General features: G+C 35.7%; 4 protein-coding genes and 1 non-coding gene across 10 annotated transcripts; 4 read left to right on the top strand and 1 right to left on the bottom strand.

Annotated features, from left to right (window-relative positions):
• The first annotated feature begins 31,935 nt into the window (after positions 1 to 31,935).
• PLK4 (polo like kinase 4) lies at positions 31,936 to 49,325 on the top strand. 2 transcript variants are annotated; one of them, XM_061191097.1, is made up of 17 exons: positions 31,936 to 32,168; positions 32,832 to 32,927; positions 33,677 to 33,772; positions 33,854 to 33,968; positions 36,173 to 37,199; positions 37,939 to 38,039; positions 40,184 to 40,320; positions 41,148 to 41,252; positions 41,628 to 41,730; positions 42,941 to 43,090; positions 44,015 to 44,148; positions 44,244 to 44,335; positions 44,486 to 44,633; positions 45,417 to 45,557; positions 46,740 to 46,846; positions 48,278 to 48,408; positions 48,965 to 49,325. In XM_061191097.1, exons 1-16 carry the CDS (start codon positions 32,139 to 32,141, stop codon positions 48,378 to 48,380), a joined length of 2,685 nt encoding a protein of 894 aa, XP_061047080.1. In that variant the 5' UTR covers positions 31,936 to 32,138; the 3' UTR covers positions 48,381 to 48,408; positions 48,965 to 49,325. The 2 variants fall into 2 exon arrangements, with proteins under 2 accessions (XP_061047080.1, XP_061047079.1); XM_061191096.1 differs by having other exon boundaries at positions 39,953 to 40,320.
• A 7,162-nt stretch (positions 49,326 to 56,487) lies between these two features.
• On the bottom strand, positions 56,488 to 97,786 carry MFSD8 (major facilitator superfamily domain containing 8). Of its 2 annotated transcripts, none has more exons than XM_061191988.1 (12): positions 97,710 to 97,786; positions 87,717 to 87,808; positions 82,989 to 83,032; positions 77,435 to 77,675; positions 76,502 to 76,615; positions 74,199 to 74,343; positions 73,422 to 73,477; positions 69,834 to 69,942; positions 62,209 to 62,343; positions 58,923 to 59,026; positions 58,590 to 58,837; positions 56,488 to 56,834 (listed from the first exon to the last, which is right to left on the bottom strand). In XM_061191988.1, exons 2-12 carry the CDS (start codon positions 87,733 to 87,735, stop codon positions 56,628 to 56,630), a joined length of 1,422 nt encoding a protein of 473 aa, XP_061047971.1. In that variant the 5' UTR covers positions 87,736 to 87,808; positions 97,710 to 97,786; the 3' UTR covers positions 56,488 to 56,627. The 2 variants fall into 2 exon arrangements, with proteins under 2 accessions (XP_061047971.1, XP_061047970.1); XM_061191987.1 differs by lacking the exon at positions 97,710 to 97,786 and adding an exon at positions 96,939 to 97,069.
• On the top strand, positions 97,197 to 136,538 carry ABHD18 (abhydrolase domain containing 18). 4 transcript variants are annotated; one of them, XM_061191990.1, is made up of 13 exons: positions 97,197 to 97,493; positions 113,630 to 113,738; positions 114,375 to 114,459; positions 118,039 to 118,139; positions 119,722 to 119,800; positions 120,157 to 120,243; positions 121,801 to 121,826; positions 125,540 to 125,678; positions 127,801 to 127,890; positions 128,563 to 128,664; positions 132,739 to 133,117; positions 133,602 to 133,764; positions 136,244 to 136,538. In XM_061191990.1, the coding sequence occupies exons 2-13, from the start codon at positions 113,647 to 113,649 to the stop codon at positions 136,293 to 136,295; spliced, it is 1,395 nt and encodes a 464-aa protein (XP_061047973.1). In that variant the 5' UTR covers positions 97,197 to 97,493; positions 113,630 to 113,646; the 3' UTR covers positions 136,296 to 136,538. The 4 variants fall into 4 exon arrangements, with proteins under 4 accessions (XP_061047973.1, XP_061047974.1, XP_061047975.1 ...); XM_061191991.1 differs by lacking the exon at positions 128,563 to 128,664; XM_061191992.1 differs by lacking the exons at positions 128,563 to 128,664; positions 136,244 to 136,538 and having other exon boundaries at positions 133,602 to 133,768.
• On the top strand, positions 107,654 to 109,231 carry LOC133091919 (eukaryotic translation initiation factor 2 subunit 3-like). The gene is given in 1 exon segment (XM_061191095.1): positions 107,654 to 109,231. A coding segment is annotated over 1 exon segment (1,413 nt). The 5' UTR covers position 107,654; the 3' UTR covers positions 109,068 to 109,231.
• LOC133092816 (small nucleolar RNA SNORA42/SNORA80 family) lies at positions 125,748 to 125,884 on the top strand. Its single transcript, XR_009701171.1, has one exon. It is a non-coding gene; the product is annotated as a small nucleolar RNA SNORA42/SNORA80 family (small nucleolar RNA).
• Positions 136,539 to 139,274: the final 2,736 nt, after the last annotated feature.

Below are 139,274 nucleotides of genomic sequence, written 5' to 3'. Positions count from 1 at the left end.
CAGGGTCCCTGACTTCAGGCTATATTACAAAGCTACAGTAATCAAGACAGTATGGTACTGGCACAAAAACAGAAATATAGATCAATGCAACAGGAGAGAAAGCCCAGAGATAAACCCACACACCTATGGTCACCTAACCTATAACAAAGGAGGCAAGAATATACAGTGGAGAAAAGTTTCTTCAATAAGTGGTGCTGGGAAAACTGGACAGCTACATGTAAAAGAATGAAATCAGAATACTCCCTAACACCATATACAAAATTAAACAAAATGGATTAAAGACCTAAATGTAAGGCCAGACACTACAAAGCCCTTAGAGGAAAACACAGGCAGAACACTCTTTGACATAAATAGCAGCAAGATCTTTTTTGACCCACCTCTTAGAGTAATGAAAATAACAAAAGTAAACAAATGGGACGTAATGAAACTTAAAAGCTTTTGCACAGCAAAGGAAATGATGAACAAGACAGACAACCCTCAGAATGGGAGAACCCTCAGAATGGGAGAAAATATTTGCAAACGAAGCAACTGACAAGGGATTAATCTCCAAAACATACAAACAGCTCATACAGCTCAATATCAAAAAACAAACAACCCAATCAAAAAATGGGCAGAAGATCTAAATACACATTTCTCCAAAGAAGACATACAGATGGCCAATAGGCACATGAAAAGATGCTCAACATCACAAATTATCAGAGAAATGCAAATCAAAACTACAATAAGGTACCACCTCACACCAGTCAGAATGGCCATCATAAAAAACTCTACAAATAACAAATGCTAGAGAGGGTGTGGAGAACAGGGAACCCTCTTGCACTGTTGGTGGGAATGTAAATTGGTACAGCCACTATGGAGAACAGTATAGAGGTTCCTTAAAAAACTTAAAGTAGAGTTACCATATAATCTAGCAATGCCACACTGGGGTATATAAATGAAAAATATGAAAACACTAATTTGAACAGATACATGCACCCCAGTGTTCATAACAGCATTATTTACAATTGTCGCGATATGGAAACAACCTGAATGTCCATTAACAGATGAATGGATAAAGAAGATGTGGTGTATATATACAATGGAAAACTACTCAGCCATAAAAAAGAAATATTGCATTTGCAACAACGTGGATGGACTTGGAGGGTATTATGCTAAGTGAAATAACTCAGAAAAAGACAAATACTGTATGATATCACTTAGAATCTAAAAAATAAACTAGTGAATGTAACAAAAAAGAAACAGACTCACAAATATAGAGGATGACCTAGTAGTTATCAATGAAGGGATGGAAGGGGGGAGGGGCAAGTTATGGGTTGGGCATTAAGAGGTACAAACTAACTACTATGTATAAAATAAATAAGCTACAGGGACATATTGTATAACACAGGAAATATAGCCAATATTTTATAATAACTATAAATGGAGTATAACCTTTAAAATTATGAATCACTGTTGTATATCTCAAACATATAATATTGGACAGCAACTATACCTCAAATAAATAAATAAATAAATAATTTAAAAGGTAACATACTCATTGTAAAAATACTGTAAAAACAGGAAAACACAAAGATTAAAAGATAAATCAATGAACGATTCAGGAAAAAAAAAAAGACCTCTGTGAGAGGTCTCTATATAATCTACATAGATAGAAAAAATTATAAAACATTACTGAGACATTATAGTAGACCTAAATGAAGAAAAATACCATGTTCAAAGATTGGAAGACTTGATCTTGTTAATGACAGTTCTCCCAAAATTGCTACATAGACTCAATACAGTTCCAATTTCAATGCAATGCAAGTCTAGTCAAAATCTCAGCAGGTGTCTTTTGGAGAATGACAAGCTAATATTTATATTGAAATGCAAAAGGCCAAGAACTGCAGACACTCTTAAAGAAAAATAAAAACAGGGTATCAGCTACAGCATTATACATATAAAGCTATTAAGCTTTAGTTAAAATAGCGTAATATTGGTGCAGGAATGCAATGGAACAGAATAGAGGGCCCACAAAAAGACCATTCATTTGGTGACAATATAGAACACTGGACAAAGGTCAGACTCTCACTAAAAGGTACAGGGGAAAGTTGTCATCCACATGGGGGAAAACACATAACTAAGTACTATGTCACAGTATAAAGAAGAATCAAATCCAAATAGACTAAAGACTTAGCTGTGAAAGTCAAAACTACAGAAGTTTGTTCATTTAACTGAGGTATAATTAAAATGCAACATTGTATTCGTTTCCAGTGTACAACTTCATGATTCAATATTTGTATCAAAACTTTTTAGAAGAAAATACCTCATGACATCCAGGTAGGAAAAGATTTGTACAATACTAAATGAAAAGACTGAAAAATTCAACTGCCATGAAATTAAGAAATTCAATTAAGACACAAAATGAGTGATAAGTCACAAAGTGGGAGAGGATATTTGAAACACAAATAAATGATAAATAGCTGGTATCCAGAATCCAGCAAAAAATTCCTACAAATCTATTTTTTAAAAGACCGCGTAGGGACTTCCCTGGTGGTCCAGTGGTAAAGAATCCGCCTTACAATGCAGCAGACATGGGTTCGATCCCTGGTCCAGGAACTAAGATCCCTCACGCCATGGGGCAACTAAGCCCATGCACCACAACTACTGAGTCCATGCGCCTCAACAAGAGAGCCCATGCGCCGCAAACTACAGAGCCCACGTGCCCTGGAGCCCCTGCGCCACAACTAGAGAGAGAAAACCCACACACCACAACTCGAGAGAAGCCCACACGCCACACTGAAGAGCCCATGTGCTGCAATGACAGATCCCACATGCCTCAATGAAGATCCCACATGCCACAGCTAGACCTGACGCAGCCAAAAAAATAATAATAAAAATAAATTAATAAAATAAAATAAAAGACAGCCTATTGGACAAAAGGGCAAACCCTTGAATAAGCAATTCACTAGAGGAATGATCAATAAACATATGAAAATGTTATCACCTTATTTGTAACCAGGGAAAATGCAAATTAAAATTAATGCGAGATAACACTATATGCCCACTAGCTTGGCAATAATTTCAAAGTTTGACAATACCAAGTGTTGACAAGGGTTTGGAGGAACAGAAACTCTCACTGTTGCTGGTGTAAGTATAAATTGCTAAAACCACTTCAGAAAACAGCTGGCATTTATCTAGTAAAGTTGAATATACTATACACACTCCAATTCAAGATATTTAAGATATTCATGCATACGGACACCAGGATACATGCTGGTAATACATTTACATAGCAGTATAACTGGCTTTGGTCCCAAGCAAGAAACAATCAGAATGTCCATTAATAGTAGAATGGATAAATAAACCTTGATATAGTCATACTCTAATACTCTGATACCACACAGGAGTGAAAATAATAAACTACAGCTACATGCAACATGGATGATTCTTACATGATGCTGAATGAGAAATACACATACATGAAATACATATTATGTTAATTCCATTTACATAAAGTGTTAAACCAGGCAAAATGAAACTACACTTTTTAGAGATGCATATACAAGCATAAATCTATAAGGAAGCAAAGATTATTACAATTAAAGTCAGGATAGTGGTTAACTTTGGAGAAATGGAAAAGGTTGTGATCAGGAAAAGAAAGGAACTTCCAAGGTGGGGGCAACATTCTATTTCTTGAACTGTGTAATATGGGTGTTCACTTTATTTATCAAACTGTTCAGAAGTGTTGAAATGTAATTTTCAACATGTATACTATATTTTACAACATAAAAAGTATTAAAATAAAATGGCTCTTACTCTCAAAGAAACTCAAAGACAACTTTAAAACAACTGTCTCAACAAAATTTTCCATGTGGACTGGAAGCAGTGATTCTGTTACCATACTCTTGTATTGCATGTTGTGTCCTAGTTTCACAAACAAAAAGATCTATTAGTATATAAAAATCAGCATAACTCCAACTTCTGCCTCCATCTTCATCTAACTATATTCTCCCTGGGAGCCCCTATTTTCATATGGCTGTCTTCCTATAATGAGATTATTAGTATATAAAAATCAGCTGTTCTCTGGAAATTAATTGCATTTATAGAAACTGCAAGTATAGAGAAATCTATTACTAAAATCAAACACTTTTTCAAGGTCACCCAAGTATGAAATAGATATACCTCTAGGAATCCACAAGACACCCAATAAGATATGTTCTAAAGCTTTTAATCCTATTCAGTTTACATTTCTTAAGAGCTTATTATTTTTGTTCATTCAAACAGTATTTTAATTTAAAAAACTACGAATTGTGATAACTGAGATAATGTAAAAATAACTGTGTTCTGTATTAGTCAGCAATTACTTCAATAATTGCTACATAACTACCACAAAACTAAATGGCTTAAAATAGCAACCATTTATTCCTTGATCTTTGGTTTTGTTAAGCAGAAAATAAATGTAATATTGTCAAGCAGGAAAAAATGCCAGATGAAGATGAAAATGAAGCACACTGCTTAAATATTTTTATAATAGTTTATTTTGAAAACGTCAAACATAGCAAAAAGTTGGAAGAACTGTCTAGGGAGCATCCATAATTCACCTTCACCACAAACATTCTGATTGCTGTATTTGCTTTATCACATAACTATCTTATCAATTCATCAATATATCTGGTTTTTTATGCATTTCAAACTTCTAAGATGTAGCTATCAGTAAACTTCATCCCTAAACACTTAAACACTCATATTGCTAAGTAAAGGTATTAATATTTCTTTACATTTTTAAGGTAATATTTACATAAAATGAAATGCACAAATCTTAACATTTGATGTGATTTCACAAATGCATACTCCTGTGTAATAAAGCCCTCTCAAGGATTAGAACATTTCAGTTATCCCAGGAATTTTCTTTATGCTCTGTATATTAATTCTGATACCACTATAGGCAACCATTGTTTTGAATTTCTTATCAGAATAGTTTATCTCATTCTAGAATTTTGTATAAATAGATTATTACAGTCTATTCTCTTTTGGCTTCTTTCACTTGCATGATTATTTTGAGGTTGATCCAAGTTATTGTGTATATCAGTAATTTATTGTGCACATTCTCTATTTACTTCTTAGTCTTCTGTCTAGTTGAGCTATTTACTATTGAAAGAGGGGTACTGAAGACTCCAAATATTTTGATAGAACTATTTCTCCCTTGAATTCTCCATTTTTGCTTCATATATTTTGGAGTACTGTTGTTAAGTGTGTGTTATGGTTGAACTGTGTTCCCCCAAAAAGATGTGTTCAAGTCCCAACCTCTAGTACCTCAGATCATGACCTTATTTAGAAATAGGGTGACTGCAGATGTATCTGTTAATCCCATACTCCTAATTTATACCCCCCTCCCCTTTGGTAACCATAAATTCAGTTCCTTGAATCATATTTGATTTCCTTTATCAGTGTTTTATAGTTCTCAGTGTGTAAGTCTTTCACCTCCTTGGTTAGGTTTATTCCTAGGTTTTACTGGTTTTTTTTTTTTTTTTGATGTGATTTTAAATGGGATTTTTAATTTTTAATTTCTTATTCAGGTATTTCACTGTTAGTGTAAAGAAATGCAACAGATTTCTGTATATTAATCTTGTATCCTGCTACCTTGCTGAATTCGTTTATCAGTTCTAGTAGTTTTTGTGTGGAGTCTTTAGGGTTTTCTATATATAGTATCATGTCATTTGCATATAATGACAATTATACCTCTTTCCTTCTGATTTGGATATATTTTATTTCTTTTTCTTGCCTGATTGCTGTGGCTAGGATTGCCAATACTATGTTCAATAGAAGTGGTGAGAGTGGGCATCCCTGTCTTGTTCCAGAATTTAGAAGGAAGGCTTTCAGTTTTTCACCGTTGAGTGTTATGTTGGCTGTGGGTTTGTCATAAATAGCTTTTATTATGTTGAGGTATGTTCTGTCTATACCCACTTTGGTAAGAGTTTTTATCATGAATGAATGTTGAATTTTGTCAAATACCTTTTCTGTGTCTGTTGACCATGTGGTTTTTGTCTTTTTGTTAATGTGGTGTATCACACTGATTGATGTATGTATGTTGAACAATTCTTGTGACCCTGGAATGAATCCAACTTAATCATGGTGTAGATCTTATGTATTTTTGGATTCAGTTTGCTAGTATTTTCTTGAGGATTTCTGCATCTATACTCATCAAAGATATTGGTCAGTAATTTTTTTGTAGTGTCTTTGGTTTTGGTATCACAGCAATGGTGGCCTCATAAAATAAATTTGGAAGTGTACACTCCTGCTAAATTTTTTGTAATAGTTTGAGCAGGATAGGTATAAATTGTTTTTTGTATGTTTGGTAGAATTCCCCAGTGAAGCCATTTGGTTCTGGACATCTGTTTGCAGGGAGTTTTGTTTTTTTTTTAAATTACAGATTCTATTTCCCTTCTAGTGATCAGTCTGTTCAAATTATCTGTTTCTAACTGACTCAGTTTTTTTTTAATTTTTAAAAATTATTTATTTATTTATTTATTTATTTATTTATTTATGGCTGCGTTGGGTCTTTGTTGCTGCGCACAGGCTTTCTCTACATGCAGCAAGCAGGGGCTACTCTTAGTTGTGGTGTGCGGGCTTCCCATTGCGGTGGCTTCTCTTGTTGTGGAGCATGGGCTCTAGGCACACGGGTTTCAGTAGTTGTGGCTTGTAGGCTGTAGAGCACAGGCTCAGTAGTTGTGGTACACAGGCTTAGTTGCTCTGCGGCATGTGGGATCTTCCAGGACCAGGGCTCGAACCCATGTCCCCTGCATTGGCAGGTGGATTCTTAACCACTGCGCCACCAGGGAAGTCCCTCTAATTGACTCAGTTTTGATAGGCTGTATATTTCTAGAAACTTGTCCACTTTTTCTAGGTTGTCCAATTTGTTGTCATGTAACTGTTCACAGTATTATGATTTTTTTTCTTACCTCTGTAGTATATCAGCTGTTATTTCTCCTCTTTCATTTCTTATTTTATTTGGGTGCTCTCTCTTCTTGGTGAGCCTGGATAGATGTTTGTCCTTTTTTTTTTTTTTTTTTTTTTTGATCTTTTCAAAAAACCAGCTCTTGGTTATATAGGTATTTTCTACTTTTTTTTCATCTTTATTTTATTTACTTCTTCTCTGATCTTTATATTTCTTTCCTTCTGCTTACTTTGGGTTTTGTTTGTTCTTCTTTTTCTAACTCTTTTAGGTTAGGATGTTTGAGATTTTTCTTGTTTCTTGAGGAAGGCCTGTATTGCTATGAACCTCCCTCTTAGAAATGCTTTTGCTGCATCCCATAGATTTTGTTATGTGTTTTCATTTTCATTTGTTTCGAGGTATTTTCTGATTCCTTCTTTGATTTCATCTTTGACCTATTTTTAAATTTTTTTAGTAGCATTTTTAGTCTCCACATGTTCATCTTTTTCCAGTTTTCTCTCTGTGGTTGATTTCTATTGTGGTCAGAAAAGATGCTTGAAATAATTCCTATCCTCTTAAATTTGTGGAGGCTCTTTTTGTGACCTAGTATGTGGTCTATCCTAGAGAATGTTCCAGGAGTGCTTGAAAGGAATGTGTATTCTGTTTGTTTTGTTTTTTGAATGCACTGTCTTATAGATATCAATTAAGTCCAATTGGTCTACTGTGTCATTTAGAATCTCTATTGCCTTATTGATTTTCTGTCTGGAAGATCTGTCTATTGATGTCTATGAGGTGTTTAAGACTCTTACTATTATTGTATTCCTATCAGTTTATCCCGTTGTGCCTACTAGTATTTGTTTTATATATTTAGGCATTCCTATGTTGGGTGCATATATGTTAACAAATGTAATATCCTCTCCTTGTATTGATCCCTTTATCATTATATGTCATTCTTTGTCTTTTTTTATGGACTTTGTTTTAAAGTATCTTGTCTGATATGAGTATTGTTACCCCCACTATCCTCTCATTTCCATTTGTATTAAATATCTTTTTCCATCCCTTCACTTTTGATCTACATGTGTCTTTTGCCCTGAAGTGAGACTATTTCAGGCAGCATATTGTAGGTTCTTGTTTTTTTAATCCAATCTGCCACTCTATGTCTTTTGATCAAAGTATTTAGTCCATTAGCATTTAAAGTAATTATTGATAGGTATGTACTTACTGCCATTTTGAACCTTGTTTTCCAGTTGTTTTTGTATTTCTTCTTTGTTCATTTCTTCATTTTTTTCCTTTAGTTGTTTGATGGTTTTCTTTTGCACTGGGTTGGCCAAAAAGTTCGTTCAGATTTTTCTGTAAGATGGGCCTAGTAGCACTTAGTTGACTTTAACTTCATTCGAAACAATTTTGTTAGATTGTTTTGTGACAGCTGTCATATCAGCGTGCATTTTTTTAAAAACTTATCAAGATTGGTGAAGTTACTCTTGCCCTGACACTAGGTTCATCAGTACCGTTTTTTTTAGATTCCATATATGTGCGTTAGCATATGGTATTTGTTTTTCTCTTTCTGACATACTTCACTCTGTATGACAGACTGTAGATGCAGATGTAGAGAACGGACTTGAGGACACGGTGCGGAAGGGGAAGCTGGGACGAAGTGAGAGAGTAGAATTGATATATACACACTACCAAATGTAAAACGGATGGCTAGTGGGAAGCTGCTGCATAGCACAGGGAGATCAGCTCAATGCTTTGTGACGACCTAGAGGGCTGGGATAGGGAGGGTGAGAGGGAGGCTCAAGAGGGAGGGGATATGGGGATATATGTATACATATAGCTGATTCACTTTGTTGTACAGCAGAAACTAACAAAACATTGTAAAGCAATTATACTCCAATAAAGGCATTTTAAAAATTGGTGAATTTTTGTGTAGCCATTTTAACATTGAAGATGGAAGAAAAAAAGAACATTTTTGGCATATTATGCTTTATTTCAAGAAAGGTAAAAACGCAATTGAAGCATACAAGAAAAGATTTCTGCAGTGTATGGAGAAGGTGCTATGACTGATCGAACATGTCAAAAGTGGTTTGCGAAGGTTCATGCTGGACATTTCTTGCTGGACGATGCTCCACAGTCGGGTGGACCAGTTGAAGTTGACAGTGATCAAATCAAGACATTAACTGAGAACAATCAATGTTATACCATGCGGGAGATAGCCAACATACTCAAAATATCCAAATGAAGCAGTGAAAATCATTTACACCAGCTTGGTCATGTGAATTGCTTTGATGTTTGGGTTCCACATAAGTTAGGCGAAAAAAACCTTCTTGACCTTATCTCCACATGTGAGTCTCTACTTAAATGTAACAAAAATGTTCCATTTTTAAAACAAATTGTGACAGGCGACGAAAAGTGGATACTGTACAATAACGTGGAATGGAAGAGATCGTGGGGCAGGCAAAATGAACCACCACCAACCACACCAAAGGCCAGTCTTCATCCAAAGAAGATGATGTTGTATATTGTGGGACTAGAAGGGAGTCCTCTATTATAAGCTCCTTCTGGAAAACCAAACAATTAATTCCAACAAGTACTGCTCCCAATTAGACCAACTGAAGGCGGCACTCGACGAAAAGTATCCGGAATTAAGTCAACAGAAAATGCATAATCTTCCATCAGGATAACGCAAGACTGCATGTTTCTTTGATGACCAGGCAAAAACTGTTACAGTTTGGCTGGGAAGTTCTGATTCAACCGTCATATTCAGCAGACATTGCAACTTCGGTTTCCATTTATTTCGGTCTTTACAGAATTCTCTTAATGGAAAAAATTTCAACTCTCTGGAAGACTGTAAAAGACACCTGGAACAGTTTTTTGCTCAAAAAGATAAAAAATTTTGGGAAGATGGAATTATGAATTTGCCTGAAAAATGGCAGAAGGTAGTAGAACAAAACGGTGAATATGTTGTTCAATAAAGTTCTTGGTGAAAATGAAAAATGTCTTTTATTTTTACTTAAAAACTGAAGGAATGGGACTTCCCTGGTGGCACAGTGGTTGGGAGTCCACCTGCCAATGCAGGAGACATGGGTTCGGTCCCTGGTCCGGGAAGATCCCACATGCCCCGGAGCAACTAAGCCTGTGTGCCACAGCTGCTGAGCCTGCGCTCTAGAGCCCAAGAGCCACAGCTACTGAAGCCCGCGCGCCTGGAGCCTGTGCTCCGCAGCAAGAGAGGCTATGGCGATGAGAAGCCTGTGCACCACAATGAGGAGTAGCCACCACTCGCCACAGCTAGAGAAAGCCTGTGTGCAGCAACGAAGACCCAATGCAGCCAAAAATAAAATAAATAAAATAAGTAAATTTATTTTAAAAAAAAGAACAAAGGAAATTTTTGGTCAGCCCAATAGTATGCTTAAGAGCCTTTCTTTTTGGTTTTTGTGAATCTACTGTAAGGTTTTGATTGGTGATTACTCTGGATTTCAAGGATGCCGACCCATAACTATATCTGCTTGCTTTAAACTGATAGTCATACAAGTTAAACACATTCTAAAATGTCTACATTTTTGTACTCCCCTCTCTCATATTTTTTTATTTTAATGTCCTATTTTATGTTTTCATGATTATCTTTTAGTGCTACTTGTAGTTATAATGTTTTACAAAAATTATTTGATTTTTAAAAAATCTATGTAATGGCTTAAGTGATCTTCAACCATATATTTGTCTTTCCTGCTGGGATTTTCCCCTTTTCTTTAGATTCTTGTTTCTTTTTTAGAGATCTTTCAATATTTCTTTTAGGGTAGGTTTAGCATTGTTGAATTCTTTATTTTTGCTTGTCTGAGAAATTATTTTTCCTTCTATTCTAAATGATAATCTTGCTGGGCAGAGTATCCTAGGTTGCATGTTTTTCCCTTTCAGGAATTTGAATATATCATCCCATTCCCTTCTGGCCTGCAAAGTTTCTGCAAAAAAGTCAACTAATAGGGGAACTGGGGGTTTCCTTGTAACTCCTTGTTTTTCTCTTGCTGCCTTTAGAATCCTCTCTTTCAGGGAATTTCTCTTGTCCTTTAATTGGGAGTAGTTCCTCTGTTTTTTCATTTTACTTAACTTTCTCTGTCTCTATTAATTTAGGAGAAACAGTTACCCACTATGGTTTTGAAGGAGTGTTTTTATGTAGGAGCATCCCTGTGTAGACTGTGTGTGTCCAATATTTTTGGTGCAAGGGCTGGTTTTGGTATGGATGCCAGCCATGTCTTTTTCAATGTGTGCCAGTCATTACCCCCTTGAGAGGGGGTGTGACTGCTGTTGTGGTGTTCAAAGCTTACGCTGGATGTGAGGCAGGGCCTCCTCTTTGTTCTGTGCCTGTCACCACCCTGTTGGGGGCAGGGTCTGCTCCCCAGTTGTTGAAGTAGAAGCCCTGAGGCTTGGGTTTAATCAGGCTCCATCCAGTTGAGTGTGTGCTCTACCCCAAAGGAGGTGATCGCTGAAGCAAATGAGGCCCGTGTGGTCACAGTGACCCTATGCACTGCCTGTGCAGGCATCCATGGTTCCGCTCAGCAGCCCAAGGTAGCATCTCTTTTTCCATTGTGTTCATCCCAGATGTAGTGAAAGGCTGTGGTGTGGAATAGGCTGTGGCTGGGGATTGAGGCATGGTGGCTGTGCTGCCACCTGAGACCTGGGTTGCCTCTGGCAGACCTCTCCCAAAACCCATCTGCCCCAGATCTGGCATGAAGCTGTGGTATAGAGTGGGCAGAACTGGGGCACTCCTGCTGGGAAACGAAATGCCACATGCTACTGCACAGGGCCTGACTAGCCAGGATTCAGCACCTAGCTGCTGCCAGTCTTGTGGTGCTGCTCAGTGCATGTGCTGACCATGTATGCTGTGGCTGGGCCCACCATCATGCATCGGCTGACAAAGAGCTCCTCAGCTCCCCCTGAATCACACCCCAGGCCCTCCAGGCTGTCTCTGCATGGCTAGATGAGTCCTCTCCCAGGGCCTGTCTGCCTGAGATTCGGCACTTAGTTGCTGTGTGTTCTTGTGGTACCACCCCATGTGCACACTGACAGCGTCTGCCTGGCTTGCCCAGCCACCCCGATAGGTGCACTGACAATGTTCTCTGTGGTTCCACCAAGATCACACCCCAGGCACCCTGGCCTGTCTCTACACAGAGAGACTGAATCTTTGCCCTGATCTGTGCCAGGTTGTGGTGTGGAATGAGGGGGATGGGGGTGTTCACCCCTTCAGATTGGGAAATGCAGCAAGGCGGCAGCTGACAGTGTTAAGTCTCTTTCCACCCTGATTGTTTGCAAGCCAGCATGTGTGACACTGCTCCTGAGTAGAGGCTAGGCTTCTCCAGCCCTTCTATCTGTCTCAGTGGATTTACCAATAGGCAAGGGAGCTCCCTAGTGTGAGGATCTATCCATGTGGACCTCCTTTTCCTTCCAGACCCCTCCCAGGGGCACCAGTCCCAACCTGAGGCCATTTTTTTTTTCTTTTGTCCTACCCAGTTACATGGAGATCTTTCTTGCAACTTTGGTTGTATAGGAGATCTGCCAGTTTGCAGTTAGTTTTCTGTGAGAGTTGTTCCACAGGTAGATGTATTTTTGATGTTTGTGAGGTAGGTGAGCTCCAGGTTCTCCTACTGTGCCATCTTGATCCCCCTTCTCCTATAACTATAGACATAGACTTAAAGTCTATGTCATCTCATATTAGTATAGCCACCCAGCTTTCTTTTGGTTACTGTTTCCATGGAATATCTTCTCATCTTTCCACTTTTAACCTATTCGTGTCTTTCAATCTAAAGTGAGTCTCTTATAGACAGTATATAGTTGATTATCTTCTAAAATCCTTTCAGCTTCATTTGCATTCAAAACAATTACTGATATGGAAGGACTTCTGCCATTTTGCTATTTGTTTGCTGTATGTCATATCATTTTTATCCTCTATTACTGCCTCCTTTTGTGTTTAATGGACTTTTATATAGAATGCTGTTTTTACTTCCTCTCATTTCCTTTCAATATATATAGTTTAAGTCATTTTTCTAGTGGTTACCCTAAGGATTACAATTAATATCTTACACTTATAACAACCTAGTTCCAATAACTATCAATTTAGCTTCAACAGTATACAAAAAATCTACTCTTTTATAGCTCCATCTCTTCTTATGTTGTTCCTGTCACAAATTATACCTTTATACATGGTGTGTCCATTAATATAGGCTTATTATTATCACTTACGCATTTGCCTTTTAAATTATATAGGAAAAAAATTTACTAACAAAAAAATACGGTATTATATTTTATACTTAACTATGTAGTTATCCCTACTAGTATTCTTTATTTCTTCATATGCTCCAAATTACTGTCTAATGTCCTTTCATTTTTTAAAAAAAATATTTATTTATTCATTTATTTTGGTTGCGTTGGATCTTAATTGCGGCATGCGAACTTCTTAGTTGCAGCATGCATGCAGCATCTAGTTCCCTGACCAGGGATTGAACCCAGGCCCTCTGCATTGGGAGCACAGAGTCTTACCCACTGGACCACCAGGGAAGTCCCTGTCCTTTCATTTTTTTAAAAAATATTTATTTATTTGTTTGTTTGTTTATTTATGGCTGCATTGGGTCTTCGTTTCTGTGCGAGGGCTTTCTCTAGTTGTGGCAAGCAGGGGCCACTCTTCATCGCGGTGCGCGGGCCTCTCACTATTGTGGCCTCTCGTTGCGGAACACAGGCTCCAGACGCGCAGGCTCAGTAATTGTGGCTCACGGGCCCAGCCGCTCCACGGCATGTGGGATCTTCCCAGACCAGGGCTCAAACCTGTGTCCCCTGCATTGGCAGGCAGTTTCTCAACCACTGCGCCACCAGGGAAGCCCCTGTTCTTTCATTTTTTAACCAAAGGATTCCCTTTAACATTTCTTTTAGGTAGTTCTATAACAAACTCCCTCAGATTTTGTTTATCTGGGAACGTCTTGTTTTCTCCATTTTTGAAGAATAGTTTTGCCAGATATGGAAGTCTTGGTTTACAGAGTTTTCGTTTTTGTTTTCTTTTTTTTCTCTCAGTATTTTAAATATGTCACCACACTATCTTCTGGTCTCCAAGGTTTCTAGTAAAAAATAATCTTATTGAGGATCCCTTCTTTGTGGGGATTCACTTCTCTCTTGCTGCTTTCAAGATTTTCTTTGTTTTTGTTTTTCAATAGTGTGTTTATAACGTGTCTTAGTGTGGATCATTTTAAATTTATTCTTTTTGAAGTTTGTTGACTTTATTGGATGTGAAGATTCATGTCTTTAATCAAATATGGTAAGTTTTTAGCCATTATTTCTTCAAATATTCTTTCTGTCCCTTTCTCTTCTCTACTTTTGGAACTTTCATTATGTATATGTTGGAATATTTGATAGTGTTCCACAGGTCTCTTAACCTCTGTTCATTTTTCTTCAAGCTTTTTTCTTTCTGCTCCTCAAACTGGATAATTTCAATTGACCTATTCAAGTTAATTGATTCTTTCTTCTCCCTGCTCAAATCTGTTGTTGAAACACTCTAGTGAAATTTTATTTTAGTTATTTACTGAATTCTCATTTGAATCTTTTTTATAATTTCTATTTCTTTATTAAGATCCTCTATTTGTTCAGACATTCTCAACATTCTCCTGGTTTTCTCTAGTTCTTGGTGTATGGTTCTCTTTAGCACTTTGAGCATATTTAAGACATTTGATTTTAAGTCTTTGTCTAGTAAGTACAATGTCTGGGCTTCCTCAGACACTGGGGCAGTTTCTGTGAATTTTTTTTCCTGTGAATGGGCCATACCTTGTTTCTTTGCATTCCTCATATTTTTTTGTGGAAAACTGGACATGTTAGTATTATAATGTGGTATCTCTGGAAATAATATTCTCTCACCACCCCCTCCTCAGAATTTGTTGTTGTTACTCGTGGTGGGTTGTAACTGTTTAGTAAACTTTCTACATTATTTTCGTGAAGAATATACTTTTTTCTCAGAAGTATATGTTTCTTTAGCTTAGTATTCAGCTAATGCTTTGACAGAGATTTCTGGATGCTGGAGCCAAGAAAAGAAACAAGATAAAAAAGGATTCTTCTCTTTTTTCAGATTTGAGGGCACTCCTTCAACATTTAGCCGGGCCATATAAAACTCTACTCTAGCCTTCACTTCCTGCTTGTGCTGAGACTAAAGATCAACCAATATTGAAAGGCTAGGGTCTTCTCAAGTATTTTGTATGTGTTCTGCCCTGGTCATGTGGATAACCTTTTAGATTCCCTGGTATACAAAGGAAATTCTGAAAGTCCCTATTGCCCCAAAGTATCTTATTCCCAGTTTGTCCTCTGAGGTTGTGTGACTACTGTGCAACTATTGCTTGTCCCAACTGTTATCTTTTGCCACAGCATCTTGTTCATTTGTGGCAGTGGTTTGTTCATTTGTCTCTCAATGTGTTTAAGGGATGCCTTCCGTGGAGCCAATTCTCCACCCAGAGAATTCCACATTGGGTGAAACAAAGGCAAACATCTATATGTCAAGGAGCCAGAAGACAAATCGAAAGAGACAATCAAAATTCTTTGAGAACAAGGTCTATTCTGCTCCCTCCAGGACTAGAAACCCACACCAAGAACACAGGTTGATGCCTTCAAAACCAGGACCAACCTGGGAACAGAGAAGTGTGAGAAAGGTAACTTAAATGCCACAAAGCTCTCCTATGTGCTTCAGTCACCCTTTTCCTAATGAAGCATTCACTTCATTGCTATAAACCTTTGACTATCTTCCAGGATTCCAATAAATTTGATCCTGACAATTTACCAGTTTTTTGTGGGTGTTTCTAGGGAAGTACAAAACCCCAGTTTCCTACTCCACCATTTTCACTGACATTACTAGTCACACCTCTTTGCATTATTTTTTGTTTTTGTTTTTAGCAGTCTCTCCAGGGATTGCAATATATATCCTTAACTTTCATAGTCTATTTGGGGGTTACTTTTGTACCACTTCACTTCAAAGAATCTTCCAAACATATTTAACTTACCCAATTTCCATTTATTCTGTAAATGTCATATATATTACATTTATATACAACATAAAACTCAAAGTAAAAGGTTTTGATTTTTACTTTAATTACTGATGTAAACTTTAAAGAAATTAAGAAAAAGTGATATTTATTTATACTTATCCATATATTTCCCATTTCTGGTGTTCTTTATTCCTTCCTGACGATCTGAATTTCTATTTGGTATCATTTCCACTCAGCCTGAAAATGTTCCTTTGGCATTTCTTGTAGTGCATGTTAGCAGATGATGAATTCTCTTTGTTTCTATTCATCTGAATTAATATTTTGTTAGGTACAGAATTCTGAGTTGGCAGGGTTTGCCCACCAACCCCGCCCAAGCACTGAAATATGTCAATTCTCTGTCTTCTTGTTCCATTATCTCTCATGAGAAGTCAGCATCACTTACATCATTGTTTCCCTGCAGCAATATATTGCCTTTCTCTAGCTGCATTCAAAGTTTTCTCTTTTTCTCTAGTTTTCATAGGTTTGATTACGATGTGCCTAGGTGTGGTTTTCATGGTATTTTTCCTGCTCGGGATCTAAAGAGTTTCTTGAATATGTATACTTAATAATGTCTTTCAAAAACTTTGGGAATTTTTGAGCTATTTTTTTCTCCATAAAAAAGAAAAACTCACTCCACCACACATTTAAAAATTTTTGTTGACTACTGGAAATCATTATCATTCTATGATATCTGAAAATTTTTAGTATCTGATATATTTTTACAATAAAAGGAGAATTAAATCTTCTGAAAAATAGAAGAGGGGGGTACTCTTATAAACACATTTCACAGGTCAGCATAACCCTGATACCAAAACCAGACAAGGATGCCAAAGGAAAAGAAAATTGCAGGCCAGTATCCCTGATGAAAAGAGATGCAAAAATCCTCAATAAAGTATTAGCAAACTGAATCCAAAAATACATTAAAAGGATCATACACCATCATTAAGTGGGATTTATTCCAGGGATGCAAGGATGTTTCAACATCCACAAATGAGTCAATGTGATACACATTAACTTTTTTAAGAAAATGAAGGATTATCATATGACCATCTCAACTGATGCAGAAAAAGCATTTGACAATATTCAACATCCATTTATGACAGAATTCTCAACAAAGCAGGTACAGTGGGAACATATCCCAACATAGTAAAGGCCATATATGATAGGCCCACAGCTAACATCATATGCAAAGGTGAAAAGCTGAAAGCATTTCATCTAAGATCACGAACAAGACAAGGATGCCCGGTCTTGCCACTTTTATTCCACATAGTACATGAAGTCCTAGCCAGAGCAATTAACCAAGAAAAATAAATAAAAGGCATCCAAATTGTAAAGGAAGAAATAAAACTGTCAGTATCTGCAAATGACATAATATTATATATAGAAAACAGTAGAGGCTCCCTCAAAAAACTGTTAGAACTAATAAACGAACTCAGTGGAGTTGCAGAATATAAAATCAATACACAAAAATCAGTTGCATTCCTATACACTAATAACAAACTATCAGAAAAAGAAATTAAGAAAACAATCCCACTTACAACTGCATCAAAAAGAATAAAATGCTTAGAAATAAATTTGACCCCAAAATTTAATATCTATATATTGAAAACTATGAGATATTAATGAAAGAAACTGAAGACACTAATAAATGGAAAGAGATGCCGTGCTCATGGATTGGAAGAATTAATATTGTTAAAACATCAAAATTCCAATGGTATTTTTCACAAAAATAGAACAATCCTAAAATTTGTACGGAACCACAAAGGAACCCATATAGCCAAAGCAATCTTGAGAAAGAATAAGAAAATTGGAGGCATCATGAGTCCTAATTTCAAACTATGTTGCAAAGCTATAGTAATTAAAACAGTATGGCACCGGGATTTAAAAAGACACATAGGTAGTTCCCTTGCGGGCCGATGGTTAGGACTTGGCGCTTTCACTGCCATGGCCTGGGTTCAATCCCTAGTCAGGGAACTAAGATCTCACAGGATAAGCAGAGCAGGAAAAAAAAAAAAAAGACACATAGATCAATGGGACAGAATCAAGAACCCAGAAATAAACCCACACCTATACAATCTACTGATTCATGATAAAGTAGCCAAGAATATACAGTGGGGAAAGGACAATCTGTCAATAAATGGTGTTGGAAAAACTGGGCAATCACATGTAAAAGAATGAGACTATACCATTATCTTACATCATACAAAAAAATTAACTCAAAATGGATTAAAGACTTGAACAGGAGGCTTGAAACCATAAAATTCCTACAAGAAAACATAGGTGGTATGCTCCTTGACATAGGTTTTAGCAATGACTTTTTAAATCTGACACCAAAAGCAAAAGCCAAGAAAAGAAAAACACATGGCAAAATATCAAGCTAAAAAGCTTCTGCACAGCAAAGGAAACCATCAACAAAAAGGCAACCTACTGAATGAGATAAAATAATTTCAAATCATATATCTGATAAGGGGTTAATATCCAAAATATAGAAAGAACTCACACGACTCAACAGCAAAAAAACAAACAACCCAATTGAAAAATGGGTAGAAGATCTGAATAGAGTTTTCCAAAGCAGATATACAGATGGTCAACAGGCACAAGAAAAGATGCTCATCATGAGTAATCAGGAAAATGCAAATCAAAACCACAATGTGATACCACTTTACACCTGCCAGATGACTGTCATCAAAAAGTCAACAAATAGTCAGTGTTGGCAATGATGTAGAGAAAAGGGAAGCTTTGTGCACCGATGATGGGAATGTAAATTGGTGCAACCACCATAGAAAACAGTACGGTGTTTCCTTAAAAGATTAAAAATAGAACTACCAATTCCATTTCTGGGTATTTATCCAAATAAAACAAAAACACTAAGTCAAAAATACACATGCACCCCTATGTTTCATTGCAGTATTATTTACAATAGTCAAGATATGGAAACAGGGCTTCCCTGGTGGTGCAGTGGTTGAGAATCTGCCTGCCAATGCAGGGGACACGGGTTTGAGCCCTGGTCTGGGAAGATCCCACATGCCGCGGAGCAACTAGGCCCGTGAGCCACAACTACTGAGCCTGCGCGTCTGGAGCTTGTGCTCCGCAACAAGAGAGGCCGCGAGAGTGAGAGGCCCGCGCACCGCGATGAAGAGAAAGCCCTCGCACAGAAACGAAGACCCAACACAGCCAAAAATAAATAAATAAATAAAATGTAAAAAGATATGGTATTTTACATATATAATATAATATTATTTGGCCATAAAAAAGAAAAAATCTTGCATAAATTGATAACATGATGGACTCAAAGGACATTATGCTAAGTAAAACAAGTCAGTAAGTCAGAGAGAGAAAGACAAATACCACATGATTTCTCTTATATGTGGAATCTAAACAAAAAATGAACAAATGAACAAAAACAAGGTCATAGATACAGAACACAGACTGGTGGTTCCAAGAGGCAGGTGGTGGGGGTAGGAGAAACAGATGAACTGGGGGGTTTTTTGGTGCTTTTTTTTTTTTTTCTTTTTTAGTTTAAATAGGTTAAACAAAAATTTAAAAAAGAAAAAAAGAATAGGTATGGAAGGGACAATGGGTTCCTCCAATGTAGGGGATACTGGAAAGTGCCTAAAAGGAAGGTATCCTGCACTTTAGACCATGGAAGGTAGGTCAGTTCCCCATTCCTGGGGTCACCAGCTTTATGTTGTAAGCAGCTTAGTCCCAAGAATATTCAGAAGCCCCACTCAGAATTCTCTCAGGAAAAAAAAGGAGGGGGTACCAAAAATACAAGGCCTTAGACTTCCAGTAGCCAATGTGACAAGTTCTTATATGAAAATATCAGGCTTTTGGTATGTCCATACTATGGGAAATTGTAAGTTTAATTTATATGTGGTGCTCTTGGGTAATTAATTTGATACACTGGGAGTTTAAAAATATAAATTGCAGTACATATAATGATCCCATTTCTTTAAGTAACAGGAAATATGTATATATTTGTACAAAAATAGCAAGGTATGGAAGGAACCATTTCAAAGTTAACATTGATAACCTAAGAGGGAGTAATAGTTTAACAAATATTTTCAAAATAATAGTATATTACATACAAATTAAAATGAAATTTGAAAAAACAACCTGGTGCTGGAGAAGTCTGAAAACCTTGTAGACAAGGAAGGTGTACTTCCTTCTGTATCTTCCTGTTTAGTCAAAAGGGGAGTCTACATTTAAGTGGCTGGGGAATGTCCCCAAAGTGCCCCAGGTTGGAAAATCTTCCTACAAGAGGAGACATCAACCACAGTCAACCACACCAAGTCAGGATGGGATTTTCAGCTGTTAAACTGTAGGGGACATTCAGTGGTTTCCCAAATGTGGTCTGTGAAGGACTAGAGAGTCTGGGAAAGGGGAGTTATGAGGCTAACAGGTGAACTTCTGGGACCCCACTGCCACTGTCTGTTTTGCTATTGGGATTTTCATTAAACTTAGGATAGAGCAGCAACAAAAACAAAAGAAGTTGAAAATTTCTGATACCATTGAAAAGGACTTTGGAGTCAAACAAAATTTACTTAATCTCCCTGAGTCTTAGTTTCTTCATCTGTGTAATGCAGATAAACCACAACCTACAAGGGCTGTTGTGAGGATAAGATGAAATAATGCAGTTAAGCACTTAGCACTTAATAAATGGTCACTTAAAAGACAAAAGGGTCACCTAACTTGGGGTGAATAACGGGCTTGAAACATTTTACACTACAGCATTGTCTTCAACTTTCCCTGTCACTTTCAGACATAATGCATTTCAAAGATCTGGGGTGAACTGTCACCATCGTGCACTCTGAGCACCTATTCATTCTGGGGGCTACTTTTCTCTGTTTGAAAAAGTCATCTCATTTTGTGAGGTAAGGAACCTAAATTCTTATCAGCCTGGAGGGAAAGAAGGGTGATAGAGACCTATGAAGCTCATGTTTAGTAAGCATCACAGTGGAGAAGACTGCTTCTTGCATTCTAGGCCAGAAAAAAATGTGAGGCCTTTACTGAGCCAGGCCGACCCAGGTAGTCTGTCTTGATCAAAATGGTATAATAAATACAAAGAAACGCAGTTTGACATAGTGGCTCAGAACCCAAACTCTGAACCTAGACTCCCTGGATTCAAATGATGCACTGGCCACTTACTAGCTATGTGACCCTGGTGAAGTTGCTTGACATCTCTATGCCTTAGTTTCCTCGTCTGTAAAATAATAACTATTGCATATGGTTATTGAGAGGATCAGATTAGTTAATGTATGTAAGGCACTTAGAATATAATAAGAGCTGTATAAGGGTGCTATATAAGAGTTAGCACATATGCTACATTCTCCATATACCTAGGCATATATAACTAATCAACGACAGCATTTTTTTCCAATGAATCTGTTTGAGGTGTCTGTATCCTTCGCAACAAAGGCACTCGGTGTAGCTGTTAACTGATTAGCTCACCAAATGAAAACTGTTTTCACCTCATAAAGTCAACTGGAATATTTGAATATAAGCAGTGGAGAAAGTCAGTTTACCCATACCAGTTTTCTATACCAAACACTCCACAAGAGTAAAATGTATCCTGATTAGAGGCAAATGATGCCATGTAAGGGACATTCGGCACCCAGGCCTGGTGGCCTGTTGTGTGGACACAAATGTTTTCAGCTGCTGGAGACAGTCTGTTCACATCCTGAGACAAGTAGCCATGAAAACTCATTTTTGCCTGTCCTCATTCATCACTTGCTATAGAATAAGAGCAGTTACTAAGCCACAGACCACAAAGAAAAAAGTCAGTCTCATAAAATACAACATGGTCCTGCTTGAAAAAGCATGCACACTTCAAAGTCACCCATGGACAGAGACACATAGGTAAGCCACTCGAGGACATTTATTTCAACTAGGAGCATTTACCCTGAGAACCCAGCCCTTGGTTAAAGAGAGAGACAGACAGAGAGAGTGAGAGAGGGAATTATGTTCAACACAAATATTTCAAAAATTATAGGCTACAGAAGGTAGAAAATGAAGCTTCCCTACAATCCTCACATTTATTCGTAACTACTATATATAGCCAATAGACTGTCTTAATAAAGTACTCTTATCTCTTGACTTGGGCTACCTCAGAGGGAAACTAATTGTCCTAAGAAATTAGATATTTTTCCCCAGTTTTATTGAGAAATAATTGACATACATCACTGAATAAGTTTAAAGCAGAGATGTTCTTAAAATAGTTTCCTCAGATCTATACATCACTATTTTTTGCATTGTTCAGGGTACTAGCATTGTTTCACATTCTTTTTAACTGTAGGGAAAACCAAAAGTTACATAAATAAAGGAAAAAGGATTTTATGTCTCAGCTGGAAGTTAGTAACATTTACTTAATTATAATATAAACTGAATATTGTGATAAACAAAAATTATGAGGTAACTACATTTGGAGGATGAGATTAGATGAAGGGAGGACAGAGAAGGATGACTAAAAAATCAACAAAGAACATAAGCATGTTATTTAGTAATAAGGTAAAATATACAAAAATAAGGTGTTAAATGAATTGAAGATGGTTGCACCTGAGGAGCAGAAATGGCTGCTTTTGGATGCTTCTCTGTTGTTAGTAACCTGTGATATAAAACATGTGTGTTTTGCACTAGTATCAGCATATCAATAGTGATGCTATGGGCTGGAAATGCCTCGGGGCATTCACCCAGGCCCACAGTGAGTCCCACACACAGACATTTCCCCTTTCAGAACCACTGCTGTGGCTGGATCAGCCCTTGTGGTTCTTATTATGATTGCAAGATGCCTTCAGCAATAAACATCAGGAAACTTTGAAAAAAACAACAAGGTTTATTACTCACAGGTCCTAGAGAGTACACAGCACACTGGGGCTACACAGTGAAGTCACTGGTAGAGAAAATTTTCTATTATTTTTGTAACTTTTCTGTAAGTTTGAAATTATTTCAAAATAAAAAGTTTGAAAACAAAAATGCCTTGCAAAAATGTTAAAAGAAGTTCTTTAGAAGATTTGGTGGCTGGCAAGAAACTGCTTCCCGGTTCAGAGCCGGCTGTCTTCTCACTTCCACATGGTAAAAGAGGCAAGGGAGCTCTCTGGGTTGTCTTTTATAAGGGAACTAGTCCCATTCATGAGGTCTCCACCTTCATGGCATTATCATCACACAAAAGTGCCATCTCCAAAAACCATAAGGTTTCAACATATGAATTTGGAGGGACACAAATATTAAATCTACAGCAAAATGGTGTAGTGTTATTTGAAAATGGACTAAGATTAGTTGTCAACGTATACTGCAAACTCTGGGGAAACCACTAAAAAATGTTTAAAAAAAAAAAAGAAGTATAACTGATATGCTAAGAAAGGAGAGAAAATGAAATCAAATAAAATGATCAATTAAAACTAAAAGGCAGAAAAAGAGTGGAAGACAAAAATAGAAACAAAGAACAAAGGCAACAAATAGAAAACAGCAACAAATACGGTAAATATTAATCCAAATATATCAATAATTACTTTGCAGCTCAATGGTTAAATGCACCAATTCAAACACAAGTGATTGTCAGAGTGAAAACCCAACTATCTAAACTTACCTACAAGAAACCCACTTTAAATATAAAGACTCAGATAGATTAAAAGTAAGTGAATGGAGAAAAATATATTATGCTAACACTAGTCAAAAGAAAGCAGGAGAAGTTATTTAATTTGCAACAAAGCAGACTTCAAAGTAAGGGAAGTTATCAGGGATAAAGAAAGGCATTACATAATGATAAAAGGGTCAATACTCCAAAAAGATGTAACAATTTTTAATGTATATACACCTAACAGTAGAGCATAAACTGGGTGAGACAAAAACTGATAGAACAGCAAGGAAAAATAGATGAATCCACTATCATAGTTGGAGACTTCAAACACTCTTAGAAATGAACATATACAGCAGGAAGAAATCAGTAAGGACAAACCTGAACTTAATTGCAATTTAAAAAAATATATATTTATATATATATCCCTGCAAACAGAAGTCCAGGACCAGATGGCTTCACTGGGGAATTCTACCAAACATATGAAGAAGAACTTACACCAATCCTTCTCAAACTCTTCCAAAAGACTGGATATGAGGGAATACTAACTAAGTCATTCTATGAAGCCACCATCACCCTAATACCAAAACCAGACAAAGACACTACCAAAAAGGAAGATAACAGGCCAATATCTTTGATGAATATAGATGCAAAAATCCTCAACAAAATATTAGCAAACTGAATCCAACAACACATAAAAAAGATCACACACCATGACCAAGTTAGATTCATCCTAGGATCACAAGGATGGTTCAACATATGCAAATCAATCAGTATGATACACCACATAAACAAAAGAAAAGACAAAAACCACATGGTCATCTCAACAGACGCAGAAAAAGAATTTAACAAAATTCAACATCCATTCATGATAAAAACTCTTACCCAAGTGGGTATAGTGGGAACATATCTCAACATAGTAAAAGCTATTTATGAAAAACCCACAGCCAACCTAACACTCAATGGTGAAAAGCTGAAGGCCCTCCCACTTCTATTCAACATAGTACTGGAAGTCCTAGCCACAGCAATCAGACAAGAAAAAGAAATAAAAGGTATCCAAATTGGAAGAGAAGAGGTAACATTATCATTATATGCAAATGATATGATACTAATATATAGAAAACCCTAAAGACTCCACACAAAAACTACTAGAACTGATAAACGAATTCAGCAAGGTAGCAGGATACAAGATTAACATACAAAAATCGGTTGTATTTCTTTACACTAACAATGGAATATCAGAAAGAGGAAGTAAAAAAAAAAAAATCCCTTTTAAAATGGTATCAAAAAATAAAATACTTTGGAATAAGCCTGATCAAGGAGGTGAAAGACCTATATGCTGAGAACTATAAAACATTGATGAAGAAAACTGAAGATGATTTAAGCAAATGGAAAGACATCCCATGCTCTTGGAAGAATTAATATTGTTAAAATGGCCATACTACCCAAAGCAAACTACAGATTTAATATCATCCCTATCAAATTACCCATGACATTTTTCACAGAACTTGAACAAATAATCCTAAAATTTATATGGAACCATAAAAGAACCAGAATTGACAAAGCAATCCTAAGGAAAAAGAACAAAGCAAGAGGCATACCCTTCCCAGACTTCAGACAATACTACAATTAGCTACAGTAATCAAAACAGCATGGTATTGTCAGAAAAAAAGATATATGGATCTATGAAACAGAATAGAGAGCCCAGAAATAAACCCACACACCTACGGTCAATTAATCTTGCCAATTAACAAAGGAAGCAAGAATATACAATGGAGAAAAGACAGTCTCTTCAGCAACTGGTGTTGGGAAAGCTGGACAGTCTCATGTAAATCAATGAAATTAGAACATTCCCTCACACCATATATAAAAATAAACTCAAAATGGTTTGAAGACTTAAATATAAGTCATAACACCACAAAATTCCTACAAGAGAACACAGCAAAACATTCTCTGACATAAATCATACCAATGTTTTCTTAGATCAGTCTACCAAGGCAATAGAAATAAAAGCAAAAGTAAACAAATGGGACCTAATAAAACATAAGCTTTTGCACAGCAAAGGAAACGGTAAACAAAATGAAAAGACAACCTATAAACTGGGAGAAAATATTTGCAAGTGATGCAAACAACAAGGGGTTAATCTCCAAAATATACAAACAGCTCATTCAACTCAATAACAACAACAAAATCCAATCAAAAAATGGGCAGAAGACCTAAATAGACATTTCTTCAAAGAAGACATACAGATGGCCAATAGGCACATGAAAAAATGTTCAACATCGCTAATTATTAGAAAAATGCAAATCAAAACAACAATGAGGTATCACCTAATACTGGTCAGAATGTCCATCAGTAAAAAGTCTACAAATAATAAACGCTGGAGAGGGTGTGGAGAAAAGGGAACCCTCCTACACTGTTGGTGCAAATGTAAATTGGTGCAGCCACTATGGAGGTTCCTCAAAAAACTAAAAATAGAGTTGCTATATGATCCAGCAATCCCACTCTGTGGCATATATCCAGACAAAACTCTAATTCAAAAAAATACATGCACCCCAATGTTCATAGCAGCACTACTTACAAGAGCCAAGACATGGGAACAACCTAAATGCCCATCAACAGATGAATGGATAAAGAAGATGTGGTATACATATACAATGGAAAATTACTCAGCCATAAAAAAGAATGAAATAATGCCATTTGCAGCTACATGGATGGACCTAGAAATTATCATACCAAGTGAAGTAAGTCAGAGAAAGAAAGACAATAGCATATAATATCACATATATGGAATCTAAAATATGACACAAATGAACTTATCTATGAAACAGAAACAGACTCACAGACATAGAGAACAGACTTGGGGTTGCCAAGGGGGAGGGTGAGTAGGGGAGGGATGGATTGGGGGTTTGGGACTAGCAGATGCAAACCATTATATACAGAATGGATAAACAACAGGTCTATTGTACAGCACTGGGAACTATATTCAATATCCTGTAATAAACCATAATGGAAAAGAAAAAAAATAAAATAATTAAGTAAATAAAATCATCTAAACTTACCCCTCAGGAAACTAGAAAAAAAGAGCAAGTTAAATCAAAAATAAGCAAAAGAGGGCTTCCCTGGTGGCGCAGTAGTTGAGAATCTGCCTACTAATGCAGGGGACACGGGTTTGAGCCCTGGTCTGGGAAGATCCCACATGCCGCAGAGCAGCTAGGCCCGTGAGCCACAATTACTGAGCCTGCGCGTCTGGAGCCTGTGCTCCACAACAAGAGAGGCCACGATAGTGAGAGGCCCGTGCACCATGATGAAGAGTGGCCCCCGCTTGCCACAACTAGAGAAAGCCCTCGCACAGAAACGAAGACCCAACACAGCCATAAATAAATAAATAAAAATTTAAAAAAAAAAGTAAGCAAAAGAAACAATAAGAATTAGAGAAATCCAATGTTCATTGCAGCACTATTTACAATAGCCAGGACATGGAAGCAACCTAAGTGTCCATCAACAGATGAATGGATAAAGAAGATGTGGTGCATATATACAATGGAATATTACTCAGCCATAAAAAGAAACGAAATTGAGTTATTTGTAGTGAGGTGGATAGACCTAGAGTCTGTCATACAGAGTGAAGCAAGTAAGAAAGAGGAAAACAAATACCGTATGCTAACACATATATATGGAATCAAAAAAAAAAAAAAAGGTTCTGATGAACCTAGGGGCAGGACAGGAATAAAGAGACAGACGTAGAGAATGGACTTGAGGACACAGGGAGGGGGAAGGGCAAGCTGGGACAAAGTAAGAGAGTAGCACTGACATATATACACTACCAAATGTAAAATAGCTAGCTAGTGGGAAGCAGCTGCATGGCACAGGGAGATCAACTCGGTGCTTTGCAACCACCTAAAGGGGTGGAATAAGGAGGGTGGGAGGGAGATGTAAGAGGGAGGGGATATGGGGATATACGTATGTATATAGCTGATTCACTCTGTTATACAGCAGAAACTAACACAACACTGTAAAGCAATTATACTCCAATAAAGATATTTTTTAAAAAAAGAATTAGAGAAATCAATGAAATTGAAAACAGTAAATCAATAGAGAAAAATCAACAAAACCAAAAGCTAGTTCTTTGAAAAGATCAAAAAATTCATACGACTCTAGCCATGCTAACTAAGAAAAAAAGAGAGAAGTTACAAATTACTAATATCAGAAACGATAGAGAGGACATCACTACAGATCCCATGGACATGAAAAGGATAATAAAGGAATACTTCGAACAACTCTATGCCCACAAATTTGATAACCTAGATGAAACGGACCAATTTCTGTAGCACATAATCTGCCAAAACTCACACAAAAAGAAACAGACAATCTGTTTAGGTCTATTATCTATTAAAGAAATTGAATCAATAATGGATAACCTTCCAAAACAGAAAGCACCAGGCCCAGATGGGTTCACTGGTGAATTCTATCAAACTTTTAAGGAAGAAATTATACCAGTTCTCTATAATCTCCTTCAGAAGATAGAAGCAGAGGGAATACTTCCTAACTCATTCTCTTAGGTCAGCATTACCATAACATCAAAACCAGTTGACAACATTACAAGGAAAGAAACTACAGACCAATATCTCTCATTAACACAGACGCAAAAATCCTCAACAAAATATTAGCAAATTGAATTAAAAAATTATATAAAAAGAATTATGCACCATGACCAAGTGAGATTCAACACTCAAAATTTAATTAATGTAATTCATCACATCAACAGGATAAAAAAGAAAATCACATGATCATATCAATAGATGCAGAAAAAGTATTTGACAAAATCCAATACCCACTGATGATAAAAACTCTCAATAAACTAGCAGTAGAGGGGATCTTCCTTAACTTTGATAAAGAATATCTATAAAAAACCTACAGGGACTTCCCTGGTGGTCCAGTGGTTAAGACTCCGCACTCCCAATGCAGGGGGTGCAGGTTCGATCCCTGGTTAGGGAACTAAGATCCCGTAAGCCGCGTGGCATGGCCAAAAAAAAAAAAATTTTTTTTAAGAAAAAAACCTACAGCTAACATCATACTTAATGGTGAGAAACTAGAAGCATTTCCACTAATATCAGAAACAAGGCAAGTATGCCCCCTCCCATAATGCCTTTTCAACATCATACTGGAAGTACTAGCTACTGCAATAAAACAAGAAAAGAAAAGAAAACATGTACAGGTTTGGAAGGAAGACAAAACTGTCTTTGTTCGCAGATTATTCTATCACCTATGTAGGAAACCAAACAACAACAACAAAAAACCTTCCTGGAACAATAAGTGATTATAGCAAGGTTGCAGGATATATGGTTAATATACAAAAGTCAATTGCTTTCCTATATACCAGCACTGAACAAGTGCAATATGAAATATAAAATACAATGCAATTTACAGTAGCACCCCAAAAATGAAATACTTAGGTGTAAATCTAACAAAATATGTACAAGATCTATATGAGGAATACAACAAATCTATGATGAAGGAAATCAAAGAAGAACTAGATAAATGGAGAGATATTCCGTGATCATGGATAGGAAGACTCAATATTGTCAAGATGTCAGTTTTTCCTAACTTTGATCTACAGATTCAATGCAATCCCAACTGAAATCCCAGCAAGTTATTTTATGGCTATCAACAAGCTGATTCTAAAGTGTATACTGAGAGGCAAAAGACCCAGAATAGCCAGTGCAATATTGAAGGAGAACAAAGTTGGAGGACCGATACTACTAAGGGTATTGGGTCATATAAATCTACCGTAATCAAGACAGTGTGGTATTGGTGAAAGAACAGACAATTAGATCAATGGGAAAGAATAGAGAGCCCAGAAATAGATGCACAGAAATACAGTCAATTAATCATTGACAAAGGAGCAAAGGCAATAGAATGAAGCAAAGATAGTTTTTTCAACAAATGGTGATTAAAAAACTGGTTATCCACGTGCAAAAAAATGACTCTATACACAGCCTTTACAGCCTTCACAAAAATTAACTCAAAATGGATCATAAACCTAAAAATAAAACTATAAAACTCCTAGAAGGTAACACAGGAGAAAACTTAGATTACCTTGGGTATGACAATGACTTTTTAGATACAACACCAAGACACAATCCATGAAACAAATAATTGACAAGCTGGACTTCATTAAAATGAAAAACGTTTGCTCTTCGAAAGACATCGTCAAGAGAATGAGAGACAAGCCACAGACTGGGAGGATGTTGCAAAAGAAACACTGATAAAAGACTGTTATCTAAAAAACAAAGAACTCTTAAAACTCAACCATAAGAAAACAAACAACCTGATTAAAAAAACAAGGCAAACTGTTCAATCCATATCTCACCAAAGGAGACCTACATACAGATGGCAAATAAACGTGAAAAGGTGCCCTACATCATATATCATCAGGGAAATGCAAATTAAAACAAGATGCAACTACACAGCTATTAGAATGGCTAAAATCCAGAACAATGATAACATCAAATGCTGGTGAGGATGTGAACAGGAATCCTAATTCATTGCTAGTGGGAATGAAAAGTGGTACAGCCACTTTGGAAGACAGTTTAGAAGTTTCTTACAAAACTAAAATATACTCTTACCATAAGATCCAGCAATTGCTTTCCTTGGTATTTACTGAAAGGAGTTGAAAACATGTCCACAGAAAATCCTGCAAGTGGACATTTATAGCAGTTTTACTCATAACTGCCAAAAGTTGGAAGCAACTAAGATGTCCTTCAATAGGTAAATGGATAAATAAACTAATATATCCAGACCATGGAACATTATTCAGCGTTAAAAGAAGTGAGCTATCAAGCCATGAAAAGGCATGGAGGAAACTTAAATGCATATTACTAAGTGAAAGAAGCTAATCTTTAAAGGCTACATTCTATGTGATTCCAACTATTCAACATTCTGGAAAATTCAAAACTATGGAGAAAGTAAAAAGATCAGTGGTTGCTGGGGTGGGGTGGGGGCGGTGAATAGGAGCACAGAGGATTTTTAGGGCAGTGAAAATACTATAATGATGGGTATATGTCATTATACATTTGTCCAAACCCACAGAATATACAACACCAAGAGTGAATCCTAACGTGAACTATGGGCTTTGCATGATTATCATGAGTCAAGTAGGTTCATCCTTATTAAAAATGTACCTTTCTGGTGAGTGATGTTGATAATGGGGGAAGCTATGCATGTTTGAGAGGAGGGAGTATATAGGAACTCTCACTACCTTCCACTTAGTTTTCCTGTGAACCTATAACTGCTCTAAAAAATTCTTTTTTTTTTAAGTCGATATAATCCCTGATACTAACAGAATAAAGGATAAACACCACAACCTCCACCCCCCCGCCCAAAAAAAACCCCACAATGACAGCAAATTACAGGAACTTCTGAAAGTTTAACAGCAAAAGCAAGTCTAATTGGAAGACTGGACTCTGGAACCAACCGCTCAAGCATTGTAACATATAACCCTAAAGGAAGGATTTCCAGGAACGAAGGGAAAAGTTGACTTTTCTCTGAACAGCTTTTATACAGCTTGCAGGTAGACAAACTTACGTAAACCTGATATATCCATTAATGTAGAAGAAAAGAGCTTTCCATTTAGAAACTGACCTAAGTTTGTGGAGTAGTTCTCAGTTTGTTACATATCCTTGCTGAATACCACCATCTTCTCATCTGCATAAAGTGTATCATACCAACCTCAGAGTTCTTTTTTTTTTTTTTAGTTATTTCTGAGATACACATTTTAAAGTAATAACAAGAATTATGACTTATAACATTATACCAGAACATATAAGATTTTTAGAAACTTCTAAAAATTTCAGAGGTCTTTTTTGATCAATACATTATCGCACGTGTGTGAGAACTCTCAAATGTGTTATTCTATAAATGGCATTAAAATTAATAGAAATTTACCAAAATAAATAATGGAGTCCATTTTCTTAAAGCACCGTATCCATTCATCACAGGTATGAGAAACTGGAGTAAGCACAGAGGTGTAAACGGGTGGTTAAGTCAGGTACTGATTTTTTTCCCCTATGCTGTTCCGTCAAGTTTAAGCATTTGGAATTCAAAAATTGTTTTAAACCCTTTACAGAATTGGAAGAAGTAGCTTTTCAGACCGTGAAGTGAGTAACTGACCAGTTGTGAATGTCTCATATCTTAGGCTACCTTTTTTATCCGTCTTGCGCGGGTCTTCCAAGAGCCGAACTGCCAACGCTCCCAGCCAACTTCTCGGCCGCCGAAGCACTTCCGGTCCTCGGCCCGTGGGCGAGCGGATAAGGAGCCTGCCACGCATGCGCGCCCCGGCGCAGCCTCTGCGGAGCGCCCCGCCTCGTTACGTCCCCTCCAACCTCGCTAGAACGGCAACCGGCGGGAGTTTTTCAAAATGGGAGCGCGGAGGCGCCGCCCAGGCCTCGGAAGGTGCCCGGGAGACCTTTCGGTGGCTGTGGTGTCGTCGCCGGGAGCGGCGGCCTAGAGAGCCGAGCCTGATGGATGCCAAGACACGCTGCCTACTTGGAGCGCTGCCTCGAAAGGACTGCGTGAAGGGAGTTAATCCGGGGAGCACGGACCGCGGCCTGGAAATATGGCGACCTGCATCGGGGAGAAGATCGAGGTGAAAAGACTCGGCAGTCCTCAGTAGGGCGGGTGGGAGTCGGAGTGCCGGGACTCGTCGAGACCCTGGCAGGAAGGGGATAGAGCGCAGCTAACGGCTGCAGGTTGGACGCCGGAGTGCTTTGGGAGGGTCCCAACCGCCGGGGGCCCGGCGGTTTGAGGGCGGAGCGGCCCGCCCCTCTGAGAAGCGGGGGCGGTGGGACAGGTGTGTTGCTCGCGGCCCCGCCCTTCTGTCCCTAGGCACCGCGGCTTCATGTCAGCGATCCCGCCGGAGCTGCCGCGCTAGAGCAGGGCGAGGCTATCTTCCCCTTCTCCAAGGGGATGGCGGTTACCTCCGGCGGGAGTTGCGGCGGGGTTCCGTTCAGGGCCTTAGCTCTCGGGGGCTGGCTGGAGGTGGGACGAGGATGCTGAGGCTACGCTGAGGCTGAGGAACCAGATCATTAGGGTGCCCTATCTAGAGACCAGCCTGGAAGCTCAGACCCGCAAGGCGTCAACATGCTGTCCACCCCAGACACCTGCTGTATCGAGGTGTGATACCTGCTTGAATTTTGAATGCAAATTCTCCTCCCGATCCATTTTAGCCTCTTTTTTCCAGCCCCTTTCTATTTTTCTTCCTTTCTACGTCGAAAATCATCACACATATTCTTTAATTTTAACTTTTAAGGATTTTAAAGTTGGAAATCTGCTTGGTAAAGGATCATTTGCTGGTGTCTATAGAGCTGAGTCCATTCACACTGGTTTGGAAGTTGCAATCAAAATGGTAAGAATATGTTAATCAGTTTCTCACTTCTACTTTGCAAGTAACTAGAGAGGTTTGCTACTTGAGATGTTAGAAACTCCTTACCTGCCAGCCTTTTCTTTATGCTGTAAAAAAACCCATTGCTTAGGCAGAAGACAGTAGTTCCAACAGTTGAACTTAAGGATCTCTTAGGAGATCCTTAACCATGCTTAAATAAGTGTTCTATCTTTACTCATGTTCATTAGATTTGGTATCTGTTCTAATTATACGTGCTTGGAGTAATTGGTAGCAGTCAAAGAACAAATAATAATTTGTTTATAATAAGAAGAATACACTTGTGCATAGTTCTGCATTACACTGTAAAAAGCTAAAATACTATTCTTGATTGTTAGAAGTCAGTCTGATAGGAGTAACATAAGCAAATTAAGAAACACCTAAACCAGTAGGAAAAGGGAAGGGAAGTTTTGTTTTAAAGGTTTGCTAAATTTTATTTGTTGTTATTATCATAGATATGATGGTTGAGCTATTAAATTCTTTAAGTTGGTAGAGTGTATTAGAATGCATTGGGCAAGCTTATTGAATGTCCACTCTGTCAAGCACTCTGCTAGGTGCATGGGGAAAATAGACAACGAAATAAATTGATCTCAAAAAGAAAAGGATAAAAGGACTTCAGAATATTTTAAAGTATACTTTCTCTTTTCAAAGTTAACATGACAACTTCACATTTGAAAGTTTATCATCAACATTTAAACCTCTCATGTTATTTTTAGATAGATAAGAAAGCCATGTACAAAGCTGGAATGGTACAGAGAGTCCAAAATGAGGTGAAAATACATTGCCAATTGAAACATCCTTCTATCTTGGAGGTAAGATACAAATTTTATAGAAGTGGCCAAGGGCATTGAATTTTTCTGTATTATAATTTATTATGCCCTTTTACATTTCAGCTGTATAACTATTTTGAAGATAACAATTATGTGTACCTAGTATTAGAAATGTGCCATAATGGAGAAATGAACAGGTATCTAAAAAACAGAAGAAAACCATTCTCAGAAAATGAAGGTAGGCTGTGCTTCTTTTAGTCTTTCTTTCATTTGTCTTAAAAATATTTTTTTTTGGAAAATACAAATTTTACTCTTTGTAGTTTTGAAGAATGTACTGTTTTATAATATTTAGTAAAACTGTTTCAATTATTACTTTGGGCTATAAAAAGAGGTTTTTTTCCCCCCCAAATTAAAAAAGCTGTTAATTCATATAAATAATTCAGGCATTACAGAAGTAAAGTAGAAGAAGAAATTTGCTATCCATCTTTTGCCAAAACAACATTTTAAATTTAGTCATTGGTCACAGTTGAATGTGTATCCTTTCAAATCTAGAAAAAGCTTTTTAGAATGCTGTTGATGACTATAAAGTACTTTCTAAGTCAAACACAGTATCTGTTGAAACCATTTATCATAGAAAATGTCAAACACTTAAGTTGAGACAGTAATATAATGAGCCCCTATGAACTTACCACTGAGCTTCCAAAACTATCAACTCATTGACTCATCTGTACCCTTCTTATTCCCCCAATTCCTCAGAGTATATTGAAGCAAATCATAGACATCTTTTTATCTTTAAACGATACAGACTTTAAAAAAAAAAAAAAACGGTAAGCACAAAGTCACTATCACACCTAATAATTCCTTACTATCAAACACATTGTCAGTTTCAGCTTCCCCAGTTTCTTATAAGTAACTTTTTTTACAGTTCAGATCAGGATCAAGTAAGGTCCGTGCATCATCACACAAATGATTGTTTTCAAATTATCTTACCCTGCTAACTGACATTGCAGGCTAAGATTGAAAACTAAGAAAGGTGGTTGCTGATAGGCTTTTTGTCCATTTGATCTATATTTAACCCATTTGGAAAACAATTTGGTCATATGTGTTAAGAGTTAAGGAAATGTTCATATCCTTAGACTGAAAATAAGAACATAATACATAATAAGAAAATAAATTCATATACATATTGATGATGAGTACTGCATTTTTCATAATGCTGTATAATAGTAAGGCCTTCTTAAATAAGACAACTTGCAAAAGATAGGAAGGAAATGAATTACCAATTTGACTAATTAAAATTAAGAACGTATGACAAAGGATACTGTCAACAAATTTAAAAGTTAAAGATAGGAAGAAAATATTTGTATAACAAATGGCTGTCCAATTAATATTTAAAATATAAGGCATGCCTTAAAAGAAAAGATAATTGTATAGGAAAATGGACAGGGGATGTAAGCAGACTGTTCACAGAAGAGAATGTATAATTGGCCAATAAACATACGAAAAGATGCTCAAAATCAGTAGTAATCATAAGAATGCCAACTAAAATAATGATTACCATTTTTTTACCCATTGGATTGAGACTACCTAATTTCAACAAGGATATGCTTGAAAATAACAGTCTTCTGGAGGGCGATTGGCAAGGTGTTAAAATACTAAATTTTATCTTTCAACCCAGTGATTCTACTTCTTGAATTTACCATAATGAAGCACCCCATATATATGCACAAGAAAACAAGCATGTACAAGAATGTTTATTGTTATATTTTTTTATAATCTTGAAATGACCCAAATATTAATCAATAGCAATTTAATAAGGTGGAGATCTATGTGTACTGACATAGAAATATCTCCAAGAAATATTGTGAAGTGGCAAAAAAAGTAATAAACTATATTTTTATACCATTTTTATATTTTAAAAACATTTATTACAGTGTATTTCTATAGATTTAAATGTACATAAGCACATGGAAGAAAAGTGTAAAAGAATATATATAAACTGTTAATAGTGACTACTTTTTAGGAGGGTTTGGGAGGACATCAAAGGAACTTCAGCTTGCTTTTCTTTTTTTCTCTTTTTTACAATTTGAATTATTTATGAATTGTTTAATTATAAATATTTTCTCTTTCTATGGACTTCTGGTTACCCTAGTTAACTCTAGTCACTCCCAATTCCTAATAAAATTAAGCTTCCCTTAACTGTATTTAGAAAACTCATTAGTTGGAAAGGACAAAGTTTAAAAGGAGTGCCCAGTTGTCTTAATGGGAATTATTAAAGAATATTATGAAATTATCAGAGTGGTATTTTGGCTGGTAAAACTAAGCTACAAACCAGTTTACTAACTGTCATACTGGCATATGTACTTGGGTTTCATAATGTATTCTAAATACTGAATCTTCAGATTTTCTAAATTGTAAGTTTTATTTTTTGCATTCTAACAGCTCGACACTTCATGCACCAGATCATCACAGGAATGCTGTATCTCCATTCTCATGGTATATTACACAGGGACCTCACACTTTCTAACCTCTTACTTACGCGTAATATGAACATCAAGATCGCTGATTTTGGGCTGGCCACTCAATTGAAAATGCCACATGAAAAGCACTATACTTTATGTGGAACTCCTAATTACATTTCCCCAGAAATTGCAACTCGAAGTGCACATGGACTTGAATCTGATATTTGGTCCTTGGGCTGTATGTTTTATACGTTACTTATTGGAAGACCACCTTTTGACACTGACACCATCAAGAACACGTTAAATAAGGTTGTATTGGCAGATTATGAAATGCCAACTTTTTTGTCAAGAGAAGCCAAGGACCTTATTCACCAGTTACTTCGTAGAAATCCAGCAGATCGTTTAAGTCTGTCTTCAGTATTAGATCATCCTTTTATGTCCCGAAATTCTTCAACAAAAAGTAAAGATTTAGGAACTGTAGAAGACTCGATTGATAGTGGACATGCCACAATTTCTACTGCAATTACGGCTTCTTCCAGTACCAGTATGAGTGGTAGTTTATTTGACAGAAGAAGACTTTTGATTGACCAGCCACTCCCAAATAAAATGACTATATTTCCAAAGAATAAAAATTCAAGTGATTTTTCTTCTTCAGGAGATGGAAGCAGCCTTTATACTCAGTGGGGAAATCAAGAACAAGAAACCAGTAATAGTGGAAGGGGAAGAGCAGTCCAAGAGGCAGAAGAAAGGCCACATTCTCGATACCTTCGTAGAGCCCATTCCTCTGATAGATCTGGCATCTCTAATAGTCAGTCGCGAGCGAAAATGTATACAATGGAACGATGTTACTCAGCAGAAATGCTTTCAAAATCCAAAAGATCAGGAGTAGATGAAAATGAAGAAAGATACTCATCCACAAACAGCAATGCTAATATTCTTCACTTCCTTAAAGAAAAGACATCCAATGGTTCTGGATCTTTTGAAAGACCTGATAACAATCAAGCACTGTAAGAATAATTCTATCAAAAAGCATTTTACTTTTCAGTAAACATTGTATTAGCACAAACATGAAGCTGCATCTAACTAAGGGTTACCTTTTTTCTAACCTTGTCAGATATTCCTGGGGCACTTTTAACTATGACTTCTATTTTTTAATAGGAAGAGAATCAGAATGATGATTTTGAATTGTGGTTAAGAATCTCTTAAAATGAGTGTATGTGCTCATGAATGTATTTGTAGTATGTGTTTAATACTTGGGAATTTCTAGTGTCATTTTAAATTTTATATGAAGCAGGTCTCCAGTGCAATGTATCATATATTAAACATCTCTGATTCCTAAAGTACTCTTAACAGTAACTGTACACACACACACACACACACACACAAATAGAGAAAGAGAAGTTGACCCTAAGTGATGAGTAATCATATTATTGACTGCTTCTCACATGAAGGCAAGTTTTTAGTGACTAGTGTTTTTCTTTTTCTGATCTTTGATTTTTATGTTTAAATTAAAAGAGGACAGTAGCCATATAGAAACGTTGTCACAGTGCCATGGGCATTTTGGCATGGGAATTTAGCTTCATAGACACAATTTAGTTATGCAAATGTTGGGTTCTACAGTTAATGTAAAAATTTTTAGGTATTCATATCAGAAGAGAGCTCCCTTTTTTAGTGTTTTTTAATCTTAAAAGGTTACTACCTGATAATTTTTTATTAGTTTATGGGAAATTTTTTTTCTTTGTTTAGCTCCAATCATCTTTGTCCAGGAAAAACTCCTTTTCCATTTCCAGACCAGACAGCTCAGACTGAAATGGTGCAACAGTGGTTTGGGAATCTGCAAATAAATGGTGAGTTTTTAATGGACTATTTAATAAAAAGTTAATGACTTGGCCACTTACCAAGCATTGCAGTTTTCTATTTGGGTTTTCTTAAGAAAATAGTGCATTTTCAATAAACTGTTAAAATAATAGTAATAATAACTGTTAACACAGTTTGAGTATTTACTGTATCAGCCACTGTCCTTAATGCTTAACATATATTATTAACTTATTAAATTCTCACAAAAACCAAATGAGGAAGATACTATTATTAGCCCTGTCTTACAAATGAGGAAATAGTAGTGTGCAAAGGTTAATTTGCCAAGCTGCACTGTCCATAAATACAAAAGACAGGAGTCTAACCCAAGCAGTCTGGCTCAGAGACTTTACTCTTAACCCCTCCGCTCTTGCAGCCTCTCTGTAATAAGTACCTACTATCAGTGCCTATAAAATAATCAAAAGATGGTTGACTTTATTTTTAAGTAGAAGGTGATGTGGACCATCATAGTGTACCAATGGGACCTCACATACACTAAAATACACAGCTACTAAAACCTAAACATTTTTAAACAGCTGTCATCCAAGTCATTATTTTATTTATAGATACAGAGTTTGAAAGTTAAACATTTCTCATTATTGAACATGACATTCACAGAAGGTGGGTTGGAAAATAATGATGGAAAAAAGAGAATAAAAAAGAAACATATGGAGAGGAGGAGAGAATTTTTTACTAAGTATCATGTTACCTCAGACAAAGTGCATAATATGGCTGTAATTTAAGCAGAAAGTTGTTATGTCACCTCAAGAGTCTATTTTTTTCATGTATATTATTTTCAAGGGCCCAAAAGAGAATTAATCTTCTCATGTGTACTTGTCAAAGATGATAATTCAAGTTTATGTTTTTTAAAACTACAAAACTGCCATGTGCTTAATCTTGCACTTAACCTTCTATTGTGTTTATAGATACTTTTATTTGGTAACATGGACATGTCTAAAGTAACCTTGTTTATAATACTCTAGTAGTGCTGCTACAATTTTAAAGTATATTATTTGATATAAGATATTTTCTGTCATAATGGGAGTTATGGAGGGAGGCACTTAAAAGTCATTTAAGGGGAAAGCTGAGATATAGATTTTTAGAGTTTAGCATTAGAAAAATTGCCTTACAAAGTTTCATATAGTCTAATCATTTTAAGGGCTTAAAAAAAAAAATAATGTTCCCATGTGAACTCTAAAACTATATAAAATTTAAATGGGTAAAGTTCAAGAACTGTTTTAGAAATGTGGGTACAAATATATTTGTAATATTAAGTTTTAATAATAAACCTATTTCATATATTTTAGAGTGTTTTGGTTTTAGTTGCATATTTTGTAAGTAAAGATGAAATAGTCCTTAGCTTAAAGAGAGTGAATTTACATGTTATGTATAATGATTACCTGGGAACTCCTCTCAAATCTGTATTTGTTGCAGCATTGGCAGTTGCTTTAGTATTAGTAGGTGACCCTAGGTGACTAGTTTTTGCTTTGATTGAAAAATTAATTTCATATTAATATCTTTTTTTTCTTAGTCTTAGATTAAAGGTATTCCTTCGCAGGCTGGCTTAAAATGTCCTTTTAAAGTCATTATTTTATTATGCCATATCTTTTTGTTGTTTTTTTTTTTTTTTTTTTGGCCAAGCCGTGCAGCTTGTGGTATCTTAGTTCCCCAATCAGGGATTGAACCTGGGCCCTTGGCAGTGAAAGCGCCAAATCCTAACCACTAGACCACCAGGGAATTCCCTTTTGCCAAATCTTAAACTGAAAAATTACAAGCTTGTTTTTTAAACTAGATTTCTTTTGTTCCTCAGGCAAAAAGAATGCTATTGTAACCAGCATGACACTGTTTTGTGTAGACTTGACTTTTTAATTATTCACTAAATTGCTTTATTCTATGTATATTATAGCTCATTTAAGAGAAACTACTGAGCGCAACAGCATTAGCCCAAACAGAGATTTCCAGGGCCATCCAGATTTGCAGGACACATCAAGAAATGCCTGGACTGATATAAGAGCCAAAAAGAGCCCCGATGCTTCTGATAATGCGCATTCTGCAAAACAGTTGAATACCATGAAATATATGACTGCATTTCACAGTAAACCTGAGATAATTCAACAAGAATCTATTTTTGGCTTAGATCCTTCTTCCGAACAAAGCAAGACGAGGGGTATGGAGCCACCATTGGGTTATCAGAAACATACATTACGAAGCATTACATCTCCTTTGACTGCTTACAGGTTAAAACCAATCAGACAGAAAACCAAGAAGGCTGTGGTATGTCTATTAGTTTTCTAAATCACTGGATGATATTTTCCTTGAGTATATGGTTTCTGGTATCAAACATAATGATATCTTTTCAGTTCCCTATAATGTCCCTGTATTTTTGATACGTACTTGATAAACTCACTTAAAAGAGACTGGGTGTTTATGGAAAAATAGCTGTTGTTTCCTTCTGGGTACTTTAAGAATGGTGAATTGATAGTAATTTTTGAATTTTAAATTATTGATAATGAAAAACATTTAAAAGTAATACTGGCTAAATACTGTGTTAAATATTAATCACTAAGTTAATATTTAATACTATCTTTTGCTTTTGTTTTCATTGTTTTACATTTAATCTAGTCTCAAAAAGATAAACTAGAAAATATAACTTTTTTTAACATCTGGAACTATTTAAAGAAAAGGAGTATGCACAAAATTAAGTATAGGATTTTTTTTTTTAATGTCTGCATTGGGAATGGTGATTTTGATTTTTTAATTCCGTCTTCATCCTGTTTGTCTGTTTTCCCTTTCACCCAGTCTTGCCTTTATTTGGCGTGCTATTGTCTTTTCAAGCCCTTAAATTCTCCACCCTACCTTCTGCTTTCTTTCTGCTCACTGATTATCATTTCACATACCTTCTTTCCTTTGCTCCTTATGTTTCACAGTTGTGCTGAAATACACCTGTGGTCTAGACAATTGCAGTGAAGCAGCTATTTGATTTTTACTTTAATTTTTGTTTCTGCCATGGTTAAGTACTTTTCTGTTAACTAATATGTATGTCAGAACTGTTCTGGTAAATAAGAGAATTGTTACTGATTTTAGTTTTATTTTTTTTTTAGGTGAGCATACTTGATTCAGAGGAGGTATGTGTGGAGCTTCTAAAGGAGTATGCATCTCAAGAATATGTGAAAGAAGTTCTTCAAATATCTAGTGATGGAAATATGGTAATGTGGATTTCCTTTATTATCTTGCAGCTTCATCACTTAAGTATTTAGCATTCCATTCGTTCTCTAATGATATTTAAAAAACAATTTTTAGTCACTTTTCCTGATATGATAGTATCTCTGGAATTCAAAAACTAAAATAGCATACTACATAACATTTAAATAAATTAGTGTGGTGTAAAAAATAATTATAACTAGGAACAAAATCTAAACTTTAGGCTTAAGTTTAAAAAGCAAAAAAATTACTTTTAGAGAATATTTAGCATTTTCAATAAAAATAATATTACATGTGAGCTCTTTTTATAATTTTAGTAACAAAATATAGTGCTCTAACTTAATGGCATATAATCAGAATTCTTAAAAATTTTTTGCCAGATCACTATTTATTATCCAAATGACGGAAGAGGTTTTCCTCTTGCAGATAGACCGCCCTCACCTACTGACAACATCAGTAGGTACAGTTTTGACAATTTACCAGGTATGTAAATTTACCAGGGAATAAATTTAGATAATGGATTTATATATACATATACTCTATACTGTGGGTATCATAAATTGTAAATATTTTGGCTTCAGTCGGGATGCAGGTTATGTTCTTATAACTTTATATCTGGTGGGATGTGCTATACCTTACTAATCCAATGTTTAGTCATATTCTGTGTTATAATGGTATTTTATTGTTTACTTAAGTAAAAACTAACTCTAGAATATTAGTCATGTGTCACACAAATATAATTTGTACACTTGTATAGTTACAATTTGTCTAGAATCATGTTAAAAATTCAACATGAAGTATCTGGTTTTTGACTTTTGAAATCATTACTGTGCTACATAATGATCACTTGTAATTGTGGTTAACCAAATTTGGCTCCCAGTTTAGCTTCTGGATATTATGAATTGGGAAATTAAGTACTGAGTAGTAAGACTTCCCTAAGGTAACTTAGAAACAAATAAGAGAACCTATCTAATCTAACTCTGTTAGAAATTAAAATACGTAGACAAGACTATCAAATACTATAAATGACCATAGTTACAGGGAACTGCTAAAATTTACTACTCTATGCTTTACTAATATAAAAAGTGCTACATTTCTTTTCCTAAAAGTCATTGGGTTCTGATATCTCAGGTAGAACTCTTTTCATTTCATTTATTAAAACTTTCCTGGAGTCATTATCTTACTTTTAATAAGGAGTCAGTGATTCAAAGTAAGAGATTTTTTAAATAATCATGATACTGGGACTTCCCTGGTGGTCCAGTGGTTAAGACTTCGCCTTCCAATGCAGGGGGTGCGGGTTCGATCCCTGGTCGAGGAGCTAAGATCCCACATGCCTCATGGCCAAAAAACCAAAACAGAACAGAAGCAATGTTGCAATGAATTCAATAAAGACTTTAAAAATGGTCCACATCAAAAAAATCTTTAATAAATAATCATGATACTAATCATCAGATTTTGTTATATACTTCTTAGGAATTTTATTATACTGTCTTTAGTTTTCATTAAAATAGTAGACTTACATCTCTAAAATATTTTTATTTGGGTAATGGGATTGTTAACTTTGGGTAATGGGATTATTAACTTTCAACTTGAATTTTTGAGGAAGAGTAGAAATAAATGTTAGACTGTTACGGAATTTACGTCAACACTTTATTCCCTAATGTTAGGTAACTTTTTTGTTTTCTCTCCCTAGAAAAGTACTGGCGAAAATATCAATATGCTTCCAGATTTGTGCAGCTTGTAAGATCTAAATCTCCCAAAATCACTTATTTTACAAGATATGCTAAATGTGTTTTGATGGAGAATTCCCCTGGTGCTGATTTTGAGGTTTGGTTTTATGATGGTAAGTGCCATTTAGAAATGGTAATTTTTTTCCCTTTAGTTTGTAACTTAGTAGTTGTGGGTTTTTTTGGTTTTTTGTTTTTTGTAAATTCAACACAGTGAGATTTATTTATTTATTTTATTTATGGCTGCGCTGCATGGCTTGCAGGGTCTCGGTTCCCCGACCAGGGATTGAACCCAGGCCACAGCAGTGAAAGCTCTGAATCCTAACCACTAGACCACCAGGGAACTCCCCAACACAGCGAGGTGTGTGTGTGTGTGTGTGTGTGTGTGTGTGTGTGTGTGTGTGTGTATGTGTGTATCCATACATAAAAATTATACAGCACAGTATACTATATGTCAAATGTTAATCAAAATTTATATATACTTGCTTGTAAACAATTTATTCTCTAATATGTATATTAATTCTCTTTCCCCTTTTGGCTCCAGTTTAACAACATTCTGATTGATATTATAAAAAATAACATGAAATAAACAATATCTTGTTTCTTATTAGAAATTTAAATGGACACATACCAAATTTTTAGAATAATAAATATCACAAAAGGATAAGGTTGAACCAGAGAATTTTCTTTTCTAAATCTATAAAGATGTTTACTTTTTAAAGTTTCCTCCTTTAAGGGACACATAGTACATACACTCACACAGTACACATAATTATAGCTGTCCTTCACTTATGTTTTTGTATGAGAGTAGTGGTTTTTTAAAAATATAAAAGTATCAAACTTAAGCCAGTTATATGCGGAAAAGAAAAATGGCCTATATTTTTTGAATACTACTTTGAGAGCCTCATTTTATTAATGGCCAATAAGTGAATGTAAATGTTACCTTGATCTAGGAGTCATTATGTACTGGGGTATGATAATGAATATAAATCTAGGAATATTTAAAGAAATAATAAAGGGTTTTCTGCTTAATTTTTAAGGAGCAAAGATACACAAAACAGAAGATTTAATTCAGGTGATCGAAAAGACTGGCAAATCTTACACCTTAAAAGGTGAAAGTGAAGTTAATAGCTTGAAAGAGGAAATAAAAATGTATATGAACCATGCTAATGAGGTATGTACCGACTTTTAGTAGGTTTTTTCTTACCAACTAATAATAATACAAATGACATAGATGAAGTATTGACAGAAAGCACTCTTTTGAAATAGGGCCACCGTATTTGTTTAGCACTGGAATCCATAATTTCAGAAGAGGAAAATAAAAGTGGAAGTGCTCCCTTTTTCCCAATAATCGTAGGAAGGTAAATGTTTGAAAATTTATTAAATGTGGCTAAAATGTGTAGAAATTTTTTTTTTAAAAACCAGTTTAGTGTTTACATTATGAACATTCTTTTGTTTTCTATAAATTGAAAGCTTTAAAGGAATGTATTTGACATATCTTTCTCCTTCAGAAAACCTAGTAGTACTAGTTCACCTAAGGCCTTCACACCTCCTCCTTCTGTGGATCCGAACTACCCAATGAGAGAGACACCATCTCTGAATAGAATGATCATAAATAGTGCTGCTTCTCCAAAACAGGCACCAATACTTAATCCTTCTGTAAGTAAATATATGTCACTTCTGTACTTTAAACTCTTCAATGATTGCCTAATGTCCTTGATATAAACTAAAACACCCTACTGTGGCCTTACTATCACCTACCTACTTTTCCAGTCTCATTCTGAGCTACCCCACACTCTCTGTGCCTAGTTCCTTGATTAAGCCAAACTCTCAGGGCCTTTTCACATGCTGTTCACTTGACCTGGAACTCTTTTCCCGAACCCCTTAATGGCTAATTCTTTCTCATCGTTCAGGTCTCAGTTTAAATATTACCTCAGCAAGGCGTAACCTGACTCCTCTGGGAAAAAGCTAAATATATTAACATATATATTGTTTTATTTTTATTAGTAAAATATCATTAACTGCCTTAATATCCATGATAGAATCATGGTTAAACAAACTTATATTTTTACTCAATGAACTATCATGCCAATAAAAACTATATAGCAATGTAGTAAAGTGCGAGATTAAAGAAATAGATCTCTGTGTGTGTATATGGGTATGTGTGTATTCACACACACAAACATACATACTATAATTGCAGCTATGAAAAATTATACCTTGGGAAAAAAAGACAAATCTACCAAAATCAAAACAGTAGTTGTGTGATTTTTTTTCCTATTTTATACTTTTCCAATTTTCTGTAATGTGATTGTATTTTTTTAATTTTGTTTTTTAAAGATTAATTTAAGATAATGAAAATCCGGTCATCATCTACTTTTGCTGAAGTTGGCTTATTAGAATGCTAAGGAATAATATCTTCCTTTCTTTTATTGTTTGTAGATGGTTACAAATGAAGGACTTGGCCTTGCAGGTGCAGCTTCTGGAACTAACAGCTCTCCTAGTAGTCTAAAAGATTGTCTCCCTAAATCAGCACAACTTTTCAAGTCCGTTTTTGTGAAAAATGTTGGTTGGGCTACACAGGTGAGAAGTTAGATTTCTCTTTGCAAGACAGTTTTTACACCTTTTTTGCATTGATTATATCATTATTAATTTTCACATTTTTTTATTTGTATACAGATGGAAAGCTCTAGATATTGTTGATAACAAATTGCCTGCTAGGGCCTAGGTGACCTGTTTTTGCCATTTGTTTTTAAAGTAGAGGTCATGATGATGGCTAAACATTAGGATTTGAGAATGCCCAGGGCGTCGTAAGTTTTAGCAAGTATTTGTAATCTATACTAATAGAGTAACTTTTATTTGGCAGAAAAGAATTTTTGCATTTAAAAATGAGGTCTACATTGAGGTTCAAACTTAAAGAATTTTATGTAGGTGTAAACTTAGATTTGTATATTTTCTGAAAGCTTGAACTCTGGAGATGTTTGAGCACAGCACATGTAATTTTTACTTAGCAGTGAAGTAAAATACAGCCTAGTCCTTTATGGGGGTAGGAAATAACGGGAAGGGAACTCAGCATTTGTTGAGTACATGCTATGTGGTACCATGTTTTCCACATACATTGTCTCATTTCCCAAAATAAAACCTAGTAAAGTTGATGTTATCTCCTTTCATAGATAGTAAAATTATGGCTCATAATGGATGGTTGACTTGCACATTCTTACTAGTTAGTTTGCAGAATCTGGATGTAAACCCAGGTCTATTTGATTCCAGTGTCCATGTCTTCTCTGTACTCTGTTTGGAGTGGCACATTGTAAACAACAGTGACTAAAGAAACCAATTTTAAAAGCAAAGATGTAACATTCTCAAGCACAATAGAAATTCTTTTGGCCTAAGAACAAAGAATAGAGGGAAATTCTAATTTAAGAAAGTGTTGCTTGGTTATTTCCTAAATCTCTTCTTGGTTAGAAATACTATGGGAAAGGAAAAAAAAAAAAAATAGCTTGCTCAGATATCCTAGTGGAAATGAATGGGAAACAGGATTTATGTAGAATAATTTTAATTTATGATGCCCTATCCATTAAAGGAATAATCTGAAAAAGATATGAATATTCTCAAATGTTACTACCATCACAGCCCCAAATTTGTAGTTACCTGAAGGGTTGTTTTGTTTTTTTTTTAAACTATATGAAAAACCTGTTAAACGTGAGTACCTTTTAAGAACTTCATATCCTCTATAGTAATTTTGCTTGCTTATTACTTTTCTAGTTAACTAGTGGAGCTGTGTGGGTTCAGTTTAATGATGGGTCCCAGTTGGTCGTGCAAGCAGGAGTGTCTTCTATTAGTTATACATCTCCAGATGGTCAGACATCTAGGTAAGTTCTTAAAATACTGGTTGAGATTCAGCTCTTTGCTCTAATTTTGTTTTATCTATATGATGAAATAAATGACTTAATAAAGTTACTGTTTTCATGTTGACAAAGTTCATATTATTATTTAAACTGTTAAATATTCATAGCAGCTCATATAGTCTTTTTAATGCATAATTTATGAGTATTTACAGGAATGCAGGGTAATTGGTATGGATTATCCACTCCAAGTGGTTAGATTCCTTTAGCCTTCTTATTCCTTCAGTCTAACTAGGTTGGCCCTTTTCAGAAGTAATGGACTTCTAAGTTCAAAGTAATATACTTAGACAATTTACATAAAAGAACATAGAAACAAGGAAGCTGTCTTTTAAAAGATAACCAGATTATTTTTCCCAGATGAAAGGCTGTATCCCCTGATCTAGTGTAAAGTGATTAATGTTTAAAAGACTTTTTTGAATATATATATTCATTCTAAATTAGGATGTATGCCAGGCGAATAAGTATGCTAACAAGGAGGATCTGGGAATAGCAAGAATAAGCAGTAGTTTGGTCTCCACATTTCAAACCATAACTTACTAAAAAGAGGTAGGGTGCCAACAGTGCCAGTACAAACGCGCTACTTTATGAAAAGTGCATATTGTAGAGAAAATACTTGGTACAAATATAATTTGGGGATATCTACCAACTGCTTTTGTGTGTATATATGCAGTACCATCATTTAAAGAACTCATAAAGTGAGAGGTTTTGTTAAATCAGCTCTTTAAAATGCTCCAGAAAGTGGAAAGATACAGATATAAAATGGGTAGAACCCATGTTCAGAAAATAAAAGTTCAGATTTTACTTGATATGGTCATTTGGAAATTTTTAATATTTAATAGAAATGTATTTATAATGTGTTTAGCTTAGTATTTTCTTTAAATTAGGGTCTTCAATTTAATGAGGAATCCAGATTTTCAGCTTGCTTTAGAAATTATAAAGTCCGTTCAAGTTTTTTGACCTAATTTTCTTTTTATTATTTAAATACATTTAGAAATTGGTCTATTTTAAAAGGAAACAGGGACTTCCCTGGCGGTCCAGTGGTTAAGACTTCACCTTCCAATGCAGGGGGGTGCAGGTTCAATCCCTGGTCGGGGAGCTGGGATCTCACATACCTTGCAGCCAAAGAACAAAAACATAAAACAGAAGCAATGTTGTAGCAAATTCAATAAAGAATTTTTAAAAAATGGTCCACACCAAAAAAATCTTTAAAAAATAAAAATAAGTAAAGGAAACAAATTGAGTATGCTTAATTTAAGTATCTAATAAATAATTTTGTATGATCTCTCTGAAGTGCCTTTGCCATTGAAGAATTACTGAAAAATATAATGTGCCTTTTGGTACTCTTACAAACCAAGTGACTAAGTTATAATTTTATCTTTTTCTCTTTCGTTCACTTAGGTATGGAGAAAATGAAAAATTACCAGAATACATCAGACAGAAATTACAGTGTCTTTCTTCCATCCTTTTGATGTTTTCTAATCCAACTCCTAGTCTTCATTGATTAAAGCTCCTTTTATATATATATATAAGTAAGTTTAATAAATAACGTTTTTGTTGGCTTTCAAGTAAAGTGACTTTTTTCATTTTAAAAAACTTCTTCAGAAAGCCTTTCTATAAAAGAGAATTTTAATCTATACCATAACGGATGTATTCTAATGAGAGAACAAAGCAGAATGAAACTTGAGTCACTTACAAAATGTAGTGGTCGTAGACTAAAATAGGACACCTAACTTTGCTCTTAGAACATATACTCCTAAAATTACTATGTTCATATATTTGTATTGAACAATGTTTTAAAGCAAAAATTTAAATGGTGTGTGGTATATTTGTGCTTTTATTTTTTTCCCTACTTCTTAGACATGCTAAGAATCATGGACAAAACATGCTGGAGTTTCTGAATTTTGAACATGTAAATAATGTGTATTTATGTTACAAGTAACATATGTAAACATGTATATTTGTTTTATATTTATTTTTGTAGCACTAGTTTGTGATGAAACATTTCTGAAAATGCATTTTATTAAAAAAATAATAAATACAGTATTACTTTATCTTTTGATTTATTTAATTAAATACTTAATTTAGGGACTTCCCTGGGGGTGCAGTGGTTAAGAACCCACCTGCCAATGCAGGGGACATGGGTTCAGTCCCTGGTCCACGAAGATCCCACATGCCGTGGAGCAACTAAGCCCGTTCACCACAACTACTGAGCCTGCGCTCTAGAGCCCGTGAGCCACAACTATTGAGCCTGCGTGCTGCAACTTCTGAAGCCCGCGCGCCTACAGTCCGTGCTCTGCAACGAGAGAAGCCCGCACACCGCAACGAATAGTAGCCCCGGCTCGCCACAACTAGAGAAAGCCCGCACGTAGCAACGAAGACGAAAACACAGCCAAAAGTTTTTTAAAAAAAAGAAAAACATATAATTTAAAAGTTACATAGTAAACTCATTTTTAATTTTTTTGCCTGTTTAAGAGCCAATTAAATTTTTTAAATTAATTGTTCAAATGGTAAGTACATTGTTTCTCTACCTTTATCTGAAAATATCTGTATATTTTAATGATAAACATTTTAACACTGAAGACCTCAACAATGCAATTAACTAACATGCGGAAAAAGAATATTTGATAGTGGGACAGCAAATCTTAATGAAATACTCAAGGTAAAATAGGAATAGAATGAAACTACTTAAATATAAAGACTGTTAATGCTTCCTGATTTTTATAATCAGAGAAATATTGGAGCCAATTCCATTAAATAGTCAGGAATACCCAATGTCACAATTATTCAGCATTGTTTTGGAGGTTGTTACCTATGGCAATGAGAAGAAAAATAATAATTTGTAACATAAGTTGCACAGTTAATAAGAAAAAGACAACCCAATAGAAAAATGGGCAAAAGATATGAACAGATAATTCACAAAGGAGAAAATCCATATAACGAATCAAAATCCATATAATATACTCAACCACATCTGTAGTCGGAGAAATACAAGATTAAAACAAAAATCATTTCCCTTTATGAAAGATTCGTAAAAAATAATAGTGGTACAATGAGCAGGGCATTCTCAGGTGTTGTTGATTACAGTGTAAATGATAAAGCAATTTGGCAATATCTATTAGAATTATTTTAATACACAGGTAATCCAACTTTGGGGAGGAAAATTATGTAAACCCTTCTCTTAGGGATAAAAATATGATTAGAAGAAAGAATTTCCTCTTAAAAATGGAAATAATTGAAGTCCTAGCTCAATTTTGAAGGCTAAAGACTCAAATACATTTTGCTTTGACAGAATTTAGGTGTATTTTTTTTTATCATCTCCTTCTTAATAAGTCTTAATGTGTCTTTATGTTTCAGGTATTTCTCTTATACATACTATACAGCTGAATTTTTTCAATCCAATGTAATAAGCTCTGTAGTCTACTTTGTTTACATTTATTATCATTTCTGATTTATTTTCACTGTTTGTCATTACAGTTCTGTTGCATTTACTTCCCATCTTATTCTGTGTTTTCTACTAACCATACTTCTTCTTTGCTTTATTTTCCTTTCCTCCCTTCTTTCACGTTGAATTTCCTTTTCATATGCATATTTAAATTTTCTTTCAGCAGATTTTTCTTGAATTAAAGTTTTTAGAATTTGTTCTGTTTCATTGCTTTTGGTTTTCTTCTTCAAGGACTTCTGCTATATGTATGTTAAATCACCTGTGCCTAATATTTATATCCATCACTTTCTCCACATCATTTTTTTCTCTATTTGTTATTTTAATTTTCCTCCATCTTTAATTTCCCTTAAGTTATCTATGGCATCTTATTTACTCTTGTGTTCCTTCCAATTTGTTCTTCATGTCTGAAATTATTTTTTAAGTTTCTTATTCTTTCCTGAGCTCTGCCAGCAATATTTTCATACCTTCCTATTATCTTATTTCTCTAGTTCATTGGGAAATTTTCCCATTTCTGTTTTTCGAATTATGATGTTATTTTTTAATCTTTCCATTACTTTGTAATTTCTTTCATCTCATTTTATAATACATTCTGTTTTTATCTGCTTTATGGGCATATCTGTCTGGCATGCCTTTGTTGTCTATGAGAACATTAGTTCAACTGCACTCTTCCTGTTTCTTCTCAGTATTTATTCCGGTAAATGGCATCTGCATCACTAGCTGTTCATGTCAGAATCCTGGAACTCATTCTTAACACCTTCTTTTACCTCATCTAATCACCAGTTAATCCTGCCAACTCTACCTCTAAAATATATTTTACATACTTTTAATTCCCAATTCCACTGTCAGTTCCCTAATTCAAGTCACCAGCATCACTCATCTGAACTACTGCAGTAGCCTCCTGCTTGTCTCTAAACAAACATCTACTCTTGCCTCCTGTATGAGTCAGGGTTTTTACTTGCAAACATCAAAATCTAACCTAGTTAGTTTACACAGAGAATATATTTATTAAAGGATATCAGCTCACAGACCCTCGAGCAGGGAAAGAGATTCAGGCTTTGCAGCTAAAAACAATGGCTGAATCACAGTGTAGGAGCTTCCCCAGAAGAAGACATCCTAACAACCCTGCTCAGCACAGACGCCACAGCCATGCTGATGAAGCTAGGGGACTAGGTTCTGGGAGCTCTGGCTGCTTTCTCAGAATTCAGCCACTGACCTTGCTCCCTCACTGAAGTCAGTTTTGCTTATGCTGCTCACTTCCTCTTCTCGCTCAGTTCCTTATGAAGTTTCACATTGGAGGCGTGTACTGGCAGAGCCAGAAACACAAGCTCATGCCTCGGCTGCAAAGGTAGAGAGAACAAATGCATTTTGGCTTCTATCTAAAAGGAGAGGCTCAATGTGAGAAATTCTCCAAATGTAGAAGGGTCTGCAGGAAATGAAGAGTGGTCACATACATGATAAATGTCCTCCACATCCATTCCAATTCATACTTCACACTGCAGCCAGCTCATTCTAAAATACACAGCTGATTATGTTACTAAACGTTAAATTAATTGTAGAAATTTGAAAACACACAGAAGTACAGATATACCAGGATAAGGAACCTCCATGTGTCTCCCACCCAACTTCAACAAATATTTTGCCAATCTTGTTTCATCTCTCTTACTGATATCCTTCCCCAACTGGAGTATTCTGAGGCAAATCCCAGAAATCATATAATTTCTATCATAAATTCTTTAGTACCTTTAACAGATAAGGAGCTTTTAAAAGCATAACCAATAACACACATCTCAGAATTAACAGTAATTCCTTAATATCATTTAATGGTGAGTCCAGTTTCAAATTTCTCCAATTACCTCAAAAATACCCTTTTACCTTTGACTTAAAACAAGATCCAAAATAAGATCTATATAATGCATTTGATTTATATATCTCTGAAGTTTCTTTTCATCTATGACTGCTGATCTCTCAACTTTTATTTTTTCCATGCCATTTTTTTTTTTTTTTTAATTTTAAGAAACTGGACCATTTGTCTATAGAATATATCATCTTCTGGGCTTAGATAATTACTTCCTAGAGGTGGCTTTTAGTTGTGCCTTTCGTATTTCCTGTAAACTGGTAGTTTATATCTACGGGCTTGATTAGATTCTGACTCAGTGTTTTTTGGCAGGAACACTTTCATAGGTGGTGCTGAGTACTTGCTGCTGCATCAAGTCAGGAGGCACGTAACGCTGACCCACTTCTAATGATATTAAGAGTGATCAGTGCGTTCAGGTGTTGTCGGCTTCCTCCATCCTTTGGAAAGTTCCTCAATAATCTTCCACCTCAGTAGTTTTATCATTCACTGATGAATGGTGCCCATATCTATAATATTATTTCACTAAAGGATGCTAGATGGGGGTTTTTCTAATTCTATTATTCCCTTGTATTTATTAGCTTGGATTATTCTATAGGAAATAACTTGCCCTCATCAATATTTTATTACCCTGAAGTTTAGATACAGGAAAGGCAGAAGAGAAGCTTAAGTCTTTATTTCCTGGTTTTTAGAGTAAAGAGTTAAAGCCCTAGCAACCTCCAAAGGTGACCAGTGTGTTTCTTACTTTTAATATCATTATGAACTCATAGATTTTTCACACATTCGATCTGTTTAAATTGGCTGCAGATATTATTCTTCTCAATGCTTTAATTGTCTCATTTTTGGCTAGTATAAGTCCCTTTATTTGATTCCTGGGTCCTTTTGGCAAGACAAGCCACAAAACAGAGAATGCCTAAAAATAAAGTCAACAGAAGTATGTTGAACTAAAAAGAAAAAGACTGAGTCCTGATGACATTATTTGGACTTCTAGCTCCAATCATGCCTAAAGTTAGAATACTAAACTCTTACTTGCCACTGGAGGAGTCCTAATGCTTAGGGCCTAAAGGCCTCACATTGTCCCTTTACAGCCTCAACTAACGGGACTCTTTTTCTCAATCACTATTCTCCAGCCACCTTGCACCTATTTTAGTTCTGGGAAAGCTCCAAGATCCCTTCCTTATCTTCCTTTGGGCTAAGATATGTGTTGGTGTAATCCCCCAGAGAAGAAAGTACTCTCAATAAAAAGACGGGGGCAGTCATTTTTGCAAGGTTACAGTTTATCTGAATTTTATTCAATATTGTAAATCTTTAGAAGTTGGGAAACTTCTCTATATCATATTCTTGCATGGAAACGGTCTAGCTATTGATATTATGCTAAGATAAAAGTACCCGTCAGTGGGCTTCAAATTATGTTTCTCAAATATTTCTGCTAATAGGAGTCACTGGTGTAGGTAACTTAATTTACCCTACAATTAGCAATTAATTAACTGCAACTTTATGGGCTGTTTTCATCACTATGAAAAATACAGTAGTTAAGAATGTAGATTTTGAAGACAGTGTTACTTAGATAAGTACCTTAATTTCTCTGTGCCTCTGTTCCTTCATCTGTAAAATGGGAATCATAATAGTATCTTCACTCTGTAAGATTACTATGAGAATTAAACAGTACATTACACATTACCTGTAATATGGAAAGAACTCTATAAAATAGTTTGCCATTATCATTTTCCTCATTACCATTATTGTTATTTCTATCATGCATATTATCGAAACCAAGAGTGGATGGAGTTTATGCTTTAGGATTAGAAGTTACCTAAAAAAATGTAAGACAGAGGAAGGAGCTGCAGAACATCAGAGAAGAAGGATCACAGGACTTACCCGAAGAGCCAGAAACCTGGCTATGGCCCTGATAAATCTAAATGAAGCAGAATCTTACTATGGGGGCAGAGAAAAGTGAAAATCTTTAAAATTTAATCATAGGATGATTTCTGTCAGATTAAGCCTTCTTTAGAGCTGGAGAAGTTGGATGTAAGAGTACGCAAACTTCAAAAGCAAAAGAACAAACGATTTGATTTAAAAATGGGCAGAGGATCCGAATAGACATTTTTCCAAAGAAGACACACAGATGGTCAACAGGTACATGAAAAGGTGTTCCACATCACTAATCCTCAGGGAAATGCAAATCAAAACCACAATGAAATATATCACCTCATGCCTGTTAAAATGGCTATCAAAAAGATAAATATAACAACTGTTTGCAAGTATGTAGAGAAAGGGAACCCTCATGCCCTGCTGATAGGAATGTAAATTGGTGTCGCCACCATGGAAAACAGTATGGAGGGTCCTCAAAAAATTAAGAACTACCATGTGACCCAGCAATTCCACTTCTGGGTATATATCCAAAGAAGATGAAGGCAGGATCTCAAAGAGATATCTACACTCTCACGTTCATTGCAGCATTATTCACAACAGCCAAGATACGATGGACAACCTAGGTGTCCATCAACAGATGAATGGATAAGGAAAATGTAAGTAAGTGTGTGTGTATGAATATTATTCGGCCATTTGTGACAAGATGGATGGACCCTGAGGGCATTATGCTAAGTGAAGTAAGTCAGAAAGAGAGGAACAAATACTATATGATATGACTTGTATGTGGAATCTAAAAGAGACAAACTATTCGAGGCAGAGAGCGGAATGATAGTTGCCAGGGGCTAGGCCGTGAAGGAAATGGGGAGATGTTGGTCAAAGAGTACAAACTTCCTGTTATAAGATGAATAAGTTCTAGGGATCTATTGTACAGCATGGTGATTATAGTTAATAACACTGTATTATATACTTAAAAGTTGCTAAGAGAGTAGATCTTAAATGTTCTCACCACAAAAAAAGAAACGGTAATTATGTGATATGATGGAGGTGTTAGCTAATGCTATGTGGTAATCATTTTGCAATATGTAAGTATCAAATCAATATGTTGTACACCTTAAACGTATACAATGTTATATGTCAATTATATCTTGATAAAGCTGGAAAAAAACAAATGACAAAGGGAAAAGGTAACCATCTACAAACCAAGGAGAGGCCTCAGAAAAAACCAACCCTGCTGACACCTTGATCTCAAGCTTTCTAGCTTCCAGAACTATGAAAAATAAATTTTTGTTATTCAAGCCACCCCCCCAAAAAAAGTACAGCAAACAATATAAAGTGCAAATTATCATGTTTACTCTTAGATTTGAAAATATTTATAACTTAGAGTAGGAAACATTTGGAAAAGTATTTAGAAATATTTTTGCATTTTTGGGTAATACTGATTATCCATATACATAGTTCTGTACTAGTCCCTTTTAGCAGCATTCAACTTATGTGAGGTAGTAAAGTATACATAGTGTGATTTAGCCAATTTCTAGTAAACTCGGTAAACTGTTAGATTACAGCTATTTTACCTCAGATTTATTAGCCTGCCTATATTGGGGCTGTCGGGGCCTATCCAAATTTAAAATTCTGCAGTTCTGAGTAGCTATGCAGACACAGATTGAAAACCGTTGGCTCTTCCCTACCACTACTGAGAGAGAAAAAATAAATAAGGTAATAGTTTTTCTCTAGAATTTAAGGGAATTAGAAAATGCCAATAATTTTAACAGTTTGCTGTTCAGTATATGTATACAATAACACATATCTGGCTTATGTTTCTAAAGTGAATTATTTATTAGGACTTGAAAGAAAAAAGTAGTTATCTGTATTACAGGTAGCGGAATCCATCTTAATCTCTTAATCCTCTTATTGCTCAAATATGAGCATTATTCATACACATCCATTAACTTAGGGGTTAATTAGTAAGATCCTGAACTAAAATAAGACGGAAAGTGTAGTATTAAAAATCATGACTTATAGAAGCTAAGGGAGGATGGCAGGCATGGTAAGTATAAAATTTAACAGTCATGATTTTATTTCATAAGGAAAACTTTATAACAGAAAATGCATTTTTTAATAAATAAAAAGGAGATAGCTGTGAATAAAAGTACCTCTATTTAGGTAAACAATTTCTATAATTTCATTCTATTACAGGTAATTCATACAGAACTCTCCTTATGATTTCACTGCATAGATATTCTCTTGTTATTTTAATGACGCCTCTGCAGTTTGACTTAAGAGTATAACTTCACATTTATAGACCACTGTCTATTCACTCATGACTTTATGCCACCCCGCAAAAAATGTCATATGAAGACTATTTCTTTTTTGAGATAAGGAAACTATGATCCAGAATTTTTATATTATCTTGCTATTCATAATTACACATAGAATTCCCTATTTTATTCAATATATGTTCTTGTTATTCAACGTATGCAATATCTGCAACCTGACTTTAGGAAACTGACTCTTAGCAATCGTCTAGCAGAGCCTTAAAAGAGAAAGTTCCACACAGCAGGTACTTTCCACCAGTCTTAGCTAGGTTATTCTTGAATCCTTCCATGCCTTACAGAAAAAGCAATGAGTCTTCTGTAAACCACACCCAGGAGTGTGATGGTGAGCACCACCATTCCACACACGAGGCTGAAAGCCCATCGTGGACCCCAGGCAGCGTACACTTGGCTGATGAAGACGGGTCCAAGAATCCGTGCTGCACTTCCAGACGCTGTTAACCAGCCCATGTACACACCCTGTTGGGGGAGAAGCAGACTGATACTCAGGTGTAGTTATTTTAAAAGCAAGGATGATGCTAATATTACCAAACTATGACAAACACGAGAATCACTTCCTCCATCTGTTATTTTTAAATTAAATATAAACTACCTCTCTATAAATACAGCAAATAATGAGCAATAAACTTATTTGATATACTGTTTAGGAAAATAAAAGTGTAAAAGAACAAACACTGTCTGCTGAAATGGTTCATAAATTTACTTTTTAAGGCTACCATTTATTCTGTACTTGCTATTTTCCAGACACTGTGTCAGGTGCTTTACATACATTGTTTCCAACGTTCACAAATTTCTATGATTGGTATTATGCCCACTTGACAAATGTGGAAGCTAAAGCTCAGAAAATTCAAGTAACTTATCCAAGAGATATGAAGCCCTGTTTGGCTGACTCCACTGTATTAATTTCCACTATACCACAATGTCACTGCTTCAACTACTGTATCCAAAACTATAGGCCATACAATATACCCAAGAATGTGCAATGCAGCATTATTTTTAATATCCTCCAATTGTAAATAACCTGTCTGTCAAGTGTGGATTAAGTAAATAAACTATGGTACATTTAATAAATGGAATACTAAACAGTTGCTTAAAAGAATATGGTCTTATACAGAATAAGATCTTATAACAAGAATAACATCTCTATACGCATTGACATGGAAAGAAGGCCAAGGTATGTTAAGGGGAAAAAAAATCCAAGATGTAAAAAAGGTTTATATACATGAGATATAATTCATTTTATCTTTTTTTAAAAAGGCATGAGGGTGGATATGTTTGAAAAGGCATAAAAAATACCGTGAAGTATACAAATGAAGTAAACAGTGGTTGACTTTAGTGTGATGGAGGTAAGGAGAGCCTTCCTTTTCTGCTATACACATTGCAAATTACTTGAATTTTGTTATAACCATCATGTATTGTTTTTGTAATTAATATGCTTTTATTCTTGACTTTGAAAATGTGAAAATATAACTTTATAGATTAAAAAAACCCAGAAATTACCAAAATGTTTTACCTATTATTATAGCTTTAAAACACTGATGTTAAAATTTTTTTTCTCTTTGCTTTATTTCAATAGATAAACACTAATTTCTACCTTGAAAATGTAAAACTATCAATTTAATTTTTATAAAGAGGAAGATACTATTTTCATTTTGTTGCCATTTAAATAACTGCTACTAAAAAGAAGTCAGAAGTAAAACCTGTAAATAAGTAAATGTATAATAGGAAAATGACTGAATAAATGATGGTACATACATAAGATGGAATATGTCTCCATTAAAAATAATTCCCTAAAAGAAAATTAAATGTCATGGGAGAATATTTACAGCGTATTGTTATATTTCTTTAAAAAAGCAGATTACAGGGACTTCCCTGGTGGCACAGTGGTTAAGAATCCGCCTGCCAATGAGGGGGACACAGGTTCGAGCCCTGGTCCCGGAAGACCCCACGTGCCGCGGAGCAACTAAGCCCGTGCGCCGCAACTACTGAGCCTGTGCGCCTAGAGCCCTTGCTCCACAACAAGAGAAGCCACCCAGTGAGAAGCCCGCGCACCGCAACGAAGAGTAGCCCCCGCTCGCAGCAACTAGAGAAAGCCCACGCAACAAAGACCCAACACAGCCAAAAACAAAACAAAACAAATACAGAATGGTAGCAAAAACAAGAGTGCTTACAAGTATACCTTACGCAATTGCAGTGTCATGCTAGCTGACTCACCTGAGGTTTTGGCCCCAGAATTTTTGAATATAATGTATATGACATAACATTGCAGGATGGATAGCCTATTCCAATTAGCACAGCTGATGTGAGGAACTGGGCCAGATGGATCATGGGGGTGTAGAGGCACCAGGCTTGTTCAACTGGGCAACCAGTTGGTCCTTCATTGTGATCTTCTCTTGGAATCTTCCAAAGAGTAATAATTATTTCTCCAAATGTGGTATTAGGGATTGAATTATTATGTAAGTCTGTAAGAACAAAATCAGTACAGTGTATTACTTGTTAATTTAAATGAATAACGGGCTAACATTATAGAATTATGTATAGCTATACCTTCCCACTGTATTTTGGGAAACTGATGTCCCCAAGGTAACAAGATAAAGAAGCCAACCCATACAACAATGAGTCCTCCCAGTAGAATAGCACGCTCGCCAACCCTGTTAAAGGACAGAAACTGTAATTAAAAAATGAAACATTGTATTACAACATAGTTTCATTACTTTTAGAATTTTTAAAACTATAAATAAAATAGTATCTTGATACTTTTAGTGATATACTAATTAAAACGAATGCAAAATATAATTTCCCACTAAAAGGAACCAGGACTCCTCTGAAAACTGGCTGATATAAGGTCTGGGGCAGAAAATATATAAGATGAGCCTGGACATCTTATCATACCAGAAAGAACAGAAATTACCAGTGACTACTCGGTCATGATTAGAAGGACTCAGAGGGAATTCCCTGGAGGTCCAGTGGTTAGGGCTGTGAGCTTCTACTGCAGGGGGCACGGGTTCGATCCCTGGTCGGGGAACTAAGATCCTGCAGACCTCACGGCGTGGGCGCCCCCGCTCCCCCCCCGCCAAAAAAAAGGACCCAGAGCCAATTTGAGGAAGCTGGCTAAAAATATGACAACGTGAACACCAAAAAGAACAGTAATGACAATGGCTTGAAACACATAAAAATGTTATTTATAAATTCATACTATATTAAAATAAAATACTCTTGGTATTTTTAGAGGATGTTAGGGACCCCACTTATTATTTTAAAAATCAGTTAATAAAAGGAAAGGATCACCCTGTCTCTCCTACAAAAACTGTACCTCAGGATAACCAAATAGGTAGTGATGGAAAAGTTCTCTTTATATAAAGTGTTCCAGCAAATAAATAAAGGAATGATAGAATTAAAATACCAGCATTTTGCATTGATCTATTAATAACTTAATGGATCTAAGGAATGGTCAATGGCCACTTACATCATAAAAAGAGATAAACAAAACTTTACATTTCTCCTGATGTAAGCACATACCACCACCTATAAAACATTCTTGCCAAAAAAATTGAACTCAAATCTCATCAAGCTTCTAGATCTAAGTACCAATTTTCAAGAAATATAGTAAACACAGGAAAATATTAAAAAACAAAGACACCATAGGGGTTTATTCAGCAAGATCCAAAATGTGGGAAACTATAGGGCAAACATCTTGGTTGCTTCAATTTGTAAGGGAGAAAAAGAGAGAGATGGAAGAGATGGAAAAGAAACTTATAGATTAAAAGAGACTTAAGAAACGTAAGAGCCTGAGTCAAGTGAGTAAGCTGTGAAATAAAACAATATAAAACAAAACAAATTTTTTAAAAAATTTGAGACAGTGGAGAAAATTTGAATACTCCCTGGATATTTGATGATATTTAGAAATCACTGTTAATTTTTTTAGATGTGATAATGCTGTCATCATTAACTTTTAGAGTTAATGAAATATTTATGGAAGACATGAAATGATGTCTAACATCAGCTTCAAAATAATCCAGGTGTAGGGGATAGGCAGTGTGGAGTAGGTGGAGGTATAGATGAATCAAGGTTGTCCAAGGTTATAATTGTTGAAGCTGGGTAATAGATATTAAACATTCAGTACATGATTCTCTCTATACTTTTGTATATGTTTGAAATTTTCCATAACAAAAAATGAAATATACAGGGACTTCCCTGGAGGCACAGTGGTTGGGAATCCGCCTGCCATGCAGGGGACGCGGGTTCGATCCCTGGTCCGGAAGGATCCCACATGCTGTGGAGCAGCTGAGCCCGTGAGCCACAACTGCTGAGCCTGCATGCCACAACTACTGAAGCCCACGTGCCCGGAGCCCGTGCTCCGCAACGGGAGAGGCCACTGCAATGAGAGGCCCGCACACCACGGCAAGGAGCGGCCCCCACTCGCCGCAACTGGAGAGAGCCCATGCGCAGCGATGAGGACCCAACGCAGCCAAGAATGAATGGATAAATAAATAAATTAATTTTTAAAATGAAATATACAAACAAGATCAAAGATTCCTAAAACAAAACAAACAAACCCAACACTTCCCATTACCCTCAGAATACCTACAAGGCTTCACATCTTTCCAAACTGATCTTCTCCCATTTGCCATTTCTCTCATTCTGCTCTGGCCAAAATGGCCTTCCTGCTTGTTCCTTAAATGTACGAAGCTCAGTCTTCTGGGGCAAGAGAGTTCCAGGCCACTACATGGCTGTTCTCTGACTTCACTGAGGTCTCTGCTTGGATGTAACTTCCGTTTGAGCTGCCCTCCTTGAGCAGCCGATCAAAACAACACATCCTCTCTCTCCCATCCCTGCCTTGCCACTTTTTATTCTCTTCCTCTGCTCTATTCTTCATAGTACTTCCCATGACCTGATTTCACATTTGTGTTTATTAGCTTTCCCCCCAGTAGAATACAAGCTCTTTGAAGGACATGAAATTGGATAATCTGTAAGAATGCCTATCAGCAGGACCACTCTACTTCTGTAGCAAGATGTAATGCATGTACTATTATTTAACTTTGAATATGAATCTATGTCTATGTCTGTATCTGTATCTTGGCCCCTCTACTTGGCTCTATAAGGATAGGAATCTTCATAGTATTCCCCATAACACCTAACCCTACACACTGACTCAATATTTGTTAATTGATTTTAGAACTTTTTTAAAGTTCTAAAGTATTGTTAAAATATTTTAGGAATAATTAAATCGTTAGAACTGTCTGAATTCATCAACTAATGTCCCACTCCAGACTATATGAATGAACTTAATTTTATACAAGTATTTTCCTTAGTGTGTTCTTTACAGTTATACTTTTACAAAAATGCTTCTTTAAAAAAGTGTTCTGTGATCAAAGTTACAATTAACTTTGAGAAATGCTACGTACTCTTGTCATGAAGGTGATATAGTATATATACTGAAGATTTAGAAGTTTTAGAGTAAAGAAGTTTGGTGATTTTAACCAGAATTTTCCAGACTTAACCATTAAACTTTCACAGCAGAAAAATGTTTTATGAAATACGCTTATAGAAATACTTTAAATAAAACATAATATACAAAAGATATATTAGAAGACAGTTATTCACTTTGTAAAATATCTTGCTTTACCAAAGAATATACTACATGGTATAGAAATATGCTCCCTTAATAAATTTTAAATCTGTTTGCAAACATTCAAGGACTAAAACTCATACATAATGACAGAAAAGCTTTATATTATTTTACTAATATATTCATTTACATCGTTAGCTCTATTTCATGTTTCACTTTAAAACAAAAAAAGACTTGAAATAAAACCAAAGACAAATAACCTACTTTTTGGAAAGTAATTTTATCCCCATGAAAATAATAACTGCCTCAACTCCAAGAGCAGCAAGTATTATGCCATCGTATAACACAGCTTGTTCTCTGGTCCAGGCATACATATCCATTGTTAATGGAGTAACAATGCTAAGAAAAATAAAAAAGAAATTATTCTTATTTTATTTCAATCATAGGCATTGTTACTTAAAGTTGAAATAGTAAGATTTAATAATGATACCAACACATTCAAGAATCTGCATCCCTTTTAACAATGACACCAGATCTACATAAACAAAAATTTTAAAACATTTTAAGGACATTTTGTTGTAACATGCACAAGCTACTAAGTTTGGCTGTTTGCATTTTTATTTTTTAATATTTACTGTATGTAATTATATAAGTAACATGTCCAACATTGCAAAAAGTCTGAAAAACAGGAAAAGGAAACAAACCAACCATAATTCCTACCATTCTAATATAATTAAAAAATCATGGTTGTATTTTGATTTAAACTGGTCTCTTTTCAATGAAATAATGTTACTATGATTAAGTTATTAACTTACTATGATTAAGTTATTAGAAACTTCTGGGATATTTTTTTCTCTTCCTCTGTCTCTTTCATACCTATCTTTGAATGTACATATTTTTCTCCCTACCTCCGAATGCTGCTCTTCCTTTATATGACTATCTGTCTCCTTCCTTGCCAAGCTTCTTTTCCTACTTTCTGTCTCCTTCTGTTAACTGGCTACAAAAAGGAATTTTAAAATATTCCAAATATTCATTCTTTTAAAAAAAATCACCATTTTAAATTTTAAAATCAGATGAGCTGCTTTGGAAGATAGTTCACTCGTTTCTCAATAAGTGAAACATAGAATTATCATATGATCCACTTCCTGGTATATACCCAAAAGAACTGAAAGCAGAGACTCAGATACTTGTACACTAATGTTCATAGTAGCATTATTTACAATAGCCAAAAGATGGAAATAACCCAAATTTCCACTGACAGATGAATGGATAAACAAAATTGGTATATAAATACAGTGGAATATTATTCAGCCATAAAAAGGTATAAAATTCTGACACATGCTACAACATGGATGAACCTTGAAAACATCATGTGAAGTGAAACATACAAGACAAAAAATGACAAAGGATGCATGATTCCACTCATATGAAGTACCTAAAATAGGCAAATTCATAAAGAAAGAAAGGAGAATAGAGGAAACCAGGGGCTGGGTGAGAGGGAATGGGACTTAGTGATAAATGGGTGTAGCACTTCTGTTTGGGATGATAAAAAGGTTCTGGAAACGGGTGGTGGTGATGGTTGCACAACACTGTGAATGTATTTAATGCCACTGAATTGTGCAATTAAAAGTAATTAAAATGGTACACCTGAAACAAATACATTATTATATACAAATCTGGCCTCAATAAAAACAAAAGAAAATACGGCAGAAAAGCTCTAAGAATCATAGCAGACTACAAGTTTAATACATGTCCAATAACATGGTTCAAAAATGGGAAATAAATGTACAAGAGAATAAATTATATCCTTTAAATTGAAAAAAGAAGTTAAAATATTAAGTTTATGTTATGTATATTTACCATAATAAAATAAATACCCCCAAAATCAGATGAGCTAAAAATTCCATGTATCTCAATAATTAAAAAAAAAAAATCAAGTATATCTGGCGTAAAATATACTGGCATAAAAATGTTACAAGATATCGAAAAGTGAAAAAACCAAGTTGTCAAATGATAATATCACATATTCTTGTTGGTTTAAAGGACACAAACACACACCCCTTAATATTTACAGTTGTATAGAAAAAAATGTTTCAAAACAACACACACTGAAGTATTAGCAGTGGTTACCTCCAGGGAAAGAAGTGGATGTGGAAATACAGTTGTAGTGTTTGGAATATTTACAAGAATATACTATTTTAATAATATAATGGAAAGGTATTTTAAAAATTAAAAAGCCATATGACAAGGGACGTCCCTGGTGGTCCAGTGGGTAGAACTCTGCATACCCAACACAGGGGGCCTGGGTTCAATCCCTGGTTAGGGAACTAGATACCACCTGCATGCTGCAACTTTAAGAGTTCGCATGCTACAACTAAGACTCCACATGTCGCAAGTGAGAAGTCCGCATACTGCATCTAAAAAGATCCCGTGTGCTGCAACTAAGACCCAGCACAGCCAAAATAAATAAATAAATAAATATTTTTAAAAATAAATAAATATATATTTTTTAAAGCCATATGGTAACTAACGGTCAACAAAGCCTACACGAGGCAGAGATTTTGTAATATACTAGCTTTCTTCAGGATCAAGGCTTAAACAGAGTTAAAATTTCTAGACTGAACCCAACATACATAAGTAGGGCGCTGCAGGACAGAAGGCAGTGGCAGGATATATTTAAAGTGATGAAAGGGAAAAACTTACAACCAAGATTACTCTACCCAGCAAGGATCTCATTCAGATTCAACAGAGAAATCAAAAGCTTTACAGACAAGCAAAAGCTAAGAGAATTCAGCACCACCAAACCAGCTCTACAACAAACGCTAAAGAAACTTCTCTAGGAGGGAAACAGAAGAGAAGAAAAAGACCCACAAAAACAAGCCAAAACAATTAAGAAAATGGTAATAGGATTATACATATCGATAATTACCTTGAATGTAAATAGATTAAATGCTCCAACCAAAAGACAAAGACTGGCTGAATGGATACAAAAACAAGATCCATATATAAGCTGTCTACAAGAAGCCCACTTCAGGGATTTTCCTGGTGGCACAATGGTTAAGAATCTGCCTGCCAACACAGGAGACAGGGGTTCGATCCCTGGTCTGGGAAGATCCCACATGCCACTAAGCAACTAAGCCCGTGAGCCACAACTACTGAGCCTGCACTCTAGAGCCTGCAAGCCACAACTACTGAGCCCACGTGCCACAACTACTGAGGCCCGCATGCCTAGAGCCCATGCTCCACAACAAGAGAAGCCATTGCAATGAGAAGCCCACACACCACAACGAAGAATAGCCCCCGCGAGCCACAACTAGAGAACGCCCACGCGCAGCAACAAAGACCCAACACAGCCAAAAATAAATTAATTAATTAAAATAATAAAAAAACAGAGACCCACTTCAGACCTAGGGACACATACAGACTGAAAGTGAGGAGACAGAAAAAGATGTGCCATGCAAATGAAAATCAAAAGAAAGCTGGAGTAGCAATACTCATATCAGATAAAATAGACTTTAAAATAAAGACTATTACAAGAGATAAGGAAGGACACTACATAATGATCAATGGATCAATCCAAGAAGAGGATATAACAATTATAAATATTTATGCACCCAGCATAGGAGCACCTCAATACATAAGGCAAATGCTAACAGCCATAAAAGGGGAAATCAACAGTAATGCAATAATAGTGGGGGACTTTAACACCCCACTTACACCAATGGACAGATCATCCAGACAGAAAATAAATAAGGAAATAGAAGCTTTAAATGACACAACAGAACAGATAGATTTAATTGATATTTATAGGACAGTCCACCTGAAAGCAGCAGAATACACTTTCTTCTCAAGCACACGTGGAACATTCTCCAGGATAGATCACACCTTGGATCACAAATCAGCCTCGGAAAATTTAAGAAAACTGAAATCATATCAAGCATCTTTTCCAACCACAATGCTATGTGATTAAAAATCAATTACAGGAAAAAAACTGTAAAAAACACAAACACATGGAGGCTAAACAATACACTACTAAATAACCAAGAGATCACTGAAGAAATCAAAGAGGAAATTTAAAAAAATACATAGAAACAAATGACAATGAAAACACGACAACCCAAAACTTATGGGATGCAGCAAATGCAGTTCTAAGAGGGAAGTTTATAGTAATTCAATCTCACCTCAGGAAACAAGAAAAATCTCAAATAAACAATCTAAACTTACACCTAAAGCAACTAGAGAAAGAAGAACAAAAAACACCAAAGTTAGTAGAAAGAAAGAAATCATAAAGATCAGAATAGAAATAAATGAAATAGAAATGAAGAAAACAATAGCAAAGATCAATAAAACTAAAAGTTGGTTCTTTGAGAACAGAAACAAAATTGATGAACCTTTAGCCAGACTCATCAAGAAAAAAGGGACAGTATTCAAATCAGTAACATTAGAAATGAAAAAGGAGCAATTACAACTGACACTGCAGAAATACAATGGCTCATAAGAGACTACTTCAAGCAACTATATGCCAATACAATGGACAACCTGGAAGAAATGGACAAATTCATAGAAAGGTACAACATTCCAAGACTGATTCAGGAAGAATTAGAAAATATAAACAGACAAATCACAAGTAATGAAATTCAAACTGTAATTAAAAAGCTTGCAGCAAATAAAAGTCCAAGACCAGATGGCTTCACAGGCAAATTCTATCAAACATTTAGAGAAGAGCTAACACCTAGCCTTCTCAAACTCTTCCAAAAAATTGCAGAGGAAGGAACACTCCCAAACTCGTTCTACAAGGCCACAATCACCCTGATACCAAAACCAGACAAAGATATCACAAAAAAAGAAAATTACAGACCAATATCACTGATGAATATAGACGCAAAAATCCTAAACAAAATTCTAGCAAACAGAAACCAACAACACATTTAAAGGATCACATACCATGATCAAGTGGGATTTATTCCAGGGACGCAAGGATTCTTCAACATATGAAATCAATCAATGTGATACACCATATTAACAAATTAAAGAATAAAAACCATATGATCATCTCAATAGATGCAGAAAAAGCTTTTGACAAAATTCAACACCCATTTATGATAAAAACTCTCCAGAAAGTGGGCATAGAGGGAACCTACCTCAACATAATAAAGGTCATATACAACAAACCCACAGCAAACATCATCCTCAATGGTGAAAAACAAAGCATTTCCTCTAAGATCAGGAACAAGACAAGGATGTCCACTCTCACCACTATTATTCATCATAGTTTTGGAAGTCCTAGCCACGGCAATCAGAGAAGAAAAAGAAATAAAAGCAATACAAATTGGAAAAGAAGAAGTAAAACTGTCACCGTTTGCAGATGACATGATACTATACATAGGTAATCCTAAAGATTCCACCAGAAAACTACTAGAGCTAATCAATGAATTTGGTAAAGTTGCAGGATAAAAATTAAAGCACAGAAATCTCTTACATTCCTATACACTAACAATGAAAAATCAGAAAGAGAAATTAAGGAAACAATCTCATTTACCATTGCAACAAAAATGAATAAGATACCTAGGAATCAACCTACCTAAGGAGGCAAAAGACCTGTACTCAGAAAACTATAAAACACTGATGAAAGAAATCAAAGATGACACAAACAGATGGAGAGATATACCATGTTCTTGGATGTGAAGAATCAATATTGTAAAAATGACTATACTACCCAAAGCAATCTACAGATTCAACGCATTCTCTAACAAATTACCAATGGCATTTTTCACAGAATTAGAACAAAAAATTTTACAATTTGTATGGAAACATAAAAGACCCCGAATAGCCAAAGCAATCTTGAGAAAGAAAAATGGAGCTGGAGGAATCAGGCTCCCTGACTACAGACTATACTACAAAGCAACAGTAATCAAGACAGTATGGTACTGGCACAAAAACAGAAATATAGATCAATGCAACAGGAGAGAAAGCCCAGAGATAAACCCACACACCTATGGTCACCTAATCTATGACAAATGAGGCAAGAATATACAAGGGCGAAAAGACAGTCTCTTCAATAAGTGGTGCTGGGTAAACGGGACCTCTACATGTAAAAGAATGAAATTAGAACATTTTCTGACACTATACACAAAAATAAACTCAAAATGGATTAAATACCTAAATATAAGACCAGACACTATAAAATCCTTAGAGGAAAACATAGACAGAACACTCTCTGACATAAATCACAGCAATATCTTTTTGGATCCACCTCCTAGAGTAATGAAAATAAAAACAAAAATAAACAAATGAGACCTAATTAAACTTAAACGGTTTTGCACAGCAAAGGAAACCATAAACAAAATGAAAAGACAACCCATGGAATGGGAGAAAATATTTGCAAACAAAGTGACAACCAACAAGGGATTAATCTCCAAAATATACAAACAGCTCATGCAGCTCAATATCAAAAAAAAAAACAAACAACCCAATCAAAAAATGGGCAGAAGATCTAAATAGACATTTCTCCAAAGAAGACATACAGATGGCCAAGAGGCACTTGAAAAGATGCTCAACATCACTCATCATTAGAGAAATGCATATCAAAAATACAATGAGGTATCATCTCACACTGGTCAGAATGGCCATCATCAAAAAATCTACAAACAATAAATGCTGGAGAGAGTGTGGAGAAAAGGGAACCCTCTTGCACTGTTGGTGGGAATGTAAATTGATACAGCCACTATGGAGAACAGTATGGACGTTCATTAAAAAACTAAAAATAGAGCTACCATATGACACTGCAGTCCCACTCCTGGGCATATATCTGGAGAAAACCATAATTCAAAGAGACACGTGTACCCCAGTGTTCACTGCAGCACTATTTACAATAGCCAGGACATGGAAACAACCTAAATGTCCATCAACAGATGAAAGGATAAAGAAGATGTGGTACATATATACAGTGGAATATTACCCAGCCATAAAAAGGAACAAAATTGGGTCATTTGTAGAGATGTGGATGGACCTGGGGTCTGTCATACAGAGTGAAGTAAGTCAGAAAGAGAAAAACAAATATCGTATATTAACGCATGTATATGGAATCTAGAAAAATGGTACAGATGAACCTATTTTCAGGGCAGGAATAGAGACGCAGATGTAGAGAACGGATATGTGGACACGGTGGGGAAGGGGAGGGTGGGATGAATTGGGAGATTAGGATTGACATATATACACTACCATGTGTAAAATAGATAGCTAGTGGAACCTGCTGTATATAGCACAGGGAGCTCAGCTCGATGCTCTGTGATGACCTAGGTGGGTGGAATCGTGGGGGAAGTGGGAGGGAGGCCCCAGAGGGAGGGGATGTATGTATACATATAGCTGATTCACTTCGTTGTACAGCAAAAACTAACACAATACTGTAAAGCAACTATACTCCAATTAAAAAAAAAAAAAGCCATATGATAACTAATGGTCAACAAAGCCTACACAAGGCAGAGATTCTGTAATATACTAGGTTTTTTCAGGATCAGGGCTTAAACAGAGTTAAAATTTCTAGACTGAACCCAACATACATATGTAGGGAGCTATATAGCTTAAAGTAAATTAAATTAATACACAAAGTTTTATAAGTATATTTATCATAAAACTCAGAGGAAAGGGAGACAGACTAGTGAAACAGACTCCCTTACGAGGAAGGAAGATAAGGCAGTAAGATTACAGGCAGAGAATTAACTACATTCAAGTTAAAAGGCAAAAAATTTATATATGCTTTTTACATCATGATAAGAAAAATATGCCTTACATAAGGTTTTTGAGAACATCTATATTCCTGATTAATATTGCATTAAGAAATATAGGTTACTCACACAATCAGATTTAGATGAAAACAGAAAAAAACTTACGTTTCAAAAAGGGCAAAGATAAACAGAATCACAAAAAACAGAACATTGGTGGCCACAACAGCAACTTGATCAATATTTCCTTGGGGGACCTGAACTTCATCTGTACTTGCTGTAGCAATCAGAAGAAAAATTATATTACCTACACAACTAATTTTTCTTACGACACTAAAATAGTGTAAAAATTATATGTAGCAAATTCAATGACTAACATTTAAAATCATTTTTTTAGGCTTTCAAAGCAATTTAAAAGTTAACAATTTACATAACAGAAATAACTTGGAAATGGCATTTAAAATTAAAGTGAATTTTCTTCCCAGGACATACACTTCAATTCTGTTACCTACAGCAAATACTCAGATCTTCTATTTGGCGTCTCTCAACCAAAAACAGAAATGTATGTCCATAGAATTCTATAAAATGATCTCATACTAAATACTAAATTTGCTTTAAATTTTTTTCTACCTTACCTAAATTTTAAATTTACATGGATTTCATGAAGACCTCAAATAGTTTATTAAATAAGTTCTCAGTTCTATGATTCACCTCAATGGATATATATTTTGAATTTCAACAGTACGTGGAATTACTATTAGTAAATATCCTTATTTTTTAGCCACAATTTTTTTTTAAATCCTTACGTTATCATTTATATTTTTTGCAAAGAACTACCAAGATTTGATGGTGGTTTTATAAATTAGGAAGGCAAATGAGTTAACATATTCACTTATCTTGAACTATATAGTTAAGTAACACACTCAATATAAGCTGTATCTGATGTAATTGAGAAATGTAAAGTCATATATTGATACATGTATGTATACATATCCATCATGCTACTTTATAATTTACTCACTCATTCAGAGTAAACCAGGCAAGTAATACAAGAATGTATGTTATCTTTAAGTGTATGTGTAGCAGAAGTGGGGGCAGGGGGTGATTTTCCTAAGACACAGTAAATTTCTATAATTTTTTCATAATAGTGCCTGCCTTTATATCTCAGGATTCCTGAGGAGGAGTTCTTCCTCCAATAATAAGTGAGATTTGAAAATAGTCTGCTATACTTGGGGGCAATTAAGCACCTTGGGCACTCGACATAGGGTTATGACCTCCCTTTCACACAAAGAAAACCAGTCACACCTTTGTCCAGTTCCTTTTCTGGGGTAGACTCTGGTCCCTGTGGGCCTTGAATTATTTTGGATAGACCTCCCTGATTCTCAATCACCACCTAGAAGCCAGTCTTTACTCCTTTGAATCAAATATCAACATTGCCCCAAGTTAGACTGGAGTTTACTTCATATGTGGTTAGTTTTCTGCAGCCTCCAACCAGTGCTAGCTTTAGTGGGGAGACTCAGAAATGTTGCATCCTAAACTGTGGGAACTGACTAGGTATCCTAATTATAAGAATTTTAAGAAAACACTACATATTGATTAAAAAACTGTGTAATTGGAAATTAAATCCTATCCCATAACACCTTTAATAATAGGAACAACTTGATATGTGTTATCTAAACATTTATTGAAATTTAAAAATGATCTTTGTTTTATAAAAATTATTTTGAAGGACCTAGAAATCTTATGAAAGGAAACAGATCTCTCCTTTTTAAACTCTCATTTGTGTTTTAGAGCAGTGCTGTCCAATAGAACTCTGACGTGATGGAAATGTTCTTTCTCTCTACTGTCCAGTACAGCTGGCTGCTAGTCACATATACCCATTAACCAAGCACTTGACATGTAGCTAGTGTGGGAGTTCCCTGGAGGTCCAGTGGCTAGGACTCGGCACTTTCACTGATGTGGCCCGGGTTCAATCCCTGGTTAGGGAACTAAGATCCTGCAAGCCACACCACACAGCCAAAAAAAAAAAAAATGTAGCTAGTGAGATAGTGAGAATGAGGAATTTCTTAAATGTAATTAAGTTTAAACAGCCAAATGTGACTAGTGGCTACCACACTGGACAATGTAGCTGTATGTCTTTGCTACTCAAAGTGTGGTTCATAGACCAGCAGCATCAGTTCCCATGGGAGCTTGTTATAAATGTCGATTCTCCTTCCCCAGGCCTACTGAAACAGACTCTGCATTTTAACAAGGTTCCCAGGTGCTTTCTAAGCATATTAAAGTCAATAAAGCAAGGATTTATATGGTTATCCCCTTCAACTTATGAAAGATTTGTGTATCTTCCCTCTCTCAGCCCCTCAACCTCACCCTCTTTAACTTGCTCATTCTCTTTACCTTTAAAGAGGTAGAGAGATAGGTCCTTTAAGTTAGCATCCTATCTTACACCTTTTCAAAAGAGTAGCTTATACCCACTGCTGGCACTTCCTCACCACTCATTCTTTCTTTTGTTCTTTCTTTTAATTTTGAAAACTTTCAAACACATCCTTATCCATCTATGCCCTAGATTCAACAATATTTTGCCACACTTGATTCATCTACCCCTTCCTTTCCTCCTTTCTCTCACTCTCTCTTTGTTGCTGTAGTGTTTTTCACTAGATGATTCCCAAATTTCTATCTCTAGCTTTGATCTCTACTGCCAAAATTACAGATGCCTCTGGAATTTTTTAGTTGTTCTAGGGTAGCATTATATTTGGCTTGAACCAAATTGAAATCATCTTATCTTTTCAGCCAGTGTCCCTTCTTAAATTCTTCTTCTCTCATTCCTTCAATTATCTAGAATCAAAACCCAGCAGACATCTTCAACAACCCCCTCCATTCCTTAATATTCCCTACCCAACCTGTCAGAATCTTCTTTTTTTTTTTTTCTTCAAAAGCTCATATCTCATCCCTTCTTCATTCTCAGTTACTGCTGTAGTTCAGGCCTTTACATATCTGGATTAGCCTCACTTGCAATCTGACTATCGTCATACTTCTCCTTTGTTCAAAATTTGCTATAGCTCCTCACCACTCTGCTCTCCACCCGACTACTTTTAACTTTACCTTCCACCAGTTTTGTTGTAAAAATTAAATAAAATGTCTATCAAAGAACTTGGTAAAATTAACAGTGCCTTTTCCAAAACTTTATAAACTCCTTGAGGGCAAGGACTAAATTGCATTCTTTTGCATGGGGGGACAATCCCCAAGGAGGATATAACTAGGAGTACTTAAATAATGGTTTATTTAGTAAAATATACCTACTTACGAGACTGGGTACCTATTTATGAGTCAGAGAAAGATCTGAAGGATGAAAATGTGCATTTGTAGAGTATACCAAAAGAATAAAAATACAAAAGAGAAACCCTACTTATTCCCATGATTAAGTGAATAAAGAAATACTTGAAACAGAAAGATACATTTGGTAGCAATAATACTGAAATCATTCCAAAGATCTCAAGGATTTTAGGATACTGGCTTTTTGAAAACAAGATGAAGTGATTTTTAGCAATGGTTTTAACCTTACCAATTGTGCACACCAAATCACTGATATAGGCATGCCTTTAAAAAAAATCAACTTAGCTAACTTTCAGCTTTGAAGATCTTCCCCAATTACCCATTGTATTGTCCTCAGAGACAAAATTCAAGTGAATATCAAAGAGATAGAATCATTTGAAACACTCTGTAATATTATAGTAATTTAGTCAAACAGGTTAATAGTACCTTCTTCAAAATTAATATTTTTACACTGTCGTCCTGAGTCATCCACACGGTGTTCTCTTAAAAGAAAAACATAAATATTGTATCCATGAAAGGCTTAGTATAATAGATAATAGTTTAAATTTATTACTAGCTTTCTATTTTTTCACATTCTGGTATAGTTTCTTTTACTGTCTTCTGAGTAATGAAATTATTATGATATATAACTGATAAAATTTTTAAAATACAAGTTATAATTATTATTATATTATCATATAAAATGAAAAAAAAACTCAATTCATCCAAAAGCACACATGAGCTGCCTTAATCAGTATTTGAAGTTTTCCAATGATTTTTAACATGAGTTATAAACATTTTGGACTCTTGGATAAAACACTCCAAAGAAATATAAAGTAACAAAACTTCTGTAGTTTTATGAAATTTTTTCTAATATATAAAAGATAAGAGATATACATTATGAGTAACTTTTGTATCTAAGGTTGAACCTAATCGTTAATCTACTTAAAATGTTGCTTTCATGCCATTTCCCCTACTTAGAAACCTATCATTAGTAAACCAAGACCAAACCTTGAATCTTTAAAGACCTTATAATCTGTTCTTATTCATCATCTATTATTTTAGTTATCAGTACCACATGCATTAGCTGATCAGAAAATATGAACACAACTAGACATCAAAAACCAAATAAAGACATCATAGAAATAATAATTCTCCAACAATGATAATGCTTATTTAATTTCACAATCTACAGGAGTAGTTTTATCATTTCTATCTAATTACCTTAATACAGTAAGAATCAGAATAATATTTAAAATTCCCAGGAAGGCGCCAAGTAAAACTGGTGCTGTGTACATGTTTATCTGCAGCTTAATGGTATCCCATGTCACGCCCTTTTCTCCAATGAGTGCAAAACAAGTCTGAAAAACTTATTAAAATAAAATGTATACAGATTAATTATTATATGGGAGGCACAGGCTAAAATAAATGTGAGAAATATTTACCATAGAATTGGAAGTAATATATGGAATCATCCATCTGCATCAGACATCTCAACAGGGGCAAGCAAATTGGTTCTTGGTGGGGAGAGGCAAAACATTTACTCTTTTTCTGTATAAAGCACAGATATGCATACAGTACATAAAACACATACAATATAGATCTGTGGTATTAAAATTTCATGGGATGGAGTGATTAGGAAAGAAATGCCTGAAAAGCCTCCTTAGGGGGACAATAACATAAAAAAATGGGTGAGAAGCACTGATGTACAGGCATTCACAAGGGATTATACCTAACATAACTTGTCAGTATTTTCTTTTTTTAAAATACATCTCTGTACGAAATTTAAATTATACAATTTCTTCCATAAGTAAATTATTCAAGTTTAATCAATTTCATTATAAGAAACTGTCACATTTTAACTCAATATTTTAAAATATTACTGTGTATATGGTACTTAAATTATATATATTTAATATCATTTTCAATTTGGATCTGTGGCAAAAATCAGATTGGGTAAGTATTGGTTTGCTCTCCTGATTTAGATTCTATATCTGGTTCTGCCAGGACTTTACATGTAACCTTAGGGTGAGGATTAAGTAAAATACTGCACCTAAAGCACTTAGAACAGCATCTAGCATATAGTAAGCAGTCAATAAATGTTTGTGCTTATTGAGGTGGTTATTATTGGAAAAGTCATCTAATCTTTTCAGGCCTACATTTACTCATCTTTAATACAAAATGTTTTAGTGAATAATCTTTTTTTTAAAATTTTATTTACTTATTTATTTATTTTTGGCTGCGTTGGGTCTTCCTTGCTGCACGCGGGCTTTCTCTAGTTGAGGCGAGCGCGGCTTCTCATTGAGGTGGCTTCTCTTGTTGAGGAGCACGGGCTCCAGGGGCGCAGGCTTCAGTAGTTGTGGCTCACGGGCTCTAGGTGCACGGGCTTCAGTAGTTGTGGCACACGGGCTTAGTTGCTCTGCAGCATGTGGGATCTTCCCAGACCAGGGCTCAAACCCGTGTCCCCTGCATTGGCAGGCAGATTCTTAACCACTGCACCACTAGGGAAGCCCCGTGAATAATCTTTAAAATGCCTTTTAGATGGCCAAAATATTTACTGAGAACCTAAGCCTACACCAGGTACTGTGCTAGAAACTGAGGGTAGAGTGGTAAGTTTAAAAAGACCCAGACTATGCCCTCATGTATATAATAAGGCAATAGGTTCAACTGTTCTAGATTTCTGCTTATATTTTATTCCAGAACACTGAACTAAAATACTAGATTTTGGTGAATGATGAATTAGGCTTACTTCTGTTGAAGCGAAGTAATGGAAGTAATGGAAACTGGAGGTTGGGGTGTTAATGATGAAGTAAACTGAGTTGGATTCAAATTGATGCTATTTATAACTGCAATATTAAAAGCATGGGCCAATTATATGGCTTTTCAAAGTTATGCTAGGCATAAAAAATTAATTTCTCTACTCATTTAGCAGAAAATTAATTGGCCTTCGGGAAATATTAAATCTCATTAATATATTTTTATATTCATTAAAGTATGAAAGCTTGGAAAGAAGAAGAGACTAGTAAATCTTTTTTAAACTCTTTCATTTTCTTCAACCTTAGAAAAGTCTTAAAGGTATGCGCAAAAGGCAAAAGGGGAAAAACCTCCTATAACTTTCCTCAAATCCTTCAATTAAAAGAATTTTGTTTCTCATAAACAGGGAAAAAAAAGCAAACTCTTGCTGAGATGTCAAGCTAAATGATTATCTGACAGAACGTATACTTTGGAATCAGACAGTGAGGTTTGAATCTCATATTTCCTATTTACTATCAGGATGACCCTGGATAATTTACTGAGATTCTCTATGCCTTGGTGTCCTAATCTGTACAGTGGGACTAATAACATTTAATTTAGGGAACATGAGTTAACACATATAAAGAGCCTAGCCTCACTGCTAGATCAAAAAATATCAGTTTCCCTCCCTTTGCCTTCACCTATGAGGTTTTATACTTGAATTGCATCTAACATTTGAACCTCAAAAGTTTTCCCAATTCAAATCCAAGTAATGATAACTGAAGAACACCTACCTGGACCTAGAATAAAACCTAATGCTTGACATGCACTTGTGTTTGCCATGGAACTTGTTCTTTCCTGAAGAGAGGTAGCACCAGCAATATACGATCTAATAACAGCTACATTTCCTAAGAAAAGACACAATAATACAAAGTAAAAGAAAATACTCTCCAGTTTATAAAAATTCAACTTAATTTGGCTCTATACAGAAGAAGAAATATTAACCTACAACATAGTTACTGCTTCCTCTTTATGATTATACAAGGCATGTATAGTGAACAAATGTATCAATTAATGGAAAATATTACTTTTAGTAATATGAAAACACAGTTAAAGATGTGAATGAATGAAAAAATGGCATACAGGAAACTTAAACTTTTTTCATCATTAAATACCGAGAAAGCATTGAGTGAATGGAGTACTACTAATTGCTACACTATTTTAAAAGGAATATGCTACACACTCTGCATGTTTATAAAAAGAAATCCTAAAAATTTAAGTCAAAAAAATTTGCTGAGCATTTATGTTGAAGAGACTCTGCTAGGGGCTAGAGAATATTTTCAAAAGTCATAAATTGTCTCTAATTACACTAAGTTTACTAGCTAGTTGGTGATAAGGGATGAAAACAGTGCAAAACAGTATATAAGCAAATGCCAGAGACATGTTGGAGAAGCGGTAGTGTAGCCTAAGAAAGCTTCATGGAAGAGGTGGAACTTGAACTGAATCTTGAAGGATGAAGAATCATGGGAACAGAAGAGAGAAACTATAGGTAATGGGAACATCATGAGCAAAGGCAAAATGATAGGAAAGATATTTGCAATGAGACATCTGTATGTTGAATGTCGTATAGGAGATTGAGAAGAGGTGACCCTAGGTGAGAGAAGGCCATAAATGTCAGGATGAATGTGAGTCCAACACAACCAAAAATATACATGCATGCATATTACCTGCTCCAAATCCCACCAATCCACGAGCAACCAACATGTAGTATTTATTATGAGAAGCTGGAACCTGGACATATGCATAGAGGCAGTTGGCTGCCACCGAAATGAAAATGGAAACAGTAAGAGGTTCTTTTCTTGGTCGATAGTTAGACCACAAACCAAATATAGGTGAAGCGACCATTTGGCCAAGGCTAAAAGAAGCAATAACCCAGCCCAAAAAACTTGCATCGGCAGTCTGATCAACCTGCAGAAAAAAGTACAATGCTTTAAGAATTGTTATCCGAGAAAAGTAAAGTTAAAAATCTAAATACATTTTTTCTGACCATGTAACATTTCTTATTAAAAAAATAAAAACAATAATTCTAACACATAAGTTTTATAACACCATTACTTACAGTAAGGAATTCAAACTTCTGACATTACAATTAAATGTGTTAACAATTCACTATACACAAGGAAAAATGTTTAAGAAACTTCATCTTTTAGAACAATTATAGAAATTCTGTCATAAAAATCTTGTTAAAAAAAATCACATTATATACCTAACAATAACATCATAAAAATAATATGCCATTCTTTAATTCTTGTAAAGTAAATATAATTATTTACCTTACGTTACTGTATAAACTAAACAACCATTAGCACTGTGAATCTATTTTTTTTAACTGGGCACAATAATCAAATGCTTAAAGACAATAATAAAATTTCTCTCATTAAACCTACTACTAATTCTTCCTTTCAGCATAGACAATCCAGGATTCTACCAAAGAGGATTTATATATCATTAATACTGAGGGAAAAACCAAATGATTACAACTCAGAAAATACTTTCAGAAAACAGAAAACTTTAGCTTACAAAAGGGACTATGGAATAAATCAACAGATTGGGTTTTTAAAAATATGGTAGGTTATATAATAATTCGGAAAAATAAGAGCCATTAAATTTTAGGACATAAGTTTAAACATATATAGGTTAAGTGGTAGGACAACTTAATAAGGAAAACCATGGCCTTTTCTTTTCCAAAGATATTTTTAAAAAGCTTAAAATGAAGATATTTAGGTACATTTCTGTTTGTGTGGGATGAGAAATAAGAGTAAGTATAATGACTTCATGTCATATAAATTTAAAAATTAATTTTCAAAAAAGCAATGAAAACAATTTAATATTAAATGTCTAGTGGTTTGAAAGCAAAAGGATAAAAGTGTCTTCTCAGGATATCAATTGATCATAATAGTCAAGTGTCCGTTTCATGGACAGAAGTGAGCTGACTCTTGAAGATGGCTCTAACAATTTTAACAACATTTGCTATTTTCATTGGATACTATTCTTTACAATGACTGGAAAACTGGAATCTTCTAGAATTCTGCTAGAATTTTACCAGGAAAGTAAAATGGTTTGGAAGATACAGGTTCTATACCACAACAGAAGGTATCAGTTCAGTAATTGAACTGTTATCTGCGCTCCTGTGTGTTTCTCTCTCTCTTATAGTAATAACAGCATGTTGTTTCCAGTCCTCTGGCCACCTCTAATGATCTCTATCATATTGTTTTCAGGATAAAATCTAAACTACTTATTATGTAAAACTAGCTCACAAGCTGGCCACTGTCTTTCCTCTCTAACTTCATCTCTCTGCGTGCTCCCTCCCCCCAATTCTAACTTCCAGCCACACAGAACTTTTTGAAGTTTCCAAAATGAGTCAAGCTCTTTGCTTCCAGGCCTTTGCACAGGTTCCTCTACTGCCCCTTCCATCAGGAATGCCTTTCCAAACTCCTACTCCCTGGCCCTGACCACTCCTTCTGGTGACCAATTTCTGTAGGCCTTCCAAACTCAGCTCAGATATAACTGCTTTTGGGAAATCTTCCAGGATCTCTTTAGTCTGGATCAGCAACATCTCCCTAACCCCCATGTCTGTCTGTCTGTGTCAGTCTGTGTGTATGTCTCTCTCTCCCCCGGCCCCCACTCCTTCTCTGTCTCTCTCTGCCTCTCTCCCTCTCCCTCTAGCTCTCTCTCCCCTGTGAACACGCACACACACTCACACATCATGCTCTTAAGACTTTTACCCACTCATATTGTATGGTAATTATCTGTAAACTTGTTTGGTTTTGCACACTTCAGTAAAAGTTAGATCTGTCTCTTCTTTTAAAAAAAAAAAAAGCCCACAGTGCGCAGTACTGAATTTCAAAACATTCTTCTCTAAACATGTTAATAATACTGACAAAGTCAAAGTTCTAGAAATCTTAATGCTTTGCTATGGGAGCTGAGATGTGTTCCAAGCCTCCTCAACTATTTACTTATAGATTATTGCTTATTCAGCCAATTAACAGTCACTAGGGCGTTCTCTGTGACAAAACCTGTGCGAGGCAATATGAATACAAATTGAATAAACACAGTTCTTGCCATCAAGGAGTTTCCAAACCAGGTTCTACTTATTTGATTCTGAAAAATCCTCCATTTTTGAGTAGCTGAGGAAAAAAACCAGCATGCTTTAATTCTTTATCTGTCAAATGAGGGTAACTTCACAGAGTTGTTATGAGAATTATTTAAGCCAAGACATGTATAGTGCCTAGGGTCATGTCTGCCTATAGTATGCACTAAATGAATGTTACCTATACATAAAAAATTAATATTTCTTGGTATTTTGTTTTTACTGATATGTCAGTTTTATTATTATATTTTATTGTAACATGCATGAGTAGTCCCACTACGTCCCTGGGCCTATAGACAACCTATCATTCCAATTCAAAATCTGGGTTTAAGAATATGAGTTTTCCCGGAAATCAATCACAACTCTGGGCAACACAGGCTACGGAATCACTGGGCTGATAGCTGTCTATCAGCCAGGGCCAGAAGCACAAGTCAGAGATTCACAGCAGTGCCAAATTCCTTTCAGACAAATAACTTACTGTTTGGGGGTTTTAGAGGGGTGGTTTTGGCCTAGCTTTTTATCTTTCTCACAGATGACTTTTAAGCTAAGTAATATTTGGTAACATATTATCGTAAAAGAGATAGTAGCCTTAAATTAAAAATGAACATTTTGATAAACAGCAAGGACCTACTGTATAGCACAGGGAACTATATTCAGTAGCTTGTAAAAACCTATAATGGAAACGAATCTGAAAAAGAATATGTGTGTGTGTGTGTACGTGTGTGTGTATAACTGAATCACTTTGCTATACACCTAAAACATTGTAAATCAACTATACTTCAATAAAATAAATAAACAAATAACATTTAAAAAAAAGAATGAAAAATCTTAAGGCAGTAGGTAACATAGCACTGTAGAGTCAGATTTTGGTTTCAGATAGGCTTGATTCTGCCATTGTCTAGCTGTGTGAATCTTGGGCAAGCTACCTAACTTCTCTAGCCTGAGTTTCTTTATCTGTTAAACAGGAGTGATAATGACCACCTCACAGAGTTGTTATGAAGATCAAAAGATGATTTAGATGAAGGATTTAATATTGTGCCTGGCACACAATGAGCTATCAATATTATTATGAAATAACTTGAGAAAATTAACTCACAAGGTTTTTGGTGAAAATGTTATGCTTGTATTGCCAAAGAACTAGTGATATGTTCGTGTGCTCTCAATAAATTTACCTTTGAAGAGATTGCAAATATCTGGAGAAAGGAGTGTACCTTTTCAAAATTCAACTTATTATGCTGAGTAGACCTAATTTTGTAAATACCTTTCTTTTGAGGTTAAACAAACTAGATACAGGGACCATAGAAATCAAGAGTTTTGATACATGGAAATACATATTTTAGCACAGAAGATATTGCTCCAGAATTGTTAAATATTCTGTTCCAATTCTAATAATTCTGCCAGTATGGAAAGAATTTTTAGTGTCATGAGTAATGATTTCATGTAAAATAAATTTTTAGTTAGTTTAAATTAATTTTCAAAATGGCAATGAAAACATGGCACTAAATCACTAAAAAGTAAAATGTGTATTTTTTCCTATATTTCTTTTAAAAGATAGCATAACAAAATAGCATTTTTAAGTTAAAAATTGTAAAAACTAAAAAATCTAAAATGAAATATAAGATGTCAATAAATTTCTTATATAATAGGTATAATTTTTAAACCCTAAATATTCATCAAATGTGTCTACTATTTTTGTTGAAGCCATCCAACCATTCTAACAATCTTGTAGATAAGTTAGGTAAACTCTCTGTAACACACTGTTACAACACTCAATGATAAGTATTAATGATAAAGGGATATGGAAGCACATAGGAAAACCTTCTAATGCAAACTGGGGTGAGGGACAGTAAGAAAAGGCTTTTCAGAGGAGGTGACATTGGAGCAAAGCCTTGAAGAATTAATAAAAACTAGTGGAGAAGAAGGGAGGAAGGGAATGGCAGAAGAAAGGAGAGATGGAGGGAAGGAAAGCACTCCAGAAAAAAAAGGAGGAAAAAGTGTAAAGATCTGAGGACCTTAGGTTCATCCAAGTACATGATATAATAAATTACTGGCTATAGATCTAATATTGGCCAAGACTCAGGATCTAGGCTGACACACACACACACACACACACACACACACACACACACACTCTCCTCTGGAGAAAACCAAAATATAAGGGGCAAGTTGATAGAGAAAAATACACAAAATAATTTAAGAATAAAGAGTTAAGAGTAATGTCATGGAAGCTAAGGGAGTTTCAAGAAGCAAAGAGAGGACAACAATGTCAAACACTACCCAAATGTCACCTAAAGTAAGGACTGAAAAGTATCTACTATTTGGTGAGCGATTAAGTCATTGGAGACCTCATCAAGAGAAGTTGCAGGGTAGCAGAGGAGTTAATCAGATTGTAGCAGGTTCAGGAGTGAGGAGGAGTTAGGAAGCACAGAGGAACTCCTTCAAGAACCTTAACTGAAATATTATTATAGATTAATTATGTCTCCAACTTAAATACTGATTTTTAATGAATTCATTACTGGAATTTTAAGACAGAACTGACAGTTATATGTCAAATATATTTTTTAAAAAGGTAGAATTGACAGGACTTGATCATCAACTGATGATCAATTGATGTCAGAGTACCCACCAAACTTGCATCTTCTTGTCACTCCCTCCTTCCCATGTAGTAACCACAGCATCAAAATACATATATTGTCTATTCTTTTCACAATGTCACCTGACAACCCAAATTAATTCTATCAGAAAGCATGAAATTATTCCATAGCAATATCATTTATACATTTTAGGAATTCAGACTATGTCTAGCTTAGTTTCCTTTTTATTAGGGAAGGGGTATGGATGGGATGGGAAAGTGGCTAATAAGCAGGTGACCATACATCTACATTTGCCTGCGATTGGCTGGATATAATCCTATTTTCCTGCTAAAGCACTCTTTTCACTTCAACAGTGCTCTGGTTTGCACAATAAAGCATACAGTCACCTTACTTATAAGCCTCTTTTGAAGAATTATTATCTCAAGTTATTTTAGTAAAGATTAAATCAGAATACCAAAGAGACTCTCTAGAAAACTCTTAACTACGTAAGAGTTATTACTACTACAGCTACATAAGAGACGAATAAAGTGCACAAACCTTTTGGAGATATGGCCATATTGACATTATCACAATAGAAAATCCTGTGAAGAGGCAAATTCTGTTATTTATACTTATAATAATTTCATCACTATAGATACAAATTTTTGAACTATAGCATGGATTTTAAAACATCATTCTGAATTTACAAATTTATGACCACAAATGTCTAATTTATTAAGCAATGGGGTTTTATTTATCAGAAGGAAAATAAATATTAAAGGCTGGAAAACATATATATAATTATAGTCCCTCACCATAATTAACATAATAAAAGCAGAGGGCCTATTTCTCCTTATTCACGTGTCTTTACTGTAAATGAAAATTACTGGAACTTCCCTGGTGGCGCAGTGGTTAAGAATCCGCCTGCCAATGCAGGGGACACGGGTTCGCGTCCTGGTCTGGGAGGATCCCACATGACGTGGAGCAAGTAAGCCCGTGCACCACAACTACTGAACCCGCATGCCACAACTACTGAAGCCTGTGCACCTAGAGCCCGTGCTCTGCAACAAGAGAAGCCACTGCAATGAGAAGCCCGCGCACTGCAACGAAGAGTAGCCCCTGCTCACCGCAACTAGAGAAGGCCCACGCACCGCAACTAGAGAAAGCCCACGCACCGCAACTAGAGAAAGCCCATGCACAGCAACGAAGACCCAACGCAGCCAAAAATAAATAAATAAATAAATTTATTAAAAAAAGAAAAGAAAATTACTGAGAGCTTTGTTAAGTTTTTATAGCAGAAATGAATGGCGGTAAGGCTACTTTGTTACAGAGGAATTGCTAGACTTCTAATCTGTGTTGTTTGGGAGAGATAATTCATTGTAGGGAGGACTAAGAAGAAGGAAAATGATCTTTAAAGGGGGCAGTGGCTATAAAGAACCAGAATTTCTCAAGATGGGCATACCTTAAAAGAAAATTATCTCTGCTAGCTTTTATTGCTTGAGAACTGTAATGATAAACTCCAATGTTATTTGTCGATTTTAAATATTAGGCACATCCAATCACAATTCTATCAAGGCTATTTAAAAAAAAAAAAAAGCTCTATTAAGATATAATTCACAATGAATTCACCCATTTAAAGTGTACAATTCAATGGTTCTTAGCGTGCCAGATATGTGCAACCATGACTACAGTCAATTTTAGAAAATTTTAGTCACCTCAAAAAGAAACCCTGGACCCTTTAGCTATACTCTGCTATCCTCTATCGTTTCCCCAACAGCCCTAAGCAACCACTAATCTACTTTCTGTCTCTATAGATTTTCCTATTCTGGACTTTCATATGAATAGAATCACATAATATGTGGTCTTTTGTGTCTGGCTTCTTTCTTTGCATAATGCTTTCAAGGTTCATCTATGTTGTAGCAGTATCAGTATTACATTCCTTTTTAAAAGTCTGTTTTAAAAAATAATTTAATTATTAGTTTCATCTTAGTGTATTTTGAATTAACACACTGACTTGATGAAAAGAATCAACTAATGTTTGAAAATAAGACTACTATCTCACAATCAAGAAACTTGTAAATAGGTAAAATGTTTCACATGCCAATTAAAATCTAAAGTTAAAAAAATTTTTGCTGTTAAATTTGAAATTATTACTTATATTTTAGATAAGTGAGTACAAAAATTAGAAGTGCTTTAAATAAAAAAACAATCTGTTGCAGAGATTGTTACCTAAACAACATTCATTTGCCCCCTTCCTCCTCTCTGATAGAATCCTGGTTGTATTGAGGTATCCATCACTCCTCCACAAAGCCACAGGCTTTAGAGGACACTGTGTCCACCCCAAATTCCAGAGGGTAGATCCTCATTAGATCTCACTATCCCAGCTGATGATGGGTTTAGAAATTAACAGGTAACCCAATTCTGACCAGTGAGAAATAAGGGGAGGTCTACTTTGGGACCTCCATGAAAGGACCCCTCATCTCTTTGGAGGTTTAAAAAATAAGTCCCTTTCAATCAATAAAAATTACTGTGGAAGGATGTGACACGTGGAACTGCTGCTGCATCCCTCCTATAGCCTAAGAATGAAGGCAATATGAAGAAGAGAGCAAAACCAAAAAACTTATTCAGAAGCAGAGCCAGTGAACTTCACCTGGAGTTGTCCCACTATGGATATCTTATAAGAAAATACAAATTACTGTTCAAGCCAATTTGAATCAACATTTTTTCCTGATATTTGTGGAAAGCATAATAATAGATATACAATCCAAAAAACTGTTGAAAATATCCTTTATTTTGTACTTTTCTTTAGTTTTAGCTTTATTTAAAATCTATTTTTACTCAATGTTGAATCATAAAGAAGACTGACAAGAGAGAGAGAACAAGAGGGTGACCTGGGATAAATAGAAAGGATATGGAAAACAACTTAGTCAAATGACCTTCACTAAATCCATCTCAGGGAAAGAAACCATTTGTAAAATTATTGCCTATGGACTTAGAGTCCACGCTTCGAAAAAAAATTGATTCCCTAAAACATTCCTTTATAAACTATCACAGTATTGAGAATTCCTATATATTTTCATTCCTTACCATTTTTAACATAATTACAGTTCTTAATATTAAAATTTTTTTCCTCATAAAGGTTAACTTTTTCAGTAAATATATTTTCAGAAATAATGTTAATAGGTTAAAATAATCAAGCTATACAGATTAATATTCTTGGACTTTACTATTGGTATGTGTCGATATAAAAGTTAAATGAGGTTCACAGGCAACAAAAGAAAAAAGCAAATACATTAAACTACATCAAAATTTAAAACTTCTGTGAATCAAAGGGCACAATCAGCAGAGTGAAAAGAAGAGTCACGGAATGGTTGAAAATACTTGCAAATCATATATCTGATCAGGGATTAATATTCAGAATATATAAAGAACTCCTACAACTCAACAACAACAAAAAAAACAACCTTATTTTAAAAATGGGCAAAGGACTTGAACAGACATTTCTCCAAAGAAGATATACAGATGGTCAATATGCACGTGAAAAGATGCCTAACGTGAGTAATCATCAAGGAGATACAAATCAAAATCACAATGAGCTACTACCCTATTAGAATGACTAATGTCAAATAAACATAAAATAAGAGTTGGTGAGGATGTGGAAAAATCTGAACCTTGACTGTTGATGGGAATGTAAAATGCAGCAGCAGCTATGGAAAAAAGTATAGCAGTTCCTCAAAAAATTAAAAATAGAATTATCATATGATATAGCAATTCCACTTCTGGATATATACCCAAAAGAACTGAAAGCAGGATGTTAAAGAGATATTTGCACACCCATGTTCACAGCAGCTATTTGTAAGAAACAAGATATGGAATCAACCCAAATGTTCATCAACAGATAAATGGATAAACAAAATGTGGTATATACTGAAGGGGATCAGAACATGCTACCCCAAAATATGCTGCTTTGGCATATTGATTATTTTGAGCTGAAGGCAACTAACAAACAGCAGACACAGAAGGGCTTTCTGTCTTCCCCCTTTCTGCCTATAAACTGGGCATAAATTTCCCCTGAGAAATGTGCTCTTCCAGTACCACGAAGAAGAAAACAATCTTATCACTGGAGATGGAGCATCAATGCTGAGATGAGTCTGCACAAACAAACCTTACTCAAATAACCCTCATCCCCCATTAGTTTCCCCCATGTATTTCCTACTCACTTTCCCACAATTTACCATCCCTAGAAAGCCAACCCCTTTTCTTTGTCTAGTCACCTCTCCACAATTAGAGACCTTTGTTAAAATAGTATATAAGTCCCTGAGTCTAACCCTTTCTTTGGGGTTTTCACTTTTCTATGAAGCCCCGTATGTCACATAAAAATATTAACATCAAATAAATTTTTATGCTTTTCTCCTGTTGATCTGCCTTTTTTTTAAAAAATAAATTTATTTATTTTATTTTTAGCTGTGTTGGGTCTTCGTTTCTGTGCGAGGGCTTTCCCTAGTTGCGGCGAGCGGGGGCCCCTCTTCATCGCGGTGCGCGGGCCTCTCACTGTCGCGGCCTCTCTTGTTGCGGAGCACAGGCTCCAGACGCGCAGGCTCAGTAATTGTGGCTCACGGGCCCAGTTGCTCTGCGGCATGTGGGATCTTCCCAGACCAGGGCTCGAACCCGTGTCCCCTGCATTGGCAGGCAGATTCTCAACCACTGCGCCACCAGGGAAGCCCCTGATCTGCCTTTTGTCAGTTTAATTTGCAGTCCCAAATTAAAAACCTTTCCTTTACTTCCTTAGCTATAAAACCTAAGAAAGTAAACGAAAAGTTTTCCCTCTCCTAGAATTTATACAACAGACTATTATTCAGCCTTAAAAAGGAAGGAAATTCTGACACATGCTACAACATGGATGAACCTTGAGGACATCACGCTAAATGAAATAAACTAGTCACAAAATTAAAAATACTGTATGATTTCATTTATATGAACTATCTAGAGTAGTCAAGTTCATAGAAACAGAAAGCAAAATGACGGTTAACGGTGGCTGAGGGAAGGGGAAATGAGTTGTTGTTTAATGGGTATAGAGTTTCAATTTTGCAAGATAAAAAAGTTCTGGAGATTGGTTATACAACCATGTAGAGATATTTAACACCTCTGATCTTAGAAATGGTTAAGATGGTACATTTTATGTTATGTGGTTTTTACCACAATAAAAAAATAATTTTTAATTAAATGACATTAAAATATGATATTTTATCTAAATTTTTAAAATTATGTATAATTTCTAATACTTACCTACACTGCTAAGAAACATAGTAAGATACAGAAGCCTAATAGATCTCCATCGGCTCTTATAATGCTCCTCAGTTTCTATAATATCCCATTCTCTAGGTATAAAGAAGAAAAAAGTAGTATAAAGTTATCTCAGTACATGCAAATCTTTCTGTGGCACAATTTTATTTTCTCTCTCCTAAAGTCATGAAAATTATATGATAGAGGTATAATTTACTAATATTGGTTTTTACTATACTAATTCATCTATAAATAAGTATTATATCTTTTAATTTCCATGGATTATATTTATGGATCACTGTGCATAGAAACTTGGGAGACATGAGGCAGCTTAAAAAGGCTAAACATTTAGTGAACCAATTATTTTGCTATTGTTGGCATGCTATAAACTTATGAATCAAGCATGTTCAAATTTGCTAAACTGACAAAATGAATAAAGTATATCAAAATAAATAAAATAAACTAGCTACAACCATTAGATCTCCTACAGGTGGGATATACAACTAGTAACTATTAAAAGATAATAACTGTCATCATTATGACATGCTCTACTTGATGACAGCAAATTAACTTAATTTAATTTAATTAACTTAATTAAATTAATAGCTGTAGGAAGCTATTTTAGTTGGGTACTTTCAGCAAAATTAATATAAAAGTGACACCACGAAGGTTTGATGTGACCTAAGACATTCGTAGCCCTGGGACCTCCTGAAACATCTGCCTTTGCTCCAACACAGGTTACCAGACAAGCTCTGTTAGTGGACCAAAGAGAGACCAAGGCCCCTCCAGACTGGGTTGATCTTTCACTATCACCCTTGACCTGGATTAAGGGCAAGTATGTTAACCACGTAGCCTACCTCTGTCAGGTGATAACATTAGCATGTGTACCCATTACATTTTCACATATGCACACAAAAAGAGTTAACAAAATTACCCTAATATAAGCATTATGTTTTCAAATAATTAAGACAAGCACAACAAACAAAATGCCATCTTATGTTCCAACATTATTTTCTAAAATAGACTTAGAACTGTTAGTCTTCAAAAAAGAAACTTTTTTTTTTTAATGTGATGTGACTGGGAATGTTAGAGAGGGAATGAAGAAGAGAAATAACATTTATTAGATCTATTATGTGCCAGATATATTAGTTCCTGATATAATATACATGAAGCGCTTAACACTGTATATGCTGTTCCACAAAAATAGACTGTAATGTCGCATACCTGAAAAATAGCAGAACCCCAGATGCTAGTATTTGCAAATCAATATATTGAAATTTGGAATACATAATGCAGATACAGGAAGTCCCCTACATAGGAACCTTCAAGTTGCAAACTTTCAAAGATGCGAACATGCATTCGCATGTCCAATCACATAAGTTAGTTCACGTGTCTGGCAAACATGGTCACATGTGTGCATCCTCTACAAGTGGTTGTGCTTTTGTGTACTTTACAGTACAGTACTGTATAGAGTACAGTAGTACAGTATCTTTATTTCAAGTCCAGGATGTCCGGAAGCAAGCATGAAAGCAGCGGTGATGTGTCTGGTACTGCTAAGAAGTGCCAAGTGATAACGATGGAAACAAAAGTGAAAATAATTGAGAGAGTGGAGCGAGGCAAAAAGATGGTAGACGTCGCTCATTCTTATAACATGAATCGTTCAACCATCAGCACGATTCTAAGAACATGGACGAGATCATGGAACACATGAAGTCTGATGTGCCAATGATGTCGACAATAATATCAAAGAAGCGTGGAAAAATGATGGAGATGGAGAAAGTTCTCAGGGCGTGGATGCAGGATCAGTATCAGTGTTGAGTCCCACTCAGCTTAATGCTGATTCAAGAGGAAGCCAAAAGCCTTTATGAAGACTTGAAGAAGAAACATGGTGAAGAATCAAAGGGCACACCTTCTTTTTTTTTTTTTTTTTTTGTTAGGGCACACCTTTTAAGGCCAGCCATGGCTGGTTTCATCAGTTCAATGCTACCGCCAAGCTTCACAACGTAAAAGTAAGTGGCGAGGCAGCGAGTGCAGATATGGTAGCTGCCTGGGAATTTCCTGAAACGCTTTGAGAAATTATTGATGAAGGCACGTATTCACCCAAGCAGGTTCTTATTGTGGATGAGAGAGGACTGTACTGGAAGAGGATGCCAGACCAAAGTTACATCAGTAAGGAGGAAAAGTCGACAGCAGGCTATAGAGCAGCAAAGGATAGGCTAACTCTGTTGTCTGGTGGCAATGCTTCCGGCGATATGAAGCTGAAGCCTCTCTTAGTTTATCATTCAGAGAACCCAAGAGCCCTTAAAAACATAGCCAAGGGCTCTCTTCCTGTTGTGTGGAAGAGTAACCCCAAAGCCTGGGTTACACAGGCCATTTTCCAGGATTGGTTTTTCCACCACTTTATCCCGGAGGTAGAGAAATACTGTTTGGAGAAGGACGTCCCATTCAACATTCTTTTGCTGCTCGATAATGCTCCAGACCACCCTCCATTCATGAACGACTTTCATCCTAACAACAAAGTAGTGCATCTGCCACCAAGTACTATGTCCCTCATCCAACTTATGGACCAGGGGGTTACAGTGACTTTCAAAAAATATTATTTACATCACACTTTTAGTCAGGCAGTAAAGGCGACTGACGAATCAGGAACAACCTTGCGACAATTTTGGAAGGACTATAACATCTACAAGGCCACAAAAAACATTGACTGCTTGGCGTGAGGTTACGGCCGTCACCATGAATGGGGTTTGGAAGAAACTTTGCCCGCAGTTTGTTCATGATTTTCATGGATTTGAGAAGGTGGATGAGGAGTCCAAAGAGGTCTTCAGCAACTTAGTGACCCTCAGTGAGAAGCCAGAGCTAGATCTGCAAGAGGACGACTTCATCGAACTCCTTGCTGTGCAACACGAGGAGCACTTCATTCTCACTAATGAAGACCTGGTGAAACTGGAGACCCAGAGAAAGGACGAAGAGAGACAAGAGGAAGGAGAAGTAACTGAAGAACCAAAGAGATTCACATAGCAGGAAATGGCAAGGGGATTTTCTTTATTTGAGGAGGCACTGTTAGTTTGTGAGGGACAGGACCTGAACGTAGAACGTTACATGAAGGTTGCAGCAGCCGTTCAGAATGCAATCCAGCGCTACCATGTCATCTATGACGAGAAAAAAAGAGCTACTACCCAAACATCATTGGATCATTTTTTTCAAGGGGGTAGATAGAATTGAATCCAGCAAGGAACCAGAACCTGTGCCATCAATGTCAGGCGTGAGTGAAATTGCAGCTTGCCCTCCGTCTCCTATTGCTGACGGTCCTTCAGCTCTACCATCTCCCCCCTCCTCTCCCTCCTCCAGTCAGTAACTCTTCTTGCCTGTTCACTCGATGCCAGTCCCTGTATGCCAGCTGTTGTACTGTCCTACTGTACTTTTCAAGGTACTGTACTGTAAGATTAAAAATGTTTTATTTTTTGTGTTTGTTTGTTTTTTATGTGTTATTTGTGTGAAAAGTATCATAAACCTATTACAGTACAGTACTACATAGCCGATTGTGTTAGTTGGGTACCTAGGGACTTACGAACGCGCTCTCAGAATGGAACTCGTTCGTATGTAGGGGACTTACTATTATTACATATCAGCAAAAGGTATACACCATTCAATCCCACAGCACTGAATTCTGGTATCACTTTAAAGTACTGGGTTACTATTATAGTTTTAATGAACTCGTTATTATTTTCTGGAGATCGGAAATCTAACTGATAATCACGAATAAGAACTATCACTAAAATAAGCCTGAACATTTTCAAATAACCAATTTGCTCATATCTTATCTAAGTTATGGAACTAAGAGAAGTAAATAATTTGATTCTGAAAAAATATATATAATAAAATTGTTAGTTTGAGTGACTTTGACTTGAAGGTCAGTCAAAAATCTTTCTTCTTTTAATGACAGCTATTAAATATTGAAGGAATGATAGAAAATCACCATTTACTCTCCATGTAATAATGCATGAAAGCAGAGATCATCAGTGAATCCTAAAATAACTGGTTGGAAGGTCAAAAGTCCTCAAAGTATCACTCTTTTGTCGATCCACTAATCAGAAAACGGAAAATGAGCCTTTATAATTGAGAGATATAACAGTCACCCTCTTAACCAAGTAGTCAAGCGTGGCATCCCCGACAGTGGGATGGCCTGGCATCCAATGCCTCCTGACATAATACACTGGGATGTTCTCAACATAAACCATGGGATTTTCTTGCCAGAAATGTTTGACCAGGATCTACCCAGAAATGGTCCACAAATTCAGAATGTGAGATGTTCCAAAGAAAACAGAAAACTAATCTAGACTTATCAGAGGATTCAGTGTTAGTAAGAACAAAAAGAGAAGGTCAGGGGACAGTTTTAGGTTGGAGGAGTCTAAAAAGACATAAGGATCAATGCTTGAACATTAATCAGATCCTGTTTAAAAAAGAATAGCTGTAGAGTACATTTTTGGAACAACTGGAAAAATATGAGTATAGACTATATAGTGCATGATATTTTGAATTAGTAATGTATTTCTAGCTGTGGTAACAGTGACATAGCTGTGTAAAAGAATGTCTATGTTTTGGGGAGATGTAGGCTGCAGACTAAAATATTTAGGATAAAGTGCCATAATGTCTGCAACCTACTTTTGGGTAGTCTGGCAAAAGAGGGGTGGTTGTGTGTGTGTATGTGTGTGTGTGTGTAGAAAGATTTCAGCAGTGTGGAAAAGGCTAACAATGACAGGGTAATCAGGTATTTATTGCACTGTTTTTTCAATTTTTCTACGGATTAAAATGCTTCAAAACAAAAATTTTACTTGTCCTTTTTTTTAAATAAATTTATTTATCTATCTATTTATTTATTTATTTTTGGCTGTGTTGGGTCTTCGTTGCTGTGTGCAGGCTTTCTCCAGTTGCGGTGAGGGGGGGCTACTCTTTGTTGCGGTGCGCGGGCTTCTCATTGTCGTGGCTTCTCTTGTTGCGGAGCATGGGCTCTAGGCGCGCAGGCTTCAGTAGCTGTGGCACCTAGGCTCAGTAGTTGTGGCTTGCGGGCTCTAGAGCTCAGGCTCAGTAGTTGTGGCACACGGGCTTAGTTGCTCCACGGCATGTGGGATCTTCCTGGGCCAGAGATCGAACTTGTGTTCCCTGCATTGGCAGGCGGATTCTTAACCACTGCACCACCAGGGAAGCCTACTTTTCCTTCTTTTTAATTCAAAAAGTATAACTGGGACTTCCCTGGTGGTGCAGTGGTTAAGAATCTGCCTGCCAATGCAGGGGACACAGGTTCGATCCCTGGTCCGGGAAGATCCCACATACTGCGGAGCAACTAAGCCTGTGTGCCACAACTACTGAGCCTGCGTGCTGCAACTACTGAAGCCCACGTGCCTAGAGCCCATGCTCTGCAACAAGAGAAGCCACTGCAATAAGAAGCCTGCGCACCGCAATGAAGAATAGCCCACGCTCTCCACAACTAGAGAAAGCCCAGGCTCAGCAATGAAGATCCAACGCAGCCAAAAAATTAAAAAAAAAAAAAAGTATAACTTTGGTGAAGAAATGTATCTTTCTTCCTTGTTGGAGATAGTAGGAACATAGGAGAATATAACTGTCCTTCAATCAAGTTACCATTTTTATTACATTCCAACGTGACTTGTTTAACATTTTGATTCCTTTCTATTATCATTGCTGTATTCTGGTATTAGTTCTCCATTTGAGATTCTCCTTCAAGTAAAGTTGCAATGCTAAAGGGTTTTGTCCTGTCCAAAATTTTCATTACAAACTATACCTCAAATGATAGCATGTTTATCAAAGTTGCGACTTAAAAACTATGAGGAATACACATGGATTTACTGAGGGGAAAAATAAAATTGTACTTTTACCAGAGAGAGCATCTGTGAACTACTGAACAGCAAAAAAGAACCCATATTGAAAGAGGATAAGAGAAAGCAGTGTGTGGTCACTGACAAAATAGTGTAATGGTGTAAAAGTTATAGAAATTAAAAGACAGAAATAAATTGAGAATGTTCTATAAAAGTATCTTGTATACAACCATAAGTTCTAGTAATATTTGTTTTACAGAGACTAGGCTAACGTTGCAAAGAAAAATTTTAAGCACCTATAATACTTTAGGATATTCTAAGAGGGATCAGCAAACTACAGTCTAACAGGCCAAATCTAGCCTACCACCTGTTTTTGTGTAGCCCATGAACTAAGAATGGTTTTTACAGATGAATATTTGTGATCAATTTCATGACAGAAAACATTAACTTTGAGATCCAATTAAACAAAATGCCAACTCCCCCCCCAACAAGAATTCTATTCCTCTCATTATTAGACTTGTATTACAAAAAATTGTACTCATTTATTATTAAATTTTAAATTTCATTACTACAAAATTTTGTGGAAATTTATTTTCTTTCTTGTTATCTAAGTACCTATATAATAACTTTGATTTTGCCTCCTGGCCTGCAAAGCCTAAAATATTTACCGTATGGGCCTTTACAGGAAAAGTCTGCCAACCCTGGTCTCTTAAATTCTATGGATAGGGTCAGTGGGGATTCCTGAGGACTTGATGAAAGGTTGAGGTTGGTGGTGAAGTAGACTCATGTTTTTGCAATTTACTCAAAGTGAACAGGGCTTGCCAGTTAGTTTTACATATGTTCCCTTTACTAGGGAATCTACGTTTTTAAAGACAGTACACTTATTGAATTATTCTCAAAATACTCCCTTTTTATTTTAAAAATGCTAAATCTAGAAATTAAATTCAGATAGGCAGAACATCTGAATTTAAATGGACCCTAATGAGCATCAATTACTTGAACATAAGAAAAAAAAAATTCCCCTTTTAAAGTAGGTTTATTTGGACAAAGTGACAGAATGTACCATAAGAATTCATCTAACCATAACTCAAGGATCCTGAAATCTATCTGGAAAACAACCAAGAATTAGGAAGAAGCAAAAACAATGCTGAGAAATCCAAAAATCACAAAGTCCATGTACTCAAGCTCATGCACTTGATTAATATGGGAGATCTTTAGCTTTCAGTCAGAGCTTCCATGTTCTAACTCCCTACAATTCTATTAAGCTTAGATACATGATTTTCAAAGCCCCAGCAAACTAAAAGTCCCAAAGAAAAGTTGGGAGAAGAGAAGTTTGCAGACAGCAACAAAAACAGAGGTTGCCAACAGATAAGAAAAACATGATGAGGAATAGTCTGCCAGAAACAGAATAGGCAGAAAAATGAAAAATAGATGTGAAAAGTATAGCACTGTAGAACAAATCAGTATAGCAGCACATAGTCCCAAATGCCTTATTAGGCCTGGAGGATGTCACTCTATCACAATATATTTCAGTAGTGACATTCATTTTAATGGTCTCAAGATAAAATGTAAACAAAATTACATTCCATATATTCCATTTAGTAAATCAGGGACCTGACAAATACATTTTCCAAAGGGTTTCAAACAAAGTGATTTTTAAAAAAGGTTTGGTGCTCATACACAAAAATAAACTCAAAGGATTAAAGACCTAAATGTAAGGCTGGATACTATTGTATAAAACTCTTAGAGGAAAATACAGGCAGAATACTCTCTGACGTAAATCACAGCAAGATCCTTTTCAATCCATCTCCTAGAGTAATGAAAATAAAAACAAAAATAAACAAATGAGACCTAATTAAACTTAAAAGCTTTTGCACAGCAAAAGAAACCATAAACAAAACGAAAAGACAGCCCTCAGAATGGGAGAAAATATTTGCAAACGAAGCAACTGACAAGGGAATAATCTCCAAAATATACAAACTGCACATGCAGCTCTATTATCAAAAAAAACCACAAACAACCCAATCAAAACCTGGGCAGAAGACCTAAACAGACATTTCTCCAAAGAAAACATACAGATGGCCAACAAACACATGAAAAGATGCTCAACATCATTATTAGAGAAATGCAAATCAAAACTAAAATGAGGTATCACCTCACACTGGTCAGAATGGCCATCAATAAAAATTCTACAAACGATAAATGCTGGAGAGAGTGTGGAGAAAAGGGAACCCTCCTACATTGTTGGTGGGAAGGTAAATTGGTACAGCCACTATGGAGAACAGTATGGAGGTTCCTTAAAAAACTAAAAATAGAGCTACCACATGATCCAGCAATCCCACTCCTAGGCATACATCCAGAGAAAACCATAATTCGAAAGGATGCATGCACCCCGATGTTCACTGCAGCACTATTTACAATAGCCAGGACATGGAAGCATCCTCAATGTCCATCGACAGAGAAATGGATAAAGAAGATGTGGTACATATATACAATGGAATATTACTCAGCCATAAAAAAGAAGGAAACAGTACCGCTTGCAGAGACGTGGATAGATCTACAGATTGTCGTACAGAGTAAAGTAAGTCAGAAAGAGAAAAACGAATATCATGATATCACTTATATGTGGAATCTAGAAAAATGGTAGAGATGAATTATTTGCAAAGCAGAAATAGAGTCACAGATGTAGAGAACAAACTTATGGTTGGGGGGGCAGTGGGATGAATTGGGATATTGGGACTGACATATCTCCACATATATACAGCTGTCATAGACAGCTGAAGTTTACCTGTGAATTTAGTTAATTTACTGTAATAATTATATATGTTTAAAATAATACTTAACTTCGTTTTCCTAAAGGTTTAAATACATAACTGCAGAGTAAGAAACTCTAACAATTCCAGGGTCAAAATAACCAGAATAATAAGGGTCAAAATACACTTCATCCCTTAAATGCTTAAAAATTAGTCTATTTATACATTTGGCATAGGACAAAGGCGAGCTCATCTTAAGTTTACTTGCAAAAAAGTATCAAGAAGTTATCAGGCAATTAGTTAAGTGAATACTGAGACCGGTATCTTCAAGTCTCGAATAAAACTGTGTGAAACGTACAATCAGTTCTGTAAAGGGCCAAATGCAGAGGGTTGGTTGCTGCATCAGTGTTGGAGTAAAGGCACAAAAGGCAGTTTGCGTTTCTTCAACACCTTCACCAGAACCCGCCGGCTCAAGGCGCCCCGCGGAAGTGAGAGCCCATCTCCAAGTCTCGCGCAACCTGCCACCGGCTCCCGCCACCCTGGCACCCCTCCTTCGGCCCACAAAGCCTGATGCAGGAAAAAGGGCCTGTCCCAACAGCGCAGGAGGGTCAGGAAGCCCTCCCCCAACATCCGCTCACCTGCTTCCGGGTATGCTGTGGCCTAAGAGCGGCTCCTGCTCAGCCTCTACCCCCAAGCTCGCCATAATTACAGCTCCCACAAGGCTTGGGGCCAACTCTCGCGATACCTCCTGCTCCCTCCCATTCCAGGCGGCCTGAAGCTGTCAAAACAGGCCAGCAAGTGCGCGTGCTCGCCCAGCGCCCAGAGTGGGCGGAGCACCCCAGGTCAGAGGCGGGGGCCCGCAGGAGGAGGGGCGGTGCCGAGAGGATGATGGGGGTTAAGGGCGGGGCCCTAAGTCCTTATCTTCCTCCAGGGTACGTGCCTCTCCGCCTCCAGGGACAACGTGCGGAAGAGCCGGGGAGGGTTCGGGGGCGTGTCCAAACAGCCACCCTCGCCCAGGGTTCGTCTTCCTTCCCAGCTTCCCTGTCAGCTACCCCTCGCTTCTCAGTTCCTGGAGAGGCTGCTGTAGCTGCGGTTGGGGCTCAGAAGGAAGGCGAGTCTCGAGAGGCTAGAGAGCCGCGGCGTTCGGAGTCTCGGCCAGCTGAACAGCAGGCGCCCCACCAAGCGGCCATTGAGTAAGTAGACGGTCCCGGCGCGCTTCCCAAGCCTTTTGCCGCGCTTGACTACGTGCCAGGAGGCAGGACTGAGAGCGCAAGGCTTGGCGGGAGATGCGGGGGTCCCGGGCCAAGTGAGGTGGGCTGGCGGGCTGTCCGGCTGTCCCTTCTCCCTGTGGAAGGTGAAGGTTACGCGCTGTGGTTTTTCTTGCTCGGCTAACTACAAAGGCACCTTACCCGTAGTGCCTTATTAGGACCTGGGATGAAGATGATCCTCAAATTCGAAACCACCGCCGCCTGCGTGGACTGAGAACTTCCGCCTTGCAAGATGCCACTCAGCAGAGCCTGCTGCTGTAACCTGGGGGTTAGAAAAGCCACAGCACCAGTTTGACAATGACCAGATCTTTTCATCACAAGGAAAATGACATTTTTAGAAAATATGTTCTGGGTTGTTTTTGTTTGTTTGTTTTCAGTAGATCTTGGTGCTGCTCCTTTCCTGGTTCTCACATATTGACGTCTTACCCCTACAAGCAGGCTTGTAAGCTAATTGGTAGCAGTAGTCATGTGTGTCACAATTACTGTTTTATTAGCACTAGATACATTCTTATGTGATTTCATTTGATCACAACTGTCCTATCAGGTAGGTAAGGCAGACACGTTTCTATTTTACAGAGAACTAAGGCTTAGAAAAGTTAATAACTTACCCAGAATCACTCAGTGTGAAAGTGTCAGCGTTGAGACCCAAATTCAGTTGTTTTTGATCAATATTTAGGAGCACTTATCCTATGCCAGGCACTATACTAGTTATGTGTTGTATGGTATATGCCATCACTTCTGATCTTTGTCTTGTTTGTGACCTTGTGTGTATCCTGTTAGACACATTCCACTGGTGAACAGCTAAACTTGAAATGTGTTTTCTACTAGTTCAGAATTATCTTCTGAATCCAGACCTGACATTGTATACTTGGATTCAGTCTTGCAAATTTGTTTGTAATAGCTCACAAAAACATATCAGATTCCTGTGATTGTTTCCAAGAAGGTACATGGGTAAAATTAGTATTTTTTTGTCATAATGTTGCTTTACTGTATCTTCAACTTCTTTTTTAATCTCCAGAGTCTAGCGCAGTGTATGGCATATATATATATGTATATTTGGTAAAGGAACTTTTAACCGGTATTGCACCAAGCAGAATGGTTACTAAGTAAATATATGTTGAATGAACACTTACTGAATTACCTCATTTCATCCCTACAACAATCCTCTGAGGTGGGATTGTCTCAAGCATACAAGGAAATTCAAAGTATGGAGATTAAGTAATTTGCCTAGGGTCACACCTCCAATTAGCAACAGAGCTAGAATCCAAGAAACACAGGACCCCTGACTATAAAGACTGTGCTTTTCGCCACCAGCCTTTCTATGAAAAGAATGTCAAGATTCTTTTCCCGTATCTCTTAAAATATTTCAAAACAAGTAATCAATTTTTATATAAATGAAATAATTTGCTATTATGTATTAGGCCAGCTATTATTCCCCTTTTATAGTTTAAGGTGGCTTATTCAAGGTCACACTGCTAGTGAAGAACCCAGGTCTTCTGACACTGCTATTTTCCATTGTTGCCTCCAAGTGATGACTTTAGATGGCAGAAGTACTTGGGATGAATGCATGTACAACTGGTGAAATCTAAATAAGCTCTGTGTATTGTACCAATAAAAAAAAAAGGGAACAAATCATTTCTTAGAAACATACAACATCCACAGTAAACATTAAAAAAATTTGTTTAAAAACCTAATTATTTCTTTTAAAGCCCATGGAAAAGAAGAACTAAATTTGAAAAGAGAGTCGATTATTTGCTAAATGTTTCGCATAAGCATATGAGACAGTCCACCTGTTGTATTTCCGTAGATGACTGCTTAGAATAGAATAGATAGACAGCTAGAATAGATACCTCGCCAAACAAATAAACAAAGTTCCTGTTTTCTTATTCTTCTCCAAATTAAGATAAAAAGGAATTAAATTTGTCGAGGTAGGGTAGATTTTAATAGTGGATATCGGTGTATCTAAACCCTACTGTAAGTTGCTACTTAAACTTGCATTGAAAATAAGTGATTTAAAAGTGAAGTTATAAGATAAAAATTAGGTCTGCATTTTTGTGGAGTAAAGTTCTTGTACATGGCAGTTTTTTTTTTTTTATTTCATATATGCCTTTGAGATATGTATCAACTATATGAGGATAAAAGTCCAGAAACAATTAGTGTTGCATTTAAATGCTTAAGTACTTGAGTGATAGGCGATAAAAGTACTAGATGGCATAAATAGACGTTGAGTGTCATTTTAGCAATAGAGCTCATTTCTAGGAAAGACTTTTCATTCCTTGGCACTGTAGTAGAACTTCTATTTTTGTTTCACTTTGTTTTTCTTTTTTGCATTGGCTATATAAAAGTATAGATGACAATTGTGTCAGTTTGGCTTGATACACACTGCAAAAGTGGGTCCTGTTTCTGCAGAAGCTCACTGGTCAGTTCAGCTTAATGTGGGGACTTTAAAAAGTACCTGATATGGCTCCAGATGGTGCCTCTTCTTGGTATATTGGAGTTATCTTTACCCTGGGCTTGGATTATAATCTGTTCATGGTGGCACTGGATAGCAGTTAGCCCTGCCTAGAAAGACCTACATGTTTAGAGCATCCCAGAAAACCTGGTATTTTATATCGTTCTTGGGGCTGAAATGGGATTTAAGAAGATCTGTGTAACCCCAAACTCCCAGAACGAAGATTATCATAAGCTATGTGTGTGTTTGATTTGCTTTCTGTTCATGATTGGTCAGTTGTTTACTGTCAGGTAAATGTAGCAAGGAAAATGCTGGCTCTAGATTTGGAGCGCTGACTCTTATGGCCTATATTACATGAAATTAAAGTGATTCAGCAGCTTTCCTAGTATAGGGTTGAACATTAGAAATGCCTAAACAATTTAGGCACCTAATAAATATAGAACTTTACAAAATACTTGAAGAGTTCATTTTTCTCAGGTCTTTTCCTGTTCTCTGGCAACTTTGTACTTTTGCATGTTTGTCTTAGCTTGTTTATTACTAACCCAGAAGAGTACTGTGTAGAAAAATGGGTTGTCTCATGAATAGTTTAGTACTTTTCTTCTTACTGTAAAACATGAGTGTTGGAATTTTGCTCTTTTTTACACTAACATGGAATATGCATATTGCTTTTGAAGCCATGGATGTTACAAAGGAAGATATTGGCCCCCCATTCTTTTCCTGCCACTGTAGAGAAAATAAGTAGTCTATAATACTTGCAAAAGATAATGAAGTCCTGTGTTGTAATGACATGCCATTGTTCTCCTGCAGTTTAATAAATGTACATGAAAATGTATCAGTGCTATTTTTTGAACAATTCCAGAAAGACCCAAGTGAAACAGGAGGGAAGGGGGCAGGGCACAACCTTTAAAAGAATGACAAAGCCTGAGGACATGACATAAACTGATTAGAACCAAATAGGTGCAAGATGGCAGACTAGTCGACCTGAGGACATGACATAAACTGATTAGAACCAAATAGGTGCAAGATGGCAGACTAGTCGACTTCCACTAGACCTTAAGCCTCAGGATACGCTCATTGTAACACATCAGCAAGCTAAATGACACACCCACAGGCGCCATGACAGTTTCAAGGCCGACCATAAAGGTCAAAAAGTAGGCAGTGGCCCACTTTCTGGAAATCCCCACCCCTTCCCCAAAATAGCTGGAATACTCCTCCTACTCATTAGCCTATGAAATTACCCACCCTTATAAAAACTGACAACCCCATACCCTGGTGCTGCTCTCGCCTTCTGAGACGGCCCACACTCTGTGGATTGTGTTTCTCTCTAAATAAATGCACTTCTTACCTTTCACTTTGTCTCTCCCTGAATTCTTTCTGCAATGAGACATCAAGAACCTGAGCTTCATTAAGTCCTGAGGCCAGGTGTGTGATCTCAGTTAAAAGACTGGGTTCAAGTCCCAGTCTGGGTTTTGGCTGGGTTCAAGCCCTGGCCCATGGGTTCAAGTCCCAATCTGAGTTGCACAGTTTCACAAAGAGTAAAATAATTAAAATCATCATTCATCACTCAGAATTTTTTCCTTATGCTCTAGAACCCCCCTGAATAGAGTTGCATATCTTAATATATAAAAAGAGTTGGTTTCTTATTTGAAATACAGAACACTAATTCAGAATTTTGCTATTTGGGTAAAGAATAAACTGTTCCATTTCTACCACAGCTGGGTATACTCAATTCAACTCTGATATTAATCACCCATAGATTAACACTACAGGAGTCAGTGCAGATCCCACCAGTTAAAGGTTCAGTTCTCCAGATGCCATTGCTTCTGATGCCAGCCAGACTTTTGACTGACTTGGCTACAGCTTTGGGGGTTCCTGTAACCCCCTTGGATCAATAATTTGCTAGAACAACTCAAAAGAACTAAGTAAACCACTATACTATACTTCTTCTGGCTTCGCTATAAAGGATGTAACTTAGCAACAGCTGTATGAAGAGACAAATAAGGCAAGTTATGAGAGGGAATGTGCAGCTTCCATTCCCTTTTACCCTGGAGTCAGTGCACATCACCCTCCAACATACGTTCATTAACCAAGAAGCTCTACCATGCCTCAGTGTCTATAGAGTTTTTATTGGGGTGTTCATGATTGATTGGATCCTTAGCCACGTGATTCAACTCAATCTCCAGCTCTTTTCCCCTCCTGGAGGTCAGGCTGGCCCAAAGTCAGCCCTCTAATCAAATGGTTGGTCTTTCTAGTGACCAGCCAGAAATTATCCTGAATCTGTCTAGGGTCCCACCATGAGTAATCTCCTTAGCATAAAGACACTCCTATCACTCAGAAAATTCCAAGAGGTTTAGGAGCTCCACCCCAGGAACTGGGGTCAAAGACCAGATACATTCTTTATTATACCATACTGACATTTACCCTTCAAAGAAAAAAAAAAAGAAAAAAAGCTGGTCAAGCAATTTAAACATATACTATATATACTTACTTGATCTTAATTATTGCACTAGGGACTTCCCTGTTGGTCCAGTGGCTAAGACTCCGCACTCCCAATGCAGGGGGCCCAGGTTCAATCCCTGGTCAGGGAACTAGATCCCACATGCCACAACTAGGAGTTCTCATGCCACAACTAAAGATCCTGCATGCCTCAACTAAAGATCCCGCATGCCGCAACGAAGATCCCTCATGCCACAGCTAAGACCTGGTGCAGCCAAATAAATAAATAATTTTAAAAAATAATAATTGTACTAAATTAGAAAATGTATATAATGAGGACAGCAATTCAGAAGCCAATTTGCCTTTTATCATTTGTTTAGTGAGTAAAAAACAAAATGCTACCAAAAAAAAAAAATACTAAGATGCAAGGGTTTCTATTTTGTTTGGGGGGTTTTTGTTTGTTTTTCTGGGCAAGCGTTTTTGAGTGAGTGGAAATATATAAACATGATTTAGGCAAACTTTCAAGAGCTCACTTGCTTGTAAACAAATGTTTATTAAGGTCTAAGGAATTTATTTGTTTTCCTATTGGTAGGAAAATAAGAAGATGGTAATTGTCACCTCTGCCATTGAAAGCCCTGAGGGTGTCAGCCCAGACGTCTAACTCAAAGGCTGAGGTGTACAATTGGTTTCTCCCAGCATGACAATCAGTCTCTAAGGTGGCCCTCATGATCCTGTCCTCTGATGTTTACTCCTTTGTGTAATCCCCTCCCTCTGAGTGTGGACAGGACCTCTGATTTGCCTTCTAACCAATAGAATACGGAAAAGGTGATTGGATGTCACTTCCATGATTATGTTATGTTATATGGCAAAGTTGATGGGATAACACTCCCATGGTTACATTAAGACTTTGTCTTGTTAGCACACTCACTCTCACTCTCCTGTTGACCTTAAAGAAGTAAGCTGCCATGTTGTGAACTTCCTATGAAGAGAGCCATGTGGTAGGGAACTGTGAATAGCCTCTAGGAGCTGAGGCTGGCCTCTGGCTGATAAACAGCAAAATGTTGAAGCTCTCAGTCACATAGCTGCAAGGAAATGAATTTTGCTAACAACCTGAGTGAGCTTGGAAGCGAGTTCTTCTCCATTCAAGCTTCCAAATGAGAATGCAGCCCAGCAAACACCTTGATTGAAGCTAGATGACACTCTGAAGCAGAAATGCAAGTAGCCTGTGTTCTTGGAACTAATCCTCAAGAAAGTGAGAAGATTGGGGGAGTGGGGGCAGAACCAACTAGATTCAAGATTTGTTTTTCAAATTCTTTTATTTAAAGGTCTCAGTGAAGCCTTCAAATATTTAAATTATGCAGTGGTGTTTTTTGAAGAGAATAGTAAGAGCCTTGAATTCTGTTCTAGGGTCAGTAGAATAATGAACTGCTTACTGAGGAAGTTGTTAAGAGGGAAAGTGTCAATTTACTTCCTCTGAAAAATTTTGTTGAGAAGCTATCAAATTAACTCCAGTTTCTAAAAGTTTTTCATATTTTTTGTGGTAAAATACACATCACATCAAATTTACCATCTTAACCATTTTTAAGTGTACAGTTCAGTGGTATTAGGTTCAATCATACTGTTGTGCAACTGTCATCACCATCCATCTAACAGAACTCTTTAAGACTTGCAAAACTGAAACTGTATACCCATTACCCCCCTCCATTCCCCTTCCCCTCAGCCCCTGGTAACCACCATTCTGCTTTCTGTTTATGAATCTGGCTTCTCTAGGTACCTCGTAAAAGTAGAATCATACAGTATTTGTCTTTTTGTGACTGGCTTGTTTCACTTAGGCTAATGTCCTCAAGGTTCATTGGTGTTGTAGCATTTGTTAGAATTTCATTCCTTTTTAAGGCTGAATAATGTGCCATTGTAGGTATATATATATATATATACCACATTTTGCCTATTCATTGATAGACACTTGGGTTGCTTCCACTTTTTAGCTACCAAATTCTAAATTTTAAGAAGACAGAGAGAACATGGCTAATTAAAAAACTAGTGTTTATTTTAGATCGAATACAAATTTTAGGTCTACCCTGTGACATAATGAATTCTCTTAAAATCAGTACCTGCATTGTATTTATGCCATTTTATAGGATTTGGATAATTTATAATTGTAATAAGTATAGTGTTTTATAGTTGTATCTTTGCATTTGTGACAATATTGTGACATTTGTGACATGCCTATGATTTATTTGATTTTCTAACTCAGGGGTAAGCAAACTATGACCTATGGGCCAACCTGCCTGTTTTTTGTATGGCTTGCAAGCTAAGAATAGTTTTTACAGATGCATTAGTACTCAGTTTGATGATAGAGGTACCAGCTATGAACCCCCATTAAGCAAAATCCCAAGTGACCTCCAATGAGAAAGAGGAATTTAACATTAAAAAAAAACTGAATTTTACACTTAACTGCAGTGTGTTAGGGAGTTCTCTTGGATGTGGTGCAATGGACTGGTTTGATTATATAAACGAATCTTTGAAGACTCAGTTAAAACTTCGATTTTTCTATACAACCTTTCCTGCTCTTTTGCTACCACCTTTAACTATAATCATCACAGATAAAATGTAGGTTGTTCATTTTATGAAAATAAATCAAGTTATACTTATGATTTCTACTCTTAAGTTATACTTCAGGTTATAAAAAATTTACACAAACAGCAACAACAACAAACTGTAGTGAACTCCTAAATCTTTACTTGGGAAAATGTTTCCAAACTTTACCTTTCTGCACTCTCTGCAGCCTCTCTACATGTTCAAGTGATGGTAGCCTTTCATCATAGCTCTTTGCTGGTAGTTTGGGTCTGGATATTCATACTTCATAAGATAATTCTTATTGTACTTGGACTTTGACTTCACTAGGCAACAGCAAAGGATTTTTCAGCAAACTATATTAATGTTAGAATACCACAGAGTTGTAAAATATGTAGAGACGTGTAATTAAGGAAAGCTTGAAAATAGTATATAATTTCATAACAAATCTTTAAAATCGTTCAATCAGAGAAAGCCATTTAAGAGGTTGGTGCCTTAAGGTAAAGGGATTCTTAGTTTTTTTACCCTTATAAGATTAAGTTGAAAACAAAAGTTGGTAAGTTTAAGTAATAACACATAAAGGCTTTAACCATTGCCATAAAAATTAATAACAGGAGTTCCCCTCTCTGATTAGCAATGCAAGTCAATTGAGTAGAAAAATTATGGAAATCAGTTTTTGAAGATTATCGACATTTTTCCTTTAAAATTAAATTTTGACTATATTTATAATAAAATATTGACTATATTTTTGTAAAGTGGTTAAAGAAAGCCAGAAAATGTATTTTATCATCATTTGTAAGTATAAGCTACTTGGAAGCTTATGTCATTCAGTTCTGGATTAACTTTCAAGGTGACTATTGAAAATTCTTAGAATGTTTTAGGAAATTTTTTAAAATATATTTTTTCAGAGGAAGTGGCAAATAAATGAGTACATAAGGGTTTGTCAAATTGATTTTTGCTTTTGTCCTCTTTTTCAAATGGAATTGGTTTTCCTCCTATAAACTATAATGAATAAAGTCTACAGAAATCCTATATGATTGATATTTGATAGATTCATTCAACACATTGATATACTAAAATTGCTACAGTGATAAGATAATATCTTGATACAATAATGGTGACAGAAGCTCTGTGTGGAATCCTAATGGAATTTCTTCACATTTAAAGGTATGTAGAACTACTGTTAAAAACCTCACGAGAAATCACCTTTTGGACTTTTAAATTTAAATTAATAGACTTTATTATTTATAACAGTTTTAGGTTTACAGAAAACTTGAGCAAGATAGTACAGAGAGTTCCCATATCCCTTCTCCCCCTACCCCACAGTTTCCCTATTCACATCTTGCATTAGTGTGGTACATTTGTTGCACTTGATGAACTCAATATTGATACATTATTATTAACTAAAGTCCATAGTTTACCTTAGAATATACTCTGTGTTATACAGTTCTGTGGGTTTTGACAAATATATAATATCCTGTATTTACCATTATAGTATCATACAGAGTAGTTTCCCTAAAAGTCCTCTCTGCTCTTTTGTCCATTTTTTAATTGGGTTGTTTCTTTTCTTATTGCTGAGTTTTAAGAGTTCTTTGTATATTTTGAATACATGTCCTTTATCAAATAGATGTTTTGCAAATATTGTCTCACAGTCTTTGGCTTGTCTTTTCATTTCTTAATGGAGCTCATTTTCAATGAGCGTTTGTTGAATCAACCATTTTCTTTAAAGTCTTGGAATATTTGCTCTATTTTCTCTGATTATGGTCTCTCGTGTACTCTTCTGAAAGCTTACAGTTTCACTTTTTATGCTTAGGTCTCTAATCCTAATCCACATGGCTTTTTTGTTTGTGTACTTAGTATGATGTGTTGGGATTTAATTTAATTTTTTCCCACATGGATAACCAATTGCCCTGGCACCTTTTATTGAACTTAGTAATAACTAATAAGTTCTAATACTTTGTTGACTCACTTGGATTTTCTCAATAATAGTCATACCCTTTGTGTGTAATGGCAGGTTTTCTCCCCCTTTTCTAATCTTTCAAACTTTTTATTATTTTTTTTTCAGCTTAGGATATCCTGTACCATTTTAGAATGGAAGTGATAATAGTGGAAATTCTTGTCCCTCACTTTTAAGGGAATACTTCTAAAATTTCATCATTAAATATGATGTTTACTGTACATTTTTGTTTGATATGTTACATCAAGTTAATGATGCTTTCTTATATTCCTAGATTTTTTTTTCTTTATAATTATGTCTGGATGCTGAATTGAATCAGATGCTAGGAGGGTTTTTTTTGCTTGTTTTCTTTATATCTCTAAGACATGTTTTTTTTTCTGTTTAGTTAGTTAGTGTAGTAAGTTACTCTAAAATATTCTTACCATAAACCCATCTGAACTATCTACTAGTGTTCTTAAAGAATTATTTGGGTTCTCATTGATTTTTTTTTAAATTTTCTATTTTATTAGTTGCTGCAAAAGGAATGGTAATGATCATTGAATACAACTATCTCTAAGACTAAGAATATGAATGTAAAGTCTGATAACATAGAATTGATATAATTTACAAGAGTTAGAGGCAGAAAAGAAAGAGAAGGTAGAAAGTACACAGATTCTCTCCAGGCAAGATGGCGGGGGGTGAGGCTGGTGTGACTTTAGGGCAGCCGCACCTTTCTCGGCAAGATCTCAACACTTTGGATGTTACCAAGTTGACGCCACTTTCACATGAAGTTATCAGCAGACAGGCCACAATTAATATAGGTACAATTGGTCATGTAGCTCATGGGAAATCTACCGTTGTAAAAACTATTTCTGGAGTTCACACTGTCAGGTTCAAAAATGAACTAGAAAGAAATATTACAATCAAACTTGGCTATGCTAATGCTAAGATTTATAAACTTGACGACCCTAGTTGTCCTCGGCCAGAATGTTATAGATCCTGTGGCAGTAGTACACCTGATGAGTTTCCTACAGACATTCCAGGGACCAAAGGGAATTTCAAATTAGTCAGACATGTTTCCTTTGTTGACTGTCCTGGCCATGATATTTTGATGGCTACTATGCTGAATGGTGCCACAGTGATGGACGCAGCTCTTCTCTTGATAGCTGGTAACTAGTCTTGTCCTCAGCCTCAGACTTCTGAACACCTAGCTGTGATAGAAATCATGAAACTGAAGCATATTTTGATTCTACAAAATAAAATTGAAATGGTAAAAGAAAGCCAGGCTAAAGAACAGTATGAACAGATCCTTGCATTTGTACAAGGTACAGTAGCAGAAGGAGCTCCTGTTCCAATTTCTGCTCAGCTAAAATACAATATTGAAGTTGTCTGTGAGTCCATAGTAAAGAAAATTCCAGTACCCCCAAGAGACTTTACTTCAGAACCCCAACTTATTGTTATTAGATCCTTTGATGTCAACAAACCTGGCTGTGAAGTTGATGACCTTAAGGGGGGTGTAGCTGGTGGTAGTATTCTAAAAGGAGTATTAAAGGTGGGCCAGGAGATAGAAGTCAGACCTGGTATTGTTTCCAAAGATAGTGAAGGAAAACTCACGTGTAAACCCATCTTTTCCAAAATTATATCGCTTTTCGCAGAGCATAATGATCTTCAGTATGCTGCTCCAGGTCTTACTGGAGTTGGAACAAAAATTGATCACACTTTGTGCCAGGCTGACGGAATGGTGGGGCAGGTACTTGGTGCAGTTGGAGCTTTACCTGAGGTCTTCACAGAATTGGAAATTTCCTATTTCCTGCTTAGACGGCTACTAGTTGTACTCACTGAAGGAGACAAGAAAGCAGCAAAAGTGCAAAAGCTGTCTAAGAATGAAGTACTTACGGTGAACATAGGATCCCTGTCGACTGGAGGAAGAGTTAGTGCAGTCAAGGCTGATTTGGGCAAAATCATTTTGACTAATCCTGTGTGCACAGAAGTAGGAGAAAAAATTGCCCGTAGCCAAAGAGTTGAGAAACACTGGCGTTTAATTGGTTGGGGCCAAATAAGAAGAGGAGTGACAATCAAGCCAACAGTAGATGATGACTGAAGAATTAAATAACAGATTTGGATGAAGTCGGAATTTCTCTTAACAACCTAGGGGTATATTTTCAAAGCAATAGTGAGGAATTAATTTCACAGCTCATTACCTTAGGAGTAGCTGTAAGGATATTCTCATTTTTTGGTGATGCAAATTTAACCTCTAATACTAAAATAGGGTCTACAGTAAATGTAAAAATTGACGTAATGTTGGATTGAATCTACATTTTACCAAAAATTAATCATTCCCAAATAATGTCTAATTTATACATCAGTGCAGGTTTGAAAGCAAACTGCTACAACCAGCCTTTGCTGTAGCACACATACCACTGAACCTGTTTGAAATAAAATTTTTCTTCTTAAAAAAAAAAAAAAGAAAGTACACAGATTTCCTCAGCTTTCACAATCATTATAGAGCTATCATTTAAGGATTAGAGATATTAGTATACTTAAAGTTATAAAGATAAGCAGTAAAAAAATCAACTAAAATTGGGTGGTGGGGAGAAGGGATCAAATATATCTTTCATTATTTATCATCAGGAGTTAATAAATATTATATAGAACATGGAAATACAGGTTTGAGTATTAAATAGAGTTATAAGGATAATCAATAATAATGTTGCTATTATTAGTAAGTATAGCACTTAAATTTGCAAAGTGCTGTTTAAGTGCTTCAAATATAGTAACTCATTTATTTCTCATACCAATCGGAGGTAAGTACTGTCATTATCCCTGTTTTACAGATGAGTTACAGAAAGGATAAGTGACTTGCTCAAAGTCACATAGTAAAGGATTCAACCAAGGGAGTTTGCCTCTAGAGTATATGCTTTTAGCCTTTATGATATATTGCATCTTAAATGTATCACTTTCAAATTTACATACACTCAAATGTAAAACAAATATGAATGATAAAAAAACTGAAGTCAATAAAACAAAAAAAATAGAAAACAAATTATCATAATAATAAAAAAATATAAATAGGTTAAACTCACTCATTAATAGAAAAAATGAGGTAGGCCTGTATATCCTGAAATTGAAAGAGCTTTGCAGATATTTATAAATAATCAGGGTGAGGAAGAAATGTCAAAAAATACAAATACTGTAGTTGATCTCTTCTGTGTTTAAAGAAACACACCAGGACTTCCCTGGTGGTCCAGTGGTAAAGAATCCGCCCTGCAATGCAGGGGACGTGGGTTCGATCCCTGGTCAGGGAACTAAGATCCCACATGCCTCAGGGCAGCTAAGCCCAGGTGCCACAACTACTGAGCTCACGCACCTGAACTAGAGCCTGCATGCTGCAGACTACAGAACCCACTCACCCTGGAGCCTGCGCGCCACAGCTAGAGAAGAGAAAACCCCAAACCCGCATGCCGCAACGGGAGAGAAGCCCGGACACCACAATGAAGATCCTGCACGTTTCAACAAAGATCCCGCGTGTCGCAAATAAGACCCGACGCAGCCAAAAATATATTAAATAAATAATAAATAAATCTTTAAAAAGGTAAAATAAAATCGCTAAAAAGAAAAAAAACCCCCACACACCAAAATCCCTAAAATATGTGTATGTATATAAATGGATAGAACAAGGGATCACAAGAGTACAGCATTAATAGCAGTTACCTTTTGGGAGGAGAGGAAGCTTAGCAGAAATGAAGAGAGACTTCTTAGCTTTACTCTGTATATATATATATTTTTTAAATAAATTTATTTATTTATTTTTGGGTGTGTTGGGTCTTCGTTTCTGTGCGAGGGCCTTCTCCAGTTGCGGCGAGCGGGGGCCACTCCTCATCGCGCTGCGCGGGCCTCTCACTGTCACGGCCTCTCTTGTTGCGGAGCACAGGCTCCAGACGCGCAGGCCCAGTAGTTGTGGCCCACGGGCCTAGCTGCTCCGCGGCACGCGGGATCCTCCCAGACCAGGGCCCGAACCCGTGTCCCCCGCATTGGCAGGCAGACTCCCAACCACTGCGCCACCAGGGAAGCCCTACTCTGTATATTTTTATATTGTTTGAATTCTGCCAAAAATGTGTTACATAACTCAAGCAAAATTTTTTTAAAGTGTGTATATGTAAATAAATAATGTCAACAAGAAAAAGATCAGGAAGAACAGAATTTAAACTCTTAGAACTCAATATCTCTGAAAAGTAGAATTAGAGGTAACAGGAAGATTATTTTCCCCTAATTTACTATATATACTTCTGTATTATTTGTATTTTAATATGTTACAGTGAACATTTTTTAACTAGAAAATGAAGAAGAGTATATGTGATCATTGTCACTTGCCTTTTTTCTTGTATAAATTATCTGTTCCTGTGCTTTATTCACCGACTAGATAGTTTTTAACAAATTTCATTGGAACATAGTACATGAATAGACTTCAGAACGTATATGATTTTAATGAGATTTGCAGTTTAAAGATTTGGCAGCTCTTTTTTGTCACGTAGGTCTTGGTTTAAATGTTACCTCTTTGGTTAAGTGAGGCTTTTTTTGACCATCAAAGGAGCCCTCTGGTCTTTATCATGTTGTCTTGTTATATTATGATAATAATGTTGTCATCATCTAGTCTTGCTTACTTTTTTTCCTAAAAATAATTTGTTTTCTTTCCCTGAAGTATAAGATCCATGAGAGGAAGAACGTGCCTTGATCATCTTGTAGCACAGGACCTAAAATAATTCTTGGCATATAGTAAGCACTTAATAAATACTGTTGCATGAATGAAAAAAGTAATACTCATTCTTAAAAGTTCAGAAACTTGCATTTAGGCCATCCAATAATGGCTGAGCTATGGTGAACTGATTAATGATAATTCATAGGAATCTAGTAATCAGAATACCATTTATAGCAGTAGATATGAATAGCGTAATAAACAGAGCTGGATATGCATTATGGGTTTTTTCCTAGCATTATTATGCAAAAAGCAAATTTAATCAGGAGTAAAAAATGAATAACGTGTGGAAATTGGGAAAAAGAGAGGTGGGCAGTTTTAAAAAATACTAGATACTATACTCTGGCTATTGATTGTATTGCCTAACACAGGGGTCCCCAACCCCCGGGCCGCGAACCGGTACTGGTCTGAGGCCTGTTAGGAACCAGGCCGCACAGCAGGAGGTGAGGGGCGGGCCAGCAAGCAAAGCTTCATCTGCCGCTCCCCATCGCTCACAGAACCGCCTGAACCATTTCTCCCGCTGTCCGTCCGTGGAGAAACTGTCTTCCACGAACCCGGTCGCTGGTGCCAAAAAGGTTGGGGACCGCTGGCCTAACAAGTATATTATCTAGTAAATGTTTATTCTTGGTCCTGAGAATTGTAAGAGGCAGTATGAATGATTTGGTTTTGCTGGTCCAGTCATAAAAATAATAAAGTGCCAGTCCAATTGATGGTGGATTAGATTGTACACCTATGCAAACAAAGAAGAGCATTAAGTTAAAGTTGTAGTTTGTTACAAATCAAAGAGTAAAAATATGACATGAATGGTGGTTCCCCAAAAAGCATTCAAAGTAATAGATAAGCCCTTATTAAAGCTCACTGATGGAGCTGCAAATTTCCATTTTCCATTTTTCTAAGTAGAATAAACCCTGAACCTGAATCAGGTTTTGCCTGGAAATCAAAACTACACCATTCAGTTTGAAAAGACAGAGGCAGATATTTTTTTTAAACTTCAGAAATGTTTGGGAAAGATAGATAAGTGGTACATAAGTAGTAGCACTGATTAATTACTACTTTTCATGCACTGCAGTGTAGAAGACAGGCAGTGTAGTATAGTAGATCTTCAGCCATGTGCCTGAGATTCAGTCTTAGGTCTGCCTCCCACTTGTTGTGTGACCTTAAGTAAATCATATCCTCTCTGTGCCTCAGTTTCCTTGTCTTGGGGTGCTATATCTTCATAAAATTGTTGGGAGGTTTAAACAAGAATGTACGCGTGTGTGTGTGTGTGTGTGTGTGTGTGTAGTTTTTAAATGGTGCCTGGCAGATAAAATAGTACTACATAGGTATTAGCCACTCCTATTGTTATTCAACAAATACTGAATATTTACTGTCAGTCACTGTACTGAGGATGGGAAGGTCCTGCCCTAGAGGAATTCAGAGTTTACTGTAGCTCAGGGCTCTACTTCATCTTCTCTACTTTCATCCGAGTTCTTTTTTCCTGTATCTTGTATCTTATTTCCAAGAGAATACATTCAAAGTTCTAGTTTAATTTCATTTTTTAATTTTCCCCCAGTTTTATTGAGATATAATTGATAATGTTGTATTGTTTTAAAGTATACCACATAATGACCTGATATATGTGTATACTGTGATGTGTTCACCACAATAAGTTTAGTTAACATCCATCACCTCACATAGTTACAGTTTTTTTTCTTGTAATGAGTACTTTTAAGATCTCTAAGATAAATAAGTCGTGGGGATATAACGTACAGCATGGTAACTATAGTTAACAACACTGTGTTGTGTATTTAAAAGTTGCCAGGAGAGTAGATCAATGTTTAATTTTTCCTGATATTTGTAGAGGTGGTTAGAAAATTGACCTACCGAGTAAAATAAAATGTTTTAAAGTCATTTAAATTTTTGTTTTATAGATGTTTGTTTGCTGCTCATGGGTGTGAGCAAGTTAGATATTCTATATCGGAGACTTCTCCTTACAAAACTTTTTATCAGAGGATGGGGAAGGCCAGAGGATCTCAAAAGGTAAGCATTTTTTCTGAATGCCTCTTCTAAATTTGTTGTTTTAGTAAACATTTGAAACTTCATTTCAGTTATAAAGTCCTTTACTATAAATATAAAGTGATGGGTAAATTAAGCATTAACTACTATATAAGAAAGAAATTATTTCCTTTTCTCTTTTATCTAATTATTGCTCTTAAGCTTTAACCCATAGAATCATAAATTGAACTATTTTAAAAGTAATTCAGACTTAAAGAGCTCTCAGACATAGATTTTTAACTTTGGTAATTTTTTATCAATTACAGATTTCAGGGACTAAACTTTCTTGGGTAACTTGAATTTGTAATGACTATAAAACTGTGATATACTGTAGCTCATGGAAGTATTTGAACTTGTGAAAAATAATTTTAGGGATTTGTGCCTTTAATTTTGAGTCTTGCATATGTTAATTACTTTTGGAACAATGATATGTCTTATGTTTTTTCTGAGACAAAATGTCAAGCTTGAAAAAAACCAAAGCCTAATTTTTTCTTTAATTATTAAAATTAAATTTTAACATAGTTTATGAACTGGACTTGCTAATTTTTAATTACTTTCCATCAGTCTCAATATAATGGGAATACTGAATTTTCTCCTTTTTTCCCCCCCTTCCCATAATAGACTCTTTGCATTCAGAAAGATTATTGGAAATCGAGAAAGATGTCAGAATCTGGTTTCAAGTGATTATCCAATATACATCGATAAGGTATTCAGATGAAAGAAATGCAATTATAGAAATTCAGGTTTTATATAACTGTGTGGCAAGAGTGGGCTGAATGTTGGAGTATAATAACAATAAACTCTAAAACATGAGTACAATATAGATTTTTCATTTAATATTTTTTTAAATGCTATTATATACCCTAACTGAATGCTTATAATAACTATATGCATGTTTATATGGGAGCATATATTTAGTACTTAACTAAATACAAGAAAATATTTAGGGATGGATCTTTTTGAGCCTCATCTTTTATCTTTAGGCTCAAGAGAGTTAAATTATTCAACATTTCAGAAGAATTATAAGTAATACAGGGAAGTACTCTATTGAGAGAATCAGCACATGAGAAGTTATTAGCAAAACAACTGTTAAATAACATCAGGGAAATGTTATGGGATATAGTTAATTGCTGAGAGAAGGGTAGAAAGAAAATGCTATAAAATTAGAGAATATGAGAAAATATATTTGAAATAGTTTTGTTTTTAAGCAGCCATGTTTTCCTGTAAAACACTTATAGGCTTATGTAACTGGATACTTGAAGCCCTGTAGGGGAGGGCCTGCAGCTGGGTAGGCTTCACATCCCTCACGGCCTTCAGCCACAGTAACTCTACTTTCGTCGCTTTTATATATTGGATGTCTTTAGCAGATTTCATTCTTCAAAAGACTTTCACTGCTAAAAACAGGGTCTTATAAATTGGAAATCCCTCCTCTATACCACATAGCTGTTCCTTTTGTATCTTCTGGATTTAGAACATTTCTCCCTCAAATTTTGCTAAGTATTTCCATTTTCTCTGTCTTTTTCCTATTAAAAAATCATAGGCTTGAACAAATTTAAAACATACCAAGTAAAGATCAAAACTCTAATTTATGCCACTTTCCACCTCCTAATTCCATTTTCCTCCCAAGGAGGAATTACTGTTAGGATTTTAGAATGCTTTCTTACAGATATCCTTCCTCTCCCCCACCTTCTCTCTCTTGTTCTCTCACTCTCGGTTTTTAAAGATTGAGATATACAAATCTTTATATACAAAAGATATACAAAAATTCAAATACAGAAAAATTACCCTTTTAAAATGTACAATTCAGTGTTGTTGTTGTTTATTATTACATTCCCAAGATGTGCAACTATCACTATCTAATTCCAGAACATTTTTATTGCCCCCAAGAGAAACCCTGTACCCATTAGCTGTCACCTCCCACTTCCCCAGCCTCCCACCTGCTGATAATCACTCATCTGTTGTCTCTGTGGATTCACCCATTCTGGACATTTCATATAAATGGAATCATCCAACATGTGGTCTTTTGTTTCTGGCTTATTTTACTTAGCAAATTTTTAAGGTTCATCCATGTTGTACCATGTACACTGCTTCATTCTTTTTTATGGCTAAATAATATCCCATTGTGTATATGTACAACATTTTGTTTATCCATTATTCAGTTGATGGGCATTTGAGTTTCTACTTTTTTTTTTTTTTTTTTGGCTCCATTGGGTCTTAGTTGCGGCACATGGGATCTTCGTTGAGGCATGTGGGATCTTTTGTTGTGGCACGAGGGCTTCTCTCTAGTTGTGGCATGCGGGTTTTCTCTTCTCTAGTTGTGGCACGCAGGCTCCAGGGCACGTGGGCTCTGTAGTTGTGGGTCCAGAGTGCGTGGGCTCTGTAGTTTGCGGCGCCTGGGCTTCTCTCTAGTTGAGGTGCGCAAGCTCAGTAGTTGTGGCGCACAGGCTTAGTTGCCCTGTGGCATGTGGGATCTTAGTTCCCTGACTAGGGATCGAACCTGCGTCCCCTGCATTGGAAGGCGGATTCTTTACCACTGGACCACTAGGGAAGTCCCGAGTTGTTTCTACTTTTTAACTGTTATGAATAATAATGCTATGAATATTCATGTACTAGTGTTCTTGTGGATATATTTTTTTCAGTTCCCTTGGGTATATATCTAGGAATGGAATTGCTCAGTCACATGGTAACTGTATGCTTAAATTTTTAACAAACTGTCAACTGTTTGCCAAAGTGCACCATTTTACTTTTCCACAAGCAGTGTATAATGCTCTCAATTTCTCCACGTTCTTACTAATATTTCTACTTGCCCTAGCCTTCCTAGTGGGTGTGAAGTATATTTTATTGTGATTTTGATATGTCTTTCCCTAATGACTGTGATGTTGAACATCCTTTCATGTACTTATTGGCCATTTGTATATCTTCTTTTGAGAAATATCTGTGAAACCCTTGCCCATTTTTAATTGGGTTATTCCTCTTTTTAGTGTTGAGTTGTAGCTTGCTTAATTTTTAAATCTGTCTTATATATGGCTCTGAAAGTGTTTTTTTCTTACCAAATTGCCATTTATCCCAACACTATTTGTTGAATTATTATTCCCTTTCACATTAGTTTGTGCTGCCTCCTTTGTCAAATTCTTCTAAAATAGATAAAAGAAAACTTTAAAACTGTAGGAGGCACAAAGATGACTAAAATGTAAACACTTCCTGGATTAAAAATTTCGTATTATACACGTTAGGTCTCCTTACCATTTTCAAAAAATGCAATGCAATCCCAATTAAAATATTCAGTTTAGAGCTAAGGTCCATAAAAGGATCCTAAAATTATTTTGGGAAGAACTCAAATATATATTTGGGAAGTACAGTCAGATCAGGAATACTTGAAAAGGAAGAGTGGTAAGTAAAAACTAGCTCAGTCATATATCAATGGGTATTGTAAGGCACAGCATGATCAGCACAGCCTGACACTGGTTTAGAAATAAAAGATATGCTAATGAGACCTGATAAATGATTGAAAATAATTTGTAAAATTATTTTCCAAAAAATAATTTTCAAAAAAAATTTATGGAAACTTACTTCATGATAAAGTAGTATTTTAAGTCATTTGCAAAGAAAATGTGGATTATGTAATAAATGATGTTAAACAACTGGTTAGTATTTGTGTTTTTTAAAAAGGTTGATATATTTAGCTTCTAAAAATACAGTTTTTTGTTTCTGGTTTTAATGAAAATATGTGATGCTTTACTGCTAATTTAATTTTGACTATTGGCCTGATAAAGCTTTTTTTATTTAAAAAAAATAACTATTTGAGGTGAAAAAAAACTTAGGTGTTGAATATTAGGAAATGCCTTTGCTACATATGTAAATATCACATTTCTCCTTATTTAATGTGTTGACATGACTCATTTCATCAATAGGTTACCTGAAAATGAGCCATTCTAACATATATAATGTCAACCCTTATTTGATTGCGGTAAATTATAATTTGTTTGTAAATTGTTTTTATATTTATCTTTATATTGTTGAATTCTTGTAACAAATTTTTTTTTTGTTATTGTATGTCACTGTACAAATAAGATTTACTTATAGTTTTCCCAAGTAGACTCAAGTAGAGAACATAGAAAGAAATGAAATGTGTGTAGGAGCCTTTAGAAAGCAGAATGGGGCAAAAGGATACATAGTAGGCACTAAAAAAAAGTTACCACTGAATAGAACTTTTTAACAGAAAAACATCTCTGATAGACCTAGATACCACGTCCTTGTGTATGCATCTTTGTTTTGCTTTTTTTAGATTGAAGAGCAGTCAGACTGTAAGATCCTAGATGGACACTTTGTTTCCCCCATGGCCCACTATGTGCCTGATATCATGCCAATTGAATCTGTTATTGCAAGGTAAGTATTTTTATTCAGAAAGTTAAAGTAGTAGGTTGTTTACATTCATTTATACAATTACAATAATATCAATGCCATATTATTTCAAATTACTTATTATTAATTGCAATAATTATTTAGCATTTTTCCATTAAATGTGGGGTGGGACGGAGTAAAAATACAGAGCTTTAGTATACATTTGAACTTAAGTTGTTATCAGCTTAATCTTCAAAATTTCAAGAAGCAGGACAGTGCTGGGAATGCTAAATGAAGCAGAGTTGTTAATGTTGGTAGTTTTGATTATGAGACTGAAAATTAAGAGTTAGTTTTCATGAGCACAAAACAGATACAATCATTAAACCATCCTAAATTTTCTTGTCTGTGTTCTATTCAACAATTTATTGACAATAGATAAGTAGTGATATTTTCCCTTGCCCAGGCAAAGTAAGCTCAGAATTCAGGTTTATGTTGCCTGAGAACACAGCCGCCTAAGGTCAAACCTTGAGCTGACAGAGTGCAGTGTTCTACTGTGATAATAATTCCAAAATGTCAACTGCTAAGGAAATTGAAAAGAGAAGTAAATCAGTTTGGGAAGATAAAAAAGTTCTGAAGATGGATGGCGGTAGTGATTGCATAACAATGTAAGTGTACTTAATGTCACTGAACTGTACACTTAAAAATGGTAAAAATGGTAAATTTTATATTATATATATTTTACTACAATGATAAAAAAATAAGTCATATAGGAAAAAACATTAAATGAGAGGACCAAGATACTACGATAAGAAGACGACAAATAGAGAAGACTATGTTTTTTCTGGTGTGGTTTGCTTTTACCTCCAAACATAAAAGTTTTAATAAATCAGATCCTGTTATATACTCCAAGTTGAAAAAAGATAACATGAACTATGTTATTGATATCAACAGCTTGTACAGCCAAGCATTATTCCTGTAAGGAGAAAAAGTGGAGCTATCTAAAGAATTGTTTTTCTAGGACTTAATCATATATATTGATGTCTTTAAAAATAAGAAAATTTCATTATGCATATATAAAGTTGTGGTATTGAATAAGGTAAAAATGATTGCAATAAATTCTGTGCTTATATTGTAATTGAATTTTTAATACCGTAACACCAAGCAAATTTACAGTATCTTTGTTGCCAGTTGGGCAAACATTAGTTTAATCAGTCAATTACAGTTTTGGTTTTTTTTTTCTACCAAAACATATGTTTATTTTTATTACATTCCCATAACCATTATAACAGAACTTTAATGCAGTTTAATAAATAAATAAATGATAATGAAAATTCATCAGTGCCTGAAAACTCAGATTTTTTTAAACTACTAAATGATCATGATATTTTAAATACACAATTCTACATTGCTAATATCTATTGAAATAGAATTTATAGATGAATAATCATGCCATAAATCACCTGTACTTTCATCCAACAGGACATGGAAAACAGCAAGTCAATTACAGTTTGAATGTCAAAATTCTGAATGACCTTTTCTCCCAAATAATTTAATTATGAAACTTTTAAGAATTCAAAGTTTGTATTAAAAGGCTTTCATTTTCACTGATATGTTTTATTTTAAATAGGTTCCAATTTATTGTGCCTAAAGAATGGAACAGCAAATATAGACCCGTATGCATTCATCTTGCTGGAACAGGAGATCATGTAAGACTTTATTATAACATCTTAATCCCTAACTTGTTAAGTTACTCTCCTTAACAGATGTGGTTATTATATTTTTTAATTTAATTTAATTTTAATTTTATATTACAGTTGATTTACAATATTGTGTTAGTTTCAGGTGTACAGCAAAGTGATTCAGTTATACATGTACGTGTATCCATTCTTTTTTAGATTCTTTTCCCATATAGGTCATTACAGAATATTGAGTAGAGTTCCCGATGCTATACAGCAGGTCCTTGTTGTTTATCTATTTTATATATAGTAGTGTGCATATGTTAATCCCACACTCCTAATTTATTTATTATATTCTTTAAGTACGTCATCTTTTCTTTCCTCAGCATTACTGGAGACGACGAACACTAATGGCTCGTCCTATGATTAAAGAAGCCCGAATGGCTTCTTTGCTGTTAGAAAACCCTTATTATATCCTTTTGTGATACCTAGAAATCTTTTCTCTTATTTATTTATTTATAGATTTAGTCATCAAAAGGAATGATAGTAACCAGCTTTTCTAAACCAGTTAAATTTAGTCAGTTCAGAAAATGCTTAGGAATTAAGGAGCAAGAATGAAAAGAAGTGAAAAATTGTTTCACGCCTTTTTAAAAGGCAATTTAAGGATTTTGCTTCTGTTGTATAATGAAGATAAAGTGTTCTTCTGTTTCTTTTGAGATTTATACTGGATTTTAATATTAATAAGTCAAGTGTTTGACTTATTAAGGAAACCCTCATGTTTTAAATACATTTACATTTAAGTATCAGTTGAGGTTTAGAACAGTTCTTAACTTAATTTTCAAGATTATGTCAGACTATTCCCAGAAGAAGAAATGAAACTGACGCACAGATATAAAGAAATGTTCAGCGTTGCTGGTAATCAGAGAAATGTAAAGTTAAAGGAACAGTTACAAAAGATTTAAAAAATAAAACACAGTAGTCATAAGGCTATTGTGAAATGGGCACTCTTATTACTGATGACTGTGAAAATCAGTTCAACCCTTTGGGAAAGCATTTTTACTATATGCATCAGGAACCTTTAAAAATCTCACATCCCTTGACATTTTGATTCTGGGAAGTTTATTCTAAGGATAAAATATTAAGAAAAGAGAAAATGATAGAAAAGAGGAAAGATATTTAATAGCCTATAACTTATAATAGTAAAACAATAGAAATAGCTTAAATGTCTAACAATAGAAAAATAGTTAAGTAAATTGTGGGTCATAGCATTGGAATGTTGTACAGTTGGTTGTGTTATGTTTATTACTTTACCACTTACTACCTGTATGACCTTGAACCTGTTAGTTAACCTTTTAGTACCTCAACTTCTCCTTGGTAAATGGGAATAATCTCTTAGGTTATTCAGGGTATTAGAATAGTTAATACTGGTAAATAATAAGGATTCAGTAAATTTTAACAGTTAGTTATTATTAAAAAAGTTTACAGTAATGAATGAAAAGTATTTATAATGCAAAAAGAGGATATAAAACTCTATGGTATGGCATAGGTATGCAAAAAACCTAAAATAGAAAATCCATTATTTTCTATTTAGAAACTGTGCCTAAGGGAAAATTTTGGAAAGAAATACAACAAAATATTAGTATGGTTGTCTGTAGATAAAATAGTTTTTCTTCTAACATGATTTTCTGAATTTTCTAGATTTTTTTATAAGTGAAAAAAGAAACCAATAAACTTCATTTTAAAATTAAGTTGGGGATTATACAACCCTGTTGAATTACTAAAAATATTGAATTGTACACTTTAGATGGGTGAATTGTATGGTATGTGATTATGTCTCAATGAAGCTTTTTAAAAAAAGGAAAATAATTAAGTTGAAAAACCTGAGAACTCCTAAACAGCCTATTTGGAAAATAGTTATTTCAGCATTAAATTGTCTTCAAGTTTAACTATTTTGCTTAAGTTAATGTGTTTTGAGACACAGAGTGTGTTTAATTATTTAAAAACTTTCTCTTTGACCCACATTCTTAAATGGCTGCAGGAAACCCAAGGACCAAATGTAAGTATGTGTTATCTTCATTTTCCAGTCTTTATACTGAATTTTCAGCCATCTTAAAATTTTTGGTAGCCTAAACACTTTTTCTGAAAAACAGAATTCTGGCCCCCTTGCACTCTTGTGGTACCTGGATCTTTGCACATAATTATTCTACATGGGCGTATAATAAATAACCATTGACAAAATGAATTTTTGTACACTTTGGCAAGGTTTCATATAGGAGCTAATTATGTGAGTATGTCTTTATATGAATTAAATTAAAAAAAATAGATTATAGGGACTTCCCTGGCAGTTCAGTGGTTAAGACTTCACCTTCCAATGCAGGGGGTGTGGGTTCGATCCCTGGTCGAGGAGCTAAGATCCCACATGCCTCGCAGCCAAAAAAAAAAACAAAGCAAAACAAAACATGAAACAGAAGCAAATATTGTAACAAATTCAATAAAGACTTAAAAAAAATAGATTGTAACTTGGTCACTTTAGTAATAAAATCATATTTTTTATAATTATATAAGAATAGTTCTGGATTCTAAAAATATATATTTAAGTGCTTCTTATAAAGAAATGTACTTATGTAAAATCAGTTTCTAAAACAGAAAGTTTCAGTTGAATTGGTGTGTATTTAAATTAATCAAAACATGTATTATAAAAATTTTCTAACATTATATTCATAAATTATGTATTTTGTGAAAATAAGCAACATTTAAGATTTCAGCAATACATGAGCCTAGTATTAGTTTGAATTCTTTTACATTGTTATTTATTTTATTTTTTGTTGTTGTTGCCTTGTTTCTTTTTTTAAGATTTTAATTTTATTTGAGTATAGTTGATTTACAACGTTGTGTTAGTTTCTGCTGTACAGCAAAGTGAGTCAGTTACACAAATACATCTATCGACTATTTTTTAGATTCTCTTCTCACATAGGTTATCACAGAATATTGAGTAGAGTTCCCTCTGCTATACAGTAAGTCCTTGTTGGTTATCTATCTTTTTTTTCTTAATTTAAATTTATTTATTTTTTTATTTTTGGCTGCGTTGGGTCTTCGTTGCTGCACGCGGGCTTCCTCTAGTTGTGGCAAGCTGGGGCTGCTCTTCGTTGCAGTGCACGGGCTTCTTATTACGGTGGCTTCTCTTGTTGCAGAGCACGGGCTCTAGGCTCGCGGGCTCTAGAGTGCAGACTCAGTAGTTGTGGCACACGGGCCTAGTTGCTCCGTGGCATGTGGGATCTTCGCAGACCAGGGCTCAAACCCGTGTCCCCTGCGTTGGCAGGCGGATTCTTAACCTCTGCGCCACCAGGGAAGCCCTGGCAGGCGGATTCTTACCCACTGCACCACCAGGGAAGTCCCGGTTATCTATCTTATATATAGTGGTGTGTGTATGTTCATCCCAAGCTCCTGATTTATCCCTCCCCCGCCACATTTCCCCTTTGGTAACTGTAAGTGTGTTTTTGATATCTGTAAGTCTGTTTCTGTTTTGTAAATAAGTTTATTTGTATCTTTTTTTAAATTAGATTCCACATATGATTGATATCATATGATATTTGTCTTTCTCAGTCTGACTTACTTCACTTAGTATGATAATCTTGAGGTCCATCCATGTTGCTGCAAATGGCATTATTTCATTTTTATGGCTGAGTAATATTCCATTGTGTGTGTATATATATATATATATATATATATATATATATATATATATATATATACACCACATCTTCTTTATCCACTCCTCTGTTGATGGACATTTACGTTGCTTCCATGTCTTAGCTATTGTAAATAGTGCTGCAGTGAACATTGGGGTGCATGTATCCTTTCAGATTATGGTTTTCTCTGGATATGCCCAGGAGTGGGATTGCTGGATCATATGGTAGTTCTATTTTAAGTTTTTTAAGGAACTACCATACTGTTCTCCATAGTGGTTGTACCAATTTACATTCCCACCAACAGTATAGGTGGGTTCCCTTTTCTCCACACCCTCTCCAGCATTTATTGTTTGTAGACTTTTTGCTGATGGCCATTCTGACTGGTGCTAGGTGATACCTCATTGCAGATTTGATTTGCATTTTTCTAATAATTAGTGATGTTGAGCATCTTTTCATGTGCTTTTTGGCCATCTGTATGTCTTCTTTGGAGGAATGTCAATTTAGATCTTTTGCCCATTTTTTGATTGGGTTGTTTGTTTGTTTTTGTGACACAGAGCTGTAAGAGCTGTTTGTGTATTCTGGAGATTAACCCCTTGTCAGTTGCTTTCTTTGCAAATATTATTTCCCATTCTGTGGGTTGTCTTTTTGTTTTGTTTATGGTTTCCTTTGCTGTGGAAAAGCTTTTGAGTTTAATTAGGTCCCATTTGTTTATTTTTGTTTTTATTTCCATTACTCTAGGAGATGGATAGAAAAAGATATTGCTGCGATTTATGTCAGAGTGTTCTGCCTATGTTTTCCTCCAAGAATTTTATAGTACCTGGTCTTACATTTAGGTCTTTAATCCATTTTGAGTTGATTTTTGTGTATGGTGTTAGAGAATGTTCTAATTTCATTCTTTTACATGTAGCTGTCCAGTTTTTCCAGCACCACTTATTGAAGAGACTGTCTTTTCTACATTGTATATTCTTGCCTCCCCTGTCATAGATTAAATGACCATAGGTGCATGAGTTTATTTCTGGGCTTTCTATCCTATTCCATTGATCTATATTTCTGTTTTTGTGCCAGTACCATACTGTTTTGATTACTGTAGCTTTGTAGTATAGCTACAGTATACTACAGGAATCAGCTGGAGTCTGCTTCCTCCAGCTCCATTTTTCTTTCTCAAGATTGCTTTAGCTATTCGGGGGTCTTTTGTGTTTCCATATAAATTAAAAAGTTTTTGCTCTAGTTCTGTGAAAAATGCCTAGTATTAGGTGAATTATTTTACACTGCTTTAAAAAAAAATGCTTTATGTTCTATTGTAATTATTTTTTTCTTAGAAGAGACAACTATAAATTTGTTTTTCCTTATATCAATAGTGGTAATTTAATGAAAAATTGACAGTATAGAAATATTATTTTCTCATACATAACAGTTTTAAGTTATATCAAGTAAATAAGACATTCTTTTCTGGACTTCAAAATAGTTTGGTAGTTGAAACTCAATGAAAATTACATGTTGTAGAGCAGATACAGCTTTTTTTTTTTTTTTTTTTTTTTATTTTTGGCTGCGTTGGGTCTTCCTTGCTGTGCACAGGATTTCTCTAGTTGCAGCGAGCGGAGGCTACTCTTTGTTGTGGTGTGTGGGCTTCTCATTGCGGTGGCTTCCCTTGTTGTGGAGCACAGGCTCTAGGCACACAGGCTTCAGTAGTTGTGGCTCGTGGGCTCAGTAGTTGTGGCTCGCGGGCTCTAGAGCACAGGCTCAGTAGTTGTGGCGCACGGGCTTAGTTGCTCCGCGTATTGTGGGATCTTCCTGGACCAGGGCTCGAACCCATGTCCCCTGCATTGGCAGGCGGATTCTTAACCACTGTACCACCAGAGAAGTCCCTAGATACAGCTTTTCTAAAAAATAAGTTTAAGGTGATTAATATGCAGAACAATGTTAGCAGCATTCCAATTCCATCCATTTATTCCATTGTTTTACTTAGCTATCTGGTCCTTTAAAGGAAAAACATGTATTCTGGCTGCCTGTTGTAAATTTGTATATATTATAATGTAAATACATAAAATAAATAATTTTCTCTTTTGTTTTGTGAGGCTAGAAGGTCCAGCTTAAAAAACGTGTCTGATCTTTTTGTGATGGGAGGAGCTCTTGTTTTAGAATCTGCAGCTCTCTTGCACTGGCTAGAGAGGGAGGGTTATGGACCTCTAGGAATGACCGGAATATCCATGGGAGGACACGTAAGCATTTTCATTTTAACTGATATTTAATTGTGGTTGTGGTTATGTTTATAAAATCTAGGGAATCAAGCAAGGTAATGGATTTATGGCACATCCTCCTCTGTGGGCCTCTCATAGTGTACGCATGCCAGAGAAAGTTGCAGCCCCGAACCATTGCCCAGTCTCCTTACCTGTGGGCTGTGAGCACTGAAAGGGGTTGTACAGTGTGGGAGGTGGGGGGAAGATCTAGGGAATCTATTTATTTAAAAATTCACTTTAGGTATAGAATTAATTTTAGTTTTGGTGAAAGCAGAAACAGATTCTAAACTTTCATTCCAATTATGAAGTAATGATATTTTTTGTACGATTTATGTAGACACTGATTATACTACTTACTCCACAGCTATATCTCCGGTGTTAGATTTAATATTTTATTAAAAGTTGATTATAAACTTAACTTCAAGTGTCAACTATAAATGCCTTATTTTGCTGTTAAATTGGTGAAAATAGCTAATTTGGAAAACACTTTTCGCTTATCTCTTCTCTCCATCAACCTGTTTTACCTTTGCTTTCTAGAGTGTACTAAAACGGCCTCCTAATTGGTTTCTCTGTCTAGTCTTTTCACTCCTTAACCTTTTTCTTAAGGCTTTTTCTCCACACTGTTAACTAGAGTGGTCTTCCTAAATCTGATCTCTGCTCCCTCCTGCTTAAAACCTTCCACAGGTTTTGCTATTGAACTGGGCACTAGCTATGCCAGGTGCTGGCATCCATCTAGTGCCCCCTCATTCCCTTTCACCTGGCCGAATAAGAGCTTGTCCTTCCGCTTCCAGATTAGAGCTTACTTCCTGTGAGAAACTCTTCTGGATTCCCAGCCTTATCCCAGACTATACTTCGTTTCTCAATACCACGTACTTATTTCATTTTACTGTGATTACTTGTCTAGCAGTCTGTTTTCTCTATAAAGCAGTTGATTCATTGAGGGCCAGGAACATGCTCTGGTTCATTTTCTGGACATATTAGTCATACAGTACATTAAAATATATATATTGTGTAAGTCATTTGAATTATAAAAGTAAGTGTAAAAACTTACTCAAATTCGAAACAACTACCAAAGAGTGAAACTGATAAAATTAGCTTCAAAAACTCAAATTCAAAACAACTAAAGACAATGAAACTGAAGAGTGGGAAAAGATTTCTTTTCCTAACTAGTAGTGTTTCCATTGTTATGACCTAGGTCGGGGTGTTATAACTGTCAGCTGGACTACTACCTATTAACTGGTTTCCCTACCTCAAATCTCACCCTCTCTAATCAATGTTATAAAATACTGTTTAGCTTCATTGAATCACTTGACAATAACACTCCTTTGCTCAGGTCTCTTTATTAATTTCCCATTATCTACAGAACAAAGGGACCTCTAATCTGATCCCAATCGATCTTTCTAGCCCTACCTATCTCCCCTACCCCATTGGCCACATGTGCCCTATTGACCAGCGTAACTGAAGTATATTGGCTGTTTCCCTACCAGACCCTGTGTTTCTCACCATCTTGCCTTTGATTATACTGTCTCCTTTATATGGAAGACAAGACCCCATCTTTCATTTCCCCTAAAAGACTCAACCATTTCATGAAGCCTTCTCTGATTCCTCTAGCCAAAAATAACGTTTCCCTTCTCTAAACATATTACATCATTTTATATCAGTTATATAATCTGCTTTGTAGTTCACCAAGTTCTTGACATCTTTCAGTCAACCCCGAAAGCCTGAGATTTTATGGTTGAGATTTTGCTCTATCTGAGCAGGTCACTTAGATAATGAGTGTGCTCAGCCTACTGCCCAGCATCTACATCCCAGCATGTTTGCTCTCTATTTATCAGTAGAAAGTAGCTTTCTGTGATGGGTCTTAAGGTACTTAAAATTTCCTAATACCTTTTATTGCTTTTTTAGGGGGCAGTTATATGTCACTGTTGAGTTTTATGGTTTGGGGAATTTGGAGAGTTTGCTAGACATTCTCATGAGTGTTTAAGAGACTTTGTGTTCATGTCTTATCTCACCAACTACTATACAAAGTACTTCTTAATATTAAATATTTTTCATTTTAGTGAATGTAAACTTTAAACTGAATCTCTCTGTTATCATGTTACAGATGGCTTCCTTAGCAGTATCCAACTGGCCTAAGCCCATGCCATTGATTCCATGTCTGTCTTGGTCCACAGCATCTGGGGTCTTCACTACGGTAATTTAATCGCAATTAATATTTAGATAATTATATATAATTAAAGGTAATTGTTTCCAGGGTTCCAAAATCACCCCCAGGCTTGGTGATTCACTGGAAGGAATTGCAGGACTCAGTATATACTCGTACTCACAATTAAAACTTATTGCAGCAAAAGGATACACTACAAAATCAATCAAGGGAAAAGGCACACAGGGCAAAGTCCAGAGGAAACCAGGCATAAACTTCCAGTGGAGTCTCTCAGGATGTGTTTAATTCCCTCAGCAATGAGTTATGACAATATGTGCAAAGTGTTGTCCATCAGTGAAGCTCATTTGAGCCTAGGAGTCCAGGGTTTATATCAGGGGTCAGTCGCTTCGGCACCCTCTGCCTAGCATGTACTAAATTCCAGAAGGAAATCAGGTGTTCAGTAGAAACTACATTGTTTGTATAAGCAGTTTAGGCACAGTGACCCACTTTATCATTTTGGAAGTTTTATATCAGGGTAAAGAACTGTTTACTAGTCAAGTTACCAGACTCTAGTCAAGGGCCAACCTCACAAGCAGGCTTGTTTAAAGATAGGAAATCTCAAGTCTGCTTTGTTAATTTTTTTCTGCACAGTAATAATAATAAAACTATTGGACAACATGTTTTATACGTGTGATTTGATCTTAATTTAGTTTGTTATTTCAGGGCGTGCTAAGTAAATCGATTAATTGGAGGGAGCTAGAAAAGCAGTATTATACACAGACAGTTTATGAAGAAGAAATTATTCACATGCTTGAATATTGTGGAGTAAGTATTTTTAACTTCTGCAGAACATTGTGGGGGAAATGTTGATCATGTTGAATGATTCAGATTTTTAAAAAGAATTGCAGTTTTGTTTTGTTTTTTTAACATATATAACTTTTTTTTTTGTGACCGCTCCACGTGACTTGTGAGATTTTAGTTCCCCAACCAGGGATTGAACCCAGCCCTCAGCAATGAGAGCGCGGAGTCCTAACCACTGGACTGCCAGGGAATTCCCTGAATTGCAGATTTTTAAAAAGCAATACTATTTTTTACTTAATAGAATTCTTCGTTTTAAAATAAAATACAGAAAATCATGCAAAGCAAGTGCATAGCTTACTACATTTATTAAATGGCTAACACATTTGAATAGAACTTGACCACCCAGCTCAGAACTTAGCACCCAACCCAGAAACCACTTTCATGTGTCCTAATCAGAAGACCTTTCTCCCCCCTACTCTTTAGTTATCATTATCCTGATTTTTATAGTGATTACTTCCTTCTGTCAAATATGCATCCCTAGACGCTTCAGTTCTTTTATTTTATGGGTCTTTTAAGTGTCTTTTAATCTATAAGTTCTCTTTCATCCTTTTCTTTTCCTTATAATTTATCTATTGAAGAACTTGGGCTATTTACCTGTAGAGTTTCTCACAGTCTAGATTTTTGTTTGCATTCTCATGGTACACTTTAGCATATTCCTCCATGCTCTCTATTGCCTGCAAATTGGCAACTAGGTCTAGAGGCTTGATTAAACTCAGTTTATCATTCTTTGGTAAGAGTATAGGAAGCAGATAATGTCTGGCTGCTCTTTTTTGCGGTGTAAGCAGCCATTGATGCTTAATGCCTATGTCTATTATGTTGAGTGTTGCAAAATGCTGATACTCTAATTCTATCCTCTTTTTTCATTTATTAATTGGAATACTTTGATTTAAAAAAAAGCCACTTCCCTTATCAATTATTTGGTTACCTCATAGTTCATTTCATATACCTTAATTTACCAATTATCAGGGAAATGAGTTGGTTCTCTATTATTCTCCTAAGGTGACCAATTCTTTTCAGAAATGTTTTTTTCTTTTCATGAATTTTAAAATTTTGCGCATTCAGTTTAAAAGTTACTGAGAACCTCAGGAAACCTCAGGGAAAAAAAAGGAATCTTTCTACTATCGACGAGGACTTTTTATTTGTAATTACATCAAAATAAAACTCACTCTTGTAGGGGACTTATCTGGCAGTCCAGCGGTTAGGACTCTGCGCTTCCACTGCAGGGGCATGGGTTTGACCACTGGTCGGGAAGAAGATCCCGCGTGCCGTGCAGCTTGGTTGGGGAAGGTGGGGATGGGAAGGGGGGGGGAGGGAGGGGAAGGGAGGGGGGAGGGGAAGGGAGGCGGGGGGAGGGAGGAAGGGAGGCAGCGGGGAAGGGAGGCAGGGGGGAGGCGGGAAGGGAGGGGGGAAGGCAGGGGGGAAGGGAGGTGGGGGGAAGGGAAGCAGGGGGAGGGGGGCGAACCCTTGTAAAATAGGTCTATTTTGCGCAGCCTCAAAGGGCAGTTAATTACTTGCCTAAGAACTTTATTACAAAGTAGCTCTCCCTGTTAGCTAGTTCCTGTGTCCCACTATACATATAATCAGAAAGATACTTATATTTGAGAGCTTATGAGAAAACCTAACATGCATTTTTTAAGGGAGGTTCATACATTTTGGCTGTCTGAAATGACAGTGTATTCTTCTCCAGCCCTTTTTCTCAGTGACTCTTGGTGATTGTATACAAGAGTCCTTTTGTCTTAGTTAGAACTAGTTCACAGTTGTGAATATTCAAGAAATATCAAGCCAGCTTTTTTTTTTATTTTAAAAACTGTGCTTTCCCAATCAAAAGAAGTTAAATTTGTTGATGTACTGCTCTGAATAATTCTAGGATGCTTTGATCTTCCATTTCCCGATGTTACTAACCTTCCTTTCCTTCCTTTTTATATTTCTGTTATCTGGATAGCTTTAATGATTTGTTCTGCTAACCAGGTTGTTGTGGTTTGTTTGTTTTCCCTTGCCTTCAACCCATTTTTCGTTCTTTTATTTTTTAAATAGGTTGTATGGTCATATAGTTCAAGCATCAAAAAGCATAAAAAGATATATAGTGAAACGATTCCTACCCTTGTTCCCAGTTTGCCTAGGTCCTATCTCTGTCAACAAATAACCCACTATATTATTTAGTATTTCAAGGAATTTTTCAAACCGAAAGAAATCTCAACTTTTCTCTCTTCCCTTTTCTTATGGACAATACACAAATGTTTCCTTTTTCTTTTTCACTGCTGCATAACAGCCTATTATATGGACGGATGTACCATGATTTATTAACCAGTATCCTGTTGATGGGCATTTACGTTGCTTCTCATCCTTCACTATTAACAAACAGTTCTGCAATGAGTAACATTGTACATACATCAGTTCACAAGTGCAAATTCCTAGAAATGTTGTTGCGAGTAGAAGGGTATAAGCAGTTGTAATCTTAGATTTTGTCTAATTCTAGTTGTGTGAATTTACACTACCAGCAGGAACATGTATGTCTGTTTCCCCATAAGTTCACAAATTCAGTGTGTTATCAGACTTACATGGTTTTTTGGTCAACCAGACAGGGAAATTTGGTATAGTTTTTATTTAATTTACTTAAGTAGGGACTTCCCTGGCGGTGTCGTCCAGTAGTTAGGACTCCACGCTTCTACTTCAGGGGGCATGGGTTCAATCCCTGGTCACGGAACTAAGATCCTGCATCCCTCAGCAAAAAAAAATTTACTTAAGGATAAGTGAAATTGAACATGTTTATAAGTTTTTTGTTTTTAATTTATTTATTTATTTATTTTTGGCTGCGTTGGATCTTCGTTGCTGCGTGCGGCCTTTCTCTAGTTGCGGCGAGCGGGGGCTACTCTTTGCTGTGGTGCGCGGGCTTCTCATTGTGGTGGCTTCTCTTTTGGGGAGCTTGGGCTCTAGGCGCACGGGCTTCAGTAGGTGTAGCACACAGGCTCAGTAGTTGTGGCTCTCGGGCTCTAGAGCACAGGCTCAGTAGTTGTGGCGCACGGGCTTAGTTGCTCTGTGGCATGTGGAGTCTTCCCGGACCAGGGCTCGAACCCGTGTCCCCTGCATTGGCAGGTGGATTCTTAACCACTGCGCCACCAGGGATGTCCAACCTTGATAATTTTTAATTTTTCTTAGTTCAGCCTGAGAAAGAGATTTGGGGTGGCTGGTGTATTACTGCCAGGATGCACTCGTAAAAATTTTAGAAGTTCTAAGGTTAAAGCAAATCATGGATTTCAAAACTTTGGCAATAAAAAACATGACACAGGTGGGAATTTCCTGGAGGTCCAGTGGTTAGGACTCCGTGCTTCCACTGCTGGGGACCCAGGTTCAATCCCTGGTCAGGGAATTGAGATCCTACAAGCCGCAAGGTGCAGCCAAAACAAAACAAAACACATGTCACAGGCTAAATGCTACTCTTTACTATTTAGTAAGAAACATTCAGCAATAAAGTATCATTTATCTTCATTCTCAGTTAAATTTTGACATCTCTTTTCTCTTTTTGTTTTTATTATGGTAAAATACACACAATATAAAATTTACCATTTTAACCATTTTTAAGTGTACAGTTCAGTAGTATTAAGTACATTTACATTGTTGTGCAACCATCACCACCATCCATCTCCAGAACTTTTTCATCTTCCTAAACTGAAACTCTGTACCCATTAAACAAAACTCTATTCACCCCTCTTCCCATCCCCTGGCAACTACCATTCTACCTTCTGTCTGTATGAATTTGAGTACTCTAGGTACCTCATAAAAATGGAATCATACAATATTGTCCCTTTGTGTCTGGCTTATTCATTTTGCATAATGTCTTCAAAGTTCATCCATGTTGTAGCATGTGTCAGAATTTCATTGCCTTGTAAGACTGAATAATAATCTATTGTATGTATATACTACATTTTGTTTATCCATTTATTCATTGATGGACATTTGTGTTTTCTCTGTTTTAACAAGGTTGTTAAATAAAATCCTATTTTATATTAAATGACATTTTCTTTTCTTTCATATAATCAGACAGATTCTTTCAAAATGGGACAAGAGTTCCTGAAACACTTCCCTAGCAGTGCAGACAAGCTAACTAACCTTAACCTGGTTTCTAGAACTTTAAATTTAGATATGGTGGACGAAGTTGTGTCCCAAAAAGCTGCTGAGTGCCATAAATCTAGTAAAACATCTATCAGTGCCACATCAGAAGGACTCTTGTTGCAAGATACCTCTAGGATGGGGTGCTTCAATCAAACACTCTCAACCAACAAAAGTAGTTATACGCGTTGTAATCCTCAGTCATACCACCTACTCAGTAAAGAACAAAGAAGAAACACTCTTCAGAAAGAATCTTTAATATTTATGAAAGGAGTTATGGATGAATGTACTCATGTAGCAAATTTCTCAGGTATTAATTTTTATATGAAATTGAGAATATTTGCTGATGATATGTGATAATCATGCTGATGATATGTAAAATATGTGAAATATTTTTAAGGATGCTTTACAAGATAATTTCATATTTTCAAGAATATATTTATTGTTGGCTGCACAATGTGTTTTCTAAGATAAGTTGGTTATGTAAATGTATCATATTTAAATTTTATCCATGAAAATCTAAGACCATTTTATTAGTTCTTTAAAAACGTTGGGTTTTGTATCTTCTTTAGAATATTCATCTCAATTTTGTATTAGAGATGAATATTATAATGTTATGGTATAGTATAGTTGATTTTTTAACTTAATAATCAAAAGTTTTAGTTCAGCAAATGTTTTACTTACTGCATTGTATGGTGTATTTTATTTTCCAATATGATTACTAGTATTTATATAAAATTCTTAGAGCTTCTTAAAAGTATATATGTTGCATCTTAAAAAAATCCTGTACCCAGTTCCAGTTGACCCAAGCCTCATCATAGTGGTTCAAGCCAAAGAAGATGCCTATATTCCACGAACAGGAGTTCGAAGTCTACAAGAAATTTGGCCTGGTTGTGAAATCCGATATCTAGAAGGGGGTCATATTAGTGCTTATCTTTTTAAACAAGGACTCTTCAGGTAAGATGATTGGTCTAACAGGTGTCTATTTATTTGTTGTTTGTTTGGGGGACTTTTTTGGCTCAACAAATATAAAGATTGGGTATATTTATTATGCATTTTAGCCCTCTTATTTCCTTCCTGCCTCTCTCAATTCTCACATTGTGATACTCTTTCCTATCTTGTCTTCTAATTTTCTTTTCCTTCTAGAGAACTAGGAAATAGCATATGATAGGCATACTTTGTTGTGTGGTTTTACCCTCTTCAGATATTAATAGCCAGGTGTTTTAGGGTGTAGGGAGGAACATTAGGGTTTGTAAAACTCGCTTTGGCTCATCATGAATTTTTCACTCCACTCTGATGTTCTTCTCTCAGAATGACCTGAGTATCTGTGGAATAATCTAGCAATGTTTTTCAGTAGCAGGTGAATACTGAACCCTGAAAGAGAAGTGAAATACTGGTTTTATTGTTAATAACCTTATATGACTCTGGTATTTGCTAAAATTTATAAAGACTTTTTGCTATTATTCTAGTTTTTTGATAATGCTGTTTTATTTCTACTTCTATTCAGATTTGATTATAACAGGTATCATTGGAATATTTATCATTAATGGTTCAATTAGTTCACATAAAGTGCTTAGACCAGTGCCCTGTGCCATGTTCCAAAACTGCCAGCTGGATAGCGGTATAATAGAAGAATGCATGTGCTATATGTTTGACATGTTTTAGTTCTTTTTAACCTAGGAAATAATTCTTTGTATGTTGTTGCTTATGTAGTTCAGTTTATAGATATCACCTTTTTGAGGTACAGTCTAAGTCTTCAAGTCTGTAATGTCCTCAAGAATATAGTAACCCTTTCTTTTCATAGCGTGATCTTTTAAAAAATACTCATGTATAAAGCATTTGAGTCCCTGTTAGTTGGTGACTGAGCAGACTACTTATCCAGTACTCAAGTGACCCTCTGGCACAGCAAAACTAAAACTAAAACAAACGAAAATTGTGAGTACTTAGTGTTGCTAGGGTTGCTCAAGAGTCTAAAGTTCTGTTATACATGTGAATGCAGGGAACGCACATGCTTGTTTTAGTAAATCGTTGTCAAATTTCTTTTACTCTTTTACGTATCTACGTGGGAGTGTGGCTGAGAGGCATTAGGAAGAATAGAAGTCAGCAGTAAAAACTCATAAGTGCTAATTTGAAGGCTTCATTTGAGAAAGAGATAAATGTTAGCTATCAACATGTGGCAGGTACTAGAGCAATCGCTTCATATGTTATTTTTAATATCACCTTTACACAGAAACACAGGAAACAAAAAAGATTAAATAACATGCTCTGGTGGAGTAACTGCTACGCCATTTGGCCTCTCCACTAGTCACTTCAAAACCTAACAAAGTTTAGATGACATTGGAGTAGTAGAATTTTACAAATTCAGTCTTTTCACTCCCCAGATTTAAAAATAAAACAAGCCAATCCTTTATGTGCTCTAATAATTTGGGTTAAGTTATTTAGAACGGATTGATAATACAAATGGATAGGAGACTATTCATATGACTTAAACTGCATATGTATACCTTTACTAACCCTCCTCATACCATGTACACAAGCCCAGGTTGCAACCTTAGACCTCATTTTATAAATTTTTGAGCCAAATACACACAAACATTATACAAAGCTTTGTCTTTCCAACAAATTGGAAATCACAGTCTGTAGCAGGTGCCAGTTTTAAAGTTAATCTTAATATCTTTTTAAGGATGTGGGGAAATGCTTAGTCAAACAAGTATAACACAGGATTAACATGATCTCAGTTATCATTTAAACTGGGTGAAAATACAGACATAAGCATTAAAAAAAAAGCTTGTAGGAAAAGATTAAATGTAGATATCTTAGAGTGATGGGATTATGACTTTTTTCCCTTTTTCTGAATTTTCTACAGTGAAAATGTATTTGACAATAGGAAAAAAAAATAAGCCTTAAAAATAATATCTTATGAAACTGGGCCAGATCAGTTTGACTCTTCCTTTCCAATTAAAATACTAAATACCTAGTGAAGTTAATGTAGGAAACTAAGGCTTTTAAGTTCAGTTGCTATATCATAATCTATGCAGTAGATTGAATATTACATTTGAAAAGTTCTATGGCCAGTTAATTTTCAACAAGTAACAGAATAAAAAGAAACCAGTTCCTTTTCATTTTATCATTTCATATTTTATACATAAATGTATACATATATTATATAAATTTAAAGGCACAAAAAAGTGCTTCACAGGAAAAGATGGCATTTATGAACCATCGGTTGGAAGTACATTTAAAGTTTTCCAGTAGTGGTGAAGTTACATGGATCCAAACTCACCCTCGCGTACCTGCCTCTTCCACAGCTATTGATATTTGGAGAGGAGGTCAGGTTGCAAGACACAGGTTATTTGGAAATAACTTATAGTAAAAACACTGTCTGTCCTCCTTTTTTGCTAATTACTTGTAGTTTTTCTTTCATATTTAATTTTAGGCGCGCCATCTATGATGCATTTGAACGCTTCCTCCGTAAATACGCTAACTAATGGGATCACTGTATGTAACCAGTGCAGCCATCATGTTTCTTACGAAAGGAGTTTGATCCTTTGATGATGTGAAGAACAAGCAGACAGCACTATATATGTAATTGCTGTCAATTTAGTCTGGAATTCAGTGTTACAGATCAGTCAACTATAATCTTTAAATACATTTGAATAATTGTAAACCAATATTTGGATGAAATAATGCTGAACTATTTTGTACTATTTGTGGGAATCCCATAAAATCAATATCTAGTCTGTTGTTACTATTTATGTAAACTTTAAATGTTTAATTATGAATAATTTATTAATTTAAAATAAATGTATTCATAGAAACCCTGTTGGTTTTTAAAGAACTGCTAAATCAAACTTAGTTTGTAATATGTCACCCTGTATTGTATATATGCCCTTACATGACATTTCTATTATTGACTTGATTTGAGAAACATGTGTATTTCTTTTATGTATCCACAGTGAATTTATAATCTTATTTTCAACTTTAATTTTCTGCCATGGATACTTATCATGTGTAAAATCAGTTTTAACTTTGAATACTAAAAAATCCTTTTTGCTTTGTACTTAAGTACTTTTAATAATTAAATTGAATGTGAGAATGCAGATAAGATGCATAAGACTTGGCTAAACTTTAAAACTTTGCCAAATATTAGGTTAGAAAAAATTGCCAAACATTTTTCCCCTACTTGAAAAGTTTCAATTCATGAACACTGAAATAATGAAAGACCTATTGCATTAATTAATAACTGTTTCTTAACATTTTCTTGTACACATACTCTGAGTTTGCTAAACATCTAACTTTAGGCCAAGTACTTAACAGCTTTGGTTTTTTAATTTCAGAAATTAATGGCCACATATGAAATTGATCTGTCTGTATAAACTTTATTTTACAGAAAAGATATAATAACTAGTAACTTTTTAAAATGGAATATTATATGGCTACACTTGGTGCTTTCTTTTTATTTTATTTCACTTTTAAATTTTTTTTGGCTGCACCACACGGCCTGTGGGATCTTAGTTCCCTGACCAGGGATTGAACCCAGGCCCTCAGCAAGAGTGCGGAGTCCTAACCACTGGGCCACCAGGGAATTCCTGGTGCTTTCTTTTTATGTTAAACTTCTCAAGCCAAGAGCTAAAATGTTTTTAAAAGTAGAAAATATTTGGGGTTTAGAAAAAATATATTTGAGTTTTATTTTTTTGAAATATGTGTTGTCTGTGGGTTATTTTAAAATATGTATTCCTAGTCTAGTAAGGATATTTGAATTATAAGATGCCTTTGTAGCTTTTTAAAGATTTTATTTGTCCCTCTAATGCCTCCATCACCTTAATTTTTAAAAACTATTTTTAAATGATTAATGTGAAGTCACTGATGGCATACAGTGTTGTAAATTCTGTAAAACTACTTTGACATAACAAACAAACGTGGTTACAGCCATTTGAGCTATAGCAATTTTACATGTTCAGATTAGAACCTTTACTTTTCACTGAAAGTATGAAATCTACTAAAGTTCTCCAACAAAATACCCTTTAAAGATAAAGTAAAACTTGTTGTTAACTGAATTACAAGTATTTTCTTATGTATTTAGTGAAGTGATTGAATGCTTTCTGAGCAATGCCTTTAGTGAAACCAGTACTTTATTTTTCACATAAATATTTCCTACTAAGCAATAATGTACTATGGTATGTAACTTTCTATTGGTAAAAGAATGAAATTTCATTTCAGTTTAATTAACTCTTAGGCATAACTAATTTCTCCCAAATAAATGTGAAAGAGGTGTTTTTAAAATTTCTTCTGTTATCCAGATGTTCTAAGAATATATCCACACAACTACCTAAAGAAGTGCTGTCTGCCATTTTGAAGATTGGGTACATAAATTGCTAGAAATTCATTTAGCCCAGAGTTGCAAACTGGCAATCAGTACAGGACAGCTTGTCCCACAGTTGTTTTATTCAGTGTGCATAATATCTCCAAAATTTTTGAATTCGAAAAGTCTTTAGACTGGGTATGCATTCCCCAGTTTGCCATAATCCACCAGACTCCGAGCTCTTGTATTAGACTACTTCACTACTTTGTGTTTCCCACGTAGCCCTGAAGACATCTGAGCCTGACACCCCGACTTAGATCTGTGGTTAAAAAACGTTTCTGAATTTCATGATTTGATAATGTTGTAAGTACTATTAAATCATTTTAGCATATGCATTTTAGATTGTTTCTTATGAATGTAAATTTTAATGTGGTGCTTTCTTTTCTAAAGATTGTTGAATTATTGACTCTGTAACTGAAATTTGTAAAATCATTTCCAAATATTTTTTACTTCACAATAAAAGTCTTAAAAATTAATTACTTGTTATGTTCAAGAGGTATTATTCTAAACGCAGAAAACCCGTGTCACATTTGATTAATATAGCCAAACTTGAACTAAGTGTGTGTTCCTTCTTAGTAATATTATGACCCAAACAACGTAAGGCAAATATAAGCAAAGGAGTCTCTAGCAAAACAGTATTCAGTATCTACAACAAGAGCCAAATTTCCCCCCAAAATATGTGTGATGTCAGGGAAACCAGCATTCTGACGGACCAATCTAAATGTTGTGTAACTCACTATTAGATATTATTACATTTACACTAGTAAATGTACTGCAATTAAAATCTAGAGATAAGAACTATAGGACTGGGAATGGGGGTCCTGAGCAGAGGCTGCTGTAGAAACTCAGTTTGGAAATAAAAGAAAGATTACGGCAGATTAGACAACGGGAAAAGAGGTACATTTTGACCATTTTGCAGGAGCAGAGTAACCTAATTCTAGGAATGCTATTATAGGCAGAATCCTAAGAAACCAATGACTGTGTGAAAGACTTTGAAAACAGTTTTAACTAGAAAATGTTGGACCAAAAACCCAAGGATTTTCCTCAGGACTGAAAGAGCTAATAGGCAGATTCACCAGATTGTGTTAATTAAGAAAAACTGTAT

Source organism: Eubalaena glacialis, chromosome 5 (assembly GCF_028564815.1).
Source record: "Eubalaena glacialis isolate mEubGla1 chromosome 5, mEubGla1.1.hap2.+ XY, whole genome shotgun sequence".
Taxonomy (NCBI): Eukaryota; Metazoa; Chordata; class Mammalia; order Artiodactyla; family Balaenidae; genus Eubalaena; species Eubalaena glacialis.
The sequence above is the reverse complement of the archived record's forward strand: the minus strand, read 5'-3'. Positions and strand labels throughout refer to the sequence as shown.

Excerpts from the sequence above, each read along its gene's own strand:
- PLK4 (XM_061191096.1), top strand. The coding sequence starts at position 32,139 with ATGGCGACCTGCATCGGGGAGAAGATCGAG. Across the intron at positions 32,928-33,676 it reads TGGAAGTTGCAATCAAAATG|ATAGATAAGAAAGCCATGTA; the intron begins GTAAGAATATGT and ends TGTTATTTTTAG. Across the intron at positions 40,321-41,147 it reads AGAAAACCAAGAAGGCTGTG|GTGAGCATACTTGATTCAGA; the intron begins GTATGTCTATTA and ends TTTTTTTTTTAG.
- MFSD8 (XM_061191987.1), bottom strand. The coding sequence starts at position 97,003 with ATGGCGAGCTTGGGGGTAGAGGCTGAGCAGGAGCCGCTCTTAGGCCAC. Across the intron at positions 62,344-69,833 it reads ATCTTTGCCCTTTTTGAAAC|CATTGTTACTCCATTAACAA; the intron begins GTAAGTTTTTTT and ends TATTTTTCTTAG. Across the intron at positions 56,835-58,589 it reads TTCTGGGGCCAAAACCTCAG|GGTGTGTACATGGGCTGGTT; the intron begins GTGAGTCAGCTA and ends CTCCCCCAACAG.
- ABHD18 (XM_061191990.1), top strand. The coding sequence starts at position 113,647 with ATGGGTGTGAGCAAGTTAGATATTCTATATCGGAGACTTCTCCTTACA. Across the intron at positions 121,827-125,539 it reads AGGAAACCCAAGGACCAAAT|AAGGTCCAGCTTAAAAAACG; the intron begins GTAAGTATGTGT and ends TTGTGAGGCTAG. Across the intron at positions 128,665-132,738 it reads ACATGCTTGAATATTGTGGA|ACAGATTCTTTCAAAATGGG; the intron begins GTAAGTATTTTT and ends TCATATAATCAG.